Source organism: Tauraco erythrolophus, chromosome 8 (assembly GCF_009769465.1).
Source record: "Tauraco erythrolophus isolate bTauEry1 chromosome 8, bTauEry1.pri, whole genome shotgun sequence".
NCBI lineage: Eukaryota > Metazoa > Chordata > Aves > Musophagiformes > Musophagidae > Tauraco > Tauraco erythrolophus.
The window spans coordinates 32,411,572-32,555,750 of record NC_141472.1 but is presented as its reverse complement, the minus strand read 5'-3'; the positions used below and the strand labels follow the sequence as shown (position 1 = coordinate 32,555,750).

Here is a 144,179-nt window from a genome sequence, read left to right as displayed (position 1 = left end):
GCACCTTCTAAGGTGATATCATGATTGCTATGATGCGTCACTCTCAAAGTCATGAACATGTACAATACCTGGAGAAGACTTTCTATGGCATGAAAGCCACGAATTAAATTCAAAGCCCCACATAACAGACTAAGAACAAATGAGACAATCCCTGGCAGAGTCACAGGTTCCAGACGCTGATGAGGCGCTGCAAACAAAAGATCAAAAAAAGATACCAAAGGTCAAAGCAATGTCTTCAGAAATTTAGTAAAATAGCAATCTCATTTTTCAGAGGCTTCTAGCTCAAGAAGAGATCACTGAAGCAAACCACAAAATGTCAAGCTTTTTTTTTTTCTAAAAGAAGAAACATTTAAATATTTCAACACATGGTTTGACAAAAGTATACTTTCCTTCAATTCACATATATAACTGTCTTATAATATTATTATATAGTGTATATATATATAGTACTGTGTTCAGCTCTGGGGCCCCCAACATAAGAAGCTGTTGGAGCAGGTCCGGAGGAGGGCCACGAAGATGATCTGAGGGCTGGAGCACCTCTGCTACGAAAACAGGCTGAGAGAGTTGGGGTTACTCAGCCTGGAGAAGAGAAGCCTCCGGGCAGACATTCTAGCAGCCTTTTAGTACTCAAAGAAGGTCTACAAGGAAGCTGGAGAGGGGCTTTTTACAAGGGCGTGTAGTGACAGGACAAGGGGCAACGGCTTTAAACTGAAAGAGGGGAGATATCAGTTAGACATAAGGAAGAATTTTTTTGCAATGAGGGTGCTGAGGCACTGGAACAGGTTGCCCAGAGAAGTTGTGGATGCCCATCCCTGGAAGTGTTCAAGGCCAGGTTGGATGAAGGTTTGAGCAACCTGGTGTAGTGGAAGGTGTCCCTGCCCCTAGCAGGGGGGTTGGAACCACATGATCTTTAAGGTCTCTTCCAACCCAAACCATTCTATGATGTAGTCTTTAACTCAATACATTCAGTTTTGAAAGCTGCTCAAACATGCCAGGAAATGGATGGCAAATTACGCATTTTCTAGTGAAATTTGTCTACAATTCATGCCCAGCTAATAAGTCACGTACTTAAGAGCTCCTCTCACAACCTCCACTCTTCTTAACACTAATGCATTAGCAGAGCCATTGAGACTGATTTAGCTTGTTTGCTGAACGGAACACTATGATGCAAAGCTATTACAGTCCCCTACTTTAAAAAACACACCCAGTGAGTGCTACCAAAGACACAAATAAAAAGCTCTGAAACTAAGCTTGTGTCTGTATTACAACCTAATACAGACCTTCCTGACAATGCTTAGATGTCTCTTACAAAACACATTAAAATTAAAACACCCTTTCTTTTCCATGCACACCCACTCTTTCGGGTTTAGCTAGGGTGACAAGTACACAACAGTTGTGTATGTTCCTCATTAGTGTCCCTTTCCGTAATTAATAACAGAAAGCAAATATGAAAAAATAATGCAGAACTCTTAACAGTCTAAGCAACACTACGAAAACAACAGGACTACTGAGCCATACTTAAATCATTCTGTTCAAATCAACGAAGTGTAAAGGTGTGAACAATGAGGTTAATGAACTGTAACAGTAATAGAGAGAAGGTGTCAATCCTGGTTGTTTGCATTGCATAGATCCAGGGAAAAGGCTTTCCAAACAGTTTATGAAGTTATAGAACCTAAAGAAAAAATGACAAAAGCTATTTCACATGGATAAGCAGACAGGGCTGTCTAATTATGACTGTGTGATAACTTAAAACACAAAATTAGTTCAGTTAACACATTTGTACTGAATTTGGTAATCAGTATTTTTCATTTTTTTTTAAACAAAAGCGTAACTCATGTTTAACTTTCAGAGCTTACTGCTTTTCTAACCATAGTGGATATTAGAGGAACACTACCAGCACTCACTCAGTTAAGGTTAGATATGCTATTTGCATACCAAACCATTCTTTTTCAGTGACTCATAACCACTTGGGTTTTTTTAAACCATCTCATCTAGACAGTGGCAAAAAGCTGAAGGTGTATGTCATTGTTTTTAGCCAAAAGTCATTGCATTTCATTAACTGGTGAATAAAATTAGTTCACTGCTCTCCATGCATAGCTCTCCAGACAATCTGGTTTTCCCCATGTATCAGGGTAACTTTAAAACATCACGTGTTAAAAGAGTATTTGAAACATCTCTTTGAGAACCATGAGGGCAAAAGTAAGAGAGTCTCATCAGCTAAATCAAGACAGTCTATGAAGGATCATAAAATAGTAACTTTTCTTTCCTATTAATATGAAAACAAACCCAAAAACCTTAAACAACATTACTTACCACAACTGATGTCATTAAGCTCTCTAGGGCTTAACAAATCTTACTTAGTGTTACAATCAAAGCAACAAGACTGTGTGGTGTGGTGTTGTCGACATGCTGGAGGGAAGGGATGTCACCCAGAGGGACACTGACAGGCTGGAGAGGTGGGCTTGTGTGAACCCCAAAGTTCAACAAGGCAAAGTGCAAGGTCCTGCACGTGGGTCGGAGCAATCCCAAGCACAAGTACAGGCTGGACAGAGAATGGATTGAGAGCAGCCCTGAGGAAAAGGACTTGGGAGTGCTGGTGGATGAGAAGCTCAACATGAGGCAGCAATGTGCGCTGGCAGCCCAGAAAGCCAACCGTATCCTGGCTGCATCAAAAGAAGTGTGGCCAGCAGGTCGAGGGAGGTGATTGTGCCTCTCCACTCTGCTCTCGTGAGACCCCACCTGCAGTACTGCATTCAGCTCTGGGGTCCCCAACATAAGGACATGGACCTGTTGGAGCAGGTCCAGAGGTGGGCTATGGAGATGATCCGAGGGTTGGAGCACCTCTCCTAGGAAGACACGCTGAGAGAGTCGGGATTGCTCAGCCTGGAGAAGAGAAGGCTCTGGGCAGACCTTCCAGCAGCCTTCCAGTACTTAAAGGGGGCCTACAGGAAAGCTGGAGAGGGCCTTTTTGCAAGGGTGTGCAGTGGTAGGACAAGGGGCAACGGCTTTAAACTGAAAGAGGGGAAATTTAGATTAGATATTAGGAAGAAATTTTTTACAATGAGGATGGTTAAGCACTGGAGCAGGTTGCCCAAAGAAGTTGTGGATGCCCCATCCCTGGAAGTGTTCAAGGCCAGGTGGATGAGGCTTTGAGCAACCTGGTGTAGTGAAGGGTGTCTCTGCCCCCCGGCAGGGGGATTGGAACGAGATGATCTTTAAGGCCCCTTCCAACCCAAAGCATTCTATGATTTAAATACAAAAAAAAAAAGCAAAACCAAAAGAATGAAGGAGTATCAGAGTAGGAGGAGCAAAGGACAGCTGACCTTAAGTACATCCACAAATCTTAGAGATAATTGCCATACCAAAAACTCTCTAACACAAGCCAAGGATCAAATAAAGCACAAATTTTGAATTAAAATGCCGAAACTTAAATAAAAAATTAGGAAATTCACACATTGTGAGAAACTGCACTTCTTGTAAGAATAAAAATAAAATAAAATAAAAAGTTTTTTTAAAAAAAAATCAAGTCCACCATTAGGCAAAAAGTAACTTTGATTTGACAACTGTTCCTTCATTGAAAAAAAGCTCAGAAAAAAGTAAATTTATCCTAAGCAAATAAATATCTAAACACCACACATCAGCATGCTGTCACCCTATTTCTAATGCCTGCCAACACCTACATTCACCTTTAAAGCAAAATTCTACCCAGAAACTGCACACTTTCTGCTTCACACATCAGTAACTACCCCTACTGCTCACTACACGGCACAACTTTCACTAAAGGAAAACGGCGGCTGTTTCCAGTGCCTTTAGCAACACAGGAGGCCCAGACGCTAGACCTTGGATAAATACCCAACTACAAGTACAAGCAAGTAACAGACAGTGCATCACCAGCATAGCCAAAACTAACGCATCAAATTCTGCTATTCTGTGTAACAAAACAAGGTTTGCATCCACCTAACTTCCTCCCTCTGCACGCTATCCAGCTTGGTTCAACTCACCTAATTCACTTATAGCAAGTCATATTTTTAACAGGACAGTACACTAAGGAAACCACCCTAGGCAAACTGTATCTTTTTGTGAGAATCTGTCCTTAGAGCAAAGGAGAAACTCCGAAGTCTCGCTAACGGAGTGGGTAGCAAACATCCAGAGAAAGTTCTTTTCAAGGATCGAGAGGAGCAATGAATGTAAAGAATCACAGAACTATTAGCAGACATGCTAAAATAGACACTGTTATTCAACAGCATGTAAAATTTGAAGAGCTGAAGAAGGAGTAAAATGCAAACCCCTCATAATGTACAGCCCTTTGATGGGGGGTTTCTACAGCAATTCAAGGAATGAAGTGGATAACTGAACAGCAAGATCTATGGAATTCAGAGAAAGAATAAAGTCAAAAGTAACTGAAAGAGGAAGAAAAAAGAAGAAAGTCAACAGAACAAAAGGGTACAACAGAACTGATTCTGTAAGAACTGTGGAGAGGTAGATGAAAAAAAATTGGAAGATCATCTGCCAATTACAGTTTAATTTTACTTTATAGCAAACAGGGAAGTGGTCCTTATACATTTCAATTTAGGCACATATGATCTTCCAACACTTTTACTCAGAAAAGTGATAAAAACCTCATCTCCCACTACACGGACATCTTTAAAAATATAGCCAATTTTGTCACAGGCAGAATTCTCTCATGTTAATTGTTTCTTTCTTTTTCCAAATGCAGGTAGATAATTTTCAGTTAACCAATCGCCACCATAACCTTTACCACAAGCCGGGATGACACTGGAATATTAAAAGTAACAACAATGTAAGCATCCAAAGTGGCCAAAGAAAGGTATCACAGCATTGCATACCTTTAAAATCAGATGCATATATAAGCAGCAGATGATTAAAGGTTACGTATAGCGCTGCTTACAAGATTCCACTCTTCTAAACAATTTTAATATCTTCACACATTTCCTTTACTAATTTTCCAGAATCTATCTGTAATACTGTGAAATTGCAAATACTGACACGGTAAGCTACTTCTACACTCACTCACAGCACCTAAAACTCTCCGGATCAGGGCCTCAGCAATACAAACAGGGCACCCTAGCGATTTTGTTTGTTCTTCATTTGCAGTAGAAAGTTTTCAATCTTCTAAAGGAAATTTTACACATGAGTGAAGTAATTAGGATAATACACTGGCAAAGAGATCCTATTTAATATACATAACTGCACGAAATTAAACTGATCTCTTATATTACAGAACTGAGGAATTGTTTAGTTTTATGACTGCAATTTTCACCCTTACACTGTAAAGTGAATGGCCTCAGCGTGTGACTTGCCCAGGATAACTAGCCTTACAGACAGAGGTACTTTTTGGAAAAAAGGGAATATACTAAATAATTGAAATCAACCCTTCCTTTTATTCTATTTATGATTTTGCTTCACTAAACTTGAAGACTGAAATCAGATTGTGTCAGTTTCACGTGTGGATTCTATGTATTAGTGCAAGGATTTGGCAAGTTTTAAGTTTTCTGTCCTGCTGGGAAACATCTGTGGGCCTCAAACCGATTCAGAGCATTGACAAACCCTTAACTCAGTTCAACTACACAATTCCGTATCTACCTCCTACATGAAGTAAACTTAAAGTTTTAAAAAATTAACGACTACTCAAGTGAACGTGGCAAGTACACACAAATTGCTATTACTGACATTGTACACAAGGCACTTAGATCTTTTAGCCAGCACAGCTCTTTGGATTTTCACTGTCACAAATGATTCCTAAGGAGATGCTTCTCCCTCCAGCTGCGGTAACTTACGACACTATGCTCTTAGTTTATGGCATCATTGGGTCTTACTGGGCAGAAATTACAAAAATTTTCATAAATCTTAGAAAGTCAGAAAAAGAAAGATCATCTTGCTAAGTGCTCATCTCAATTTGCTTATATTTATGTAGACTTTTTCTTTCCCTTCAATAAAGCAGTCCATGAACAGACTCATTTGTCTCTGAGTGCCTTAGAAGATACGCACTTGAGCAGAGGACAAAGCAGACATCTAAGCTAAATACACATAACGTCATGGCAGCTTTATGCTTTAAGAACATCACAATGAAAAAAGCTTTTTTTAAAGAAAAAAAATACCAAAAGAAAGATTAATTCTACTGCCCTGCATCTGTCTCATTTAAGGATATAAAAACAAAAGTCTGAAGCTCACCTGCAGATATCTTACCAGTACCCTTATATTCCACCACAGATAAATGTGCAAATCCATTAGCTGAACCAAGTTCTGACACGGAAATTTGATATGGTGGTCTCAGTTTGATTTCTGTCTGCATGTCAGCAAGATTCATCTTTGTTGACAAAGAACGTGTGTTGTTATATCTTTGTTTGGTCCTCTGAATGAAGTTATCTGTGTAAAAGTTAAATAAAAAGTATATCCTTATGAACTTGTTAATTAAATAATCCAAGACCATGCAGCTTTATATACTACATACTTCCCAAATTTAAATATGCTGTTTGAAATGCTTGCGTTTACCTTGGAATTTCTAATACTGTCTCTGTTTGTGGACTAATATATCATGGGCTATTTAATTCTGCAGTAAAAAAAAAAAGCTCTAGAAACCTAATTAACTGTGAATAAATAAGAGCTTTTCACTGCATGAGACCGAATGCATTGCTAATACAATGGATTTACTGCACTTATCCTAGCTTTTCCGTTAGTTTAGGAAATATCTTATGAAAAAATTAACCGCATTCAAGTATAAACTTACTTCAGTGTGAAACATGCCTGCAAAATATTCAGGTGGAGAAAATCAGCATCATGTTATAGAGCTATAGACTATAATAGACCTACATTCTAACATAATAACTTGTAAAACAAAGGCGGCACTCAAAAAAAAAAAATTGCTTATAGAAAATCTCATAAGGAAGACAACAATGTTATAAAAAAATGTTAAAAATGGACTGACGGAATTATAAATACGAATTAACCAACTGGTATATTTCTGCCCATATTTCTAGAACTGCAGTTCTTTCTGCTCTAATGTGTTCTATAAGAATATTTAAAATAACTACCTAACATACAGTATTAAAGCAACAGATATTAACGGAATCTAACATACAGTATTAAAGTGGACAGATATTAATGGAATCCATAACAGCTGTTATCTGGTATATGTGAGATTAGTCGTATTTGGAGCTCGCACAACAGAAGATTAAATGCTTCACTATATCATAAGACAAATAAAATCTCTCCCTTTCATGTACTAAACAAAAATTACAACACAGCTAAGAGCAAACACGAAATTGCAATCTTTCACTTGAGAAATTTATGACTCAATGCTTTTACAGGTTAAGTATTTCAACAGATATGAAGTCAAACAACTCCTAGTATTATTAACTAGAAGATGAACTCCTGATTTGGTCGCACAAGGCTTAACTCAAACATACTGGAATGAACAGAAAGATTATAACAAGTTTGGGTAAAATGCTAGTTGCCTAGTTAATGCTCACAGAAGTATTTCTTTATTGACTTATATGGGAGTTAAATCAGATTCTAAATCCACTTGAAATACAGCTACAAACTGCCTTGGACATTTTTGTGTGCATTAAGTTGCACATCTATTCAAATACTCATTTGTCTTAGTGTGAGAATGAAGGAAAAATTAAAAAAAAGCCAGGTCCTTACCAAACTCTATAAAACAGTACGGTCTGACAGCAGTATTTGTCTTCATCATATTGTAGGTAGTGATGAACTCTTTCTGAAGCTCATCCAGGAAGCAGAAAGCCAGGACACTGGGATAATTTTCAGTGCACAACATCATATAGCTTACTCCAGAGAACTGATAAAGCTATAATTGAAATAACAAATTCAAAATTTCAAATTTAAAACCCAGGTAATTCACTGCTTCACTAGTCTGATCTCGTGTTCTATACTCAGAAACGCTAAAACTGCTCTGAGGTCACAAAGGAATTAATGCTTGCTAAAAAGCCCAACGCTATTCTAGAAGAAAAATAATTACTTTTTAGGCAATGTTTTACTTTAACACCACATTTTACCATCATACAAGAAGCTGTGTTACACATATATGTGTATATATGTAAGACGTGTGTGTATACGTATGTACACACCCTCACATTCATGGAACATAAAACAACATAAAGCTTTTGGTATACAGAAACACAGCAGGCTTGTCCATAATTGCTTTTCCTTCATCTCAAGTGCTGAATATGTGATCTGATGAATCCCAAAAATGCAAAAACTTATCTTCAGAGTAGGGGTAGGATAGTTGGTTCTTTCTAAACTATGTGAGGAAACAAAACTGATCCACAGAATAAGGGATTCGTCATTCTTCAAAGACAGCTCAAGGACGACCAGAGATGGCAAATATGAAATTAGAAAAGGGACAGTTTTCAATACACATACCCCTATTGCATTTAGGCAATTCATTAAGTAAAGATCACATTTTCACGACATTCAAATTTCTTCAAAACCTTTGACACTATTACACTATTAAACATAAACATAATCAAACACCAAAGGTAATAAAATACTCTTGAATAAGTCTTATGTCTCGTTCTTAAAAGTTTCTTTTAACTGATCAGTTTACAAGCTAACTACAGCTGACATCAAATGGAAAAATTAGTCCACGCTGGGCCTAATCGTGAGGAATGCTGGAAACTCACATACACCAATGGAGATGGAGAAGGCTGAGCACCTTCTAGGATCATTCAGCTGTTGTACCGTCCACCACTGTAACTTCTACCTTAACATCAATATATTTGCTAGGGCTTAGGATGAAATCACTCACCTCATTTAAACGGCATATCTGAATTAGAATTAGAATTTAGCTCAGCTAAAGTGCAATCAAATTAGTAACTACACACAGGTGCACCTAGTTACCAATACTAAGGAGAAAGGTCACATAAAAAGCAAAATTCTGAGTAAACAATAGATTCAAAGAATTATTTCACGATAACCCAATTGCCACACTGCAAACAAGGGAAAAAGAGCATCTCCTGAATTATTACCTAATGAGTGTTGACATGCCATCAAATTGACTAGCTCAAAAAATTTAGGAATAGTATTAAAAAATAGTCAAAACACAAAAGCATGAAGAGAAAACAAAAAGCCTTGTTGTGAAAGCGCCGGATGGAGCCATAGGATAGGCAGGCTCCATTCAACCAGTCAAGACTTTATGACACACTGCCTCCACACTAGAAAAGTCTCTCCTTGTGTGCCAGTTATGCCCAGGGTTTAGGGTATGTCTTCTGTGAAGTTAACAGAAACTCTGCAGGTTCCATAATGTCACGACCACAAGTTTTCAAAACACCAGGTTATGAAAGTATTTGGGTACTTTTTAAAATGTGTGTAGACTAAAAAAGAGAAAACAAATGAATACTAGTTGAACTAGCATGACAAAGAGTAAGTCTGGTCATTTTCATGTAAGAAACAAACTTGAAATTTAAAGAAATATTTATAGTAGGTCCAGGAATTCCATATTTATAAAATACTGTCCATTTCAAACTGGAACTTCCACCAAAGTTTGAGTAAGTTTCAAATCTTTCTGTAATTCTCAATTTTAAATTTCTGATACACAACTAGTGCCAAGAATTAATCTTAATTTGACTAATCATTTCTAATGTGAACTGTTAACTTTTTAACTTACTGACAGAGACAACCCAGGATGTCAAAATATATAAAAGAGAAGTCTTACTTATATTATACTGCCCAGTTTTCAGAGTACATCTATCAGGAAGCTGAGAAAGTTTCTTTGAGAGCATTTTAAAATATTTTCTACATTCTTGCATTCCGGTGCTCTGATCAGAATCAGTAGATGCAGACAGTGGGAGTCCATCCCTCACACGGACCACAGAGGCAGATAAAATCATAGACATTGCCAACAGAGTTAACAACAACCTACAACAAAACACAAACAGAGGAATCAGAATTAAGGCAAAAGCAAAAACAATGAAGTCTACTGTGATTAATCAAACTTCCCAAGCTCTGTACTGAGCTCAGGCTAAAAACGGGGCACAGGGAGGATTTTCAACTACAACTCAGATTAGAGCCCTAACTGAATAGGACCTATTAGTCTATGTGAACTTCAAAGCAGCAGCACATCTAATGTCATGTTTTCAAATATTTTATCTGAACTGTCATAAATCCTCGCCTAGACATGCCTGTGAAGGCTGAAACACTTAGCCTTGGTACTACTGTCGCACTTGCACCGTTCAAGCTGTGAGTCTTCTTGTTTAGTGAGACAACAATTACAGTCTAAACAAACAAGAACAATAGCTGGAAAGGAAAAACGTGTACTGTAAAGATATGCCAGATGAAAAAGTGATCCAGGTCTTGATCAAGCAATAATATTAATGTGCTTTCATGAAACTCTGTTACTGAGTACATGCTTAAGTACCCTGACAAACAGAGACTTACACAACTTACCACTAGCAAATAGGAAATCAAGACTCAGGACAACAAGGAACGTACTCCAGCTCTCCCACCTCACAATGGGATTTCTTAAACGCAAAATGTCTTTTTTCTATCTGGGTCTCCATTCTCTTTAAATCTGCAAAATGTGTCTATCAGTATTACACAAATACTGAATGGGCTGAAATGGTGCTTGCAAAGCCTACATGCTTTTACTGTATTTCATTTTCAAAGCACAATAATTAAAGCTTTATGGAATACAGTCACTGAAAAAGTTGTGTATTTTAAGATTTCTTCATCAAAAGGTGAAAATTTATAGCTGGCATATAACAGCATAAACACATAGCCTGCAGTCGGTGTTTCAAGACTGAAGACACATTTTTAAAACTTTCAATTTCTTCAAACATTACATTAAATCAAAACATCCAGAATTTAGCAAGACAAGCATTAAAGAAGGATTACTATCCGCTAAGTATCAGTACACAAGCTTGTCCTCTTACAAGTGGGTGAACTGCTAGAATTTATATGAAGCCGAAGCAAACACTTCCTCAACTCTTAACACTGCTCTGCAGACTCCTACCACATACTACACCTATCGCTTAAGAGATTATGAAAAAAATAGATTTTTGCCTCCCTCAGACGATGCTACTCAAGCTCCATACAGTCACAAATTGCAAAAGAAAACAGATTTCTGAATACAGCTGAAATATGCTTTCGTGTGCAATACTGACATGCTTACAGCACCTTTCAAACTGTGACATTAGAGGTTCTTTACAACTCTTCGCAACTGAAGGACTGTATTCTGAAAAGTTAGGAATCCAAATTTTCCCAAAATAGCACTGCCTCTTCATAAAAGAGAGAAAAGAGCTATCTTTCCCTGAACTCTCACCTCCCCTACTTCCCACTTTCCAAAGGTTACATATACATCAGGATACTTACTGAATAATAATCAATATTCATGTTTTTCAAGTGTATTTACTCCTCAGAGAGAAAAGGATATAATTAGGAAAACATTGAAAATGTGTTGTAATTTTCAATTTAAGAAATTCAGCTTTATCAGCAGTCAAATTTCAACCTGCCTGGAGATGCAGCACATTAGCTAAATAAATTCCAAATTAATACTCTTCTATTTCACCTGCATAGCATACCAGACCTTCACCAAAGGTCATAACAGCAGCAGAAGCCGCTGTTGCCTGTAGTCTACTGAATACCTCTGGGTTTTTATCAGGTACATTTGTTATTTCAGCACTTCACTACAGAATTCCCTATTGTACAAAGTGCTTTGATCAGCTGGACACAAAAACAGAAAACAAAACAACTTCAGGACTCCCTCTAGATTAGCTGCTGGAGTGAAGCATTCTAGAAATTAAACCTGCAGTTCCAGAAACTTTCACCTATCCCTATGTGAGTTCATGCACACGCTCCCAGCAGGACAATTCACATGGCACCCGTTTTCTTAACTATGCTGCTAACCATATAACGACGGCAGCAGCTCAGGAGCACGACAAAATTGCGGAGGAGCTTTAATTGTAATGGACAATAACCACCTCTAACGCTTGTAAATCAATCCTGAAGGGACTCCTTGGACCTATATCAATATAAACAAAAAACCAATGATATGATAGCAAAGTTTAAAATCCCCCTCATTAACTTACTTGCACAAATGTAATTTCAAGGATCTGCATTTCCTCTGATGAAGCAATAACTTCATTAGCACCTAACATGAAGAAAGGAATACAGCTCCACGTCCTGTTTTAGGAAAGGGTAGTGAACAGGACAGCAACGCAGGAGAAACTCAGAATCCTGTAGCCAGCTCTCAGAGGAAAATTATTGTTCTGTTCACTTTTTAAATTATCTTGATGGTTAAGCTCATGTTGAGCTATCTGATGAGATAAGAACAAATAGAAAAGTTAATAAATGTATTTACTGGTTAACAACATTCTTCTGCTATTTTTGGGAGGGCATGCTTACTGGAAAGGCCTCAACACATCCAGGAGATTACTAAGAGGTACTCAAGTAAAAGAAAATGAGAATAATAGAAATATTAAAATGTTTCTATGTTCTTTAAGTGAAGTTGAGAAAGTCACATCACTTCAGCCATTTAAAACGGGGGAAAAACATGTTATCTACCTGCACAGTACATGAGTAACTCAGGGTAACGCAACCTTTGACTCTGAATCCCATCATCCACCTCGTACACTAAGTTTAATTCATTTATATCTCCTCTGATCAGAAACCCGAACACTTCAGGAACATAACACAACCACAGCTCTACTTCGAAAGCATTAAGATTTTCAATATTCAGTCTAACACAGTTGCTTTACTCCTACAACTAAGGACAAAGAATATAAGTATCACTAACGACAGCACGTATGCATGGACAACGGACAAAGCAAAGGAGAAAGGCTCCTTTAGAGGTATTCTTTCAGTTTTTACTGAAATAAGTACTTGCATAAATCTAGAACAAAGCCAGTTACTTTCTTCAAGACCCCACTGATATTTAGATAAATTAGGCTCTCTAAGAGAAGATAAGCCTCCATTAAAACCTGCCAATTCTCTTAATATACTGTGAAATCACACAAGGTAAAAATTGTGTCTAGATGAACAGCCTTAAGATCACCAGTCAGCCAGGTTTTGTTACCATCATCTTAAAAACCCACCCAGTGAAAAGATGTACTTTTTTCCTCAGCTTCCCAACAGCGGAATCTGAAAGCTATGTAAAAAATGAAGCTAATGAAAGAAAATCACTTTGGTTGCAAGATCACACATATCTGAAGAGATGTGTAATACATACTGTAACAGATATTCGGCCTTACTTGAAAATGTATTAATATAGAAAAAAAGTTTACTAAATCTTCAAAAAGAGCTACTTTATTCAGCGCTCAGAACAATAAGGCTCTACAGAAGGAACCAAGAGGTAAATTTGATATAGACTTATACAGGTAGAGATTGAAGAAACAATATTAAAGATATGGTAATGTTTTTAGAATTATCTTTAAATGTCTTTTTTAAAGATCTATTCAAAACTGCACACAGTAATTCACCATACCATTACAAATTTCATAGGTTTTCCTCCAAAATTTCTGTATCTATCAAACACCTGAAGATAACAAAAGACTGCACTTCCACTCTAAATGGTCTACAAATCCATTATAGGTCCAAACAAATGAACAGGGATTGGGTTCGCTATCTCATTCTATGCCAGAGCTGAGGAGTATGGAATCCAACCCACAAGTGTTAGGCTCACAGGCGCCATGGATGGTTCTTACAAACCATGCAGCTAGTCAGTGGAACTGCTTGTCACGGGATGCTGTCGATGCTAAAATGCTATGAGAATTCAAGAGGCAACTGGAAAAGTTCACAGAAAAACTGTAAAGGTTATTAAAACTAAACCACTACCTTTTCATCAGAGAGATTACGACCCTCAAATGATGACCAACAGGGAGAGTACACCACAGACACCATCGGTCTATGCTTGTGCTATTCTTACATTTCCCTCTGGCCCATCTTTACTGATGTCCCCTTACACAGACACGACACAGCCTTCCCTGCAACGAGGGCTGGGAGAACTCATGGAAAAGATGAACAAGGAGAAAGCTGCTACAGGCAGGTAAGAGTCAACTGAAACGGCCATTCCTCTGTTAGTCCACCCTCCCTAAAGCGGTTCGATTCATCTTACACATGTCAAACTCCACTGCTTTCACAAATCGGAATTATTCACATGTGGCTTCAGATTCACTTCCTCCCATGAACAGGAAATCTTGGATGATGGAAACCAGAGCCTGGTTTACTCTACTTTTCTTCTGAAGACAGATTCAATTATCATCTCATTTATTCGTGTGTTATGATGACACTTGGTCCTGAGGTGGCATCTAGAAAAGCCCTAGAAAATGGTATATGTTCCAGTCTTTTGTAATGAATTGGTCTTCCAACTTGTGATCTGACAGTAATTGTTTTTATACCTATCTGACATCTTCTTGTAACTTTTTTTACAAGCACATGTTTGAAAGCGACTTGTGAATACAGTTTGCTGAGGATATTTCATTTTTTAAAAACAGTCTAGCTTCACAGAAATTTCATAGATTTCATAGATTTCTAGGTTGGAAAAGACCTTAGAGATCATCGAGTCCAACCATCCCTAATCCCCATTAAACCATATCCTCAAGTAGCTCATCCACCCTATTCTTAACACATCCAGGGATGGGGACTCAACCCACCTCCCTGGGCAGCTTATTCCAGTGGCTGACAACCCTTTCAGAGAAGAAATACTTCCTAACATCCAACCTGAATCTCCCCTGACTAAGCTTATGCCATTTCCTCTTGTTCTACCACCCATCACTAATGCAAAGAGCCCTTCCCCTACCTCCCCACCATCTTTTCTCAAGTATTTATAGGCCGTAATCAGGTCTCCCCTCAGCCTCCTCTTCTCCAGGCTAAACAGCCCCAACTCCCTCAGCCGCTCCTCATAAGTTTTATTTTCCAGCCCCTTGACCAGTTTAGTTGCCCTTCTTTGGACTCGCTCCAGGAGCTCAATATCTCTCTTAAAGCGAGGGGCCCAAAACTGGACACAATATTCTAGGTGCGGCCTCACCAGTGCCGAGTACAGGGGCAGGATCACTTCCCTGCTCCTGCTGGTCACACTATTCTTGATACACGCCAGTATCCCATTGGCCTTTTTGGCCACCTGGGCACACTGCTGGCTCATATCAAGCCGGTAGTCAACCAACACCCCCAGGTCCTTCTCCACCAGGCAGCTCTCCAGCCACTCCTCCCCGAGCCTATAGCGATGCTTGGGGTTTTTATACCCCAAGTGAAGGACTCTGCACTTGGCCTTATTAAAGCTCATGCCATTGGCCTCAGCCCAACGATCCAGTCTGTTCAAATCCCTCTGAAGGGCCTCCCTACCCTCGAGCAGATCGACACAGCCTCCCAGCTTGGTGTCGTCCGCAAATTTACTGAGGGTACATTCAATCCCCTCATCCAGGTCATTGATAAAGATGTTAAACAGAACTGGACCCAGCACTGAGCCCTGGGGAACCCCACTGGTGACCGGCCCTCCAGCCGGATTTAGCCCCATTTACCACCACTCTTTGGGCCCGGCCATCCAGCCAGTTTTTAACTCAAAGGAGGGTGTACCTATCCAGGCCAGCAGTTACCAGTTTCTCCACCAGAACACTATGAGAAACTGTATCAAATTGAAAGATTCTAAGTAGATCTAACTAGCAGCAACTCCTGCACCTGCTAGCCTTCAGCACCAACTTAATCAAGGTACTCCTTGCCAGGACGTCTGCTTGCTCATTATAACCTTCCATAAAACATAAAACTGGGAAGCACGTGCAAGCTGCACACCTGCTTGACACACAATGAAGATACAGTTTCTGTGCTTACTTCGAGCATACACAATAGTGTTGAATAATTTATTAACCCCACTTTTGAGGGTTGTTACAGTTGCATTATGCAGGCAGAAGTCTTAATTTTTCCACTCTACAGCATGCTTCAGAAATCCGTATTACAAACTAAAGCACTACAGAAGGACACAACAAATAAAGCCACATTATCAGATACGATCAGACGAGGAAATAATCCTAAACCACTAGGCCATATAATCGTTCTCATAAAGAAGAGTAAAAAGAGATCTTGGAAACAGAACCAAGATTCTAAAAAACTGAGGGAACAGAACAAGCTGCATGCCAAAGTCTGGGAACTTGACCCTTTCATCTACCATCTACTTATATGGCAGCTTTGACACGATCACTTGCCCTACTTGCAACAGCAGCCACGGCGGGAAGAGGTAAGATGGTACTGACTTCAACGGGTGCCCATTGCTTTAGATTGCAAAACTTTACACAGAAACGTCGACGTCTACTCAGCCAGGAGGGTGCCAGACCCGTGTTTCGACGGGCTTCTGCTACAAAACGGCATTCGCGAAGAGGCCTGAGCGGCCCCCGGCGGCCTCCTGCACCTGACCCGCCCGCTGCGCCCAGCGCTCGCTGCCAGAAGCAGACCTCGGGTGACAGAGCCGGAGGCGGCCGGTGCCGGGGGAAGCGCCGGCACCCCCTCATATCCCGACGGACGAGCAAACGCAGCACCCCCGCGGCTCCGCGGCCCGGCCGACACCCTCTAGCGCACGGCGGCCCGGCTGGCAAAGAAGCCGGTGACAAGCCGCTTCGCTTCGCGGGACCAGACCCGCGCCCACCCCGCGAGCCCTGAGGCGCCCCGGCAGCCCCTCGCCCCGGGCCTGGAGCCGAAAGGAGAACGCAGGCGGCAACCGCGACCCCGGCTCGGGGAGGGAAGGCGGGCAGAGACGCGGAGCGCTGCGGCAGCACCTTCCAGCACCACCCCGTCCCTGTCCCTGTCCCTCGCCCTCCTTCAGGCCGGCGGGCCCCGGGCAGGCCGCGTCGCCTGGCAACGGCACCGCGAGGGCGGGGCTCGAGCTACCTGCCTCACCGGAGCGGATGCGACCGCGGCACCGGCGCGCGGCACCGGCCGCCTCCCGCCAGGCATTGTGGGTACCGTCCACGTCGGCCCCGCGCCCCCCGCCCCGCCGCGGGGGGAGCGCCCCTCACGTGACGCGAATGCGGGCGCGCCATTGGTCCGCGGGCGACGCGGGGCGGGGCCGGGGCGTCGCCATGGCGGCGCGGTGGGCAGGGCCTGTTCTGCCCTGCGTGGGCTCCGCTGCCGGGCCGTGGAGCGGTCTGGCCGCGCCGGAGCGGCTCCCTCGGGGCGCTGTTGGGCTCCGGCGGCGCGGGCCCTCGAGGCTGCGGGGAGGCTTCGGTGCGGTGTCTGAGGAGAAGGGGGTGCCACCCCCACCGCGCGGCGGGTCCCGTGCCTTTATGGCGGCATCCCGCGCACAGCCCTTCCCCCGCCGCTCCCGACGGGGCTCCCCGGGTAACCTTCAGCGCCTCTTTAAGCCTTGTCTCCGCAGCCTGAAGGCCGGCCGGCGTGCTGGGTTGGGTCTGCGGCCTTTGGTCAAGCGGGCCGGGTGCCCCGGCACTGCGTGTGCTGCAGGAAGCCCCGGTGCCTCAGGGCGGGGGCGCTGCCGAACTATTGCTAGTTCTGTGCCTCGCACATCTTGGCCTGATCCTTGATTAGCCTCCTTTTCAAAGGAAGGGAGGTTTGGTAAACGTGCTCGGTGGGTTTCCCCTCTGTAGCAATTTTTAACTGTAGGTGGCCGATTTCCACCAGGTTTAGTGGACACCTGCAGGTCGTGGCACATGCACGACATGGACTGCTGATGGGAGGATGTGCCATGGCGACGTAGTCATCACCAGAAGAAGCGCAGTGAGACGACACTGGCTGCCGGGCTAATTTCACTCCTTTCCAGACAAATCAACTGGGCATGTTTCAACAATAAATGACAATACAAAAATGAAAGTTTGTGAATCTCATTACTAATCCCAAAGTGAGTTTCCTATTTTAAAACTGCTTTTTTTAGCAATACAAGAATAATTTTCTCCCTGTATTGCTCTTCAGCTTTACTGTTTTCCTACTGTATTACACAGTTGTAGTCTGTTGGCTCGAATCTCAAATGGAAGCAGCTTATTTCCTTGCTAACGCCTTTTAATTTCTCCTTCCATCTGTTACTACTTTGCTATCCAAGTGCTTGCAGCATTGCAAAGAGTGTTGAGGTAGAGGTAATGTACCTCGCACTCTGGACTTCTGGCTCTACTGAGCTTCGCTCAGGAACTTGGTGATCAGGAAGACGGCACTGGAGTACGTTAACGTTCTCCAAACTCAAGTCTGCCTTCTCTAAGCAGCATAGACTGTTTTAAGCAGACACCTGTGCCCATAGCAGTGGTGTATCACCCTGCTGCCTACCCCTGAGGTAGTCTGTCAATGCCAGTGTTCCAGGTGTCCTAAAATGATCTCTTGGCTCCTACAAACAGGTGTGAAGTTGCTATTGCTGGAGATTAATTTTGCCCTTTCAGCCTCCAGGCTTTCTCCATGCTTCAAGCAAAGCTCAGCCACGCTGAGGAGTCAAGCGCTCTGTGTGAAATGAGGCTGCAGCAAGGACTACAAGGTTAACTACGGCCAGGGAGCTGAGTAAGGGGCAGAGGGACGACTGGCAAAAAGAAATTGCTTTCGGAGACTCAAAGTGGGACAGGGAAGCGGTGAGGCGGAGGTCAGGAGACATGGATGGCATGGGGATGTGGGAGAGGAAGCAGGTGCAGGTAAGCAGAGGGCTGCTGCGAGAGAGGTCACCTGCAGGTGCTTGGTGAGGTAGTTTTTCTCTGAATGTAAAAGCTCAAGGAAGAAGTGATATCCTGGAGACCACGGGAAAAAGACCCTTTTCTGAGCATCATTCTTGCAGTGAAAGCTGGTTGCTGGGGAAACTGCCAAAGACGTACACCATGAACAAGTCTTGCTTAAGTCTCTCACAAGAGATGGAGGGTGTGCGTGTTTGAATAAGGAACTTTGCGTCTCCAAGTGAGTATCTTGGCCTGTAAGGGAGAACCTGTGTACCCTGTCTGGCTTTTGCAGAGCTGAGCACAGGAACATCTCAGTCCTGACTGACTAGTCACAACTGTAGCATACGTTTGGAAGATGATACGCTAATCTAAATAATTTCCAGAGAGTCCTTATCCCCTATAAACAGAGTGCCACAGTATTACAAGCTGCTACACAATTTAACAGCTTATGATAGCATCTACTATAATGCTGAGAAGAAGTGATTACTTAATTAGAGGCTGCCTAAAGGTTTGTGATAAGTGCATACATGTGTAATTTTAATTTTTCTAGTTCTTCTGAACTGTTTATCTTTCAACCCTAAAATTCTCTCGACCTTTTGTAAATGTTTTGAAGGAAAAAGATAAGCATTTTGCATTTACATAAACAGGACTTCAAAATTATATACACATCTAGTACTTAAGACTTACACATTCCTAGGGGAAAAATGTAATAATCTTTCTTTCCAGGTGAACCTGACCCCAAGAGGTTAAATAAATTGCACAAGGTCACTGAGGGAGGTAATGGCAGAGTCAGAAGTGAAGTTACATCTCCAGCACTTGCAGCTCTCACGGTGAACTCAAATCATACCTATTATTCAAGGATTTGCCTGGCTAACAAGCCAGTTATACTTAAAACAGCTTTTTTTCTTGTCCCATTGACTCTCCTGAGACACAAAAGCAATAAAACATTGTTAGAGGGGCACCACACAGTGAATAAATTAGCAAAAGCTGCAGCCAGAGATAAAACTCAGATTCATCAGAAGTAAATCCAGATAGTGCAAAGGGAGACAAAGTGGAGGAATGTCAGGGTTTCGGAGAAGAGGCGAAGAGGAGTATCAGAGGTTGGAGAGAGAGCTGGATGGGAAGAACTGGTGCCAAGAAGTGCCCTGCGGTGCCAGTCCCTCAGACATGACAGCAAGGTGCGTCTTCACGAGCACAGCAAAATAACCAAGCCATGTGCTTGCCCAATGCATCATCAGCCAGCTGAAGACAAAGCCCAAAAGCCAACACTCAGAGACAAGTTAGGATGGGATTTATCTCACCAAAGTTTAATGACCTGGAAATTGCCCACTGTGAAGAAGCTCTTTGTTGCTATTTCTCCTCAGTCACTGCAGGGGAGCAGGCATGTCCAGCCCTGCTTATACACTTTGGTTTTAGATGACAAAAGGTAGGGAAGACAAACCCTTAGGCTCTGTCCACTGGATTTAAACACGACTTTTAAATCAAGTTTCCTCGAGGAAAAATGTCCAACCTGAGCAGCTGGCAGAAGTTGTGCTTGTCAGCGATGGAGTCACAGGAGCACAGAGGCAAGGTCAGAAAGGATCCTCAGAACGTTATTCAGAAAATTCAACTTCAGTTTTTCTTTGCAGCAAAATTAAACTGTGGGATTTATCAGATTGCCAATCCACTTTGTAACCCATTTTTACAGGGAAAATAAAAGCTGCTCTGATTTAGACTAATTAAACCAAAGCCTTTCATCTTAAAAAAAAAACAACAAAACACTTATGTTTACCAATATCTTTATAATTCTGTTGCTCTTTTCTCTGGATCTTCTTTTTCTTCTATCTTTCTTAAAGTTTGCTGCTTGAAGCTGGAGGTACTATTCAAGATGGAGCTTTAGCTGGAAACCAGACTAATAATCCATTAGTGCTTCCTGTTTCTTGGATGGTAATGCCAATTCCCATGAAAAAATGGGTATGTTGAATCAGAGAATTTATGTTGAATGCAGCCCAGCTTCATCACGAGTGCATAAAATTCTGAATCAGACTCCTGAAATCATGGCATTGGCTAAGAACCTGTGACTTTCTAACAATTCTGCAGTCTAAAAATACATCTGATTTTAGAAGCTTTAGAGAAACCCGTGTCGGTAATCAGAAGAGCTAAGATTATATTCGTTGGAATGAACTGTTCTTGCTAACACAGCATCAGCAGAAGTGTGAGCAAGGTCATAAAATCGGCATCAGACTATCCAGTTTATATCCTTGCTTCTCTTTTAAAAGCCTTCTCCACTGATTCAGTCATAAGAGTCTGTGCTGGGCAGAAGAGTTTCTTTCGTGGAACAATAGGGTTTAATTCTCAAGGGTTTTACGAGTCTGAAGCCACCACGTAATGTCACATAAAGTACTCACTGGTAATAAATGCAGATGTTAGAACAAAATACAGCATTATCCCAATGGCTCTTGTTGCAGCAGGGCCAGCATGATCTCCTGCATAAAGAACATCATATTTCTGAAAATCTTCACACTGCATCTCAATTAGTTGGAAAAGCGACATGTTGTTAATGCATTTTTATTTACAAGGCCATCAGCATTGTGGGCTTATGGAAATAACGCAACTGAGCTTTTCTGATGATCATGTCCCAAGCCATTCTAACAGTAACAGTCTCTCTTTGGGGCTTTACTGCTTACTTTATTCCCTCTCTGGTAGAAGCAGCTGATCTGGAAAGCCACATGAATATACTCCTAGTGCACATAATCCCTTTAGTTCCCTACATGACTGTAATTGAACACATTGGCAGACTTTGTTTGTATTCAAATATTTTCATAGAAAGGAAAGTCATTCCAAGCTGATCACTTCATGAGGCCAAACATTTCATTAGGAGCCAGTTAAACAATTACAATAAATAAGAAAATCATTATTTGCTAGTAGATTTGCACCATAAACACTGTAATTCATATTCAAGGAACTCTTGGTCCCTAAATAAATTGTCTTTGTTTGTTATAATAGCCACAACAAACTTACTTGAGTAAGAAGAAAACCACATATGGCTTTGTAATCCACAGTTAGGATGTTCTATTGGAAATTTAATTCAGAAGGATAGAAAGGTTTCTTAGGAGTGAAGGGATTATTAGGTACTGTAATATCTAATAAGATTATAGAATGGAGGTGGTAGCTGACTATAACACAAACTCACTAAGACAGAGGAGTCGTCTAAGACATAGGACCAGCAGGACTTTCTGGGTTATCAAATCCAGTTCCCAGGTATTGCTGGCAACTGGATCACGTAATCCATTTAATACATTTTGTGAGCTTCATGCTTAAATTAGGTATGGTTTTGTCCCTCTAATTTTTACTCCTTCACTAGGCAGGTGGATAAAGAACACCTAATTGACAGCCTAAATTATTCATGGCAAATTTCTGCACACTTGTTCACGCGCCAAGATTGCCTGCCTTCGATATTTCCCCTGCCTGATGTATTCACGAAGAACAGTCAAACGGCACCTCAGCCTTCAGCTGCTGGGCTAAACGAGCTGTGTAAGCACACTTTCCCTTCATGAGAGCTTGTCTAGTCCTCTCATCATCTTAGTAACCCTTTTCCGTACCCGTTCCAGTAAAAATACAGCTTTCTTTAACATGATTGATTAGAATCATACATTTTATTCCAAACAAAATTTTACTAGGGTCTTAGACAAGGATGTTCATGCTTCCCTTGCTCTTCTGGAAATGTCTCTCCTATTGCATTTTAGAGTTTCAGTTGCCTTTTCCATACCCACACCACACTGGGGCAAATGATTTGAAATCTTTCTGTGTCATTGCTGATTTCCTGCAGAATTTTTTCTGCTGCTAGCTTGCTTACTACTTGTGTGGCCTCGCTCTTCAAGGACATTTAGTTCTTGCTGTGGGATATTCTGAACTTTCTCTACATTTGAGGATAACTCCTAACTTTGTGACTGCGATACACTTTAATGATCAGACACCTCTGTTTTCCAAATGGGTCATTAATGAAAATAATAATAAGCAGTCTTTAGACTTACTTTTTAGGAGCTCTGAATAATTCCCTTTCAACACAGCTCAGCTTCTCTTCTTCTAACACCATGTATGCCTTGCAGTTCCTCTATAAATCTCAGACTTCTCCAGGTAGGAGATACAATTTTATACATGGCTCCCCACCAGCTACTTTATTGAAGTCCAGACAGTCAGATTTCCCTTCTTTGTCTAGTTAATTAATTACTGTATCAAAGAAAGCTATTGAATTAGTCTGGTATTATCTAGCTTTAGTAAATGCCAAATCCATTTTATTCTGTTTTCCAGTGACTGTCATGACTTCTATAATTCTCTCCTCCCACATTCATTCCTAAAGCCCATCACAAAACATCAATGTACACAAAGAAAATACATCATGCCTTTTGAGTGAAATCCATGTTTTATTTGTCTTCGGTATAGATTAGTTCTTTACATCAATACGTATTTTGGACTAGCAGGTAGGGTCGAGCAGCAATTATAATCATATTGGATGCCTTGCTGTGTTCACTAGCAAAAAAGCATATACATCCTTTTTACTTTATTATTTTAAATACTGCTAGAATGACTTTTCAAAAGGACTGGAATACAAATTCAGCAGGCTGCTCCAACTGGGACATGGCCACGTATAGAACAGGGTCTTTTCCCAAGCAGGTTAGTAGTCCAACTCAAACGTGATGTATGTTGCACAAAATATAAGGACAACATGTGCAGTGACTTGACATGTAAGGTTATTACAGGTATTGGACATGGAAAAAAATACAGGTTTTGAAGAAACAGGGAAGAATTGGGGAGGATTTGGCTGAGAGGTACTGGATGATTGTTCCCGATAAGAGATAAATTACACATGGTATTGTCTTTTTTGTGCTTAATTTTTAATTATGTTGTGGGCAATACGCAAATTGAAAGAAGAGCTGGGAAGAAACTAAATCGAGACTTGAATTTCAAGTCCACCTCTGACCAGCAGACTATGTGTATCCTTGGGCAAAATGCTTTCTCTTTTTTTTTTTTTTTCCCCTCTCACTGCCTCATCTGTAAAAACAGAGATAACACTACTTCTTCTTTTTCCCAACCTGACTATTTACCTAATAAAAGCCTTTCCATGCAGACAGTCTCATATATTTGTACAGCATCTAGCATACTGACGACCTGGATCTTGGGACTACAATACAAACAATACACAACAATTAAGATTATACATCCATCCAAAATATACCTAATGCACTCTAACACTGCAGTACCTCACCCAGAGAGACATGACTTTATTACGCTGTGAACTCTGCTTCTTTTGGCTTCTGCAGTCACTCTTTTTGTTCTGCTCTCTTGCCTAAGGAAGGCTTTGAAACTTTCGGAGAGTTTTATGAAAGTTAGGAGTCCTGTAGCTGTCCTTTTATGATCTCCTGCAGGTGGAAGAGTGATGGACCCCAAACTCCTAAGGGACCTGCCAGGAGCTGCGCAGTGTCACGCAGAAGCTCTGTGTTTCTGGCCCCATTCTCCTCCTGCTGTATCAGGGAAGGTCTGCCTTGAAGGTAGGCAGCTGGGTTCTCCTCTGAAAAAGGAAAAAAGGCCTCAGCCCACAGTGCCTTGTCCATACTGTCACTGGGGAGGACTGCATCCCCACAGCAGGACAGCCCAAGCACAGGGCTCTCCTCTCCCTCACTCTCTCAGTAAGCAAGTCATATGCTCTCCAAGAGTCCATCTCAGTATGTTCTGGGCATGCAGCAGGAAACCTTGGACCTGACCACCCAGTTCCATGCCCACAAGGAGGGGTACGGTAATAAACATCCCCTCACCAGCAACCCGGAGGTTACAGGATGGGAGATTCATTATTACGCTGCAAACAAGGATGTTTCCATCCTTGGAAATATTATCTTGAGTGTTTATGCTCAGCTTGGAGAAAGACAGCTTCCCACACCAGAATTTTTGGGAAGTGGGAAGCTCTTTCCCCATAACCTGTATGGGCAATGCCGAAATACAGGTCTTGTTGGAGATCAGGCTGGATCTGCTCTGCAGTTCTCTGCACGTTGAGAGAAGGTAGAATGGAGGGTGGTCAGCTGGCCTGAGCTGGTGGGTCCAGGTCTTGAGGCTGGGTTGGCTCTGCAGCTACTTGGCATGCAGAGGAGTAAAAGCATGCATGGATTAGAAGCTCTTAAGGCTAATTTCCTTGTTTTGCCCCAGAGTGACTGACCGTGGGCACTTGATGTTTGCAGCAGTACACCAGCCCCTCCCCACAGACAGGTGACATTTTTTATTGCTTCTCTTGTGCTGGCAGATACAGTATTATATTAATTTAATTGTGCAACACCTCCCTGGCTAAAAATCAGACATTTAAAAAACAATCCTGATTTCATTCTTCCCCCCTTCTTTCTTTCTGCAAGTTTTTTTACCAAGAAAAAGAGCACGATAAGTGATGGTAACCAGATCATTAATAGTTAGTAACTGATTCATTTGGTTTCACGTACTGTGCAAGGAAGATTGCATTGTGCTGTGGCTATTGTTGTTTTATGGGAACTGAGGCTAGATACCAGGTGTCTGTTACAAATGTTGGCACAAAATTAAACACCCACACGTACTGAAAGGACCATCAACACGACAGGAAGAGTTATTCATTTTGCAAGCAGAAAAAATGACAAAGCAGAGGAGTGACAAATGCTCTAGATAAATCCAGAGCTCCAGTTTAATGCATGGGATAAGGATCTTTCTTCCAAGTAGACTCCCAACTCTTGCGGCGTTTCTTACTGCTCCATAATTTAGCTGTGCACATATTTGGCATGTAGAGTGTGACGATTTACACATTTGCTACCAAATGAGCTGCAAGAGCTAATCAGCTCGCGCAGAACTGCACATATTAATGAAGAAGGCTCTTCTGCATGCCTGCGATGTAGGACACCCACTTAACTGGGGCACCAGAGACTAATTTGAAAAGATTTTGTTCACGTAGCAGCTTTTTCCTATGATGAATGCTTGCAGGGAATCATGTGTTGGAGGGAGGGAGGGAGCAAGCACTATCTGCAAAATCTGACTAAATGGTTCTCATTACTGAGTGATTGAAAAGCAATAGGGAAGATAATTTATTAGTGGCTCAAAGTGATGAGAATAATTAGTACTATGATGCTTTTTAAGCAAACAGAGAATGGCTGTTCCTTAAGGAGCACCATTCCCCTGCAAGAGCAGCCAGTGCTCTGGGCAGGAGGACAGAAGACTTCCAGGGGCAGGAATCTTAGAATCCATGGACCACGTCCGGTAGCTGGGTGGAAACACCCAGACATCCTCCTGGCTTTAATTACGGGCCAACATTAGAGCTGTGATTCCCTAAACTTTGGGCTAACGGATATCCTTTTTCTGACCTCAAAACCAGCTACACCAGGCTGATGAATACACAGAGTTTACAGTTCAGCTTAACTCCTTGGAAACCACAGTGTGGAAATCGCTGCCTTAGATACTGAGATTTTTTTGCAACATTGCATCACACAGGGCCTGCCAAAACCTTGGCAAAAGCTGAGCCAGTCGAGGGTGCTCATCAGGGACTGTTTCAGCGGCGCTGGTCAGCGAGGCATGCCAGGAGTCCTGGTTGCCAGCAGATAAAATGGTATTTGGAGTCTTTTCCTTTGTAGAAACACCCAGGTACCCTCCTTCTTTAATCGGTAAATAAAAGCAGGATGCACAGAGAAAGCAGAGCATCTTCTCACGACCAGCCAAAGAAAATAACAGGAGAGATTTTGGTTTCCAATCAGTTCCGGCACAGAGCAGTTACGTACACAACTGGATTAGCTGAAGGGCTGCACATCGGCAGTTCCAGGGGAGCCATGGAACGCTCAGGGATGCTGGGCTGCCAAAGGCAAAGGAAATGCCAGTGTTTGGCCCTGATGCTCAGCACCTGCCGAGAAAAGTAATTTCCACTCCTCCCAGTTTTCAGAATTTACTCCTGCAGTCCCAGTGTACCATTACAGACCCAATCACACTAAAGTAAGCCCATTAAATTAAATGAGGTGCATGTGGACAACAGTCCCCGCTCCCCTGAGTGTCGTTTTGAGCGAATGGCTTGGTTCATAGTTTGTAAAATGCAGTTGGCAGAGGTTTAGTATTATTCTAGGAAATCCATACAGGCAACATTTCTTTCTTGTAACATAGCACTACCAAGGATATGGAGAGTGATTTTGCTTTTTATTTTTTTAAATGGAAACAGACTAAGAAAACACTTGTAGGCTAAGTCGCCAGGTCTTGACTTTTCTTTTGAAAAGCAGTTAGCCTCTAAAATCACAATCACCCATGAAGCAATTCTGTCTGAAGTGGGACTCTCTGAAGCATTCTCTTAGAGCTTACTCATGATGGGAGTTGCATCTGCTTTTTCACTCTCAAATTAAATGCCGTAAGAACATAAATCTTACCCCTCTAATCTTTTTTCACCATTAATATAAATCCATCTTTGTTGACGACTTTTGAGAGAAGTTTCAAGTCAGCAAGGTTCAGGGATCTAATTGGTCTGGGTGGGAGTTTAGCAAAATTCCCAAGGCTGTTTCACCAAACTGCAGCTAGTTAGGAGGGGCTTGGGGGTCAATGGGGCTATCAGATCCAGGATGCAATTTACAAGGGAGGAGAGGAAATGGGAGATTTGCTAGGTTGCTTTTTTTGAATCAGATTGGAAAGCAAATCTCTTCCAGTCTCTCCTGCAGGAGTTGCTCTAGTTCGAACAAATAAAGATGTAGTTATTGGGTCAGAGATAGGTGGATAACTCCTTTACAACAGAAGCCAAATTATCCTCTTGGGTTGCATGGGACTGGGATATAACCTTATGCTCATATTGCGACTCCAACCTGGGCCTCAATATTCCAGAGTATTCACTCTCCTGGGATCTTTTGTCCGGGCTCCCTTTTCCCTCCTTTTGGTGCATGAAACAAATGCAACACATAAGTCTCTTTCATTAGATGGGGAACAATTTCCTATCCAGCTACTACTAGTCTGCATAAACCCTTGGTCCTGCTCCCCTTCTTCTCTTGGTCTGACTACCCAACAGAGCTCAGACCTGTGGGCTATTTCTGTCTCGTTTAAGCCAATGCTGTGGAACAAAGTGATACACAATCCTTGCTCAGCCACAGACACGTTTTACCCTTCCTCAACAAGATTTTATCTGTTTAGGGTTAACTGTGTAGCAGGCATCCAAGACCTTTGAATCACACCGTAAAAGCGCTGAAAGACCAAACCCGTAATTGCAAGAGCAAAATCTCTGATTCACTGCAAACCATTTGTTATCAGCAATTAAGTTTCTTGCTGATAAATGATTCATGATTTGAAAGCCCGGATTACTCACTTTCAACCGTGGCAGAAATTCCTATGTGGTTATGAACGCCTGGCTACGCATCTAGTATGATGGGCTGGAAAGTCTGAATGCGTGAAAAGCCCAACTGTTTAAATACACAAAGTAAGATCTCTTACATATAAGATACTTTTCATTCCCAGTTTGTAGAAAAATTTTTAAAAGTATTTCAATTTCAACTTGACTAATGCGAATATAAACAAAACTGACTTCACGAGCAAATATAAACACCAACTTCTGCTTTACTGGAGGCAAGAGAATTAGAATATAGACCTGGTCTACTAATTAAACAGACTTGGAAGCAAAGCTCCCAGCTCATGGTACACTCTAGTTCACAGTAACTAAGGCTTTTGTCAGCCATTGATGTAATCGTTTATGGTGTTCAAAACTGTATTTTTCAAAAACCATTCAGACTATAAACCAGATGAGTCATGACCCTGTAACAGAAGGTAAATTATTCTCAAATATTTTATATTTGTGCATTAACACATGATTAGCCAAGAAAAAATGAATGCTCAAGTCCCAAGAAGTAACTGACAAAAGACTGAAGGGAAAAATGAGACTCCTCAATTTTAATTTTATTATGGTGTAACCAGCTGTAAGGAATTACTGGTCTGAAGCACAGTGTGCAATTGTCCTATTCTAAACATTTACTAAAGCCTATAATTCAGAATGATCCTGACAAGTGATGTCACGACTGGCAAGCTATGATTTTTTTTTCTTTTTTTTTTTTTTTTGAGGAAGTCTACATTTTTCAGCAATTAGCACAAACATAGGAACAGCCTATGCACAGAAATGCTCAAGCATTTCTGGAGACTGTATTTCTTTAATGCCAGCTGCTTTGACTCTAAGATAAAAAAAAAAAAATGTAGTAAATTCTAGACTAATCACACTTGGTAGCTTGCTGGTAAGCAAAAAAAACTGCTGTTTCAAATCAAATGACATCAATATATATTATTTCCTAAATACAGGGCAGAATGCTTGCTAATAATGCGAGGATACCACGAAAGAAAGAATTACCATGATCTTACGCAAAAGCACTAAATACTACATGAGGTAACGACACTAACAGAAAAGGAAAAAAAACCACAGTAAGAGACTTAATAAATTAAGCTATATTAGGATATTATGTACTACCAGGCAGCCGATTTTTTGAGCGAAGGACTCATCAGGTGCCTAATAAGAGAAGATAGTTGGCACAGCTCCATCGCCGTTCAAATTGATGTCATGGTTAACAAGCTGGCTACCATACAAGGCCAATCAGGCTACCGGTATTCCAGATTACTCACTAATGGCTTCAGCAGCTTAATGAGTGCCAAACGTACAGTGCCATTAATTGGGCAAGAGAGAACAGGGAAAAAAGTATCAAGAAAGGAAGTAAGATGCCATTCACCTCCTGAGCAGCTCAGCACCGAGTTGTCCATTAGCACAGCGTTCACTGAGGAACCAAACTAGCAAAAGAAATGAGATAGGCAGACTGAGGAGCAAGAGGAAGATTTCAGACCCAAGGCACGGCTCTTCACTGTCAAAAATTGGTTTGTCCACCCGTTGAGTGCCAAGGCAGATGGAGGCCTACCCTCGCACCGCTGAACACCCCACCGTACCACCCAGCACACCTGGACACAGGACGTCCTCAGCAAAGGAGTGGTGGGCACCCATCCTGCGTGCGCTGGTTCCTCCTAAACCACCACCAGCTATGCGCGTACATCCAGCGAGGAAGAAGCTGAACAAGGCTGATTAATGATAAAAATACTTGTCTTTTTAAAAATTTATTTTTAGTTCAAAGTGAATCACAACCTCCTGCTCCTCCCTCTCCCCTCCTGTGAAGACATAAATACCTCCAGATCAACATCTTTTTTTTAAGCATCAAGAGTGTAACACATTTCAACTGCTGCTAATACAGGTTTTACAGTGCTGATTTTGTCAGAGAGGGATTGTTTATGCAACTCCTAGCAGAGCAAAAAGGAAAAATCCCACATACAAATGCAGATAAACTTTTGGCATGTAAACACGTAATATACATTATTAACTGCATTATCAAAAGTATTATGCATTTATCAAAACAGTTGAACACAACACTTTCCAAGACATATTTGATATGGCCCAATCATAATTCGAAGGGAGACTGTATACCCCGTAAGGGTAACTACATCCCCCCATAAGGTAATTGCTCGTGCCGTAACTTAAGAGACATTTGACAATATTGATGCCAAAAAAGTAGAGTTTAGTTTAATTTTACTCATGCTCTGTTGATTTTTGATACTTGGTTTATTAACTCAATACATTCTATAAAGGTGTGTAAACAGTCCTGATTTAAAGACCAGAGAGGTTTAAATTAAATCAATAGATCTGGGCTGGTCAATGTTAATGTCTTCATTAACTCAGATACCTTATTTATCCCTGAGCACCTTAAAATTGTTCCCCCAAATCTCATGATGTACCTATTTCACAAGAATGTAAAAATGCATTTGGATAAATTCTGTCTTACGAGTCCCACTTTCCTTCACTGGTTTAAAAAAAAAAAAAACAACAACAAAACAGAACAAAAAATGTGTTCCCTCCCCTTTGTTTTTCACATGTACTGCAATACCTTTAAAAAAAAAAAAATCACCCTATCAAACAACATCACCTACAGGACACACTACAGACTACAAAAATATTGCATAGGAGTGTCAGTGGGCATAGTCTCACAACATGAGAGAAAATGCTAAGTTTTCTTTAAAACATTATGGCAACGTTTTAATTTATTTTCCTTTTAAAATCAAGTGGTTTCATTTTATTTCAAAATTGTACAAAATGGTCATGGCTGTTTATAAAAAAAAAGTCTCTGTCTTGAGAATATGTGAAGTCTCAGGTGCATTAACAAAAGACCTGGAACCATTCACAGTGCAGCGGAAAGCTTCTTTTGAGGCAGAAACTACAATTCATCCTTCTTTTTTCCTACTCTTTCATGATCTCTTTCTCTCAGGGTTCGCATGAAAGTGGTGAATCCAGACTCCTGGTTTTGAAGAAAGAAAAACATGGGTCATATTTTTTACAAACAAATCAAAACAATGCATCAAGAACACTTAGCTTCTGTATCTTACAGCAGAATATAAACTAAGGAACAGTTTTTGCTTCTGTGTTGCCTCATCATGCAGTGCCCTGGTCCAGGGCTGCTCTGCTGCAATGCAAGGGGAAAATACCCACACGGGTGCCACATGTCAGCCTCTGAAGAGATGGGGCACAGAGAGAAAGGCCCTAAAGCTCACAGGACAATGTAAAATCTATCCCTAGAAATGCCATCGATTCCTATTTGTCAAAAATGCTCAAAGACATTTTCGTGCCACATTTGTACGCCACCTGGGTCATTCTGAAAGCAGTTAGTGGATCATCTGTTGGCTATACACACATTTGCCACTGTCCCTTATCCCTTAACAGTTTTGATAACGATCTTCCTTCCTTTTCCACACATTCAGATGAAGAGAATTACATTTTTTTTTCAAGTTACTATCAAAATTATTATAAAACAATTTCAAACCTGGATGCCTAGATGCCAACCTCTGTATTTCAACAACTTATGATTTCTGATTTCTCAGGCTGTTGGATTCCAGCACTTTCCTTTTCCAAGGAAAGCTCTGGGCACCGAACACAACTCGCAGCCACTTCAAAAGGCTCAAATACGAGGAGGTGTGAGTACCTGTGTTTGAACACATTGTCCACTGGTACACAAACGCTGTAGTTGTCTGGGCAAGTAACACTTTTTACTGTTAAGCAATCCCAAAACACGCCAATAAAAACTGGTGGTAAAGATGGAAAACACAAAGAGGTAGAGAACAACAAACAGAAGTCAAAGATGGACTTAAAAAGCCAAACCAAACCAAACTGAAGAAAACAAAGCAAAAAACCCCAGAGCTGGGAAGCTTTTGAGACGGCTGAACAACACACTTCTAAAACTATTCACTATTCCTCCACTGAAAAAAACTGATGTGACAAGTTTCGGCCATATGTCATCTGGAGACATCTGGCAATCAATAGGCCCCATGAAAGGATCCCAGTTTTAAAAGCTGTGTGTCTTGAAGTCATTTAAAGTACACCTGGGTCAGAGGGTGTCCTGACTTTTTCTTGCTCAAACTGCTTGGGGTGAAATGCCCTAAAATCTCTGCTCGGGAAATGAAATTCCCTTGGAGGTGTGGAGGACCAATTACAGGCTACTGCTAGGGGTCATGGTCTTCCCTATAGTCAGTGCTGCAGTGTGGGGTGGCAAGGAGCTGAGAGCTCCTGCTCTACTGGCCATGGCTCCTGCTGTAGCAGGTCATGCTGCTCTCATAGCAGCTGACATCGTCTCTCTTCTTCCCTGCTCAGGTGAAATGATAATACACCAGCTGGACCACACTGAAGTAAATGCTCATGGATATCTACTGATTTAGTGCCAGAATGAGGAACAGAAAACGGGTCCCCTGGCTCCCACTGCTCTCTCCTGAGATTTCTTTTGCAAGGTAGGAGGTGGTTGGCCACGGTGGTGCAAAAGGTGTTGTCATGCTGATGAGGAGTCCTTTAACAGTGCAATCCCTTGTTCCTAAAAGAGATGTGTGAACAGACCTGGAAACTCCATGGAAGGCACTGTGCTAAGCACTGCCTCCAGCGTAACTGAGATAGAAGATAACAAAACCTAATTTGATGCTGCACAAGCAGAAGACCAGGAGTCCCAGGAGGGGTGGAGGGGGAACATAGTTGCCAGCAGCAGAGATTGCGATGTTCCTGTTGGGCAATTTAATTCTCCCCAAGAATGGGTTTGCTGCGTGCAAGGGATTAGTCAGTCCACTTTCCAGCATAGGGATAATCATCTCCCAACTGCTGTGGCCTCAGAGCACTCCTGTCTTGCTAAATTCTTTTTATCAGCCACCACAGATCCTTCCTTTCATATATCATTTCTGTAAGTATGGGTTAGAAATACAAAAATTGCATCTGAAATTTTACTTAATTGTTGGCTACTGCACCCATCTTTACTTTTAAGAAAGATCCAGAATTGGAACTAAACACTATCCATAACAACGCCTGGATCAACACCATAAAACGGTAATTACTGGGGTCCTAATGCTGGAGAAAACTGGGAGGCGAAGCTCCATGAAGACTTCCCTAAGATCTTGACTGACAAAGAACCTCAGAATTTAGCTTTTTTCTTCATGCTTCTCTATAATTTGGTGAGCTGTAATAGCAGCAATAACTTTCAGGCAAGGCTCTTCTATCAAAATCACTGGATGGCTCGAAGACTGCAAGTTTTTCTTGCATACCCGAGCTCCTCCAGGCAATCAATCACTGCTGAGAAGTAACCTCCCTCTAGGAGATTATGACAAAGAACGCACACAAATAATTGGATTGCTCCCTTATTTTCAGGCACTTTACAACCACAGAAGGCATTAAGCCATTTCTGCCTCTTGTACTCCTAGCATATAATTAGCTGGCCACAGCAGGACAGAAGAATGAAACTTCAGCCCATGGACTAGATGGCACAATTGGTCTTTCCATCTTGAGCTGGAGGCGCGAATACGATTCAGGAAGAATGAGATATTTAGTTTCCCCCAGTCTCCAAAGGACAGCTTTGTCCCTGCTATAAAACCAATGGGCTGTCACCATTTGGCAGCCTGGTGGACCTGTAACATGTTTGCAGTATATGTGCAATCCAGGTCCAGAACTGACAGGAGCAGGTTTTGTATTTTCTGGCATTTCCACACCTAGCAGCAGCCCATGCAATAAACCCTTCACTTTCTCCTGGTCCAAATTCACTTGCAGACTTCAGCTTAAAGAATAAAATATAGAACAAAGCATTACCAAATTGACTCCTTTTTCCTCTTCTCATGTTCCTAAAATAGACCAAGTATGTTCCTAGTGCAGAGAAGTACAGGGGTGTGGTACACAATGATTCATTCATTTAAGACAGTAACGGAAGCAGCTGAACATCCTTCCAGCATGGTAAAAATCTACTCTGCAGTTTTCATTTGCAAGACAGGACAGGCAGGGGAGACTTTCCTCCCTGTATCAGGTGATGACTCTTGCTTTCACTTACCCCTCTTTCTCCAGTATATTTTTCCACAAATTTCCCGTAGTTGTAATAGTTGAAGGTGGGGTAGCCATCAACCCCCTCCTGCTTACACAGGTCATGATTCTGTTCTTTGGCACAGTCCACTGCAGCATAGGCGATCTGAAACGCAAGAGATCAGTATGAGGCAGGAGAAGACAAAGCAAGACTCCACTTCATGGTTATGCTGCTGCAGCTTAGACTTAACACTAGGACAGACCCAAGTCTTCTGCCAGAAACGCAACGGCTTTTGTAATGGCTTAGCTGTGGAGGAAGATCAGAGGGTGGTCATCGGGTCAAGCCATGCAAACGAAAGAGCAGCAGAACGTGCTCCCTCCCAATGAAACGCTGTGCTGCTCGCACAGCGCCTGGCCTACGCAGCTACAAGGCACATTCAACTCACAGAGCAGAAAATCACCTTCCTAGTCTCTCCGTTGAGCGCTGCGTTAGACTCCAAATGGGAAGTCCAGAGGCTGAGTTAGTAAAACAAACCCAAGCACAGTGGTCACAGCTCTGTCATGCTGCAATATTTTTCTTGCACTTTGGTTTTAAGTGAACAGTGACAGGGTGACTTTGATAACAGTAACGGCCCACCTAACCCAACCTCCTTCCTGTGGTATGGCTAATGCTTGGAAAAGTTACCTCTCCTGATCTTGCACAAACATGGCTGGTCACTTATGCTGGCTATTAATAGATTAATGATTTCTATCCAAATAGCTTTTGTAAACTCCATTCAGTTCTCCCGAGGTCAGATGAGGATGGGTGAGAGGCCAGAGCGTCGTCTACTGAGTAGTGCAAGTAAAGCAGTAAGTTGCTTGCTTGTACTCTCAGCCTGGGTTTACGTTTCCTTTCCTGTCTTTTTCAGTCTATCCTTTAAGGTAAGGTAATGTTATGTGCAGCCATTATCAAAGCAGGCTTTAATTCCTTTTGAAGCCTCTAGATGCTACTGTCTCACAAACAAACCCTGAGTAGGAAACAGGCTGCCATGCTCTCGGCCCGTTGGCAGCAGAGCAACACCCTCCGTCCCTGCCTGCTGCGGCACGGGCAGAGCGAGGAAGCCCCAGAGCATCAGCTCGGGCTAACCCTAGTTTAGAGCATTCGACATTTGAAACCTGAATCTGTGAGGTATTGAGGAGGGGCTGCACTCAACACAATAGATGTTGAAACAAAATCCAATTTATAGGCTTCTACTTAAAGCAGCCGAGCCCTCTGCTGCGATTTCACACCGACTGTTCCCGCGAGTGGCAGTTCTGGCTCTGAACATACACTTGCTGCTTACGCAGCCTTCGCAGCCCCATGACATGCTTTGCTGAAGAGCAAGCAGGTTTAAGTACACACTATGTAAAAAACCCCAAACTAATCAGAGGAACGATTTTTGCAGTTGTGGGTTACAATGTATCGAGCGCTAATTTCATAGCAGACACATCCTAACTTGAAATTTCCGCTCCACAAGCCTCTTTCAAACAATCTGATCAAAATACCTTTTGCTTGCATGACTTTAGGGTTGCAGTTGAACTGTTCTTCCATAATTAAAAGATCACTTAATATTCCACAATGCCCTCCAGTTTCATGGTGACACTGTCAAAACGAGAAAACCTGATCTCATTATCCTAGCAGTAATTAAAGAGACTGGCAAAGCCAACTTCAGTTAATTTGCCTGTTTCGTTTCAGCTTTGAAAGCCTGACAAGACAATTCTCAGTTAGATCTCGCTTGGGTCTATCTTCAGATGGAAAGATGGAAAGTGAGCAGTGTTCTTACCTTAAATATTTCGTTTCTGTTTTCTCATTTTAAACATTAATAAGGCTATTACAGAAACAGGACTCTTGAGAGCTGTTAAAACATGTATGATCACACTTTTTTTTCTTTTGCAAACAGAAAGACTCCTACTCATTCAGAGCCAGTTAAAATGAAAGGTTAGGAATAACACACTGCAAAAGAGTTTCATCTAAGTATTTATGCCTTCCTGACCTTAGCAGCCAGCCAAAATTTACAGCACTGTTGGCGACTTCTGTGTAAAGGAAAGCTTACACTGGAGACCAACATTTATTTGATGTCACAGTATTAATATAGAAAGAATACTGGAAGTCCTGGTTCCCTGAAAACAGGAAGAATAAATAAAACTGTGTTTTTTTTTTTTTTCTCACTGCTCTAAATATCGCACAGGGAGAGATTACAGCCAGAAAAAGGGGAAGGTATATGTGCACTCATCCAGATCTTAGTAGCTGGTCTGAAGCATGAAGCTGCTGTTGTGACTGATGACCCATCTGTTCTTAAAGAGTGTCTTGGAGATTAGGAAAACTAGGTTTAGTGCAGTGGAAGGAAGACAAGCCTTTTTTTATCTGTACCTCTCTGGAAACATCTAGACTAGCTTTGGTTGGAGCGAAGAGTCCTGTTTTGCTAACAAAATGCTTTAGTGAGAATAGCCCCCAGTGAGGAGAGGGCATGATGGAGGAATGAAGTGCTGTAAGGCACTGTTAACCTTGTTCAGCACATCTTTATTTGTTGCCTTAAAATAGATGACTGATGGACTATGAGGACATGGCTTCTGAAATAAATGCTTAGTTGTCTGCTTGAGATACAGCTCTCCTCCATAGCAAATGGAAATCTAAACTGGTCCATCTGTGCATTTGCTGTGCCCTGAAATAATGCACAAAAAACCCAGCCCAAGTCTGGCCGCAACAGTCACATTAGCCTAATGCTATGCCTAATCTAACAGGTCTAATGGCAAGGGACACGTGCACCTGGAGTAGCATTTGGAGGACATGTCCATGGTCTGTCATTCTCTGATAAGCTCCTGATGCAAGCCTCCACACAGCCCCAGAGACTTGCTCCTGCTCTTGCAAACATAGTTTTGAGCCCAGCTCTTTAGAACATAAATTCCCATTCAGTTATTTTTACAGACAGTGAGAGAAGAGAAATAGCCATTTCAAAAGCCTTGTAACTCATACAGACCTGAGCAAAATTTCATAGAGAGACATCTAATTCCCAAGACTGTATCCGAGGCTGCATTTCAAATGCCTGCTGCCAATAGTAGCTGAGTAAGAGTACTTAGGAAAGCTTGAGTGATTACTTTAGAGTGGAAATATTAAGGCAGTCTAAATACAGAGGTTGCTATCATCTCTATACACTCATTACCATAGCATCACAGTCCTAATTGTCTCACAGTGGAAGATCAAAAATGGTGCACTGCAAAATGAGAAAAATAATGCTGAAAAACCACTTGTAGCAAAACACACTTCTGGACTGAGGACGAATTCCAGTCTCAGTTCTATCAACTTCAGACAGCTGAACTCTGCGACATACAGAATTTCAGTGAACAGCACCGATGCCCTTTGCTTCATTCTGTTTGTGTTTTCATGGGCTGTGAATATTAAACTCCATTTTGGTAGAGGAGTCTCCTACAGCAGTTTTCAGTCAAGGTGAATCACTTCATGACTATACTGAAAGGCTGCACATAAAAAGAAGCAGCCCACAAAAAGAAAGGCTTTGCTTGAGTTCTGGCTCAAGTGAGCAGTGAGCTATCACAGCAAGGTACTCCCTCTCATTCTCAATGTTCGTATTAACAACCTTTTTTTTTTTTTTCTGCATCATTAAAGAAAGAAACTGAGTCAGGAAAAATAACAACCTAAAAAACCTCTACCAAAATCTGGTTAAAGACTTCTGGAGAATATTGCTCTCAGAAGTGATCTTCATATTCAACTACCAGCAGCAAGCTACATGAAGTTCACTGGAAAGCATAGGTTAGTAGCAAGACCTGTATCTTTGCCTTGTAAAAAACCTAACTATTCAACCAGAACTTGCAGATAGATTAAGCATAAGACATCCCTGATACATACCCAGGAGCCAAGACATTTGGCATCATCTCTCATGAATTCCCTCTTATCAAGAGGGACAAAAAACCTTTAAAAAAAAAAAAAATCTGTGAGAGCAAGAAACTCTCCTAATGCTGGTATAAGACTTGCGTGTGTGTATAAATATACGTCCGTTATGGAAAACGCAGCGTAACAGCTTTCAGAAGACAAGATTGATTTTATGGAGATTTTGATTGTTAGGGCTAAAATTTAATTTCTTGAGCTTTCCTAACTTTCCCATAGCCAGAGGGGAAAATCCACTGAAATCTAACTGCTCTATCTGCAACACACAAAAAACTCCACAGGGTTATGGATTCTCTGTAACCCAAAGCTGCGCTGCCTTAGCTATTGACAATACATCATTATATACAAGTTCTCTCTCCAGAGGCGATGCCATTCAAGTTTATCACCATCCTGTTCAGCAGCTGTAGCAGAAATAGTACAGTTATCAAATGAAAAGATAGTCAATCAGAGACTGTAGACCCCAGAGGAAGTTTCTTGGAGTACATCCAGCCTTCCTGATGTTATTGGTAGTTCCTCACAACTAGTATGCAGCTTATAATACTCAATACCACCAGGTTAGTATGCTAAATGATTATGTATAAACGAAAATTAAAAAATAATACCAAGTTAGTATGCATTTCTCTCTTATTCCATAGTTGGTATAGTTCAACACAACTCTAGCAACATCTGGGACTGGAAAATATCTTTATCTTAAAAGCAAAGTCCTACAACAATGTTTTATGGTTTTACCAAAGAAGTGGGAGCTCAACTACAGAGTTGCAAACTTAACCCTGCACAGCATTAGAAGGCAAGCAATGTATGACTAGCTCTGAAGAGCTCTTAAAAAAGGAAGCAGAGCATGGTATATTGTTCAGATTGAAGTGATCTGATCATGAACATCGAGCTGTTGTAAAAATCAGAACTTTTCCTTTAGGTGCTTAATTAGAAGTGGAACTACGCTGAAAACGTGATCATTGATCTCCGTGTGCCTCAACCCTAACAGAAGGATGATGCTTTATTTTTTTACTGCGTAAGTGTTAGAAGGAAAAAGAAGTACTCGCAGCATCATCTAATCATACATCAGGAATCACAGTTCCCTTCTAACAGAATTACTAAACAACTTTCTGCTCTAAAGGGATCTTGCAGGTAAGGAACACAATTACATCCAGCAGTTCAAATAGATGTGTAGAAAATTGAAAGTGGGATCCCTTGACCTTCCAGGTAACTCCTTTCTATTCTTAAACCTTTTTCATTTTAACTGTTTGTCTCCCAGTCACCATATGATGATATAGTAAAAATACCCCCCGCAATCCTAGTTGCTCTCCTGTTAAAATATGTGCTGCCACACACTGGTTTATTGATTCAAGGAAACAAATCTCTGCTGGAGCTAATATTGACTTCTGTTATGAAAATGGAAGTGAATAACTAACTGAATATTGATTTGAGAGAGGAATGATATATTGAAAACTTAAAAAAAATTAAAATAAAAGTAAAATTGCAGCACAGAAAAGAATGCTTCCAAGCAATGGCTTTACAGTACAGTGAATTCCAGATGACAATTACCTGATTATTAGAAAAAAGCAGTCTGTTGGTGCCAAATGTCTTAAAAGCACCTATGAGTAAGACAAACGAGCATTCTCCTCTATGATTACTCCATAGGTTTCTATTTATATTACCTGTTCTGGATCCTAACGGCAGTTACAAGCTGGCCTGCTGAAGCTTGTTGCGATTCAGCTACTGTTCTCAACGTGAAAGGCCTTGCAAATGGAAGATTCATTACCAGGTGCCCTAATGTGCCATAGCAGCATTACCATGGCTGCAATTCATCAGCTGTTCTCAAAGCAGGCCTATTTGCAAAGGGAAGATCCATTAGTAGTCACCATGATGTACGGTGCTAACACCACCATATTTAACGAGTCTAATTAAAAAGAAATTCAACACACGCTTTTTAAGCAGAGAAAGATCAAATTCTTAGCCAAACTCAAATATCAGCTCATTTGGATAACTTTGTACAGTGATTTGGTTGCTATCCTGATTTTAAAACATGGTTCAAGCCTAGAAGCACAGCTGCAAAGCCAACCCTCGACACACACTGGGGACTCACCAGTTTCACTGCTGACTTGCAGCCCCCCAGCTAGCACCCCAACTCGCCCCAGCAGCTGCACTCTTTCTAGCAATCTCTGCCACAGCTGTTTCTGTACAAACTCACTAGAACTCAGTTGCAGTGCTCTGGTTTAGTTCAGCACATTTGTACAGGAATAGTCTCCTGTGAAAATGAAGAAGATTGGTCAAACAGCTGCCCCTTTGGGGGAGTTCCAGAGATTTGTTACTGAGAGGCCTTGAAGAGTCAGGAGCTTTCCTTCAGCAAATCCAAGCTGGAGCATCACAAATCAGTTTCTTCAAGCTGAACTTTAGGATCAGCCAAAAGGCAGAATGCAGATTTTTTGAAGATTTAGCTGGTGCCCTTTCAAGAGTCTCTGGAGTAGTCAGTGAACATGCCTTCCTGCTCTTCAATCTGTTCCACAAAGTGACAATCCTCGCATTTGCATTTTCTGACATATGCTGGTCATTGCCAAAACTTCAGCTGTGGAGCACAGGCCAAAGGCTTTCCCCTGGCAGCTGCATGTAAAGTCCATGGTGCCCAAAGGCAAGAATGCTTCAGACGGCATATTGCTTTCAGATATTAAAAAAAAAAAAAAAAAAAGCCAACTGCTTCATGAGACTAACCTCTCCACTGATCTGGTCTTACTGGCACTGAATTTCTCCAGGTATGTGGAAAGATGCGGAGGCTCTGATTTCTGGGTGACAGCCAGGGCTGTGTTTTGCAATAGCCACACCACTGCCCCAGGCAAGCATGCAGGCTTGGGCTTTCCGCTCTAACCACCAGCAGTGAGGTGGCCGACGAGAACTGACATTCGGGGCCAATGTTCCGAGCATTGCGTTTTTAAACTCTGACTCCAGCAGTGCAAATGATGGAAAAGGACACAGCATTACACGCAACCCCGGGTGGGGGGGGAGAGGTTCTTCTGTGCCAAAACCACCCCCTTACAGCAAATCTGCAGAGCCAGAGACACGTATTTAACAGCTTCAAGCTCGGCTCATCTTCAAAATTCCAATGCAAAGACTCAAAGTCTCCCAAAAGATACCTTTTAAGATACCATTTAGAATCAACTGAAGGCTGAAATGTTTTTGATTGTTCTTTGGCTTCTGCAGAGCTACATGTTTAATTCAAAAAAATCAACCCCTATCGAAAAGAAGATACAGTTTAAATGCTACCATACTCTGTTAAAGTGAAAAAACCTTTCTCCGGGGGAAAAAGAAAGACACTAGTACAGATTAAAAATGAAAATCAGTAATCTTTCCCCGTTTTTGAAAGAAGAAATACTTCTTCCTTCTTAAGCAGTAATTTCACAGAAGTTTGAAACCCTACCGAACTACGAAGTAGCCAAAGCTTGAAGGCTCAGCCCCGTTTGAAACATAGGCATATGCCCAGTGCTGCTTGTGGGAACAGCCATATGCCCTTCTGAAGTCTTAAACAGGTTTATTTTCTTTTCCACAAGGGCACAAACTGGCAGCAAGAAGCACCTTGGCAGGTTATGGCTGTACACAATTAAATAGGGCTCCCCAGATAATCAGTCTCTGGCACTTTCATAAGTCACTGGGGTGGAATAACATCATTTTCCCTAACTGTACCAGCCTTAATATTCCCTACTGGCTCTCCTGTTCCAACTCATTACATTTTATACCTCCTCACTTCAGCCTTAAACTGAAGTCAAGAGTTGCAACCATCAATCAGTGCTCTGCTCTTGGAGCCCTTTCACAACGTGCAGTCTGAACCAAAAGCTTCCCAAGTCCGCATTCACCACCAGCACGTCCGATAAACTGCGCCACGATTCAGATTGCTTGTTAATACATCCTGGGGCTCTAATAAGCAAGTTTCACACTGTTTGGTACATTTGCTTCATCTCCTCTGACTGAAATTTTAATGAGTTTAAGAAAGAGAGGCTTCATTGGGAACTATCAGAAAAGCGGGAAAACAAGGATACTTTCTCAGAGATCTTGGAAAGAAACAAGTAACCAAAAAGCACACAAATCTACAACAGTAAGAGAACTGAAAGCTGCATGCCTCAATCTTCTGTGTGCCAGAGGGCATAAGTGATGGACTTCTAATTTTATGCAGTCAGTGATACAAGAATGATTTGTCTCTTGTCAATCTGATGCATCTTCTGTGAGTTACAGAAAAGATGAGAGGAAAAGAAAAAAAAAACAAATGACAGAAATTCTTCTGTTATACTCCTATTAATCTGCCTGCTACCATAATGGCTACAAAACTACCTCTTCATTTAGAATAGAATATAAAATAGAATAGATTATATATCTATCCTATCCTTCCAGTTGGAAGGAATCTACAACAATCATCTAGTCCAGTTGCCTGGTCAATTCAGGGATTTAACAAAAGTTAAAGCATGTTGTTAAGGGCAGTGTCCAAATACCTCTTAAACACCAACAGGTCTGGGGCATTGACTACCTCTCTGAGAAGCCTGTTCCAGTGTTTGACCACCCTCTTGGTAAAGAAATGCTTCATAATATCTAATATCTACCCTTCCCTGGCACAGCTTTGAACCATTCCCATGTGTCCTATCACTGGATACCAGGGAGAAGACATCAGCACCTCCCTCTCCACTTCCCCTCCTCATGGAGGGGAAATAGAAAGCAATTTCCCTATTAAATTGCCAAATCTTTTCCACGCCACACCTAAACACAAAGCAATCATGAAGTTGGAACCAATTCAGAGATCAGAATGACATATAGTTCAATCAAAGATAATAAGCGGGTTTCTAGTTAGTTATCTGGTTAAATTCAGTGGTTCAGGTGATTGTTGTTGGTTTTTTTTCAATCCCAGATATGCATGCACTTAATTAAATGGTTCAGCTGATGGAAGAAAATTAACTGGTGTGCTTCAGCCATCAGATGCATTTTTCAAGGCAGAAGCACTAGGGACCTAGAAGGGCCTGACATCCTGGACTCAAGCGAGCCAGCTTACAGAAATATATTATATTTATACTATGCAAGCCAAGATTAGTTATATGATTGAGGTCTTCAGGACTGTCACACAACTTGTGGTTTGCCCACATGCACCTCAATGACTGACAAAAGTTGAAAGGGAATGGAGATGATGTAAATTATCTTCTATTAATCTTTCCATGAGAAAGAACAGGTTTCACTTCATAGAAAAGAACTCTTACACAAAGAAACAGAAAAGATAACAAATTAAGGAAAACAGAATAGGTTGAAAGTGTAATTCAATTTGATCAAAAAAGATATAGGTACACTTCTATTAATGTAACAGCAATTTTATCTACAAGCCTACCACCATATCAATAAGCAAGGCCTATATAGTACAAATGGTGGAAAACATTCTTAAATATCTCAGAAATAATTAACAGCAAATTACCTTTCGATCTTCTTTAAAGACTTCGGCAGCGGTTGTAAAATGCGGAATGGCATTTTTACAGTGGGGACACCCTGTTTGACACAGGAAGGAAAAAACAGCACAAACATTAGTTTTACATAAGATACTGGGAGAAACTTAAGACACAAGGTGAATAAGTGGAAAATCTGTAATAGAAATAATTCTAGACAAGAGTTCTCCTGTTCTAGGAAGAGCGGGACAAAGCATCTATAGACCATGTGTCAGCTACATCAACTTAAGCATGTGTTTAAAATCCCTCTGACTTCAAGCAGTTTAAGTGTATACTTACAGATACATGACATCCCATACAGGGACCACGATGCAGGCGGCTTTTCTCTATCACCTGTCCCTTGAGAGCATTTTAAGATCACTGGCCACTAACGGACAAATCCTGTTTCTGCTGCTCTACCTCCTCATGGGTATGACCACATAGGTTATTACTGCTGTTGCCACAGACACCAGCTACATTTGGACATGGGAATAAACAACAGCGCAGTTGTGAACAGGAAGAGTTTGGAAGTTGGAAAGGAAGTCACTGGAAGCGTTTAGAAGTGTTTGGGAATTGCCTGTGTTAGAGTCAAGCCATCGCGAACACAAGGGAGGTGAGGAGAAGCAAGTCCAACAGGCTACACATCTTTCACTTATGGAGAGCAGAGGTCCAGTCCCAGGTTAGGATGACTGCTGCTGGCCTTCCTGGAGACGTTCCTCCTGTTCACCACAAATGGGCAACCTCAGAAGAGTTTTACAGACACAGCACCCAAGAACTCCGCAGCTTTTTATAGGAGATGGGCTCATACTTGTTTGTACCATCACAGCATTGAACAAAAGGCCAGTTCATCCCTTGCTAAAACATACACTAAATTTACTCAAACATTTCAGAAGAAGCCACAGACGGAGAACAAGAACTGCTCTCTTGAATCAAGATTCAGATATGAGTGCTCTCAATTCAGAAGCAATGCCTATTGTCTACGATTAATCTAAACTACTCTCAAAGTATTGATACTAAGGCTTTGAAAAGGAAAGCACTTGGATATGTGTAACAAATTACTTTTTTCAAACACAGCATAAAGAGGTTGTTCCCAAGTAGACTCAGGACACTATTTTTTGCTTAGATGTAGGGGAAAAAGGAATGGACATGCTTCCGTCAAGCCTGTGCAACACTAGCAAAGGCAAAGTAGTTCATCCTGCTATTATTTCTGGATAGGAACAGACCAGAGCACAAATGAGTTGCTCATAAGCTCTAGTTAAAGCTTATGCTACTGTCATTTACCAGTATTTTACAATGATGAACCAGTGGCTGTGTTACTTTTAAGTCAGTACTGAACATATGCCCTCTTAGAAGGCTTGCATCCACCCTCTCATTAACTGCACTCACTCTTTTAGCTGACAAGAAAAACAGTATCTGTGCATAAACATTGCACACTTTTCCACAAAGGGAAGGCTGCACACCCCTTTCATCCTCACCAAAATGCAATTTCATTGCTTACATGCACTGCTTTGAATTTCAGAGTATTTTTTAGTTCAGAATAGGATTTTGAAAGTGCTGCAATGACACGTGTATAAATACACTGGTAATCTATGCAGCAACTTAGAACACTGAAAAGTCAAGAGGACATTTCCTGGGAAACTGAGGCACTTGTGCAAATCCATCTGAATGGCTTCAAACTCTTTACGCAGCGTAACGGCAGTCTATCCTGATGGCAGCTGTGTTTCAGCAGGAGATAGTGGAGGTCCTCTACAGCTTGCAACTTTGTTGAGTCATTAGCATTTGCCTAGGAGAAAACAGTCAAGAAAAGGAGGAGGAGGAAGAGTAGAAAGCGAAGGAGATGGAGGAGGCTAGAGTTCCAGGCTGCTCCCATGTCCACTGGCCCACTTTGGTGACCCATTTTCCCCTCTCATCACTTGCCTGTCATATCTGTCTGATACTGAAAAGCCTTCAGGTCAAACACGCCTCGTGACACATTTTGGATAATTTCCTATACTGTAGGGTGACTGCCTCAGTTGACTTGTTAACACTGCTCTACACAAATAAATCAGATCTGATGACAACATCTAAAAAGAATTCCAGAGACAGAAAAAAACCCAAGAAAAATCAGGCACCCCTAAAACAACAACACTCCTTCTAGTCTACATGCTTATGTGCTGTAGTTTACTGGAAAGCATTTCCAACTGTTACACTAAAACATAAAGGCTCCTAAAAACTCAAACCTTTCAGGTTCCCCTTTCTGCTTATGATCTTGAGCTTGAAATTTAGATTTCGCCAAACAGTAACTTTCAAACCCTCAATAAAAGACATTTCAAGAGAAATACAGACTTCATGTCTTCTTATTCCTCTCTAACACCTTTATGATACAATGTGTTTCCCAGCTCACAGGTGCTGGATCTGCAGAGGACGGAGCATTTGGTAAAGCCTCTCTCTAAACCCCCACTAAAGTTGCAGCAGGTAAGAGCTCTCCATGAGCCACACTCTTCAATAAAATCAGAACAAATAACAAGCATATTCCTTCAGACACAGAAAAATCCAATGGCTATTAAAAACGCAAGCTGCCATTTTACGGGGGCCAACGGATGGTGAGAAAACAGCGTGAGTGGTCATTTAGCTGGTGACTGCTCAGAGAAGCACGAGCAGCTGCACAACATCCCTTCCACCCTAGCAAGTCACCGCTGCACATGCTGCTGCACAGTGTTCAATAGGTGGCATTTCAGCGTGGTTCTTAGCGAAGATACACATCTTGGAAGGCCAAAAGGAAGCATCTGATTATCTAGACTGTTACAGCATTTTGGAAAAGGTAGGAAAAAACAGACATGTTTTGAGGTTGTGGTCAGTAACACTACACAGAGGAGAGGAGTGCCATGTAATTCAAAACAACTGACAAAGGAACCTATGCGCACAGTTTTTATCTCCTCTTCTCTGTGATCGTCTCATCTTCCCACTCTAATATTGAATGACAAAAAGTAACCTTCATCTACCGATTTGAAGCTCCGTTCCTCCTGCTTTCATTTCTCTCTTGGCCCAACCTCCTTTCTTTACTGCACTATGCTTGCAAAACCAAAACATAACCATATGGCTTTTGGCAGAGCTAACTCCAAGTCCAGTAGGCATTTTGTTAGCCTTGGACATCCATCCACAGAACAGATGTGAATGCTACACTGAATTCCCAAGGAGTTTCAAGGAGTCACCGAAAAAGAGGGAAGGAGCACATCATATGGAAGAGCAGAACTTCATCTGTTACAGCTTAGAAGGATTGCCAAATGCAGCAAACACTTGGAAGTCACCCAACCCAGTCATTCTATTTAAAGCACACATGCCAAAAAAAATAAAAGCAGAGGTTGATGTCTTCATTTTGACAGACGGAAAACTTGTTCTCCCCATTCCCGCTTCACACCCACTATCACACGTTTATTTTAAGTGTTAACACTATCTTCCAGAATTGAAAGTGCAAAGAAAGGAAACGTACTGAGCACTGTACACAAGGATAGGAACTGTGCAGGCTCCCTACAAAGGATTTTCCAGATGGGCTGCAATGGAAAGAGATTAAACTGGTGGCATCTGAAGGTGTGGGTAAGGTGTCAAGAATCAAAAGGTCCTGTCCCTTCTCAGTAGTATTTACAGGACAGTAAGTCACTATGGACTAAAGAAGTGGCAAGATTCATTCCATTTCATTTAGTTAAATAATTTGGGTGCTCTGGTAGGTGCACAGGCTTCCTACAAGGCCGAGAGGTGGACTTTCAATTGAGCAGCACTGGAAGTAGCACTTCTGGAAGCACAGGCTTCTAAGGTAGGTGCAGGGCTTTGCTTTATTGATTTTCTTTCTTTGTTTTTACATTATTGTCAAATTTGATCTCGACAGAGTTAACAGCAGATGTGAACTGAACAGTAATTTCCTGTGCCTGACTTGAGAAATCTGAAAGAAATCTGCTCCTGGAACATCCAGCCTTTCCACAGGATCCCAGCACTGGCGCTCAAAACCTCTAATCACTTCTGCAAATCTTGAGCTAACTTCATTTCCTAATGCAGAAACACACTCACATCTCCTGGCAGGAAAGAAAGAGAGCTTAACATCTAATGCACACGCGACAGCATGCGTTAAGGCCATTCTCTGTTCCCAATCAGCAAACGATACAGCTTTATTAACAGCTCTGGCCAGACATTCTCACCTCTGTGCTTGAAAACTTGCGCTCTGGATGTCCCCCATGCAGCCTGTGGTGGTATCTGCTCTTCTGCCTGAGCACTGAAGCCTGCCAGGGCATGAGGGCTGCCTGCTTAAACCACAGGCTCCGTAAAGCCATATGAGAACACCTGCAACAGAGGGGTTCTCTTTGCCTTTGCACTATAAATTTAAAATTTGACATCAACCCAGCATTTTCTATAGGTTTTTTTCACCATTCGTGCTGTAAAGTTGGTAAGGGCTGGGAAGGCACGCTGCAGTACAGTCACAGCGGTCATTGTCACATTCCTCACCTTGAAAACCAAGTAGTTCCCAACTGATCCAGTACATGAAAAATATGGTTTCTCTGAGTAAAAATTGAAGAGGAATGAATGGCTGATGAACAGCAGACAAGGGAAATCAAGTAAGCAAGCAAGCAGGCTTCATTTAGACCCATTATCACTGAGAGAGAGTCAGATTAAATCTTCTCTAATTAGAGAGGCATTTAAAGGAAAGCTAGTGGGTCTTTTAGGAGATGAAGTGATGGAAAATATATAGCCCAACTTATTTTCTGTGGACCGAATTTACTGATAGCAGGAACAATCGCACAGTACAGCATCTTCTCTGGCTGTCTTTGAGGAAAGAACCAATGAGCCAGCATTGGTTTGGGCACAGAAAGGCGTTGGAGAGGCCAGCACAGAAGCTGACTTCAGACCCATGGAAAAACTGGTTTGAGAACTCTGAAGAAATAAAGAACTGAAGGTTGAGCTGGATGTGGTTTCCAACATGATGCCAGAAAACATCAATATACACGATATGAAAAAAATGATACCACATACGGAAATAGAAAAACCAACTAAGTGCTCATATCACCTTGTGAACTGGTTGGTTTTGGTTTTTGTTCTTTTTTTTTTTAAACAAGAGGAAAAAACAATATAAGCCCATTTGTCAGGTAAGGTAAGAAAGACACATAATTGACATTAAAAATCACATGCATATTGCCCCAAACATAAGAGCAATCAAGCCTATGTTGTGGTAGCAATTCAATAAATCCACAGAAATAATATCCTATATTCAGAATTGTAAACATTTCCAATAATTGCAGGGCCTCATGGGATGCAGAAGGGATGCAAAGAGGATTTCAAAGCAATGGAACAATCAAGTGAATAACCTACATATCTTTATTACGTTCAAATAGAGAATTATTCATTGGACATGGTTTCTTTTTTTAACCAAGTGAATTGTTTAGAGATGATAGCAAGTCAAAAGAAAAACTTGGAGATTCTTAAAACTTCAACATAAAAAAGCATTAGGACCAGACGGCAATGATAAAGATGTCTCCAGAGTAGCGCATGAAACAGATGCACCTTGTTGGACAACAGTCACCTTATTACATTTAAAACAAAATTGTGTGAAATTTTCAGAATTGCCTAAGGAATCAAGTTCTCTTCCCAAAAAACACAGGCTTCCACTTGCTTAAATATGAAAAACGTCCTTTAAGTTACTTCAGGCTTTGTTTAATTTGAAACTACAAAGCCCAGTGATATAATATAACCTCTCTACAGCTGAACAGTACAAGGTTAATTCAGTTTCCTTAGAAGAGTGGAAGCTGTATTAGCATAGCACATAGAAAAAAGGTGAAGCTGTTTTTAATGAATATAAATCAAAAGCTAACAGTTTGTACAAAATAGATAAAGGAAGCAAATGGACATCAAAGCAGTATCTACAGTCAGCAGAGGTAATAATGATGTTTTAAGTATATAAGGGGCTTTAAATATATTAGAAGCAAAAGAAATCCAAACAATACTAGCAACATAGCTTTGAAAGAAAATGATGGGTTGTTGAAAGGAACTTCATCGAATATATAAATTAAAATATTAAGTAGGTGTGAAGAGGGCCTCTATGCCTAGCACCTCCAAAATGCTGTTTGCAGTTCTGGGTCCACAAATCAAGAATGAATTCAAATTGGAGGGGTCTCAGGAGACCCATAAGAAAAATAACAGGACTAAAAGGCACGTTTCATGGTAAAGGGAGTCAGGAAGCTCAGTATGTCAATAGCTTAAATCCAAAGACTAAGAAGTGATAGAAATTGAGAAAAGTCAGCCTAGTTTTTCATTATAACGAGCTGTTGAAGCTGGGTGCCAAAGGCTAAGTAACCTCCAGAGCTGGCTGCGTGCTGAAGCCAGTCAAATTCAGACAGGAAATTCACGTTCCCCAGCACTAGTGATTTTTAGTCTAAGAGGAAATGGTTTTCTAAAAAGATGCTTTCATGCTGTGGTTCTCGACCTGATCGGACTGCAGCCTGTCCTTGACTCACATCACTGAGATGAAACTGCTACGGAGGTGACAGGGTTTTTTGCTGTCCTTGTATCGCTGTCTCCTGAGCTGCTGGCAGCTGCAGCGTGCCAGCACTGCCCCATAGGTCAGGCGAGGACAACAGCCCCTGCTGACCCTAACCTGAGCGTCCCAGCCAAAGCGGCTCTGCACCAGTGCAGACCAGGCATTTGGACTTCAGAAAGCACCACCTTATTCTTTTTGCCCACCACTAATACATAATGATGTATGACCCCACCCGTGTCGTCATCACGTGTGCTTTTAGCATCTTGTCCATAATAAGATCTGATAAGTGAAGTAACAAAGCCATGTGCATGTATTTTACATCAGATTTTTAAAAGAGGCAGTTTAAACATGTATACATTTTAATGTTGTGGACTGCTTCCATATCAAGCATACTAACTTAAACTGTCAGTATCTTCATAGCAAAGTTCCAGCCAACTCCTCTGAGAAGATCTGAAAGCCCAGTGATTTGTGAGACTGTGGCATTTGTGCTCTCTGTGCTCTATCCTCAGCATGAGGAAGGGCTCTGCTCCCCTTTCAGCTCCCAGCTTCCTTTAGTGTCTCTCAATGGGTGATCTCAAATGCTTTAACTAATATCAATTAATTACGCTTCAAATTGCCCCTAAGAGAGACAGGCGTGATTATCCCCCCCTGTCATTACACCCAAGGTTAAATGGAGTCAGGAAGAGGTTAAGTGACTCTCAGGGTTCACAATCCTGCTTGATGGGGAGCTCGGCTGCAAGGTGCTGATTCCATTCATTCAACTGCAAAACCCTCGGGGCCTCAGAGGGCTCAGCACATGGCAGGATGGAGCCCTCAGTGTGCAAAGTGCAGAGCAGGGAATGACTTTACGATTCCCCATCTCTGCTTGAAATCATCACTGTCTAAATAACAGGGGCAGATACTGCCCTCTGTTATTGGTTTTTAAATGACTGCAATCCTAAGCAAGCGAAAGCCGCACACTGCACAGCTATCAAAGCAAACCCGGGAGCTTGTACACCACAGAATAAAGCAAAGCCTCTTTCCACTTCAGGAGTTCCAAGTCATTAACAAGAATTAAAACAAGAATATTACTTGGTCAATCAAGGAAAGACAGGCCACAGACAGTAATTGCACAGATAAAAGCTGACAATGGGTATACGGCTTAAACCAACACAGCTACAATTCGTGTAGATACTGAAGTTATTGAATCCACAGGCAAATTTGAGAAAGGCATTTGGAGATGTTACTGAAAGGTTAATTCGCTTTTGTTCTACCAGTAGAGAAATGGAGGGCCTTTTAATTGATTATCTGGAACCAAAACTTTTTTTATGACATGACCTGACACATAGCGTAATCATATTTCCAAGACACGAGATATTAATAATTGAAAGGTGAAGGATTTGTCCTTTCATTTGAAAAAGGTCACGAGGTTTTCAGCTAAGCATCAGGTCAACAGGGCTTGCCTCACTACTCAACAACAACAGGCAACCTACTACCAATTTCACAGCCTGCTGGTAAGTTTTGTTGCATTTTTTTCCAAGCTATCTACACTCTGTAGCACTTTGGGGGTATACAGAGAAGATGAGGGATACAAAAACCAAATCTCTGGAAATCACAGCCTTAGACACGAACAATTACAATAGCAGCAACAAAGTCATCAGAACAGGCCAGACGGAAAATGGGAGAAGAGGAGAAGAGGAGAAAGACCGGCACAAAACTCCTGCACTGTTTTATTCACTACAAAAGGCAAGGATACAACCAACTGCAGTGAATAACAAATGACATGACAGCACTTGGCATTTGGCAACAAACAACCCTTTCAGATGGAGAACTGTACAGCAAACCACCTCTGCACAAAGAGGGTTAAAGACAATAGTTACATCCAGAACAAAACTTGGCGTCAGTTCCAGCAGACTTGAATTTTCCAGATAAACTGGGTCACTGGCCAGCGTGGCACAAACGAAGCTGGTAACAGCAGTTAACCACGGCAGCACCAGCCTTGGTTAACTGCAAACATAGTTAAAGAGCAAACAAAATCGTTTTGCCATCTGACATACCAGTGGATGCAATGGGTAATCAGAAGATAACTGGCTCCAAGTTAGCAGCAAGCTGGCAGAGCACTGGGGGAGGCACCGTTAAATTACACCTACACTAAGTGAAGCTCAAAAGCTGCCCCTGTCCTGATAATGCTGCATCACCAGAAAAAGAATCTGTTTTATTGGAAATGGGTTTGACAACAGTGCAAAAGGGTGGGTGGTATATTCGTAGCTAATGTCTCCTAATGTACCCACACAGACTTTACGTGACATTGCACCAGCACAGCCATGTGTCTGTGTGGAGAGAATTTCATGGGGCAAGGGCACGCACTTCCCTCCTCTTCCCCTTCTCACAAGCCTGAACTGTTAATATACAGGTAATACTCTTCACACCAATTCAAGCAGCTGAAAGGTTTTAGGGTTATGACAGATTTAAAGCATGAATGCTGTTTTACAAAACATGTGGAGGTGGAGCACCCCAACAAGTTTTAGTTTAATGCTACTGCTCCACGACAGCCACCCCTGAGCACCTCTGTCACAGCTACATGCAGTCCTGTGAAGTGCCTCAGCTTGTGAGTTGCGAGCAGTTAAAACTGTTCCCTTGGCACTAATTAATACCCTCGACACAAACACCAGGGCTAGGAGCAGTTCTGCCGGCCTGATTGCAGAGACCACTCTACAAATTCATCCTCTATCAAAGCCAGCCTGTTAACGGGCTCCGTGGCACCAGCACTATTTACACCAAGAGGAACGCACCTCGCTAGCGCAAGCCTGTAGCATGAGCACCAATAAAGCAGAAGAGAAGAAACCAGTTAGTGGCAGAGCTAACATATCAGAATTCTGCAGTGCCAGCCCACGCAGGATTTAAAGCCTCATTATCAGAAGGTCCAGACCTCTCTTCTGCCTCAATCAACAACCAGAAAATCCTTTCTGCAAGGGTTTTTGCCTTGAAACGGATTCTTTCTGTTCAGCATGTTTTTAATAATTTTTTGATAGCTTAAGCTTCATTTACAAACACGCACATTTGGTTCAGGCTCTTTGATACAGCCTCCTAATGAAAACTTAACAAGATGTGCTTCCAAGCGCCGGGAAAATCTCTTGGTGGGAGCCAATCCGAGGCGATCACAGGACACTGAATTCATCTGTGCTGCTGCTTCGCTCTGTGCATCTGGACCCATTAACTCAACTGTTAAGTATTTTAGCCCCCTCTGTGCATCCTTCATACAGAACTATACCACGCAGGTCTGCTCCGCACTCAGACCCAGACTGGCCATCTCAGGCCCAGCAGCCTCACAGTCAGGCAAAATTGCCGTGTTTCGTGACAGCAGTCCGGCTCAGCCAGAACATGACATTATCTCACTGAACCTTCCTGTGCAAAGGCTGAGATACAGTGCAACCAGCTTTGTCGTAGCTTACTTCAAAAAAAAAAGGGGGGAGAGATGAAAAGGAAACATTACCGCTTTCTTAAGAATAGCTTTTTGGCGACAGCTTGGGTCCCACGAGCAAGCTGCAGGGCTGGAGGAGCATACTGGCCCTCCTGGCTGGTAGCATCAATAGCCAAAACACCATCTGAGCCCACCCTGCACACAGCACAGCCCACTCTGGCAAGGCCTCTCGGCTAAGTGCTTTTGTGTCGGTGTATATTCCTCCATGCATAACCTATAAAGAAGAAATTGGGCAGTTTTTATTGGGAAAAGATAGAGAAGGAGCATACCAGGATATGGAATGACTAATATTTTGAACAAAGACTGTGGGTAAAATAAATGCAAGTTTGCTTTAGCTCTCAGCATTTTATGCACTGCTGATGAGACACACAGGGATGGGCAGGACTGATTTAGTCAGAACTGAAAAAAACTGTGATCCCTATTTGATTTCTTACTGCTGAAGAAATCCCTATCTGATTTCTTACTTAATTATCACTGACGGCCTTGAGAGGACCCATCATACAGTGACGATGTCAAGAGATCTGCTTAACTTGGAAGCCAAAGAAGTCTCTGTTTTACGTCAGAACAAAACCCAGGTACCATCTCCCACTCTAACAGCCTAGAACAACACATAGCCTTTTAATGGCTCAAATACCATCCCAAAGTCTTCTGTGATTTTATCAGGTGCAACACAGATTAAGCATCCTCATTGACTTCTTCCAGCCAAAAGAAAAGAAAAGAGAAACCTTACCAAAAATTTAAGTGAAGAGCCAAGCAGGCTGATGTCTCTTAATTGCACATCCTCTTGTCACAGTACAGCCACTTCCTCAATACAAAAATACCTCATTAAAATCATCCTCAGTACAATTTATTTCTAGGTGTTCTTTGGGTAACCCCTGTGGATCAGGTTTCATCAGAAAAATAACCTTTTCCAGCTGACAAAAAAAATTTCCAGTGAAGTGAAAGTTTCACTGTTGAACAGAGAACCGGAAATCAGCTCCCAGCAAAGTATTTATTAAAAATACCCATTCTGTGAACCCTGTTGAGTCCCACAAATAGAGGCCATTTGGCAAGTTAATAACATTGGCAACTGCCGCCCTTACAAATCATTAAAAGGGAGCATTTTCCCCCTATTATTTCTCATTGCTGCTGTAAGTCTTTATTTAAGAACGCTTATTACCTTGTGCTTTTACAAAAGTAGGTACTGAATGAATTTACTCAGTGCCAAGCCCTTCCACTAAAAGTGACTGATCTGAAAAATAAGCGTCCCCCCTCCCTGTCTTTTGGACCTGTTAATGACTGGTCTATTATATATAATTCCTGTTTCTGACACAGTTGATTCATTTGTAGTCTCTTTGGAGGCAGCAATCTCAACCAAAAAATGATATGAATGTGTTTTCATATGTTGGTCTCTCATTCTTATGAGCCATAAGTGGACAGCTTCTGTTCCTGTGCAAGAATTAGTAGGAGGTGTTATTAAGGCCTTTCCTACTTAGAGAAAATCAGAACTCGATGGGAAGGATAAAAAAACCCCAACAAAACCAAACCCCAAAACAAAACCACGCTGTGTATTTCAAACACCAGTGTTACTATTCCTAGAAATATAGCACTGCTGTGGTTGGAAGGCACTTCTGGAGACCATCTAGTCCAACTCTCCTGCTCAAAACAGGGTCAAGTAGAACAGGTTGCCCAGCACTGTGTCCAGCTGGGTTTTGAGTATCTCCAAGGATGGAGACTCCACACCCTCTCTGGTCAACCTGTTCCAGTGTTCAACCACGCTACAGTAAAAATAAATAAATTCCACTTCCTCTTATGTTTAAGCAAAATTTCCTGTGTTTCAATTTGTGCCCATTGCCTCTTGTCCTGTCCCAGGGCACTGCAGAGAAGAGACTGGCTCTGCCGCCTTTACCTCCCACATCAGGCACTCATACATATTGATAAGATCCTCCTAAGCCTCCTCTTCTCCAGGCTGAACAGTCTCAGCTCTCTCAGCCTCTCCTCATATGTTAGATGCTCCAGACCCTTAATCATCATCATGGCTCTTCACTGGATTCAATCCAGTATGTCAGTGTCCTTTCTGTACTGGGGAGTCCAGATCTGGAAACAGCAACCCAATTGTTTCTCACCAGTGCTGAACAGAGGGGAAGGATCAGCTCCCTCCTGCTGGTGATGCTCTGTCTAACACAATCAAGGATTTCTACAAGAGCAGAAAAGATCTAGCGTAAGTTTGAGAGAGTATCACCCAAGAATAGCTAAAACTTGACGGTCAAATCACCAAATCACAACATCAAAAAGGCACTTTAAATCCCAGAGATGAACACAGCAGAAGAGGGAATCATGTGAGTTTCAGTCAAAAAATATGACGTTCGTTAATTTGGTATGGATCTTTGCACTGGCTCAACAAGAAATTCCATGTAGGACTCCAAGGGCTCCTCCAGACAGTAGTTTGGGTTAAAAAGACAGTACGCTCCTGAAGAGCTATCTGCATCTCCCTATTTCATTGAAAAATGCTCACTTAGCTTCAATCACTTTTTTTTTTCCTTAATTCAGTTTGAGTAATGCAGCAAAAACATCTTCAACTGAGAAGACATTATTTACTGGAATTTTGTTGCCCTTTATGATTCTGACATCTAATCACAACCAACTGCTTCTATTTTGCACAGTTTTCACTGCTATAGTAGGAGGAGGTTAAAATTTAATGCATTAGCAAAGTCAAATCTCAATTATCTGGGATAACAGAGTGGAGAGAGCACATAAAAGTAAAAACACAGATAAAACACATTCAGATAAGCTGTATGAACAAACAGTGAGCGCATAAGAGAAAGAAGAAAGAAAAGTCAGTGTGCTGATCCCAAAAGAGCCACTGATGAAAACTGGTCAGTCCAGGATACTAGACAGTAAATGCTGCGAGTCTTGAAATAAGCTGTGGATGTAGACGACAGATGTGCAGCTAGTGTACTTCTGGCCACAGCTGGTTAAGCACTGCAGTCTGACCAGGCTAGGCTGCGTCTGTTCTTGTCCATTTGGCTCACTTTCTGATTTGGTCCACAGGCTCCCAAATCTTCATCATCCACATACCAGGCTATGTGCATACACCAAACCACGCTCAGACTAGTCGTCTCCTTTTCCCATTTCTGGATAAAGCCAAGCAGTTACAAAAGGAAACCTGGAGGAACTGATGGTATCCAATACTCCAAAGACTGGTCTATGGAGATAATATAGACACAGATCCCATAAACTCTCTCGAAATGCTTCTCAAATGCTGGTGCAAAAAGCCTACAGCTTTCGAATGCTCCTCAAACCCCGCATGGCAGTCACCAGGACACAACACACATCTGTGGCACCACGCTTCACTTCAGCAGACTGTATCGTTGTCCTCTTATTTTAGGCGTTTTGAACTCAGGGATAACAATTAGAGCTTAGGACCACAAGAGCCTCACAAGGGTCCAGAGAAGAGCCAGGCCAAGGTGCTGTGCAGCACTGATGCCAGCAGCCTGCTCCAAGTGCTGGCCCTGAGATGCACTGACAACTGCCAGCCCGCACCACCAGTCTGCGTGGTGGCCACAGAGAATACACACCTACTCAATGGACACCCGCATGAAGATCAGGTCCACGGCAGTTATTGGCACAAGCAGCTTTAGCTTTTCTGCAGCTGGCACTTTTGCCCCAAGTCAGCACTGGGGACCTGCTCCTACTGCTGCTTCCTGACGCAAATCAGTCACAACAGTACACAGAAATGCCACGAGGGAGGAATAGGAACGTGAAATCAAGAATATCTCTCTGTGGGTGCCAAGTCCACACAGGAGTGGATTTTTTCTTTTTTTACCAGTAATTTCAAGACTTTTGATTCTGATTCTCAGTCCTTAAAATATTCCACAGGCACCAGGAATAACCTTTACACTTCACCCACATTCAGGGTGATGAAGTAATGAGTTTCCCATCTTTTCCATGTGGATGTAGCAGTCTTCTCTTCCAGAGCTAAATCACTGTGAAACACTGTTCAGTACCATTAAAGCACCTCTCAGCTCAGTCCAGAGTCATCGGCAAAGCAGCAGATTGATCGTTCTCCTATACATATTAAGTGATTTGGACTGGAAGCTGTCACGGAAAAGCCAGACCTCATTTTAATTTGCATGTAAGATATATATCTGTGGCCTTTGCCTAAAGGTTTGTCACTGTAGCTGAAAGCTTTACAAAGGTCAGAATATTCAACTTTCTACTTTAAATTCTAATGACAGATGAGAGATACATTTCTTAGCATAAATATTTATATGTAAACATACTTTATATATGCACATATACACACACCCTCAATCTTAAAATATCTCAGCATATGTGTAAGTGTAACAAATACTGTCACAGAGTCACAAGTGAATGGAATAACATACTGTGAGTCTGCACTGACCTAAGATGTGGATCTGAATAGAAAAAGAAAATTATTTGAGATAATGGGGCCTGGCAATTTTAGCAGTGTTCCTTCTGCACTGAAATAAGCAAGTTAAGACTAATTGGCAATGTAAGCTCCAAGAGGTCTCAAGATTGAGAAAATGGTAAATAAAAGCTAATCTATCAAATTTAGCAGGAGGCACATTATCACTGCAGAAAAATAGAATGATTTGTACCATTCTATTGCATTAATGATTATTTCACAGAAACCAGAGATTTAAAATATTCCCTTGCTACCTTCCCCTGCACCCAATAAAGGGCAGGCTCGTTGCACTCCCTCTGCGCGCCTGCTTTCTGCTTGCACACAGACACTTCCACATTTAGAGAGAACAAATCTGACAAATCAGAAACTGTGCATGACCCACATACTGACAACACAGCAGCAACGCTGACTGTCTTCGGAGTCATGGGAAGGCCAGAAGTGGTTCCAGCTAACACCTCTCTATCCTGTATATAGGTGGTCTCATGCAGCACTGTATCCAAAACAGTGCAAGGAGAACATGTCTGAAGGGCAGCCTCAATCACAGAAGCCTTGTTTTTACAGCCCATTCATACATAAGGGGCCAGGCTGATCTTCACTCACCCCTCCTGGTGCAAGGGTAGAAGTCAACTTGCAAATAACAGTATCAGTTAGCCCATCAGGCAAGCTGCCTCATCTTTTCAACCCTGAGTGCTACATACTCATTGCACGTAGCGTCTTTTGCTTTAAACACGGCCTTAAAAAAGACCAAGAATTTAAGTGCCTTAAAAAGATGCAGCTAAAAACCAGAAGGGAAATAAATCTCTTACTTTCACAGAAAGTCACTCATCAGGTAAAGAGAACTCAAGAGACAAACTCCTAAATCTTACCATTTTGTGTGCAATCATTTGATTTTAAAGTTACGGCTTGCTCTTAACCAGTTGAGGTCCATGAATCAGAAATTCCTGGCACATCGGCAATTTTTAGTCAATAAGTGGTGGGAACTGGAGTTGAGAAGGGATTAAGTCCCCTTGCCTTTCCTTTTACAACCTTCCAGAAATCTCCCTTCTGAATTGCATCCCTCCCTTCTCCCACATCCAGCAGAGCTTCACGGGAGCCCAAAGGCATTCATGTTTAATTCTCTAATAGAAAAGCAAAATAAGGGGCTGCCTGATTAAACATGAAGGACCTGAGCCTTTCTGGAAAATACCTTCAGTTTAATGGAAACAAGTTACTAACTGCTTATCTGAAGGTTACCCATGAATTGCATAGCTGGCCATGTGATAGGGAAGAATTTTTCTTGCAGCTGGGGGGGCTGAGTCATGGTGCTATAAAAGCAAGTTAATACTGTCTAATATTAAATGCCAGGATTATCTTCTCCCTTTGACAGACCTCTCAAAAGTTAAGAACCTGCAGCAAGTCTGCCTGTCTCTGGGACAACACAGGAAAACAAAAGAGGTCCCTCCCACTCACCTAATTTATAACGGGCCTGATTCAAAACTTCTCTAGAAATATTCTCAGGAGCTTCAAAAAGCAAGCGTGTGTGTGATGCACGCAAAACAATCTGGGAGGACAAAGCTATGCTCGTATTCCCAGTGGAGATTTAAATGTAGATTTATTACAGACAAAATTTATTCCATCAAAATTTGTTCTCAGCCTCTGGGGACTGATGGCTCCCACACCACTACTATCGATTTCACTACTGAAGCACTGCACTAATAAGCCAAGCTCTCTATGTCCATTGTGCTACTATAACGGATCACATTTTGTTCTATGGACCATAAAATGCAGAAGAGGAAAATAAATCTGTTTTGGTTTTGTACCCCTGCCCGCTTTGGTGTCTGCGTTAACATGGTAACTCCTTAAATAAACAGTGTACACTGTTTTGTGTCCATTTTATAAAGATACAAACAATGGTGCCAATGATGGTCCCATGTAGTTATATTCAGAATCAGTTCTTTACCCTTAAAAGTCTGGGGACAGTGAGGGAATTAATTTAGGATTTCATAAACTGTACGGCTTATAAAAGCCATCCATGTAGAGAGGTATTTACTCACATGGTGCATAGAACATGACAAGGGTGTGCTTCTTCTTCTTCAAGGACTCCCTGAAGTCTTCTCCAGCAAGGTGGATAACGCTAGTCTGTTTTTCTTCCCATGCAGGTTCAGGTGGAGGTGGTGCTTCAGGACTAGAAAAGAAGGGAAACGAGACTGGTCTGAAAATGTTTCTGGAAGCAGGCAAAGGGGCATGACATCCTGGTCCTAACTACCATGAGGGAAGTGAGGTCAAACAATCCTTCAGGGTGCCTGTGCAGTAGAAAAATGTGCTTGATATTTCCAACACCAGATAACAAGAAAAGACATGCAAGTTAATTTCTGTAACTCAATAAAAATATAATTTAAGTGATCGTACTCAGGCATATGAGTAGGAATACAGAATAAAGATTTCCTACGTTGAATCCAGCATCTGGGTGGAAAGAACATTGTTCTTGTATTGCTGTGTCATCCATAGGCATGAATGGAGAAGAACAGCAAGCAGGTGGAATCAAAAGGCAACTGAAACAGAATAGCATCTTCCATTCAAACATCCTTTTTGTACTCTTTATCGCTATCATGCAAACTTCTATAAAGAATTTCATGACCTTCTCTTGAATTCAGATATTAAAGCCAGGATGCAATAATCAGCATCGTTCCACTTGGAAGACTGGGGGTGACTGAACTGGAATATTTTACCTTGATAAAGAGAATGTCAGGTTTCAATTATGACTGCACATACTGACTAGATCAGAGCAATCCCGCACATCTACAGCACCTCTAACAAAACTTCTGCTATTCACCAGCTCACAGACTTCTCTCAGACTCATTAAATTCATTCCTGCTGTATCTTAAATAGTGATTACTTATATAAAATCATCAGAATGGTGCCACGGTACAAAGACCTTCATATGTCGCCTTGGTAATAAAGTAGCTTTTCAGACTTTCCTGTCACTTTGAATGACATCATTTTAAGTTGTATTAGGTACATAAAAACCAAGTGGAGAAAAAACTTGATTTTTAAAGTCCCACTCAAGGTCACTTGGTGGACATCCATCGTGTTTCCATCGATACTAATTTGCCAGTCGTTAGCAAAAGAACTAGGGCAGCTGGTCTGAATTTTCACACGAACACAGTCGGCGTGGGCTGTCATCGATTACAGTTAACGTCACAGGCGCGACTTCATCTCACACAGATCTTCCCATGCTGACCTGAAATAAGCCACCCAGACACGGGTAACAGCCACCACAGATGGACCAGAGCCGAAACTCCCATGGCTGCGACTAGACCACTCCTTGGGATAGGTTTACACAAGCTGTACTTTTATGTCCAGCCTGCACCCCAGATGCATCCCTATTTCCACCAACTTCAGTGCAGCTGTGCCAATTTTATCCCCCGTCAGCAAACAAGGATATTACTCTATTACATCTCTAGCTGGGAGAACATCCAGCAGCCAAGAGCAGAAGACAACTTGTCTGGGTTTCCCCTGTGTTGCTGACTACCTGAGGCTGCAGACAGAAGTCTTCCAGAGGCACAGCAGGATCCAGAAGGGATTAACACCCTTTCCCCTCCTCCTCACTGTTTATTCACTTGCCAATATGTACACGCAGCATCAACCTGACTGTTTAACTCAATACAAAATACATAGTGCTCAAAATACTCCAGCAAACTGGTGAAACTCGGACAGTGACTTAACATCCAGTATTGACACAGCAGCCTGGAGCCTGAGTATGCAGAAAGGCCAGGGGAGTACTGTGTCTAAATGTAAAATACACATAAAACTTCCCAACATGCTACAAAGATGTTGCCGGACCATATTTATTACCTGATTTGAAGGACTCAGAGATGTAATTTAAAAAGAAAAGAAAAAAACTCAACCAAATAAACCTCACACAACTCCCCTCTCCCCACCAAATAAGAAGGGAAAAATTAAGATTGCACTCCTCACAACAACCACACTTAACAGTTAAATGATTCAAACACTTCACAAAACAGTGGCATTTTTTTTTCTCCCATTGAATAATGCAGAAAATACATTAGGCTTACAGAACCTAAAGTAAATGCATATTTTATTTCAGAATACTTAGAGAAAGAATTGTACCAGCAATTTACTTCTTTGAAATTAAACTTTTTTCATCATACATCAAACTTAATTCTGCATATTTTAGCACACCAGCCAAGAAAAGTTGGGAAGTGCAGTCAAAGGTGCTGTTTTTGTTGGTCTCACTGGCTTTCGTTCAGCCCCATGTAGCTGGTATTCTAGGCATTGGCTCTGAAATGCTGGAAAGAGAAAAGTACAACTGCAGAAATGCAGTTACTAACAGTGAAATCTGCTGCTTAGTGTAAAGAGGGAACAACAAATGTTCTGTTTATTTTTCAGAGCCATTGCTATTCCTTCTCTGGTGAGCGGCTTAGGGTGCATTCAAAAAATATTTACTTTTGGAAAAAATTACCTGGACAACTATGAAAAACCCTGCAGCAAATAAAGGATTTGGTGTATTAGAGACCAAAATTAACATACATGTTTGTATGGCTTTGAATACTGGAATTCAATTTGGTTTTGTTAGCAAGGGATTTAGACAGTCGATGAAGCGAGGATTAAGATTTACTTCCTCACCAAAGCAGTCTTCGGGAGCCAGTAACCAGGAACCCAAATGCTATCTCAGATCCTCAAAACTTACTTTAGCAGCCAGTCGATGATCTTCTTCTTTGTTCTGAGGTGTGGCAGAGTGTATTTCTCCTCTCCATCCTTAAAATACTTCAAAGTAGGAAACCCTGAGATGTGATATCTTTCAGCCAGTGCCTTGTTGACTGTAGCATCGACTGCTGCAAGGACACCTGGACTCTAAAACAGAGACCACGAACTGTAAATCCCAGAAACATACACACACCCCTTTGGCAGGAAAGAGCAGACTTGGGGGCAATCACTCACAATCTAGGTGCCTTTGCTTTCTCAGGTACTCAGCACAGAAACACACAAAAACACAGAGGACTGATGGAAAACCAGGAAGGGACATCTTATGGACTAAATGTAACCAGAGTGTTACCTGTTCTCCTCCCATTTCTGACAGGATTCCCTGTATGTAACTCACTTTATAACACTTACCTCATTTTATAAGGCTTAAAAGCTGTTTCCAGGAATGATGTTTCCTCCCATATATCCCGATTTCTCCCAGAAGAAACGAATGCTATTAAAGACAAGTTTACTTCAAGGCAAATTCATCTTTCCCTAACTTGTGGGCATCTTTACATGGACCACCTTTAGAGCCACAGGAGAACAGACACTTGTAGAGTGTGATTCATCTGATCTTCGTTTTTCTCATCTCCTCCAACAACTACAAAGGGACTCTAGATGTCTCCACTGAAGATGCTTAAAGTACAGGGGAGACTAATCCTACTTCTCTTCTTGCATGGAGTACACAGCACGAGACTGAATCAATAACACTAATACTTATATTATTGGATCCCTCTTCTCCAGCCATGCTGATGGAGCACTTACAATGAAGCTAATGGAGTGATACAACCATAAAACCAGGATATCTGAAAGAGGGATCAACCCTCTTTGTTTTTTTCCTAAATCTAATTCATAAATAAAAGCTTATGTTTCTTCACATTCGATGCCTTTAAGTAAGGGGGAAAAAATCCATTTTGGATTTGATCATATTATGTATAAGGCCTACAGCAGAATACATAAACATTTTTCGATTTTGTTTTCGTTCAAGACAGAATGTTCTTTCTAAGACTTTGGCAGGGCTCATGCATTAGTGATGAGACTGTACTTTGGAAGCACATTTTGAAGCGTCCTGTGGGAGGATGAGAACAGCTGAATTTGTTGTAGGGGGAAAAGTCACTTTTATTACTCCAGTTATTTATTACTGATTATTTGAAGGATATAATAAAGGAAATTAGCTTACATCACTGGCTACATGGAGAAACTCTGCAGCCTTCTCATATTCTGGCTTCATTTTCTTACAGTGCCCACACCCTGCCAAAAAAAAAAAAAAAATCCAATTAGGTTGTATACACCATGGTTATTCATTGACCCATCTAGCCATCATCAAAATCCAAAACCATGTGGTAGAGATTTACTAGAATTTAGCATGCATTTTACTTAATTTACTTGTAAAGCCTTAGTATGATTTAGGATCTTTTCCAAAGTGGTCACTATGGCTTAAACAAAGAATTTAATCTGTTAAAAAATAATAACAAAACGCCTGAATTCACACCCACACCTCTTTCCTCCCAGAAAGTAGTATAAAGGCAGTATTTGTCAAGCCCATAGTTTCTAGCACGCTCTTGGGCGAGGCACAACCTCACCCATTTCAGTTTCCAAATTTTTATCTGCTTTCAAAAGAAACAACACAGGCCCTCATGTGACTTCCTGACTAAGCCGAGGCTTATACTAGCACAGCTTAATTGAGTAACGTAATTTGAATTAAACTGCACTGATAATAAGCCCCGCTTTACAGTGGTGCAGCATGTCCCTCTAGCAAGGATTTGCACTGATTTAATCACATCAGTGTAATTACACCACCACATATGTTCCCAACATAAGCAGGGCCTGTAAAACCAAGATAATGGTGCTTTCTCACTCGTGCGAAGTTCTCCAGAGATCTGCCATTACTTCACTGCTAAGTGCTGACATTACAATAAAGTGAAATGAATGCATGACCGAGAAAAGCAGATATAAAACAAATTATTTGGGTGTAAACTAAACTGCTTTCAGCTGCTGCAATCGCTTCCCGGCGAGCTGAACTTTCAGGACCAGGTGAGGTTCCTGCTGCGACGTCAAGTTACGCTTCAGCACCGATGGCTGCAGCCCCTTCCTCGCCCCCGCGCAGCCTCCGAGGAACTGGTGCAGACCCCGCAGGGTCAGAGCAACGGGACGGAGCGGCAGGGACGGACACCCGGGCAGGGCGAGGGCCAGCTTCCGTGCGCAGGTCGGAGACGCGGAGAGCTGTAATAAGGTGCACGGCACGACCCAGAGGCACCGAGCTCGCCTGTCCCCGTGCAACATAACCTCAACACAATCCCTTGCCCTCTTGTTTGCAGCAGCCAGCTTTCCTTTCCTCAGCTGTTATTGTTGGAACAGGCACTTGAAAGCCCGGACTTTGCCGAGCTTTTGAAAGTTTTATCAGAAAACACAGCTAAAAATCTGTTTCAGTGCAGCTGCAGCAAAAGCTGAAGGGAACAGGGCTGGGGCTATTTTTACACCACTGTCGAAAAGAAAATAAACCAAGGACTCTGAATCTCAGTGCTGCTTTGATTCCCTCTAATGGGATGACTGCTGAAGCCAGCAGATGCAAACCTAAGCCTGAACTCAACCAGACAACCATGTTTTATACAGCACAAGTAAAGAGCGTTCGCAGCCAAGAAGCAATAGGACACCCAGGTGTAGCTCCACCACAGCAAACCGGGACTTCAGCAGAGCTCCAACCACTGCAGCACACCACGCAATGCTTTCAGGGCACTTTTATAGCACTGGGTGGATACGTTTGAATAAAGACTGCAAATCCCACCACAGAATTATGGCAAATACCCAGACCAAACTCCAGTTCAAACACTAGCTAAGGTCCATGCCGCTTAGTCATGTGCATAGCAATCACAGCATCAAGAAACCCCATGTCTTTCTTTTGAGCAAAACCAATGCTTTCATGCAGTAGGAGCAGCAGAACGAGGGGATCTGAGCAGGAGGAGGAAGCTTTGCTTCGGTCTTACACGGTGGTGGGAGCACGTGTGACCAAGCTGGGAGACGAATGCACCAGCTTCAGAGGTGAATTCATAGAATCATAGAATCATAGAATGGTTAGGGCTGGAAGGGACCTTCAAAGGTCATCTAGTCCAACCCCCCTGCAAGGAACAGGGATATCTCCAACTAGATCAGGTTGCTCAGGGCCTTGTCCAACCTGGCCTTGAACGTCTCCAGGGATGGAGCATCCACCACCTCTCTGGGCAACCTGTTCCAGTGTTCTACCACTCTCATGGTAAAAAATTTTTTCCTAATATCCAACCTGAACCTACCTCCCTCTATTTTAAAACCGTTACCCCTTGTCCTATCATAACTGGCCCTCCTGAACAGCCTCTCCCCATCTTTCCTGTAGGCCCCCTTGAGGTACTGGAAGACCGCTATAAGGTCACCCCGGAGCCTCCTCTTCTCCAGGCTGAACAGCCCCAACTCTTTCAGCCTGTCCTCATAGGAAAGGTGCTCCAGCCCTCTTATCATCTTCGTGGCCCTCCTCTGGACCCTCTCCAACTGGTCCATGTCCTTCTTATGTTGGGGACTCCAGAACTGGACGCAGTACTCCAAGTGAGGTCTCACGAGGGCAGAGTAGAGGGGGAGAATCACCTCCCTCGACCTGCTGGCCACGCTCCTCTTGATGCAGCCCAGGACGCGGTTGGCCTTCTGGGCCGCAAGAGCACATTGCCGGCTCATATTGAGCTTCTCGTCCACCAGTACTCCCAAGTCCTTCTCCTCAGGGCTGCTGTCGATCCATTCACCACCCAGTCTGTATTTATGCCTGGGATTGCCACGACCCAGATGTAGGACCTTGCATTTGGCCTGGTTAAACTTCATGAGGTTGGTACGGGCCCACCTCTCCAGCCTGTCGAGGTCCCTCTGGATGGCATCCCTCCCTTCCAGCGTGTCGACGGCACCACACAGCTTGGTGTCATCGGCGAACTTGCTGAGGGTGCACTCCATGCCACTGTCCACGTCACCGACAAAGATGTTGAAGAGGGCCGGGCCCAACACGGACCCCTGAGGGACGCCACTCGTGACCGGTCTCCACTTGGACATTGAGCCGTTGACCACTACTCTCTGAGTGCGGCCATTGAGCCAATTCCTTATCCACCGAGTGGTCCATCCATCAAACCCATGACTCTCTAGTTTAGAGAGAAGAATGTCGTGCGGGACAGTGTCAAAAGCTTTGCACAAGTCCAAGTAGATGACATCCGTTGGTCGACCCTTGTCCACCGATGTTGTCACCCCATCGTAAAAGGCCACCAAGTTGGTCAGGCACGATCTGCCTTTGGTGAAGCCATGTTGGCTGTCACCCACCACCTCCTTGCTCTCCATGTGCCTTAGCATGGTTCCCAGGAGAATCTGCTCCATGACCTTGCCAGGCACAGAGGTGAGGCTGACCGGTCTGTAGTTGCCCGGGTCCTCCTTGTTCCCCTTTTTAAAAATGGGGGTTATGTTCCCTCTCTTCCAGTCATCGGGGACCTCGCCAGACCGCCACGACTTCTCGAATACAATAGCCAGTGGCTTGGCAACTTCATCCGCCAGTTCCTTCAGGACCCGCGGATGGATCTCATCAGGTCCCATGGACTTGTGCACCTTCAAGTTCCTCAGATGTTCTCGAACCTGGTCTTCAAGTACAGTGGGCGGTGGTTCATCCTCACAGTCCCTGCTAGTTCTTTCCACAGCTTGGGTGGTAAGACAAGAGGCTTTACCAGTGAAGACTGAGGCAAAAAATTCATTGAGTACCTCAGCCTTCTCTATGTCCCGGGTAACCAGAGCACCAGTATCCTTCCGGAGGGGGCCTATGTTCTCCTTGGACTTCCTTTTGTCCCCTACATACCTATAGAAGCATTTCTTGTTGCTTTTTATATCCCTTGCCAAATTCAATTCCTTTAGGGCTTTAGCCTTCCTCACTTGATCCCTGGTCACTCTTACAGCTTCTCTGTATTCCTCCCAGGCTATCTGTCTCCGCTTCCACCCTCTGTAGGCTAACCTCTTCATTTTCAGTTGGTCCAGGAGCTCCTTGCTCATCCACGCCGGCCTCCTGGTCTTTTTGCCCGACTTGTTCTTCGTCGGGATGCACCTCTGCTGAGCTTGGAGAAGGTGCTCCTTGAATGTGGACCAACTTTCCTGGGCCCCTTGTCCCTCCAGGGCCGCCTCCCACGGCACTTTGCCCATCAGGTGCTTCAAGAGGCCGAAGTCCGCCTTCTTGAAGTCTAGGGTACAGAGCTTGCTGAATGGTTTCCTTGCTGCCCCATGGATCTTGAACTCCACTGTGTCGTGGTCACTGCAGCCAAGGCTATCCTTAAGTTTCACATCGCCCACCAGTCCCTCCCTGTTGGTGAGCACAAGGTCAAGCATGGCACCCCTCCTTGTCGGCTCCTCTATCACCTGCAGGAGGAAGTTGTCATCCACGCATTCCAGGAACCTCTTGGACTGCCTGTGCCCTGCCGTATTGTCTCTCCAACAGATGTCAGGGTGGTTGAAGTCCCCCATGAGGACCAGGGCTTGTGACCGCGAGGCTGCTCCTATCTGGCTATAAAGCGCCTCATCTGCTCTGTCCTCCTGGCCAGGTGGCCTGTAACAGACTCCTACCGTAACATCCCCTATCCGTCCCCGTCCTCTAATCTTGACCCATAAGCTCTCTGTCAGCTCGTCCTCCGACCCCAGGCGAAGCTCCACGCACTCCAGCCGGTTGCTGACGTAGAGAGCGACACCCCCTCCTCGTCTCCCCTTCCTGTCCTTTCTAAAAAGCTTATACCCCTCCATGTTGACACTCCAGTCATAGGAGTCGTCCCACCACGTCTCCGTGATGCCAATAAGGTCGTAGCCCTGCTCATGTACACGCATCTCTAGCTCATCCTGTTTATTTCCCATGCTGCGTGCGTTGGTGTACATACACTTGAGATGGGCCTCCGACAAAGCCGAGGAATTCAGGAAGAAGCTGGAAAAGGCTGAGGAAGAGTTACTGTCTCAGCATTTCCTGTCTTGGTTAAGAGCATGAAAGAGGCTGGCAAAATGATTTATTTGCCACCTACAGAAAACTTGCAGGCATATGGCTTTGTGGAAGGGGTCGACAGTTCCCTTTGACGCCTGCCCAAGTTGATTTATGTCTCCTTTTAGGAGCAGGCAACTTTATTCATTTTGTGCTCTTGCTCACTTCTAAATATGGGCATCTCAAGCCCAGCTCAGATACCTGAGAACCTCTCTGAATTAGCTAGCTCCAGTTTGTACAAAAAAATACTTTTTTTGCAAAGGTAACCTCACCTGGGTGGCCTTTACACACCGCAAGTCCTCCAGCCAGAGCAAGCTTCATACTGTGCTCTAGATACAGTATCTACACAATCTACACTATATTACACAATCATTGATATTAGAACTCATCAACCAAAAGTATCAAACAACCTGAATTTTCATAAACCTATGTGGAGGGGGAAAAAAAAAAAAAAAAAATCAACCCCAACAAGCTAGGCATAGTTTGCCCAGGAAATAAAAAACAATCCAAAGCATCTAAAATTCATGTAAGTAATATTTTGGAGAAAGATATCGGTTCTATGAAATGTCACTGTTCCTGTTTCTTTCATGAACATCACACAGACACAGCACTACTGACTGCCACAGAGCTAACTCACTCATGCTTAAAATAAAGGAGAAGAGAGATCATGTCTTTAAAGGCACTTAAATGCAAACTGAAGTCCTCAAGTCTTTATCATGCAATGCTTGTTCTACCCCTGACAGAGGGCAGCATGATACACCAGCCTGGAAAAAAAAGCCACCGCACTAAACTGTATCTGAAAGAAAAACAAACGAATCTCAAGAGCTTCTCTCACGATAAACGATGCTTCTCTGGCCATCTTTATGAGAATTTTGCTATTGCATGGTACAGTCTGCTTCCACCTACCATTGCAGAAAAGGAGAGATATGAATAAGAAGTCAGACCTACACACTGCAAATCAATTCATCTCTCTGATGATTATTTATCCTACCTTTCAATAATCCTGTGAGGACTGCCATTAAATTCTCAAGGCCAATGAAAAAGTCATTTAAATGAATTCCAAGGTCACTGCCTCTCCTTTGATTGCTACATTAAGTTGTTCAGCAGCAGCTGTATCCCTCTGTGCTAAGCTCCTCTAGTTTTAGACGTTTTCTGTTCATAAAATGAATGGGAAAATAACAACAACCCTACAGGCCCTTAGTCCAGATGCTCCAATATGCTGTATAAGGTCTGCTGGGAGAGTGGAAGGAAGCTGACAAGTGTGTAGTGGGCATCCATGATAGATGTGCTTTTAGAAGATGCACTGTCGTGTCAAGTGTATACTGACAAAAAACTAAAAGACTAAGTAAGGGAAGTAACTTGTTCAATCCCAGATGAGAAGAGAAAGGTCACCGTCAACACAAGGATGCCCTGCAGCCTACTCCAAGCACTGGCATCCTTTGAGCCACTCTGGGTCAAGGCTGGTGGAAACACCCAAGGGACTTGTAGGTGTCTACACAAGAGGACTCCCACACCCTCCACCCTCAGTGTTTTCCTGCAGAAGACAAGCAGCTCCTCTGGAGGTGCAAGTCAGAGTTACTCTCCACCCAGCAGCAGAAACCAGTCCGTGTTCAGTGCCTGACTCTGCTGAACAGTTCTGGACAACTCCTTTGACCTCTCAAAACCTCACCCTGCTCCTCTTGCACAAAAGCAGCCCCAGGCTGCAAGGGCCAAGGCTGAAATGGAAAAGAGCACATGGAGTAAGCGTAAAGGAGTAGCATTACAAGACAGGAAAAAGAACTCAAAGCTTACAAAAACCAGTGCAACGACGTCCAGTACAAGACAGGCTCTTGCTAACCATTTTTAAAACAGATGTCTAAACGAAGCAAGACTTTTGTTTTCCCAGTTCATTTATAATCAACCTTCTCATTAGCACTGGGCAGCCAGGCAAATAAACAGCTCCTTTCTTCAGTGCAGCTCAGCTCAGCTGCACTCCCAGAACGACAGCGATCATAGTTCCCCAAATTGCCCCTGCGCAGAGGAGTCACCTCCCTCCAGAATCCCACCAGCAGGCAGATGACAGCACTCGCTCAGCACTTGATCCTTCCCACAGCGTGACCGTACTCAAGTGCAGAAGCAAAGGCCAAGTGTGGGCAGTGATGCTAACGTGCAAGGGCAAGCAGCACATGGACAAAGGGAAGGTGAACAAATGTACCAAGCAACTGTTTTTCCAAGTAAATATCTATATTTATTTATAGAAGCCTGTTTGGCACCAGGGCAAAGACTCACAAAACACAGCACAGTTGCTTCAAATGTTTTCAGAAGTGAACTAATGCAAACACTTCTACTATTAAAACCAAGTTTTGCCTGCAGAAGACAGCCAGAAAACCAGTCAAGCAGCTCCAGCTAAGCTCCTGCAGTTGCTGTTAGTGCTACCCCCAGAAAATAAATATCTGTTTCTGTCATTCACTGTTTGCTTCTTTTGGGTTATTACAGCTATATAAATAAACACCATGCTTTTGGTCATGTCCTCTCATTTGAAGCCAACATTGTCTGCAGATCTGAAGAGTATGTGACAAGCAAGAGATAAAAGCCAACATCCAGGCAGTTGTGGACAAGAATTTTTGACTGAAGAACCCTAGAAATAAATTAAATTGCAAATAAAGATTTTAAAGTATCATTAGATTTCTGCCATTGACAGACTGCTCGAGTAATGTTACTGCATAACAGCTATTTATTGTATCACACCAGCTCTACACCCACCTATAGCTGCATACCAAAAATACCTGTTAGCCTGATGAGAAAATGAATCTGAAGCACAAAGCATGTCCTGCTTTCAGCAGGTAGGTCACTGGCAGTTCAGACTACAGTTGTGGAAGATTTACAGAAAACTTCAAGAAAAGAAAAAAAAAAATCTCAAAAAAAAAAATCAGATGCACCTTTGCTCTCTAAACGTTTAACACCTGGGGATACACCTTTGGTTTCTCCAGTCCTAATCTCAGAGGAGCAGAACAGCCAGCCCTCATGCATGCCCTGTTGTTAACTTTGAACGTACACCTGTATATATAAAAGACACAATCCTTGCAGCCAGGGCGAGGACACACACAAGTCCCAGGCCTCTTATCACCTATGTGAGAACACAAATGCATTCCCTTCTGTCACGGAAGTCTTTAATATGCAAAGATTTCTTCTGCATCATGTAAAAGAGTAGCTCTAAGGTTTGACATGAGGCAGCTTACAGTTCTTCCACCAGTGTAGGAGAGCATAAACTACAACAGCTGCAGATTCCCTTGCATAATTTAGCCGTCTGCATTGCAGACATCTGATGAGAAATCATCCACAAATTTGGCAGGGAGGGAGGGTGACAGAGGCAGCTGTTTCTCCCCGTAATCACAGGTACAAATTTGCAACCATGTTGATTGCATGTTAACTTAATAGTCATAATGGTCCTGGCCATCAGGCCATGCCCTGATCTCGAGGTTTCTGCTTATAAAAAAATTAAATGAATCACCTTATGAAGGATCAAGAGCTCAAGAAATTTTACGCGTCCTTTTCCCTCTGCATACTTACTCCCACCAAACCATCCATCTGCTCCTCTGGGAGCACTGCCCATCCAGGTAAAATTCCAGGTACTTAAAGACAGACATTTCAAGGCTTGATGCTTTCTTATCAGATCAATAGGAACAGCTTCAACATCTTTAACATGATATTGAATTCAAATTTTCAACAGCTAGAAACGTGCACACATACACAAATTCAGACCCCCCACCTCACTATTGTACTTTTAAAGGTAGGTTTGATTTAACCAAGTATTACGTTGCTTAGGGATCAGTGACAAGCTAACAGCTTTATGGCTTTACAAAAGACAAAGCCTGTGAAAGGTCAGCCTGCAAAAGACTGAGGAACTAGAAGTATCGAATTAGAAGGAAAATACCTCAGCAGTTTGGATTATTGCAGTCATGCTACATTTATGCGGTTGCAGCCTAACACCTCGGCTGTGTGGGCTGCACAGTTCATCCCAGGGACAGGAGAGCAGTATGGCATCTCGTCCCCACCGTTACCACCATCTCACTGGCCTTGCCACAAACTCACAGTGCAGTCAATCTGCGCGTGCAATGATCTGTGCAAATCCAATCCCAGCATGCGTACACAGAAGAAAATCCCTGCCTGCTTTCAGCAGCTCTTCAATGTGAAGTTGGGGCACAAAATGCCTACAAATCAGTTACCCCTTCTCCTACCCGCATGACTCGCTGAGGCGGTAGTGACCCCATCCCAGCCACTGTCTCTCTCGGGAGCACCTTATGCGTGTGCTGCGGAGCACACATGGCAGGCACAGCTGTCCCTGGGGAAAAGCCTCAGGGTACTGAGAAAAATCGAGCAGCACAGCGTGGGTCACTACCAAATGATTCAGATGGATGCAAACAAAGCCCTGGTCAGGCCACAAGAACAGGCCAACACCATATGAACTACCTGACACCTGCCTGGTACATGGGGATGCACGCTGAGCGAGCCAAGCCTCACCTCCCTACTTCATCACATTGGCTGTAGAGGTGAAAGCATTTGAAATCCAATTTTTGATTGTCTTTTCTATGCTGGCATAACTGTTTCCTCCCCCCCAGCATCACTGAAACAGCTCAGCAGAAGAAGATTCATAATAGCTTTAGACAGTTATAGCACGAGTACAGATTATTTAATTATTTTTTAAGACAACAGTCAGATCACTGCATTACATAAGATAAATCAGATCAAACTGAGAAGAGAGCTTAACCAAACATATCCTTCGGGAACCCTGTTTGCATCCATACCGTATTCACAGCTCCAGCAGAAGGGCTACCTTCAGCCAGCAACAAACCTGGGCAGAGAAAGGCTCAGCACAGAGCAGGAGGAACACCAAGTGGGTCCTGCAGGTTGCCTCCATGAGATTTAAGATGACAAGTCTCATGACCTCCTGCACAACACATGCTTCTGCCTTCACTTCTGGTCATGCTGAAGCATATCTTCTTTTGATGTAAAGGCTCAGGGGAATGGATGAATATTCTCCAAGGCTAACCTCAGCCACAGGCTGCTATCTCCCAGGGGTTCCTGAGAGTTAAGCAAGGAGAGAGATTTCTGCTCTTTCTTGCCCTCAGAGTGTGTTCTCTCTGCTTTTAACCCTACAGGAAGCTCTGGCTGAGCTGGGCTCCTGAAATCAGTCTTTGAAAGATATAACCCCACATCTGCAACGGCAGAGACTCCAGCACGTGTCCAGGAAAGATCTTTAAGCTAATCACCATCTTCACTTAAAATAAACTAACAACAAAAATCACATGGTTCCATATTTCTATTCCAAATCTGGCTTCAGCTTCTAGCTATTGGAGATTACGCTGCATGTATATACCCTCTTAGTCAAAACTATATGGTGCAACTGGTAGATATCAGTGTTGGGAGACAACAGTGCCTCCTACTATCCCTCCTGGGTGGGAAAAGAAGTGGAGGAAGGTGGATTAGCTGGCATCGGGAGATATGAATTACACTTCCTACACCAGCTTGGAGGAACATGGCCCTGAGTAGGTGTTGAAAATTAATCTTCCCCTATTGAAATGTGAAAGAGAGACAACAGCATGGCTGCCTTAAGGTAAAATTGTTGAGAGTTTATGAAAAATACCACCAGAAGGTTTCTTTCTCAATTACACCATAATTATTCTCTATCCAAAAAAGATCCCCCTCTTTTCCACTGCCAGATCATCAACAAAATTTCACCTTGGGCAGGAAGGAGAAGTTGCACTGCTCTCCCTCACACTGTTACCCCACTATGGAAGACTTCATACTTTGGATTTTGCAATGAAAATGCCAGAGAACAAAGGTTAGATGAAACAATTTTGAATGCCCAGGTCAGGAAAACTGCATAGGAAGTAAATTATTTCCTAGTATGCCATTTGTATAAAACATCAGCAAAACAGATGCAATGCAAAGACATCTTCCTAAGAAAGGTACATCCCAAAGCACTTAAGCTTATGGGGCAGGAGTGTTAAAAGCAATGGTGACATTGGCTATTATTGTGACGACACCTGTAAAAGTCAAGTATCAGGAAAGAATACTATGCAGAATCCACACTTTTTGTCCAAAATCAGAGCAAAAATTGTTACCAGCTGAGATGCATTTGCCTACTTAGGAGAAGTGTGCTGGGATGCTTGACCACAAGCAGTCAAGACCCCAGAAGACACACCTCTACCATCAGCACAATACCTCTGTATCAAAGCAATGGATTCATTTATTAATATCTCAGAAAGACAGCATCGCTTGCCGACTCACCATCTGAAAGGGCACAAGGAGCAGACAGGCAGGGAAGCAAGCAATCTTTCACTGTAGGTTGCTCTGTTCATTATTTGCCCTTTAAAGTAAGTTCTCTACTCTACCTTCCACAGGATAATAAAAATTGAAGCCATGAAGTATTTAGGAAGATAAACTTGATAATGAAAACTCTACTGGTAATTATTCAAGTAGCAGAGATACTGTAAGGCACTTTCCAAACGAGAGCCCTGCACCGTATATTAAGCTTATCCAGACAAGGAAATTAATTTATTTCAGCAGAAATAAACCTGGTGCTTAATTCTCAAAGCTAATTCCTACTGTTAACCCATCATTAGAGGCAAGCGAAGCAAATCTGTAAAAATAAGTTACGCTTCACTCCTATCAGAACTCACCACAAGAGCGTTAAGGGCATATACAAACACCAGGGTCAAGCTTGCAGGAGGACACTCACCCACTCTGCACACTCAGATAAGGACATCCACCAAACAAAAAAGGCCAGCTAAAATTACAGAAGTCCTTTAAAAGACCACTCTGAATAACTAAATCTACAATCGATACCCAGAGAAGGGGAGAATGGAGCGAGTCTCCCTTCAGCTGCCACGTCCCAGCTGCCCCGTGGCTCTCCAGCAGCCACAGCTACTTGTTTGCAGTAGTCTCAGTTAGTTGATAAGGACTTTTTCAGAGAGAGAGGGAAGACAACAGTCACGCAAGAAATGAGGCAGCAAATCCCCAAAGAAACTAATGTTCCCTTCACAGCACCTGCCACACATTCACAGGAAGATTTCTTTTCTGATTGGAATAGCCTTTGCCAATGTCTTCTTTAACAGAGAAACTGGTTGCTCCCTATCGGAGGCGAGCATGCAGCAATGCATTTTGAACAAATATCCCAAATTTCACAAAACCCAAAAATCTACAGTTCAGCTTCTTTCTTTCCTCCTTTATTACTGTCCTGCATGCTGCTCCCGATACTCACGACTGCTAGCAAGTAACTTGTGCAAAGTACACACCGTGTCCCCAGAACAGCACCACAGCACAGTGTGAGTCGAGGTCCAGCCCAAAGCCAAAGTAGCCACAAATGCCCCAAAAGTCTGGTTTTGCTCCTCTTTGTTATGAAGCTGAACCAGAACAAGCCAAGGCTCCTCCCTTCACGTCCCAGTGCGGGCTGTAACCGGGCTGCAAGTCATCAGGTCTAGCTGTGATGGCCTTGTCTGAGCTGTGTGCTCACCCCGTGGCAGATGGGGTTTCCCAAACTCAGGGGCCGAAAGCCTGATTGTCTGCCACAAACCACAGAATGCTGAAGGCATCATCCTACTTCCTCCATGTTAATCAAGTCTTCGCAACGTTCAGTTATGATTTGCCTTCCCTACCCCAATTCTTGCAGTACTGGAGCATCTCACAGTCTGGACACGGCTTGCTACATAAAACTCTCATGCAAGGTGAAATGTTATCTCCACTTCACAGATCGGAAGCTGAGACAAATATTTAGGGACATGGGTCATGATTGCACAAATCAAAGCAAGGCAAGGAACTAAACTTTTACACCTCCGGGTCAAGGCTCTCGCTTTTATCACTGGATCATCCTTTTTTATGACTTCACCCTGCTCAAAGAGCACAAACTGCTCCAAAAAGACGATCTTCTTCCATGAACTGTGTGCTCTGGTATCAAAAGACCAACACAAAAGAGACAATGGACTCCATCATTACTATCCTCACCCTTTTCATTAGGCATCCTATCAAGTTTTACTGCACAAGTTAGTTATTAGGATTTTTATGCTCTCCACATTCCTATTAAGTACCACTAAAAACCCATATTGATTTTTATTTTTAAAGCCTCAAGAAACATAAGTGGGATGGTCATTAAAGGAAAAATTCATGTCAGGTTCTTCATTTTCCTGGTTTGCTGCATTTTCAAGAACTCCTGTTTCAATGTGTGATTAAATCTCCACTGAAAATCATTGCTGTAATTAGTTTAATGAGGTAGGTCATTGCACTGGCAGGTCATTGCACTGAACTGTTTACATTCCCTGAGATTTTTGGTGATATTCAAATATATATAATATCAAGCAACATCCTGTTGTAGACTTATATGCTTTTAAATATTGATGAACCTAGTCTGAGTGTCCCAGTCCTCCTCTCTCCGAAATCAACAGTCAGAACTTGCTCACTCCAGTGGAAGCCAATTCAGGAGCCAAGAACGTACCTGTTTCTAACTGGTTTACATGAAGAACGTATCTGTTCCAGGAGCCTGCCAGTAATGTACAGCTAAAAAGTACATACATACAACGAACAGAAAGTTGGCACAATTTACGCTTGTCCAGGGAACCATTTTATTATACATTCCATTAAAAATGCATTAAGGCAACATTAAAGTTAGGCACCTAAGGGATGCAATGATTCAAGAAACGCGATGCTGAAACCGAAGCAGATCTTTCTCTTCACCTATCTATCCAGACTCTTAAACAGCAACATTCATCATCCGAGTGCCCTTGCACAACTCCTCAATCTTTCAATGATTAAGGCATTGCAACAGCCCATCCTGACATCTGCAGCGCTTCACCAGGACACCCAACAGAGCTAGGTACTGCCTATGACCTACAAAATGGTCCAGAAAGTTTTCCTTATTCTCTAATTACTCTAAAAGCAAGGAGAGCATTTTCACTGGGTCTAGGAGGAAACGGATTTAGCCCACAGCAAGCACCCTTGACACATGCTTGTCTCCTTGCGTACACTGTGCCATGGACTAGTAAGCACAGGTTGAGAGGGCATCTGCCAGGCTTCCAAATACATGGTCTGCCTTACACATTACAGACTTCCAGTCATCCTTCCAGGTCATAGTGTCGAGGGAGCACAGAATTGCTTGCCTTCACCTTCTTCTCCACGACAGCATCACTGAATAACAGGCACAACTGCTTTTAAAGTACTGCCCATATGGAAAGTCCGATTTATCAAAGTAGAGTTCGTTTGTCAGGTTGGATTGTCAAAGCTTATAAAGACCTTTCAGGAAACTCTAAACAAACCCCTGACTGAGGGATACCTCCTGCCAACCTTCCGGCTTCCAGCTCCCCGTCGTTTTGCACAGCTAATGCACATTTTGAACACAGCTCTTCTCTGCAACTTCTGCCATTCAATATGCTCTTCTCACACACAGTTATCTTCGATCAAGGACTGATCAATGTTATACAACTGGAAACAAAAGTACAGGGTGCAGACACGGAGGGACAATGGAGTAGATGCTATTGTTGCTGCTGCTGCTCCTCCTGAGAAGCCACCTGAGATTCCTCCATGCTGACACCAGCCAGGTGCATAGCTTCTCTCCAAAACACCCAATTTGGCTGGCTAGCCAAAGGCTAAGGCCAGAAGGCAGACCTTTGGTGATGAAAGAGTATTTTCCACTCAAACTAAACCGATGCCATCAACAGAGACAGGCTGAAGCTTCCTATAAAGAGTCACCACTAGAAGACATCAAATAAAGGGGCTCCTAACACAGGTCTAACAAGGACAACTTCCCAGCTACCTACTGTTTGTCTTCATCCTAGAGGCTGTACATCTGAAGGCAGATAATAAAAGCTCTCTATCTAGCCACTGAACACAGCTACTATTTTATTTTAAAAATCACAAGTGTCAGATATGAAGAGACAAATAAAAACCAAAGGATACTTCCATCCATTCCACATTCAGTGTTGCTTGTTGTAAACCCACAAGCCTTTAACTTCTAGTTAACCAGTACAACTGCATGGTTTCCATTTAAAAAAAAAAAAAAGCTTTGACTGAATAATGAATTGGCATGGAAAAACATAATATTTTATTTATTTATTTATCACAGGCTGCCAACGTCAGGGTGCTGCTGACCTGTGCTGGAAAGGCTATTTTTTCAGGCTGCACAGTAAATTAATTCTTCAGCCTTTTCAACTCATGGCCTTTCTGTTGAGGCTGCCAGCAGACATACCAATTAGCACTCAGTGCAACGATAGCGCGCTTTCATACGGAACTTTCATAAGGAACCACAGGGGGTCCAAAAGGGAGACTTATTTATTTATAGTTGCAAAACCCAGTTTGAAAAAAACAGATTTGATTTTGTGCGCACATTCAGGGTTTGGTTTGCTTTACTTTACATTTAGAGTGAGCAATGGATTCCTACATCCCAATCTTACCACATGCAGCAGCAAGAAACAAAAACAAGACCACTGAAACCAATGATGGTGCGCTGGCAGGGAGAGAGCCAAGTCTGCTGCTTGGTTAGAAGCTGGAGGCCTTCAACTTGCATTGGGCTAATTGGTTGGCATTCTTAATAACAAGTCCACAAAGTGGCTTGAAACTTTGGGGTTTAACGCACTGGAGGGAGGAGGGTAGGAGAGAAAGGTGTGAAAAGCCGGTTTTCAAAGCTAAATTGATAAAACAGCTCCCTGTGCAATTAAAAACCTGCAAAGCTGAATAGTTGACTTGGGAAAGCACCAACTGCGTAATTTATTGGGCTGGTTTATAAAGGGAGAGAAAATATCTGAGGACAGGAAAGGAATTTCACAGACATTTCAACAACACATAAAAACTATAGTACATTTTATCATCTCAAGATTTATTTTTGCCCTCCTTCTCATTAGAGTGGAGCAAGAAAAGTTTTATCAGGGCTGCATCTCCACAGCATTTTCCAAGAACAAATTAAGGAGGGGCAAGGGGAAAAGGAAAAAAAAAAAAAAAAAGAAAAGAAAGAGATGCATTTTTCCCTGCCTTCCTTCCTTATCAAGGGAGGAAAACCACAATAGCTCCAACACCCCACTAAGAGTATTAATATTTTTTCTAATCTAAAGTCCCAAAACTACAGCTTATATAAAGTCTCTGAAGAAGTCCTATGAAGAGGGCTGGAAAGAAGACAGATTTATCATTAATTTAAGCTCATGTACAAGGAAGCAATGTTGCAGGAAAAGCATTTTAATAGTTTAATCCTTTAAAAAGCAAATGCCTGCTCACACTAACAGTACGGTCAAAGCACCTTTTTCCCCTCTGTTACCTCTGGCATCAGTACTGGACCATGGACTTTGCTACGGTTGATGGGGTACAAGAGGAGGGAAAAGCAATCCCAAGCAACCATCAGAGGTGACTGATGACCACCGCTAATTAGCAACAGAGACTACTCAAGATCTGTCCTTGCTGAATGTACGTGGGGAGGCTACGGCTCTTGGTGGTGCCAGGACATTATGGTACATGAGGCTGCAGGAACAGATACACTTTAAAATGTTACCAATGTCATCTGTGTTAACGAAACATAATGAAAAGTAACTCTTGTGCATGAAAAGCAGGCACTTTTAGAACTCATTCCTGAATTGACTTTAATTTCAATCCTAGTCTTTAAACACTCTTCAGTAACATTTGAATTGACTTATCAGTGACTTCATTAGTTTTTTTTGTGCAAGACTCCAAGACTGTGCTTTGGAGAAAAACGCTGGGAAAAACATATAAAGAAAAATTGGTGGGATTTTTATTCTTTGACAAAACCAAGTCCGAAAGACTGCAAGCTGCATTAATTTGGCAAAAAAAAAGCAACAGAATTATTTTTAAAATTGCATTTACTCTGTTGATGGTGACAACTGAAAACACAAACAGGGCTTTTTTGTGCTCAAGTGATTCAGGAGCATTTTGAGTCCTAGGGAGGCCCTATGCCACTCCAGTGGCATTTAACAACACTTGACAGGCAGTATAACCCAAATTTAGAGACATTCAGAACCCAGCTGTCATCTTGGGCATCTAAAGAAATCGATCACCTGTAGGCTTAGATATCAAGCAGCAGATACAGACACAGAGTCTTTATTCTTATTGCCAACAGAAGACTATCAAAAGCTGCATAGCTGTCTATTTATGTTGTGGTACAGAAATAGCTCTGGTTGGTGCAATACATCTTCTGTTACACACTTGGAAATGGGCTTACTAACACCAATGTGCTATCTCATGTTAGCAAGTATGATCAATCAAAGCAAAAACTCCAAATCCTTTTGGGGGAAAGGGCCGTTTATTTGTTCCTTTGTATAGTGCAGGAGTCTCAGTTCCTAACTGAAGTTTCTCAACCCATAGAAAAAACACTTTAGATGTCTGCAAGACTCCAGTCTGGATATAATCAGGATAACACTATGCTTGCCACCAGCAATTACAAAAATTTCAACAAAATGCTCGAATAAAGAGCTCAATGCTGCACGCCCTTTGCAGATGGCTTAGGAGGGAGAGTGCCTTCAGACTCCTGGCTGTTTGGGTCGCTGTTTACCTATGCTAAATATTCTGATTTATTGCACATTCTCTTAAGGGCTTTACCAAGGAGTTTCAGAAGGTTAAAAATCCTGCTTCATGTCCCTAGTGACCTGCAAAACGAAAGCAGGATGAACTCATCCTGCCCACCCACACCCACCCACGTTTCTCAGGGCCAGCAGTAACGACTCGAAGTAGCACATCTTCTGTTTAACGGTTGTGCTAAATTATTGCAGAAAAGGTATAATGTCTCTGATAGGAAGAGGTGCAAGTTGCATGCAGAGAAGTTGTAGATGCCGCATCCCTGGAAGTGTTCAAGGCCAGGTTGGATGGGGCTTTGGTCAACCTGGTGTAGTGGAGGGTTTCCCTGCCCAGGGCAGGGGGGTTGGAACTAGAAGATCTTTGAGGGCCCTTCCAACCCAAACCATTCTACGATTCTATGCTGCAGAACTTCCCAATGTGTTTAAATCACATGTAGCTGCTCTAGTTGAAGCCAGTTATGCTAGACTGTACTTAACACAAAATGCTGAGATGCCTTTAATCGGGCTAGTAACTGCAACCGATTGCAAGTAATTATAGTGTGGTTCTCAGGGATGATCATTACTAGCCCAGGCATGGAGACCCAATTGGCCACATTCATCACAATGCCTAATTCTGCAGTTCACAGCTATTTACCAGGGATGTGTTTGGTTCAGCTATATCTTCAGCATTTGGATGACAGGGAGGGGAGGAAAAAAAGCTTCCAATTCCCCACACATCTTTTAATACTACACTCTATTAATGCATTGACCCTCTAACTATGCAATTCAAGCATCACTGAAATAACTCTCCCTCTAGTAAAAGAACTTCTTATGAACACAAGACTGACAGCATGCTAGAAAAACTCCAAGTCTGTATGCTGCATGGTGACACAGGGTTTTGAAGTATTTATTAATTCCAGGCCAGTGTTGAAATCCCCTTGCTTATTCTTAGTTACACAAAAGTATATCCTGAGTTCTGGGTCTATTTCTGCATTTGTTTCAACAATTTTTTTTTTACTAATACATAATTTTCAGAAGAAACATTCGCATCCTACGCTACCAAGGTTAAAACAAATCAGATGTCCTCCATTTTTACCACTTCTTTTACTAGAGTAATTTATCTCCTAATATTCATTAACATGACTCCATTAGCACATTTAAGAAGTGCTAGGAGAAGATCTTTTAGTCACGGAGATAACTGTTTATGATAGTTGTATGTCATTAATTAGTTTGCAAGCCTTACACTCTGCTGAGAACGCCCAGAGAGAATTCTTACAAACACAGATCTTTTATACAGGTACAAGCTGGATTCTGCACATAGGCATACCACTACCAACTGCATGTAAACAAAACGCTACCAATATTCAAGTTGCATCTAAAATGGAGTTCTTCTGGTAAGGAACATTCTTTATCCCAATTCTGAGCAGTTGGAACATGTTATCAGGAGATTGCAACAGCCTAATTCAGGTATTTGATTTACTTTCGAAACAATATTTGCCAAAGGACTGGTGTACCTTAGCGCAGAATGCCCCTTAGTACAAAACATCCCTAGCTGCAAGTACTCCTCCTCTCCAAATGGGTCATGCAATATTGTTACTGCTAAAATTGTACTATTTATGTTTTAGAAGATATTAAAAAACCACAAACTTGACAAAGCCTTGTTCAGATCTGTAACTAACTTGAATTTACTACAAAACTTGATTGCAATTGTATGTATTCATCTATTTTTCATCCGACTTCCTAAAGGAATAAGGTTTGCCGGGACAACTGTCGATTTCTTCCATCTCTTCCTCATCCCAAATACATGACTGGACTCCTCTGCCCATTTACAAACTAGAAAAACAACAAAGCTTTCAAATACGACTAAACCTCTGTAAATATAGAGAAATCTGGGGCTAGAGAGAGGACACTTATCCCAAGCCATTATGCACGGAGAGGGAAAGAAGGAAAATCCAGCAGTTACATGTCTGTTTGGCAGCAGTTGTTCAGCCAAACCAGCAAGCATACAGCTCCTGGGGAGCAGCAGCCTGTGCTGTCGCTTGCATGCTGGGATGCATGGAAATCTAGGGAAGGAAGGATTTGCGTAACGAAGGATAACTCCTGAGCAAACCAGGCTTCATCAGTTCTGCTACTTGTGTTTTGGTTTTCAGACCAGGCGTTAATCTCCGGTCCCACTTTCATTAGCACAAATACTCCAGTGAACACAGCGACAAAACAGCAGCCAGTCACCTGCTTCAGTGGATCAAATCCCTAGACATTTCACTGGGCAAAGGAAATTCATTACAGTATGTTTTTCAAATTAGTCTTATGAGCAGACCTTCAAAAAAGGCATTTTGGAGCTAACTCCTGCTGGCTTAAAAGGAAGCAGGGTTTCAGCCTTCATGCCAAGACCCTCCGCTGTTCAGCTGTGAGCACAGAGCTTGCCTCCAGAGCTCTAACCTTCAAATCTATGCCCATAAAAATGAACATCTCGCCCAAGTGCAACTGCCAGCAAAGCCGCAAGAGGAGACAGAAGCTGTGTATCACCCAACATAGCAGATTTCAGCCTGAACCTTTCATCACAGGCACAAAGAATTGGTAGAGCCAGATATGTAGCTGAAAACACTTACATCCTAAGTGAAAAAAGTGGTTACTGCACTCTTATATCCAACAGTGTACAGAGGAATGACGTGGCTGGAACAGCTTTCTGGTGGCAACCTACTGCATTTTATTGCTCAAGCTAAAACTTCTAGTCATGGAAAAAAAATCAGCTCAATGCATCCTTAGTCAAACAGCAAGTAATATCACTACCAGCTCTGCATTAGTTTACAGAAGTCCTGGGGACTTTCTGAACTTAATCTAAGTTTTAGCATACTTCAGCACAATACATAATGGCTATCACCCCTTACATTGGCAGAAACAAACTGGAGCAGAGAAGTGAAAATGCTCAAAATGATAGATCGGCAACCATGAACAAGGATTCAGGAGCTCACAGGTCTCAAGTTGAATTGCTCAATCAACCAAGGCTCTGCCTTGAAAGCAAACACCACAGAAGACAAGCTGAAAATGGGAATTCATGCTGTAAAACGATGAGTCCTCAGACTGTTTAAGCATCATTACGCTCTTCAGTTACGTTTTGACTCAGCCTACGAAGTTCCTCTTCCAGAAGCACATCTCCATCCTAAACTTGAAGTCAGCAACTTCACAAACATTTCATGCCTTGTGTATTTAATAATCACCACAAACAAGAAAAGCCTGGGCTTCGAGTTCACAGCTCTGTGAAACCTCCACAGAAAATCATCATTGGTTTTGTTAGCAAGTATTTGGCTCAGGGTACAGAACAGAAAAACATAAACTCACATGGTGCATGGAACATCACTAGCACAGATGAATGATCTTTTAAAAACTTGTCGAAGTCCTCATCAGTCAGGTGATAAACTACATTTTCTTCATCTGCCCAGGGAGTCTCCGGAGCCTGTGGCTGAGGTGCCTGTGGGCTACAAGACAAACAGACACAGCTGAAAAGCAGCTCTCTGGTGCTAAGCAGTCATTTTGGCAAGTTGGACCGCAAGGAACCACTTTGTGCAGGTGCCTGCATATGTACGACACATTAACCCTACTGAACAGCTTCCATAATTGTACCCACCCAGAACTCATAAGCACTGAAACGCAGATAACACTGAAGGAGGAATAAAAAAATCCACAAGAAGCTCACAAGGACAGATCAGCAATGGAAGGGGATGGAACAAGGAGATAACCAGACTGCTTGGTTATTACATTATAGAAATCTGATGCATTTTCTGTTACTCTTCTACCCTCCTCAGCAGGATGCTCCCTTTTTCACAGCATTCACACTTTAGAGTTCACAGGAGCCATTGCACATGAAAGAAAAAGGTAGTGAGCAGAAACAGTCAATCTAACCACTCACCTTGAATACTGACAGCATGATTAGGGCTGACGAGAAAGAAGGAGGTACAGTGTTAAGACCATGGGCTAGCTACACGGATCATTTCCCCAGGAACATGCAGGTTTACCCTGAACAACCCTGTGACCTGGGGAAGCATCATTATGCCCTCTCTCGGCAGTGCGCTTGTAGGCCTAATTCAGCAAAGCTACTCAACTGCATGCTTAACCTAAAAGATAAGTGACATGTCCTACCAACTTCCCTGTGATTTCACATGAGTTTAACCATCTTTGATGGATCAGAGCCAGAGAGACTGCTTAAAGACATGGTGGCAAATCTAGAAACTGAACCCAAGCTCCTCTGGACCAGTTCAGTGCTCATCATTTTGCTAAACAATTGTTCTTGGCTTTTATTAATGTACATTAAAAAGAGAATTTGGCAGATGTGAACTAAACTATGCTAATTGACATTTTATTTATTAAAGCACTGTTCACATTAAAGGACACCCAAACATATGAACATTTGGAGCCCGACTTTGAAGCTATTTTATCCTTGCCAGTTGTAGTAACGAGTTCCAAATTCCCCCCTAAAATTCCCCAGATTCTTTGGCAAAGTACAGGTCTGGATGTGACCCCATCTCTGGTGAAAGCAGATTTACTATTTTTGATTAAAATGTATTATTGTGTTAGCTGGCTGGAATAAGGAATGGCAAATGGATGAAAACTCATTTATCCTGCCTTGCTCATTTCTAGGCTGAAAGCCTAGTTTGATAGAAAAAGCAGTAGAGATATACACAGATTCAGATAGCAAATTCTGTTGATGTAAGCAACGGATATGATCCAAGAATATTAAGCAATCCATGGAAAACTGTGATGCACACCTTTGCTGCTGCTTATATGATAAACATAGAAGAAGCAAACATTAAAGCAAATATCAGAGCTGCACTTGGCCACGCAGCCAAGAGAGAAGAGGAGGCAGGTCCCCATCCACAAGAGTTTACTCTCTAAAAGCTTAGCAGATAATCAGGTTGCTTGTTGCCAAGCCTCTAAGAGAGCAATAATCTGCAGGTATTCTGGAAGAGCAAAGGCTTTCCAGAAAACACCATGACACTTAATGAATTTGGAAAGGGAGTGGGTTGAGTAGGCAGAGTCTGATGAACACGGACACAGTGGCTACAAAGCACGGGGGGAACACTGTGTTTAGCAGGGCCTGGCATGACCTATTTCACTAAGGAATTAGTAAAGCAGGGCACAGGATGTTTATTCAAATGGCCCAATTTAAAATGCTGAGCATGCTAATAAGCCTACACAGGAGTTAGTAAGAAGCACCTCAAGGCCTGAAGGAAGCAACAAGCAAAATCTAAAATGTCATTTAAAACTGAGACAAGGCACATCCAACGCCTGAAGACCAAAAACAGGATGACAGAAGTCTGGAAGAGTTATCAAGAGCTAATTTAATTAAGAACAGAGAACAAGTTCTTGATTTAACTGAATAGCTAGTGCTAAGGAAAGGCCTGAGAGGAGTCTATAAAAACAGCAAGACAAAATAAGCAGCTACTGAAGGGAGTAAGAAGCTGTCTGGCTTGCCTACCATCCAAGATGATACAGCTGTGTAGCAGGTTAAAAAAAATAAAATAAAATAAATAGAATTGTGGTATGTACAAGATAGAATCTCTCGTGTTAATAATGCTGTGTGTTGGAGTAAGGTTCTATGATGGCTTCTCTCTATAACCTCATAAAAACATCTGAAACTCCGTAAGATAGTTGCAAGTGCCTATTAGGGAGATAAGAGAGATTAAGTATCTGTAAGACTGATGCATTAGCACACTTCAGCGTAAGAAAGAAGCATCTTCAGTAAGTAGTAAAAGAAAAGGTGTTGGAGCCCTCCAAACTAGCAGCTCTTCTTCTGAGAGGAAAGAACATGGAAAACATCCTTTCAATAATTTAAATAATTCTAACCTTCATTAAGTTATAACATGCCCTCCTCTAAAAATGAGCATAGACCAACCACTTTCAGCACTTTTACCAGGAACATTTAGAGGGAAAAAACAGAGAAGAGGGAGAGGGAAGAGAAAACAGTTGCTTTTCTGCAGTGTGTACCTAGTGACCACAAAACCCAGGTCATTTCATACGGCTCAATGTCTCCTGGATTCTCTTTTGATAACCTACGATGACAGCAGACGTGCACAGTACAAAAACCACACTGGCTTTCCTCACCATCGGCTGCCATGTACACTGTGGCACTGCTGTGCCTGTGCTCCACAGAGCAACATCTCAAACAGAGCAACTTCCTGACATGACTTTAGTATTAAACTATTCTGAAATACAGCCTATACACCCTGTAGTTATCTAATTACACTCTTTGGCTTTCCTAAAGCCCTTGCCATACCATTTGACTACTAGCACTGCAGATTCCTCAGAGTAATATAATATTATGCATGTAGCAGATTTACTCCGTATACAGTTTTAATTGCAACATCAATTACTGACAAAATTCAAGTATGCATGATTTCTCAACGTGGTTTCCTTAAAAGTTGTACTTATTATAGAAAACAGGGGCAAGAAGGCTACTGCTCAGATCATCTTTTGGGAAACTAATAAGCATGCACTAACACTAAGTGAGGACAAACAGCTGTCTTTAGCTCTGGACTGCTGAAATATCAGCCAAAGCCCACAGTGGCTTGTTAGCAGAGATTATCACTGGAAAGAGCTTGCAGCTGTTCTGCTTTGCCTCCAGTAGCTGTGTTCACTTGCTGTCACAGCACTGATATAAAGGCACTGCATATTATAGGGATTATCTGGATATTATGTGGGCAGACAGGGGAAAAAACCTCACCCCAAACATCTAATGTTTCACGTGTGGTAGCCAAGAGATAACCAAATCCTTGCAAAACTGAAAAGCATAATAAAGTGTAGGTGATGAAGCCATATCCTTGCTCCAAGGGCTGATCACCTCCTCAGCATTGCTGGAGTTGCCATCCTGATGATTCATATCTGAAGATTTAATGGACTAAATGAGGCTTAAAGACTATGGTCAAATTCCTCCTCTTTCATCCACCAGGCAGTATTCGCCTGCAGTGTTTGTACCTCCAGATGCTAACAGGAACGCTGCTGCCACTTCATTTGTGGGTTCCCAATCCTGAAGCACCTAGCCTACCACTGCTGAAGACCCTAGACTCCCTGCAACTATATGCATGTCCCCAGTGCAGACCCACTGGTACAGTAAAACACATTTTTTCTGAGCCGATTTTGCTAAGCCATATTATCACAGTAGTTTGCAACTGTCTGCTCTTCCCACGGGTTCGTTTCCTTTCATTAGCTTCATTTCAGGATTATTTCAGTCACTGCAGCAAACAAGGAAGGGTTACAAAGATGACATAATGCCCAAGAGCCAGGGCTAACTGCTAATGGTGTTTCTCCATCACCAGACTATCTCAGCTCTCTCCAGCTGCTCTATCAGCTTCACTGACAAGGTGCTGATTCGCACCAGCTGAAGAGCAACTATATACACACTCACACACTTTTCCGTCTCTCTCAATTGTTAGTCCAATAGGCTCATTCAGCCCCCAAAATATTTATGACTGCAAATAGCTCTCTTTAGTAGAACAAGATGCTTCCAAACCACTTCATGTCAAGACAGGAAACACAGACTTTGTAAAAATGACTAGCAATCCGGGGTGCCTTGATCTCCGGTTTGTCTCTGCAAGACACTCTAAAGGCTCAGCTAAAGGTTGAAGAACCAACAAGAACTGTGCGCTTGGTATATACATTTTTAATAAAACAACAGAAGTCAGACCTTTTGCAAGGAATTAAGTTCAGGCACCCAATAGCACTGGAAATTTAAGTTGGCATTTCTAACGCAACTGAGATCTGTGTATCTGCATTTCTTTTGGTCCACAGACAGTCTCTTATTACAGACAAAACGCAATTGTAAAATGCAAGGCATGCATGCTAAAAACCAAACTTTAGGCAACCTTCCTGTACTAGTTTAGCCAATCTCAGCAGGGTAGTTTTGTTTGCTCTTCTGAGTGGAGGGAATGAGGGAGAGATGGCTGTTCCCAAACCATTACATTCTGTAAATGATGAAGAGTACAGAAAAGGTAGTAGTGCATGAAGTTCAATGCCTTACTTTTTCAGCCACTCTGCTATATCTGCTGCAGTAGCACCATAGTTCTCAAAGTGGAACAGGAACTTTCCTTTCCTGTTAAAGCAACAAAACAAGGTTTAGTCTTTGCCCTGGAAGATAAGAACATGCAATTATAGTTGAGTGCATCATTTCTAAAGTAGTAGCAAAACATAACTGACTCAAAATAGCAGATTGTAGGATATCCCCGGACATTGTATTCTTCCTTTATCCTTTCAAATTCAGCAGAGTAAACATTCATCCCAGCAAGAACCTGAAAGAACAGAGCATAATCAGATTGATTCTCTCAATACAACAGGAACATTATCACCTTTTTTAAAAGAGTTAAGTAAAAACAGCTAAGCTCTGGGCAAATTCTGATTTCATTCACATTGCTGTAAAGCAAGGAGATCTCTCGAAATGGCAGTGAAGTTCTCCTCACTTTGTGCAAGGGGGAACAGAGCAATATTTGAGTCAAATCCACAGAAAGCACACACCAATCAGCTTGTCACCTCCTCCTTGCTCTGGAAGTGTCTCTGTTTCTTTCTATTCACCCACTAACAGAAATACCTAAAGGGAACTCTCAACCACACTGCTTATGCTCTTCTTTGTGTACTTGGATTTTAAGCTACAAGCCTAACTAGATTTTTTTTTTTCTTCTTCTTCTGCAAGTACATGGCTTAGTTCACATTCAAACATTCGCTATGATACAAGAACTTCCACCCTCATCTCTCTGGTTTCCACTCCAGCAACAAATTTACAATCTCAGCTAATGTTCAGAAGATCTAACCGACCAAGCACCGGTGTTATCTCACTTCAAAAATGCACTTACTGAATGGCAAGGGGAAATAAGCATTACTTTGATGTGAAAGTAAAACATGCCCTATTTCCATGAGCCCAGGAAATACAACATGGTATTTATATGCTTTAAACATGTTAACTTACCTGTCTGATAAGGTATAATGAGAGTTAAGAATTAACCTTGTCCTACAGCTATCAAAAGAGGGGCATAGAAGCATGGTAGCTTTTCCGACTAGCAAGCAAAACAAAAAGCCTCTCCTTCCCTTTCCTCACCTCTATCTTAACCCATCCTCCCTCTCAAGAACCCTTCACTCCACGTTTCAGGCTCAGGGCTACCAAAATTTATCCTGTGCCCTGTCCAACTGCCTTCCAAAGATTTCTGACCTAAAAATTTGAAGATGGGACTGATCCTGAGTTTCTGTGGGTGTGGGATTCACATAGAGGTCGTTCTGCTTTCAAACGTCCAACCAGCGAGTTGCTGAGATACCACTTCATGATTAACTTAGTTTAACGGCATTGGCAGCTTAAATCATTTTAGCAGCAGGGTCTTAATCCGAACCCCTCCTCCTTCCCCCCTTCAAAACCAGGATTTTCTCCTTGCAGCTGAAATACCACATCAGAATTTAATACAAAGTTCCTGACTGCAGCAAACTGCACAGACCAACCAAATGTGCTCAGAGCTAGCATGAAATAAATCTTAAAGCAGAAAATCCTCATTTGAAGGTCAACCTGTTCTACGAATGTGCTGGAAAGTCACAAAAAGGTACTTTGTTTTCTCTCCCCTATTCTGAGAAAAGATAAAGGAAAGCTAACTGAGAAAAGTATAGAAATAGGGTTTATTCTGGTTGGCCAAGTCTCTCACTGAATTTTCCTTGTAGTTCCAACAACCAGACTGACTTAATTCATAAGAGATCCTCTAGATACAATTCTCCCCTCCCCTTATCCTCTATGTCACCACTTGAGGGTAGGTAAATGCAATAAGATCAAGTCACAGTGGTTGCTTTATAAAGCAAGAACCAGGTTTGCTAACCAATTCCCTCACCAACACCAGTCTACCACACTTCACATTTGCTGTGAACTTTCAGAGGATTTCCGAGGTCTTAAATGAGCATCCCGGGCCATTTCAGACACTCTGCTACAACTTCACTGTGTCCACCCAGCCTGTGGTGATCGATACAAGTCAATAACTTGGATTCATTCTGGTGTTCATACATCATATGAAGCATAATTACCAAAAAGCCTATTACAATGGGATTCATTTTTAATGACAGAAGTAACACCTTTAGCTGGCCTATAATCACAGAATTAGGTAATATCAGGTTGTCAGAGACCATCAAAATACACCTGCTACCCAAAGTCAGAATCCCCATCTATACCTAAGCTACTCCTGCCAGACATTTAGCTAATTTGCTTTTAACAAACGACTGAATTACCCTGACTTCAATTTAAGTCCATTACCTCTTGTAAGAGCCACAGCAGACACGAAGATCAGTTTATTCCTTTCACCTCTGCAGTGACATCTGACATATTTCAACACTTATCTGCTCTCCACGAAGTCACCTACAACCTAAGTCAACTCTGAACCTTTCATAGCTGGTCATATCTTCCGGGCTTATGACTGTGTACTGTGAACTTCACTGTTGTACTGTGACCCCCTCCTTGCTTCATAGTTTTCTTGATGGGACTGCTCCAAAACTGGTACCTTGTACCACCACTTGAAGCCTTCCACAGCCAAGTTTAATGAACAGATTAAACAAAGGCTCCTTTATTTGATATCCGAAATAAGCGTATGAACTTTACACTTCTGAAGTCCCATGTCTTTACCAAAAAGAAAGACAACACTTAAGCATACACTCAAGCCAGTCTTTCCCAAATAAAGCATTCTGGCACAGTCATGAAGTCCATGGGCAGTAAGGAGACGCTGAAGTGCTTTGCTGACGACTCGTTCCTCCCTGCACTGGGGCCATAGAGCATTGGTGACAGTCACTCAGCAGAGCCCACCCTACCCACAAACCATGGGAATCTCTTGTGCCAAGGACAAAATAAGCCATCCTCTTCCAATCTGGAGTCCCTTTTTTCCTTCTGCACTGAGTGTAATGGAATTGCAAGATCTAAACCTAATAGAACACTGAAAACGCCACTCTGCCTTCCTCTCAGTAACAGTACTGGGACAAAACCCAACCACTCTCAAGAGAACACAGCAACCAGCAACAGGTACAGTTCACCTTTTCATTTTTACAACCTATTAAACAGGCAATACTGTACTTCATTTTCCTGCTATATAATAGCAATAATCACTTTGGAGCCTGGCACATCCTGACAGGTAATGACAGGTCAGATTAAAAGGCCAAACCTTCCGCTCATCCAAACCAATCATAAACTTTCCAGCAAAGGCTGATCCTGAGGGCAACATCACTCTAAGGTACCCCATGGATAATTTATGATGGGTACAGCACAGTTAACTTCAGAAATGGCAAACTGTGTACACATCCCACTCAGGAAGCTAATTAGGTCAAATTTAGACGAACAGACCGATTCTTGTGAAAGACACAGGTGGCACTGGCATTAACTGGACTTTCCTCTGAACTGATCTTGCACTAAAAACACTCCAGTGCAAAACCTCCCCCTGACCTGAGTTGCATCAAGCGCAGGCACTGCCAGCCTCAGTGCTGTGCCACAGCCCTGTCACTCAGCTGTGCAGGATTAGCCCGGATCTACAGAAACCATTTCCAAGGAAGGAAGGAAATAATCAAACTAGAATAGATCTGGAATTTAAATTCTCCATTCTGAATTTAATAAAACGAGCTGCACACGGACAAGGAAGGGGTAATTGCAGGAGAACACAGTGGTCTGCAGCATGCCTTCTCTCTGGCACTATCTCTCTAGGTGATTCTTTACATTCCTAATTCCGGCCCACTCCATGGCTTGTGATGTTCCTGCCATGCAAGACTAGAGTCCCTTCCCAAAGACCGCAGCACACACAACACCGAGGGGAGATGGCATTAGAGTGCTGCCTGGCTAGACAAAAATGCTCCTGGAAAATATCTTCAAGGGTTGTACTGTGTCCTAAATAAATCTGAACAACTCCCACTCACTTCAGCCCTAAGCAAACAAGGAATTAGAGAAAACACTTCTGAAAAACAAGTAGTTGGGAGAATGTGGAGGAGTCTGACAGTACTCGGTGCTTATGAGCAGCAATGGCCAGGGCTGACCCAGCGATGAACCGCAGTGCTTCATCTTCTCCTCATCACATGCCGCCTCTCCTGAGGAAACCTGTAAACTTCACAGTGAATGATCCAACAGGTAGGATCAGACCAGATCCAGCTAAAGCCATGAAACAACAATCTTATTTCTTTGTCATTCATGCAGTATTGGTATCATATAAATTGTACATTAAGCACATTATAAAACCTCGACTACAGAAGTGCCTTTGACTTGCTTAGAGATCAATGTGTCTTACTAGTACAAACAAGTAACTAAATTATTGTGACTGCTGTTGGTGGATTTTATTGCAGTCAGAACTTACTTTCATTTCAATCTGGTATGAACACTTTGTTGACAGAGCTATAGGAAAACTGTAAGATTTTATCAATGCTTATGCTCAGTGGCTAGGAGGACGATCAGTAGCTAACATAGGGAAATCCCCCCTCCCATGACACTATGTTTCTCCACTGAAGAAGTGGATTAATTATTGCTATAAGGGCACCCATCCCTGATCCTACAATGAAACATCAGGCCAAAAAGCTGATCAAACCCATTATGGTAAACATTTCTTTATCTTTGCCAACATAAAATCATAGAATTATAGAATGGTTAGGGTTGGAAGGGACCTCAAAGATCATCTAGTGCCAATCCCCCTGCCATGGGCAAGGAAATCCTCCACTACACCAGGTTGACCAAAGCCTCATCCAACCTGGCCTTGAACACCTCTAGGGATGGGGCATCCACAACTTCTCTGGGCAACCTGTTCCAGTACCTCACCACTCTCAATGTAAAGAATTTCTTATATCTAACCTAAATCTGCCCTCTTTCAGTTTAAATCCATTGCCCCTTGTCCTATCACTACACACCCTTGTAAAAAGTCCCTCTCCAGCTTTCCTGTAGGCCCCCTTTAAGTACTGGACAGCTGCTGTAAGATCACCCCAGAGCCTTCTCTTGGCTCAAACTCACAAATGGGCTCAAACATGGGCTCAAACTCACAAATTAGAAGCTGAAAACAAAACTATGTAGCATCAGAGCCCATTTTTCCATGGCATGAACTACACTGGATCTAAAGGGCACATGAGTTAACACCTCATTCTCCAAAGTTTTAAAAAGAATGAAAACCAAGAGAGACGATACTGAAGGGATCTGGAACAGAGTCATTCATTTGTTTTGGTTTGGCTTGCTTAAAAATTCCCCACTTCAATACGTATTTCTGGTTTTAAATACGCAAAAAAAAAAAGTGTTACTAGGTGTTTTTTTTTTAATATTTTATATAAATTTTATCTTCTCACTTACATATTTACCCTTCAGTTCTGTGGCTGCCTGCTGGTAAGATGGCATCATTCTCTTACAAACACCACACCCTGATAAAAAAGAAATTGTGTAAGTAATATACAACAACTGTATTCAGACTGTACAGGATCTATGCTCCAAAGCATATGAAACTACATTTTTTTATATACAAAAAAATTTAAAACAAAATTCCTTATCTATTTCACTAAATAATTATTAGATTATTAGTTTCTAAGGATGTTACTTCTTGTTACATGAAGCTATTTTTGCGTGTTTTTCACGCTATTCATTTTCACACTCATTTCCCATCCCAGTTTTTGAAAGAATAACACCGTCTTACACTCCTCAGGCTCTGTGCTGAGCACACAGGGGAATGTAAGATGAAATTCACATTTCAAAAGTCAGTGGAAGATCTCATGCTCCTGAAGCAAACAAAAAGCTTTGTGGGCTTCTGGTCTTTAAGGGAAGGGGGGAGGTACTTCAGATTCATCCCAGCTTAACAGGTCTTTGAAATTCATTTGAGACATTTCCCAAACACATTAACAAACATCAAAAGCTAAACAGTGCTCTGTTAATCGAGAAGACATAACTCATAAGACGCAACAGCCCTTGTAAGATACAATAACTTTATGTGCTGAGGAAAACACAAATGGCAAGTGAGAAAGCACACTCCAGCTATACATTGGTAGTCTAAGAGCTGTCTGATAAGGCTTTGGAGTGCTAAGCAGATTAGCATTAAATCACCTTGTAAGCACCAGGTTTCACCCTTGCCAACTAAAATACGTGCATGCACATGGGAAGGGGTGGAAAGGCAGACAGCATGAAAGGAAGATGCAGCCAAGCACTTCAGACACTTTTTATGGAAACTGTTGGGTCCACCATGGGACAGTACTCAACATGTTCATTCTGGTGAAGAGACCAGAGTTTTGAAAGTATCTTCCAAAGGGAGGAACAGATTTTGCAGCCACTGGTTTAGGATCACATTAGCATGCCTGGGAGGAACATTCTTTAACCAGAGGAAAGAGAGCTCTTATTTCTGTGGTCTTTCCACCTTTGATCTCTCTGCTCAAATTGCCAGTGAGGTTGTAAATTAGTGCTGGTCAAAACGACGATTTCTTGGTGGGCACAGAACACTCATTTGAGGCCCACTGAGGTCTTGCAGCTTCGTACAAACTGGACAGACATCAAAAGATACGAGTTGTTAACACCATGTTCTGGATCCTCTGTTTCTTCTCTCTTCAGCAGCCTCAGGCCCCAAACTCCTCCAGCTATCCATCTCTCTCTTCCCCTCTTCAATCTCTTACTGCTCCCTGGACTCTCTTCTGGAGCACAGGCATGTACCAGCCTCCTCCACCCAACCATCACCCCTATAGTCCTTCTGTTCCCAGCTCTGCTGCTGCCTCAGACTCCCTGCTCCCAAACCCACTTCAGTGCAACCTCTCCAGCCCACGCATTTCTGGGTCATAATGTTTAGGATGCTGCCAAGCCACATATATCCCTACACAGGCATAGAAGAGTAACCTCAAAAAAACACTTATTTTCTTCTGTTCTTTTCTCTTGTATTTTGACTCAAAAAGAGGGGCTTAACTAAACACGTATTAGTTTTTCCACTAGTTAACACCTCCATTTTTAAAGTCCTGTTTTCAATGACATTATAGACAGCTCCTTGCGCTGCCAAATCCAGGCCATCTCCTGTAGGAGTCTTCTTTGACAGTTAACTACAAATAAATCTCAATGCCTAGAAGTATACCTAATTTTTCATGTTTAGCATTGTCCGACTTCATAACATAGCTCCAAAAGTACAGTGAGTGGTCTCCAAATGACAGGTAATATCTTCTAAGGAAAGCATACCTTTGCTCTGAGTCGTTTTACCCAGACCAAGCATTGCTGAAATATTAAAGAAGCTACATTTAAGTTTGCAGTTGCTTTCACCTCCCTCTGCACTGGTACGCAATAAAAGAGCCCACTTCCTATTAATCTGCCACAACAAATCTAAAGTCCCCGCTTCCAACAACACAGAGAAATAATGCAGCTGTCTTCCTGGTAGCTTCTCAGACAAAGCCTCTGATGTCCTCTTGTGCCAAAGACCTCCCTGAATCACCCCTTACAAGTAAAGAAAAGCAGAATTTCCTTTAGTGACCAGCCTTAATTTGCTGCTCCCAGTCATGAAAGGTAACACCTGTGTGTAACCAGTAACTTCAGCTGCCCAAAGCCAATATTTTAACGTGACTGCTGGATGTATTCTGTCTCCAATAACAGGAGTAAGAAAAGAAAAATGGGACAAGAACCAAGTCAGAAGGTCTTGTGTGTTAAATAAAAGATGAGGGAGTTAAGACTTGTGAAATCAGAGGGGAGAAAAAAAAAAAACCTTACAAGTAGGCTTCCTTCACAGCAGTTTAGAAAGCAGCAAAAGTATTACAGTACTGAAGACTAGCAGGTGTTTTGCCACTTCAAAAGACGAGAAATTGGAAGGAGGAGGGTTTCTGGGGGAACGGTTCAAAGAAAACGAAGGGTTAGATAAGGCACGTTTCAGGAAGAGGCTCAGTTGTGGAAAACAATTACTCGTGATACAGGTAAACTGTGAAAGCACTCTGCAGCTGAACTCTCCTCAAAGGGGCAATTTACAGGCAGAGCAGGTGTATCGTCTCCCGCTGATGCTAAGGCAGCAGCAGCGACTGGGAGCTACCATGCACCATTCCAGGCCACACAGGACCATCCTGCTGCAGAGTCTGAAGGCACGGAGCTGCAACTAATTTAATTAAAGGAAAAAACATTCTCTTAGTAATGCATCAAACTAAGTCTTGGGCAATTCTGGCCATCTTAGCAGTACTCAGATGAGACTGAAAAAGCAGAATGGCATTTCAAGCAGTAATTACAAGAGAAAATACACTGAGAAACATCAGATAATGCTGCCATGGAACAGTTTTAAAGAGAATCAGCCAGCAAATTGCTAGTAGTGCCTAACATCAATTTCCCTATCAGGGCAGTGTTGTGAGGCTTTTGTAGCTTAGGTTCCATATTCATTCCTTTCTCACGGCTCCCCTGCTTTCCAACAACTCCAGTGCAACACTATCTTGTTTTGAAGAGCTGGAAAACCTCTCACATACCAGTCACCAAGAAACACAAAAAAGCAGTTGTAAATCTGTAAAATTAAGGAACAAGCAGCCAATGCAATGACAAGATCGCAACAATACAAGGCCAAGGTCACAAAAGAAATGCACTGACTGCAATTTGCTCTTCTCTTTCCTTCCTGCCTCCTCCCACCACGAAATCCAACTCATATTCAAGTTACTCCTGCCCACGTGGGTAGGAATACCCAGGATGCCCCCTGGATGGAGTTGGAAAGATATTCCTCCTCCTGACCACTGCACTGTTCCCTCTGTCTGCAGCTACAAAGAACTAATATGTTGGGTTTTTTTCAACTCCACAGTCTCCTCTGGAGATCATCTGCTTGTACTGAACCAGCTTGTCTTATGCTATGGCCCAAACTACAAAAGTAAAAAGCATGTGCAACACCCGTTTGCACTTACAGCTCCGTACAGGCCAGAGGACTAGGCACTCTCAGACAGACATGTACTCAGTATAAGTGTTTCTGTCTTGTACAATACAATCTAGAAAGGACAATGGGTAAAGAAATTACAGAAAGCAGCTGCTTAAAACAACAACGAACAAGAGTCATCATCACGAGAAAAAGAGACAAGACTAGGATACAAGCAATGGACAACTAGGGCAAAACTGAGGACAAACAGGCAGAACACCACAAAGAGCTGAATGATAAAGATGGGATAAGATGGTATTAGTGAAGCACAGGTGAGGCTTCTACTAAGACTTGGACATCTCAGTGGAGAAGGGAGAAAGAGGTGACCGGACGTGCTGGGTTACTTACATGGGGCATAGAACATCATCAGAAGGGGTTTGTCTTCCTTCTTCAGAAGCCTTCTCAATTCCTAGTGAATGAACCAAAGAAAATAAAAACAGACCTATACCCAAGGACACCTCTTATTATTTGTGTTAAAACTTTAAAAAGTGAATATATATATGCATAGAATATAGGCTTATTTATCTGAGGGAAGAGGGGTCATCTTTCCTAACAGACAAGACTTGAGTTTCTTATCCTTGCTCAATTTTAACTTGAAAGAAGATGGCCAAATTTATTATAGATTCGAATATTCGCTAAATATCCTAGACCAGCATCTCCACTGTGGAGATGTGGAAGTTGCATGTCTTCGTTTATTCTCACAGCAGAATCTCTGACTGGAAATCTTCTTCCCTCATCCATTCAAAAAGCCATACTCTAATTCAAAAATTCACACTCAATAATAAACAAACAAGAGTTCAGTTTCCACACTATGAAACCTTGTCAGAGCTGTGAGAAGCCATGAGAATAGATTTTTTTTCAGTACTAGCATGATAGAAAAACGAGATGAAGTTTCCAAATTGAATGCAACCCTTGGAAGGCTTGTAATAGAGTACAGAGGGTGAACATTAAAAATTAATCTTCCTACAAAAACTGAATGTCAAAATAGCTGTTTCTAATATTGAAAATGAAAGCTATAGGATTGAAAAGGCCCTTTACAAAATACCAGCTCGAGTCCAATCAATTAAAGTTTTTTAAAAAAATCTATAGACTAGAAAACTAATACAAAAGACCAAGCTGACTATATCAGAGAGAAAATAACGGGTAACTCTATGGTGGCACTGGCTTTTTAAGGTAGTTTCATTGAATTTGCTGCTTTCCCATTTAACACTGAGAGGACGGTTACTATACAAGATTAAATCACTCAAGATCTGGTTCCTGTTCCTTCCTGCTCCAGACTTCCTGTGACAACCTCAGGAACATGAGAGAACCCAAGGTTTAATGACAACCTGTGGCTGGAAGAGAAGCGTTTTGCCTCCCACTTGCACCCTACTGCATCTTGCAAGCTGCTACACTTTCCTGAGACAAACAAGTCTCTTCCGCCACACCATCCACAACGCTTTGATACTTGCCATGTAGCTGGCAGACTAATATCATAACCACATGCAGAAAAGCAGAAGGCAGGAAGCAGGAGACTTGACTTTATAGTTATCACAATCCACAAACATTGTCAAGTCACTTGAAACAGTTTGGGTGTTTTAAACTTCCCTTCCAAATAAATGAAATAACAGTGCTTGGTGCTTCATTAAGAGTTAACACAAACATACACACTCCTTTCATACCATATATTTATAGAACATATAGAACACCTATCCCAGCTAATGTACCTTTTCACTGTCAACATGCACAACATCTTTGGCTTCAGGATCCTCCTCCCACAGCGGTGCACCTTCTGGATCCTTGAGAAAGGCCACTACAGACTGTAATAAACAGGGGAAAAAAGCTTTTAAAGCAACATGAATGGAAACCATGAGACACTCAATCTCAAATCCATGCTGTCATGAAAACCCCATCCAATTAGCGCCTTTGCTCTTCTGCTCATACACTCATCTGCTCTAACGTAGATGAACACAAATCTCTTATTGCAGAACTAAGTGATACATGGGTGTGTAACTTCCTCATAACTGATACCCCAACTTACCAGTTCCCATTTCCACTATAAAACTGAGGAAAACAAGTATGGAAGGAGACCAGCACACAGACAGTAGCTTCAGGGATCCTTCAGAGAGCTCTTTCAAGGGCACCAGATCTGCAATACTTCCACAGCTACTCCCTGGCTCAGCAGGAAAGATTTCTCTTTATGCAGAGGTCAGGTTCCCATGCCCTTCACCAATATCTGAGTAACCTTTGAATCCAATAGGACTAGTTGGAGGGCACACAGATACTCGCTGTGAGCAAAGGCAATGAACTCTACACTCAAAGATCAAACTGCGTATTTGGTCCCTCTATGACCCATCTACCTAGAAACTGCACTCAATGGATTTTTAAGTAGAAGAGTAACAAAAAACATGACAAGAGAAGCGGGAAATATGAGACCCTATAATTCTGCAGCTCCTATATTCAACAAGCAGAGTACACATGCATGCATACTTTATAACTGCTTTACCCAGCTGACACGCAACCAACAATCTGTTTCAGCAGACCACAGATATTCTCTTTATTGCAAGGAAATACTCTCTGCTGGTTCTGAATTCAGTCTGAGCCTGAGGGAAACTCCAGCCCTCTGAAGTCAATGAGATGCTCTCCATGGATTCCAGTAGTTGCACTGCCTCCTATTTCCAGCCATACATAGAAGCACAGGCTTGATCACTGTTATCATTGGTGGAGGTCTACGAAACACAACACTCAGTTTTCTGTGTTCATTCACCACTCAGACTGATCCCGTTTCTCTCTCTGTGGCATTGCTCATAGGTATGTGTCCACTCCCAGACAGGGTCTCTGCCACACCAGTAACACAGTGATGTCCCTGAGGCACTTCCTTCATTGTAAGTGTGAGAGAATGATGCTGCAACAGCACTAAGTGAACTTACTTGGAGCTGAAGCAAAGAAAAGCTTCATTAAAGCCTTTTTCAGCCCATAGGATATATTGCCAAAGCAGCTCACAACTGAAGAGCAGAGCTGAGTATATACTAACATACATCACAAGCATCCATCTAAACATCAGGTTTGTACTCCACCTTCTCAAGAGCAGGTTAGCAGCACGCCTGGTGGCACGTGCACGCCTGGTGGCACGTGCACGCCTGGTGGCACGTGCACGCCTGGTGGCACGTGCACGCCTGGTGGCACGTGCACGCCTGGTGGCACGTGCACGCCTGGTGGCACGTGCACGCCTGGTGGCACGTGCACGCCTGGTGGCACGTGCACGCCTGGTGGCACGTGCACGCCTGGTGGCACGTGCACGCCTGGTGGCACGTGCTGCTGAAAGTCTCAGAGACACTTTTACCACCTCTCTGTCTTTGGTAGAGCTGCTCTGGTACAACATTCCAACAGCTTACCAATAGAGTTCAGCTCATTTTCCTGCATCTCAGTCGGTACTGCAAGGTTTGGTAGGATTCAGAGCTTACGGCAGGACACATTTATTGCATTTATGTTTCTGTCTACTTGCACAGTTAATATTTAAGAGATTTGTCTTATCACAAGAGGCAGCACATATGAGTCACTAGACATCAAGCAAAACACTTAAGGTACCTAAGTAAGAAGACCTAAGGGGTGAGGTGGTAGTGTTGGGACCACAAACACTTCAAGCAGAAATTTGTTTTAATATGACATTAGCAGAGAAAGGAGCTAGCTAGGAAAAAAAATAAGATCAAGTAATTTATAATGCAGTTATAGTTGTAAAAAGCCCTAAAACTAGAGGCATAAACATCCCAAATGATGCCCTAAGAAGACTTAGTAATATATGGGGAGAGATGAGGACAAAACAGGGCAGATGTTCTACATTTAGGAAAGCTACATCAAGTTCTGCTCGCTCTCAGTTTGCACAGATCTCAACTATACACTGAAGCAGAGGAGAGAGGGGTCAACATTTTAAACAGCTAATGAGTGCGATTGACTCTGCTAGTTTCAAGAATTCCTGTGTGCCAAGTTCAGTCATGTAGAAACATATGTGGTTAGAGGATGGGGGATTAAAGAGATTTAATTCATCCAGCCTCTCCCTTTCAGCCAAGAAAGAAAAAATTAGATGTGTAATGTCTTCTGGCAGGAGCAGGCAGTACGTTGCCTTGCACTCATTACTCCAGGCAGTGAAGAGAACTTCCTGTGTGCCTTTAAATAGGAAAGAACCCCCCCAAAACCAAAGCACAGCCCTTTCTAATCACAGAAAAGCAGTGGTCCCCAGGCTGCTGGGTTAGAGATCAGAGCAAGGTACAGGCCACAGCAACCCTCATGTTGAAGAATCAGCTGTGCTCCTGTCCTGCCATGATGTGGTCAGGACCCACTTTGACTCCATGGCACCGACAGAGCCATGCTGGGTAGTAACCCGCTGCCCGAATCCCTGTGACAGCTTTCAACCTTAAATATCAATTCACTAGAATACAGAACATGGCTTCATCCATCCCGTGCTGCCAAAATCAAGCAAATTTTAATAGCACAATAGCTGGCTATCATGTATGGACCTAGGTTTTAACCTGAAAAAAAGATGTACACAGAAACACACACCGGTACTTTTCACTCCTTTGAAGTATAATGCAGTAGAGATGCTAAGAAAAAGGCTTCCCTTGATTTCACACACACACTCCTTACAACGGCAAACTTGAAAAGGATTCAGAGTTCAGAGCCGGACCAATTTATTGGGTTAGTCTATTCCCTTTGCTAGCACTGAGCAGATTTGTACTTTAATGAGTTTTCTCCATTTTAGAAGGAGAGTAAAACTCTCCCTGTACTTTATCCTCTAGAAAAGGCTTCATCATGTAATAAACACAGCCTGATTACTGACCTTACAGCACTACCGAGGATTAGGACATGCTGTGGCTAAAGCAGCATATGAACAGACGTACCAGTTAAGATCAAAGACTGATCTAAGCTTAGGTCTCCAACAGCAGCTGACTACAGATACTTCGGGAACAACCATACTAGCATCATTCTTATATAATATGCACTGTGTATGCTTCCAGTTTCTGGTAAAAAATAATTTTTATGGATTCTGCACCAGCTGTTGCATTTGGACCTCTGTGCTTGCTAACTATCAGTAGATCTATCCTTTATGACTATCTAAAACTGTTTTTAAGACTCCTAAATTCTTGGCTTTCACAATATGTGGCTACAAATTCCACAACTTTTTCTAAAACATTGCAGTTGTTTCAAATTAGCCGTCTCAAAATGCCACTGTTTACACCCAAGCTTGGAGGGAGAAACAATAGGTAATCATTCCCTTTTTCAAGCTACTCACAGTTATACAAATATCTATCACAATCTCCTCCAGTTGTCTTTTTATCTAAGACCAAGAATCTTCACATAAATATTCAAACCATCTGTGAACCTGATCATCCTCACTGCCCTTCTGCAGTACTTCTACATCTTTCACTTGATACGACAACCAGAATCACATACGAGACACAAGATGTAGGAACTCAATGGACTCCGTGGAATAACATTTCCTCTTCCATCCTCTGTTCCTCTCCTAGCACAGGGACAATATTTTGAAGCCAACCGCTGTCCTGACTGGTAATTCAAAACCCATTACAACATGCATTACTCCAGCATAGCTGGAGCTGCGCCCTTTCCTCCTCTCTCATGTTCATTACCCTGCAAGTTCCTACTTTGATATTGACAAGCCACATGGTATTGCAAGAACCTAAGCCCTTCTGCAAAGAGTCGGAAAGATTTTTTTTAACTATTCCTAATAATTTTGCATCACCAAACGTTGTTATCTTGCAGTCCACCTCCCTTTACAGCTCCGATCCTAACACAGGTCTCAGCAGCAGGAGGTTGACTGCCACTAACTTCCCCTGACTGTGAACACTGAGCTATCCTTTATTCCTCATTTTTCTAACAGTAAAGCCACAAGGGCATCTCTGCCAATTACATAAGGATTTAGTTACTTTAAGAAATGAAAAGCTTTTCTTCAAAACCTGAGTACACTATCAGCTGGATCAGCCATATCTACGAAATTGACGATTACTTCAGAAGAATCCTTTTACAGTTCTTCAGAGCTGTGTCCATCATTCTCCAAAATACCATATATATATTAATATGTCTACTGGATGCCTGGAAAGAAGATCGTAGTTTTATTGCCACAAGCTTGCTGAATGATGTGAAACAAATCCTTTAATATCCCTATTCTTCAGTGTGTCCACCTGTCCGTAAAATGAGTATGATACGCTACGTAATTGTGTTGCTCTGCTGCTCACTGTTTGTAATGTACTGGGAGATTCCTGACAAACACAGCTGAGAGAGAAAGGTCACTGCCTCAACAGAAGAAAACAGGGAGAAGAAGTGGTATAGAGGGAGAAATACAGAAAATATTCAGGCAGCTGTGAGCAGCAGAACAAGTAAACATTCAGCTGAGTTATTTGACCACTGCCCAGCTCTGATGCATTGTCCAACCTCTAAATCATTAGCAGCTGGTTTCACAGGGGCAGTTAAATTAAGAAAGACTAGAGCTCCTAGAGCAAGAGAACTTCAAAACCCCTCTTCCACCCACACTGGAAAAAACAAACAAAACAGCAACTGAAGGAATAAATGGTATGGTTCCTGTTGTGCTATGATTGCCTCTCAGCCCAACACTCCCTGGGGCTCTGCAGGTGCTTTCCAGATGATTCAATCTGTACGGAAGAGTCACAGCACCTTATGGAGGGCAGGAAAGACATGTCATGCATTGCTTAAACCACTCAAATTTAGGCAACTAACAAGTCTCCCTCACTCCACCACCCACCAAGAGTGAAAAAAAATTCATCAGGTGCACTTTTTCACTAAGTACAGAAGGAGCCTCAAGCACTCTGGCTGTAAAAGCAAGGTCCAGAGCAAGCACACATAGGAACGGTCACACTGACAGACTCAGGTTCATGTAGCATCTCTCGCAGGCTTTCCTCCATCCCAGGCCAAATCCCTGAACAAGCAAGAAAGGGGAAGTGAATGTAATGATGTCAGCTCTGGGTGGTGTCATCAAGCCTCCACAAGATCAACAATGGTGCAGAGCTGGCCTTGCTAGAGAAGGAAGAGAAATGGGAACGAGGCATCAGAGCTGGACTAAAGTCGTTTCTCGGAAGCCGAGTCATTGCAAGGCTGCAACCTCATACTCCCAGTGCTTCACCAGGGCTCTGCAGAAGAAGGCTGCACAGTAAGAAGGCCAAAAGTGTGCTTTTAGTCCATCATTTCCACAATCATCAAGATCTACACTTTCGTTTCACATTTCATGTCTTCTTCCTTCCATTGCCTTCACAGAATGTTGGTATCTGTTGCTTTATGTAAAAGTCCGCAGGAGAAGGAAGGTTGTTTTATCTGTGTGGCACTCAGGGCACATCCATAGGAACCATTGTTCCATAATCTGATAAAAGACAAGGCTGCTTAGCTTTCTTTAAGGTTTACAAACACACAACCTAAAAACCTCGGAGAACTCCTTATCGAAATGCAGTATCAGCTAATACTTTTACTTAAACTGCCATAACAGCACCTTGTAATCAAAGCAAGAAAATCCCTACTTGTTACCAGCCTGCAAGTTAACTCACAATTTACATTACAGTTCAACATGGGTTCAATCTTTTTAATAATACACAATTTTCCTGGATCTGTGGTTGGCAGACACGTGTACACACACAAACGCCTTCAGGTCATTCTGACAGCTGTTTATGAAGATTAACCCCCTCCCTTTCATGCCTTCAGAATGAAAAAGTACCAACACCTGTTTTTAATTCACAAGTATCTCTCCCCCATATCTAGCAAAAGCCAAAGAATAATAATCAAGTATTTAAATTTACCTTCAATGTGACCGCTCTGTTATATTCAGTATGAAATGCACCGTCCCTGTTGAACAAGGAGTTGGGAACAGCATTAACTTACACTAACATTGCAGGAAATCATATAGCTGCTCTCCCTCTCTTCTCACTAACCCGAAAAACATTACCCTGCTGAAGCCACAGAACTAAGTAGAATTTACAGTACAGTAATTTAAGGGAGGGGAAAAAAGAGTAAGGAAAAAGGGAGAGTGTGAAACAGAGTGTAATGCAAGCAGGTTTCTAGTAAACAATTTCCTCCCTGACACTTTTAACAAGAACATTTACCAAGGCATGATCTTTAGAGATGGAAATGCAGCTGCTTTGTGTCTCTTACACTTAACAGTACTCCCACTCTTATTATTTCCAGGAAGAAAATCTCTTGCTATCTGACAACACTTGCCTTTCTCCACTTACTTTACAAAGCACCATCCCAAGTTGGAAAAGCAAGCACAGAGAGGTGAAGTGACTTGTCCAAGGCACATGCCAGAGGGCACGTGACAGAGCACAAATCTCAGGCATCAGCCCTGTGCATTGGGTAGTTTTTACTCCATTGGGCATCTCTCCCAGGCACTGTTGATGCTTTTAGTGTATTCAACAGCAGAATAAATTTATCTCAACTTCTGTCACAACACATGCTTGCAAACTGAAGAAACAGCAATCAATTTAACATGTCGAAGGATAAAAATTAGGAAGTTTTCATGCTGCAGCAGTATGGAGCTGCAAGGAGAACAAACAGTCCTAACGGGGGCATTAACAATTAGGAACTGCAAATCCCAGTCCAACACTCACTTATAATGGAGTAATTCCACTCCTTTCTCCTTTGAATTAGGATCTACTTTCATCTTCTTGCATAATTTTCGGCTTTCAGTATCACTGCAAAAAACACATATTGAAAGAAAAACAGTTACAAGAAAGGAAATCAAATGCATTCAGTTCTGAAAACTCACTGCTGTGCTTCCTCATCAGCAATTCATTGCAACTAACAGTAATTTGGAAGCTGCTCAGATAAGTTTGTGAGACAAGCATTGTGGAAAGCTACATTAGCCAATTTAATTTCTCCGTTTGCTTGGTCAGGACACAGCGAACTGTGTTAAAACCACATTCCAAAGTCAGGCCCTAACCAGTGGAAAAGGAGACCATACTAGCACGTCCAAGTACCTCAGCAGACCTTCTGTCCATGGGATTAACACAAAATTTAAGAAGTCAAGTTTAAGACTGTGCTACTGTTAGGGCAATGGTCAAAGAGCACTGTTTGTGAAAAGATTCAAAGAGAAAGAGCAGGTCAGCTTTTATATGTGGCAGAAGATAACTCAAAACCAAAAAGAAACATCTTTATGGTATCTCCAGCCCAGATCACAAGTGGCTAGCCTTAAAAAGGTCCTGTAGAAAACAAAAACCAATTCAAATTTTGATGCCACAAGCCCAGCAACCCCATTCACTCCAGGTATGAGGGATGTGTCCTGAAGCCACACCTGGCAAACGGAGGTAAGGAGCATCTGCCACAGCTGCTGAAGAAGGAGGCATGTAACAGCAGACAGACCTGCTGGAGGTGGTTTTCAAACTGAACCAGAGTGAATTGCTTCCAGCACCAGATTAGGCTGTTGAAGAAGAGAGAAGGGTCATGGGAGAAAACTACATATACGTTCACTCAGGTGGGCAGGTAAAGGGGGTTTGTGGCCTATCTGCTGTTCTAAACAATGTAGAAGTGAAGCTATAAGGATACGTCAAGCTGAAGTGAATATGAAGTCAGTCAAAGACCTGGGGAGATGAGTGAAACAGCACAACTACAGAGAAAGAGGATGATTCACATTGACAAGGCTATTCTTTTCATTGACAAACAGCAAGATTAAAAAGCTTGGAAACTTGTTCCCAGCAGAGGACAACTTGTACCTTTTACTCAGATAAATCAATTTAGAAAATGAAAACACTGAAAACCCATCAAGTTTAAACTGATTAGAGACACATTAGAGGCACTGAGATGCAAGGGTTGCAAGAGCCCCACCAAATTAAGTGCTGCTGCCAGCACCGGTGCTAATTCTCCCAATGTTCTCCAGCTGCCTTTCTGCAAATGTGAGGAACAACAAACAGTAGGTTCACAGTGTGCTGCAGATCAGAGCACGCCTTTGTGGAAACTTCCAAATTGCTTGTTGTAGATGGAAACGTGGAGGGGGTGCTATGGACACACGCATCAAAATCAGGATATTATGCTGAAGACAGAAATGAGCATTTTAAGGAACTAACAAAGCATGCAACCACCTCACCAGAAAGGAGCACCTGTAATCCCAATTGTATAGAAGCATGTTTATCTGAAGACTCTTACTGAATTCACGTCAGTTCTGCATTTTCAGATCATAGCCAAAGCTGGTCATTGTAACCAGTGAACACTTTCTTTGCTTCTCCAGGAGGCTGGAGATGTGAGTCTGAGAAGACAGTTACCTCCCTGTTGTCTGCTGCATCTTTGCCTTCCTCAGGCTGCAGTGGAAGGTAGAGCTAAAACATGTCATCTGTTCACTGAATAAAATCAACGTCTCTCCTTGTAACAAAACTAGATTACTAAACAAATAGCCAGGATTTGGAGTTTTGCCAAAAAGCTGGTTTGCCACATGGAGTTTGTACAGAAACTCTGCAGCAACATCAAAACGAGCGGCCAAAAACATCCTGTCTTCTCTCACCTGCAGTCCTCCAACAGTCCCATGGACTAAACCTAAGCAACCCACATGTCAGGAAATCTCAGGAGGAAGCAGTTTCAGGTCATCCTCTGGTCTTACCCCAGACAGATCCAGAGGCACAGAGAAACCCTCGTGGCCCTGCTGGAGCTGACTCCCAGACAGCTAACTACAGTCAGCCCGCACCACAGACAACATTTGTAAATGCTCTTCTAGACACTCCCAAATGTTTTGAGGATACAAATATAGTTCTGGCTATCTCAGCCTTGCCAAGACAAAAGTTAGGTGGTTGAGGTGAACAGGCGTAATGCTGAAACATACCTCCAGCAACGGGGTCTGTCAAAGCCCGAGACGTGCAGACAATTGTTCTGGTATCAGTAGAGGACCAAAATGGGTATGAAGACAATTCTGTTGCCAGTTCTGCCCTCAGTTTGGTGCAACTTCGAACCACGTGGGGAAAAAAAAGTGTAATTTTCCCTCGTGTGTGATTTAGCAATCTGGATACTCATCTCAGAAAAGTCGTGCAAGGTTTATAGCTGAAAAACGCTACAAAACACGTTACTGCTGAGATGTACCCCTGAGCAAGCAGCTAGCAACTCCTACCACTCCAACTCCTACCAATTCATTTTCTGTTTGCATGAGTTTCTATTAAAAAACAGAAAGATAAGAATAGCTGTTTCATTGGAAGGAAACAGGATCAAGCCTGCCCTGCTTTCAGGATTGCTCCATTTGTAGAGATTCACTTAGCTGCTTGAATGCACATCCATTATCACAGGAAAGAAAGAAGTTTGCTCCAGTATGTCTCTTACCATTTAGTGGGCAGATTCTCTGCACTGCTGCATTGGGAGTTTCGTCTGTTTATGCAAGCTATCTGCACTGATGCAAGGGATAGAAGAGGAGGAAATTCCCAGAATAGGAAGTGTCTAAATGTGTTATCAGTAATTTTTTCATGCATCAGTGCAGATTTCTGCACATGCCAGACCCACCAACTCAGATGCTATACTAATGATTCTTTGGAAAAGGCAGAGAAGGAGATATACAGAAAAGGCAGAGACAGAGCCATTCTGCTTTTCCTTCTGCTTTCATTTACAGCCAGACAAAAATAACCTATAAAGAGCAACCTGCTCTGGTATCACTTGGTAATGACCATTATCCTTAATAAAAGTAAATATCAACACAGATGCAGTCTCTGCTCTGAGATTTGTCTCTATTGGATCTCAGCCAACAGCCTCTCTCTGAAGATGAGCTCAACTCTCACATGGGAGAGGGTAATTAGGACTCCGAGTCTTGCAATTTAATTACACCACTTGAAGAGGCAGTGTAAGAGTTTGTTATAAAGACTAAAAGGGAAAAAAAAATAAAATAAAAAAAAAGGAAAAACACAACAAAACCCCAAAACATAAAAAGTCGGAAACCACCACCAAAATCAGCACTCTACCACTCAGGCCAAGACACTTCAGACAAGGCACCAGGGTCAGAAAATACTGGTTTGAGGATGAGGTCAGTAATGTGCCCCAGCAGCCATCCTTGGCTGCCTCGTGTCATTTCTGTCCAGAGCAGTTCGAACCCTCGCAGGTCCCTGCTGTGCTACTGCTGAACAGACCCCTGCTTCACCTGCAGGCAGTCCTACAAATCATCCAGCTTTATCTTCATGGAAAATCATCCAAAATATCAACCTATTTGAAATACCACAAAGGAGCTAATCAGCAGCTGCCTATGTGGTAATAAGAGCAAATCTCAAGTGCCACGATGGCGCGGTTTTCCTCCAGTCCCACAGGTATGTTCCCCATGCTCCCCCTTCCCAAAAAAAACAAACCAGGGCTCCTAAACGCTCCTTTGCAGGAGAAGCAAAGACAGATGGCAGGTTGTTAAAAAGAATAATAAAATGAAAGATGCAAGTTGACCTAACTAAGCAAGAAGTCTAAATAACAACAAAGAGTGCGCATCACAGGAATATTTCCCCCCTTTCCATTCACATCTCCATCTCCTCCACCAGGAGACACTTCTGTCATTTGAGGCTACGATGGAGCTGGCAGGAAACCCAAGTGGAGCACTCTCTGTAAACCTCTGGCGTCCGTTGTCAGCATCAGCATGCATGAAGAATCACTTTGCACAAGCAGCCAGCCGTTACCAGGGACAGGAGTAAGGAGAGGGGCTTGTGAAGAAGATCTGACCTCCTTTGGCTCACCACCAGTGAAGCTGGCACCTGCAGGGGATGTGCCACAGGTGCTCCTCAGGAGCAACAGAGGATGCTCCGCCTGTGCATGCATGTCTGCTCATAAGCCCGGGAGCTTGCAGCTGTAAGGACTGAAAAGCAGGGAGACATACTGATGGCAGACCCTGGTGGCAGCAGTGACCCAGAGAAAGGCTTTTGCAGCAACGTGGCAAGGTAATTTGGAGACAGAAAGAACAGAGGACAAAGCTAGACAGAAAGAATGCAAAATAAGATCCAGGAGTTTGGCTGCAGCAAGTTCGCATGGGTTTCTAAAAACAAAACGTGCCTGAGCTGGATGGATCCTGAGTAAGAGATGTTGCCTGGAGGTGGCAGTGCAAAACACCCTCCTTAGGGCAAATTCAAATACTGTCCTGGCAGGTCCTGAATGCAACAAGGTGAGACCAAACATCCTCAGCACCGTCCCCTCTCACGAGCACAAACAAGATAATCCGCAGCTCCCTAGTTATTTCCCCTATCACATAATGCTGCCTTGGCTTCTCATCAAGAAGAGAAAACAGCCCTAAACCACATCGGCCTCTGGGGAGGAAGGATCTGGAATGACTGTCAAATTCCCTCTTAGGAAATGACAAAAATGCCATCCAAAAAAAATTCATGTCTCCAGTTGCCAACACAACAGCAGCATGTGCATGTGCTTAGTGGCCACACCACCTCAATGCCATGGTGCTGGCACCTACTAACACGCTGCAACACAGATTGCACTCAGCCTTCTTTTTCCATCTGTACCTACAAGTGTTTCCAGGCACAAGAGAAGTGATTAATAAAAACACTGTCAGCACCGACTTAAGTAACCAGGTCAGTAAATCTGCCTGCACAAAAACTATCTCACTCCTCTATCAGCATATCACATAACCACATGTGAACCACAGACCTCACAATCTGTAAACAGATTTTCTCTCTTCTATTTGAACGTCTCTCCGTCTGAAACAGAGCTCAACAATCCACATCAATCAGGCTTCAGCACTCTCTTATGTCACAGTTGCGCCTGCAGACCCCAACGCGATGGAGGCTCTGTTGTATCAGTGGCTGTACAGACAAACACTGCCACTGTCCCAGCAGCTGGAAGAGAGGAGACTGAGCAAGTAAGGAGGAGGAACAGGCTCTGAGAGCAGGGTGATACGGCAGAGCAGAAGCAGGGCTGCCTACAAAACAAGCCTCCCAACACTGGAAAAAGCTTTGGAAGGTATCAGTTGAAGCTGTCATCTTGTTACCAGCATGCTCTCTCATTATTGTCTTTGTTGTTTAATTGTTTTCATTCCTTTATGTTACGGTGAAAACCATCGTACAGAGAACAACTTCAGTTATAACTTCAAGGAAGCGCAACTGCAATTCCAGACCAGCTCTCAGAAGTGAATTATCAAACAGGGTCTCCCAGCCCAATGTGCAGCCTGTGCAATGCCCTCTGGCCACCTTCCAGAGAATACCCTCTCCAGACAACAGACTGATGAACATCCTGAGAAAGCATGGAGTTGAGATCCTGCCAAACAACTAATTGAGCTTGTGACCCAAAAAAGCAGCAAAAGGGGTGTCAATGCCAGAAATTTCCTCAAGCCACCTAAAAATAAAAACCACATTTGCACTTGCAAACCTAATCTGAAAGAGGGAGTCATTAACAGTCAGTTGTAGTTAGATGTGCTCCTACGAGGTTTCAGAATCAAAAATGCAATTCATTAGCCATTGCTGGGGACAATATGGGATTTTGACTGCGCTCCTTCCAGTCATTAATCTACCCTCCAACAAGGATTGTGTCATCCATTTACACTACAGCAGCTTGTGTACGCTGCTGATCAGACAAAACCAGACAGACCCCTGTGAAACTCTCCTCCTCTCGGACTCTGGGCATTGCCTCCCCATCATTCTCTCTCCTTCCTTCCAGCCTGGGGCAGCAGCTGCCACAACTACTGCTGCTGATGGTATGTCGTATTTTTAAGGCTCCTCGTATTCTCTAATGATCTCAGACCCTTCTGTATCACTCTTGAGACAGATCTGAAATCAGAGAAGAAAAGAAAAAAATAAAAAAAGAAAAAAAACACTTCCAAAACCATCAGCCGAGCTTGCAAGAGCACTTCTCCAAAGAGCTGTGCTAAGCAGCCGCTGGATGGTAATGGCACACATCTCGAACAGAAAGCCCATATGCAGCTCTTCATGCAGACAGGCACTTTGATACTATGCTCCTGAGTGGGGATGAAGAACCTGTGGACACCAAAATAGGAACAGGACCCAGGAGAGACGGACGCAGAAGTAATCAGCACAGGAAGCTTAAAACACAAGATTTGTCTTTGAAAACAAAGCAACATTTTGCCACTGTTCTAGGTTCCTGATGGAAATTATCTTATAAAAGAAGTAACAATAGCAACAGGTTTCCATAGCACAGAACAAATGAGCTGCTCAAACAATGCGGCAGATGAAAAGCTTGAATCTTTTAAGGGATCGGGGAGTATGAAAACCAAACCAGAAAACACGCTACTGGAAAGAATTAAAGATTAGGATTAGCAGACTGATAGGACAGAGTCTCATCTGAATTTAGGGCCTGATTTTTCCCCCTAGAATGCAGCAAAAAGCCACTCTGTGACCCATGAGGTGACCACAGTTTTCTGCTCCAAACACTCCCCTGGAACGTGCCAGGAATGCAAACAGAATAATCCATGTGCTGCAGAGACTCAGCACCACTCGTCACCCAATACAAACGACTCCCTGTGCCCATTAGTCAATTAGAGAGGCCAGGAATCTATAGGAATGAGATTATAGGGAAGTATTTTCCAAATATTAAAACCCATGAGATGAATTCTCACTGCAAGCAAAAATGAGCCAAAGAGCAGAAAGAAACCCAAGACAAAAAGGTAACAGGTAACATCAAGCAAAAACAATTAAGAGAAAAAATTACAAGCTTCCGCCCTGCAGAAAGTCAACAAGTATAATGAATGGTACTTTCCATGGTAATATAAATTAGTAGAGGTACTTGGCAGCTCACATACCTGCACAGAAAGAGGGTGAACACAAGTACAGGAGCTACCAAAGGCTTTACATGAACTTCTAGAAATGCTGAACCTTTGCACTTTCTGCAAAGCAGCTGCTTTCCTCATCAGACCCATGCAGATCTCCTCTAACCCACACCACGTGGTATCAGGGGACACTGTTCTCACCTGGGACACAAGACCACTACCACTCTAGTTTGAGTTCACACTAACCTAAGATCCCCGTGAAGGCAGGTTTTTGAACGTATCGCCCGTGGGCACACAGATGCTGCAGCACATTGTACCATTCCCACGACACCTGTTTTACGACCTTTAGCTGCACTGTGGGCCTGGAGAGGATGCTAGGTGATGTTTTAACCAAAGTACTGAATGCAGGAAAATGGAGGTAACTTTACATTAAATCTTAGCTCACTTACCCTTCGTTTCCGTCTGCAAAGCAGCAACGCTGAAGATTCACAGTTAATGAGCAATTCTAGGCAAAACCCGTGGAATACACACAGTTAGGATGAAACTGAGACATGAGCCCAGGCTCGTACACCTGAGCACTATGGGAGGTTTTAGTTAAATGCTCTGCATTTCTGAACTAAGGCAATACACTGGACTAAATGGGTTTATGTCAGGAACTGAGAGCCTACTTAAAAAGAATTTCTTTCAGACTAGGAAAGCACTTGCTGCATGGTCACTCGTGCAGTAAAATAAAAGGGCTTTAATGTGAATTAGCATTGACCACAGAGACAGGTTATGCTAGAGACAGGAGGAGGTATTGAAAAATCTATGCTGCAAATGTGCAGTTTGCCCATAAAAATTGCATCCACACAAGGACCAAGTTCTCAGTATAACTACGCTTGCAAAGCATTCCTGATGGAGACCTGGCTTACCTCCTCTGGACCAGCTGTAAATGGAGCCCCCTGCTACCTTCCCCAGGCTGGCACCAAACATTCTGTCCCACCCACTCCCGAGCTGCTGCTGCCCTTCACCTTCAAGGCAACTGTAGAAAAAGATGGAAAACCCAGACACTGCAAATCTACTTGGATGGAAGAGGTCACATTGGTGCAAGAGTGGCACTCCTTTCTTCTTCCTTTTTTCTCTCCCCATTACATCTGGTCATTTTTATTTGCAATTTCAAGGCTTTTCATCAGCTTTAAAATTCAACTACAAGGAAGGAAGATGAGTAGACTTATTCTCTTAAATAAATGAAATGGGACCTGATGAGGTGCGTCCGCGGGTCCTGAGGGAACTGGCAGATGAAGTTGCTAAGCCACTATCCATCATATTTCAGAAGTCGTGGCAACCTGGTGAAGTTCCCGATGACTGGAAAACGGGAAACATAGCCCCCATCTTTAAAAAGGGGAAAAAAGAAGACCCAGGGAACTACAGGCCAGTCAGTCTCACCTCTGTGCCTGGCAAGATCATGGAGCAGATCCTCCTGGCAACTATGCTGAGGCACATAGAAAACAAGGAGGTGATTGGTGACAGCCAACATGGCTTCACTAAGGGCAAATCCTGCCTGACTAATTTGGTGGCCTTCTATGATGAGGTTACAGCATTGACGGATAGGAGAAGAGCAACTGACATTGTCTACCTGGACTTATCCAAAGCATTTGATACTGTCCCACACGACATCCTTGTTTCTAAACTGGAAAGATGTGGTTTTGATGGATGGACCACTCGGTGGATAAGGAATTGGCTGGATGGTCGCACTCAAAGAGTTGTGGACAACGGTTCAATGTCCATGTGGAGGCCAGTGATGAGTGGTGTTCCTCAGGGATCGGTACTGGGACCAGTGCTATTTAACATCTTTGTTGGAGACATGGACAGTGGGATTGAGTGCACCCTCAGCAAGTTTGCAGATGACACCAAGTTGTGTGGTGTTGTGGACACGCTGGAGGGAAGGGATGCCATCCAGAGGGACCTTGACAGGCTGGAGAGATGGGCCTGTGAGAACCTCATGAAGTTCAACAAGGCCAAGTGCAAGGTCCTGCACGTGGGTCGGGGCAATCCCAAGCACAAGTACAGGCTGGGCGGAGAATGGATTGAGAGCAGCCCTGAGGAAAAGGACTTGGGAGTGCTGGTGGATGAGAAGCTCAACATGAGCCGGCAATGTGCGCTGGCAGCCCAGAAAGCAAATCATATCCTGGGCTGTATCAAAAGGAGCGTGGCCAGCAGATCGAGGGAAGTGATTCTGCCCCTCTACTCAGCTCTTGTGAGACCCCACCTGGAATACTGTGTTCAGCTCTGGAGTCCCCAACACAAGAAGCACATGGAGCTACTGGAGTGAGTCCAGAGGAGGGCCACAAAGATGATCCGAGGGCTGGAGCACCTCTGCTATGAAGACAGGCTGAGAGAGTTGGGGCTGTTCAGCCTGGAGAAGAGAAGGCTCCGGGGTGATCTTATAGCAGCTTTCCAGTACTTAAAGGGGGCCTACAGGAAAGCTGGAGAGGGACTTTTTACAAGGGTGTGTAGTGATAGGACAAAGGGCAATGGATTTAAAATGAAAGAGGGCAGATTTAGGTTAGATATAAGAAAGAAATTCTTTACATTGAGGGTGGTGAGGTATTGGAACAGGTTGCCCAGAGAAGTTGTGGATGTCCCATCCCTAGAGGTGTTCAAGGCCAGGATGGATGAGGCTTTGGGCAACCTGGTGTAGTGGAGGATTTCCCTGCCCATGGCAGGGGAGTTGGAACTAGATGATCCTTGAGGTCCCTTCCAACCCTTATCATTCTATGATTCTATGAAATCCTATTTCTGATCAGCTTTATAGGAGTGAAAGTAAAGACTAAAGAGCAAAATGACACTTAATGCCATCTGTACCAGCAGCCTTATTTATGAAATTCGTCCCTGCTATTTCAAGGTACTAAATAAACTCATTTATGATTGTGTGTGGGTAAAGCCTTTCTGTATCAAAGCATTAGGAAATTAGAAATTTAGGAAGGAAGATTTCATCTAAAGGCAGATAAACATGGAAATTCAGGGAAATCCCAACTACTCATTAGATTTGGCTCTTGTAAACCACCACGTTTAGATGCATAGCCTTGAAAAGGCTGCTTTACCAGCCAAATTATGGTCTTACCTTTATGCTAAGCGTCACAGGATTGCAACAGAAACAAATAATTATTGGGGACGGGGACTACAGGAACAACACACAGAATACACAAAAGGAACTAAAAATATGACACATAAACGCAGAAGAAGTGAGATTAAAGCCAACCAAAAATTAGTCAGACATTTTAAGCAGATGGCGCTTCCTCTTCCGAGCAGTCTGATGTGCTAAAGCCAAGCACACGCACTATGACAGCAGATGGAAATCACACAGCTTTGTTTATGTTTGGGACCCACAGTAAAGGGAACTATGCAAGTTTGAGCAGAGAATAATTACCCAGAGCCAAAGAAATGGGGGCTTTTTTTAAAAATACCAGTCCACAATTGGGCAGGAGTTATACTCAATTAAAAAAAATAAAACAAAACCAACAAAAAACACTGGACATAATTCAGTAACAGGAAAACCCAGGAGCATTCGTTAAATCACATTCAGGATGGAGAGAGCTTGTTTCAACCTCTTCTGCCACCTCCTCAAAGCTGCACCTGACCACAATGCATTTCATAATCTGCCAAAATCATTTTCTTCTCTTCAACTTTCTTTCCACTTCACCCAAACATCAGTTCTCGGCCACCTCACGATTTATCACAAAACCTACTCCAGAAGGTTAGAGGATAACTTTATAATGATTATTCTTCTCAACCGGACCTCAGGGCATCACAAACTGGGACTGGAGTTTTATCTGGTTTAAAGACAAACAACAAAAATTTTGGTCTTTCACTGAAGCAGTAATTCCATCTTATTGTGTTCTCATGCACATCACTTTGTGCCTTTTATTTGCCACTATAAGGATTTGCCAGGAGTTTCTATTTTTCACAAAACTCCTCTTCTAGAGGACCTGACCACATCAAAGCTTACCTCTAGTTTTACTACACATCCAAAGATGGACGTTTAGGGAGACGAGGTGGGACACAGAGGCTCAGCAGCATGCACGCCAGCTGTCCGTCTGCCTGTGCAGCACACCTCAGCTCCACTGCACCCCACCTGCTATTACAGTTAGCAGCATCCGAACTCTTGAGACCACACAAAAGGGCAAGACGCTTTCTCTTTTTTCAGATATCTTAAGCTTTCTACTCCCTACGAAGCCCTTTCATTTTCAAAATTTCTATCAGCCTCCTACTAAAAATAATTCAATTATAGTCCTCTGCTTGCTTACCTGCCCACCCCAATAGTATCTGAACACACTGAGTCAAGAGCACTCGTTTGTGCTGCTGTAGCATTTTTCCTTTCAAAGTTCTCCAAACTCCACTGAGGCAATATTTACTCAATCAGGCAATATTTGCCCAGTTACCTGGAAAAGAGATACAGCTTTTTTAACAGCACAAAGTAACATGAAGTGAATCATTCACAGAGCCAGGAACAGAACCCGAGACTCTCAACTCCCATTAACATGGCATCTCCCCGAACGAAGTCTCAAAACACTTGCTCACAAGACAACTGATCCATCTCTCTGGGACACTCTGAACATTTACCAAACTGCAACGTTGTGCTCTACCCCTGCTACCAGTTAGCCTCAATTCAGAAATGAAGCTGCAGGTATTACAGGAAGGAAATAAATAAATAAAAGGTACCAGAGAGTACTCTGTTCAAACTGACAGTAACAAAAAGTAGCCATCGAACAGAAGACTGCATTTTACCAGGCATTAGTAACTCAATATTCCGTCATCTCTCACACCACTGTTCATTCAACATTGAACCCCTCAGCAAGGACTTCTTAATTAAAACATTGAAAGGCCAGAACAAAACATATTTTTGTCACATTGTTTGGGAGTCATTTATTCACAATTGAAATAGTTTCACGTTTAATTGCATACAGAGCCACATATGCTATCTCAGCACACAGGAGCAAACAGCGACCACTTCAATGCTGCAAGCAATTCTCATGCTGCCCTTTCATCTCTAGCAGGAGGCACCTATCTGCCTGCGCAAACTGATTGAAGTCTCCCATGAACAAGGACCTTATCTGCAATACTGCACGCAGAGGTGTCCCTGGGTGCGTCGCACTCAGCACGGCCCTGCTCCAGCGTGGCATTAACCCAAGTGAGCCTAACTGCGCAGGAAAGGCAGGTGCCTGGCACTTCCCAGCCTTACATCTCCCAAGCCCAGGCACTGGGGACCTCTGCTATCCTAATGCAAAGTGACAAACTAAGCAGCAAACTCCTCTACTGCACACTAACCATGTCAGCAAGAAACCAAGTATTTCCCCACAATATGCTGAAAAACTAACCTCCTTGGTCTCCCTGAGACCGCTCAATCTGGAACTGAAAGCTCAAATCTAAACTCTGTCTCATGCCACAGACCCAACAAAAGCCAAGGGCAGGGAACACGCTTTCGATGTAAGCCAGCAATTCCAGCAGCTCGCCTCCAGCCGCAAACCTGCACACTCTCCTCTGCTGTGTGAAACACAGAACGTATGCCCAGACTTAGTAATCCATAATGACTTCCATCAGTGGAGCAGTATGTTCTTTCTGTCTCCTGAAAACAAGGGGAAGAAGAGGAATGACAAAAAACAAAAAAAGCCCCGCCAATGAAGAAAAAGAAAAGAGAAAGACTGCCGTCAGCGCCACAGGGAAGCAGAGACACCAAGTACAACTCTGCATGTTCGCCAGCCTTGCCAATGCTTGGATCTGATGGCAAAGTCCGCTACAGCGGGATGTGAAGAGCAAAGCCAAAATTCCCTTCTAAATATTGCTGCCAAACAAGCCATTTCTTGTCAATATTTGTAAAACAAATTGAGCCTGTGCTGTAAATATCCCTGCATCTGTGCGCTGTTTGTTTCAGCATGAAGAGTTGCAAATAAGCTTCACAGCGTACTTGCACTGGGAGAACAGCTTAAGCAGCTCTGGTTGGACTCAGCTGTTCAGGCCCTACAACTGGCCCTTTGTGACCGGTGACAGACAGCACTACTGCAGCCTCTCTCACATTATTGGTGCAATGAGGTGGGCAGCAGTCTGCAGCCACCTGTACACAAAAATAAAAGCAATAAGCAAAGGGGGAAAAAAAAAATCTTTCAAGGAAAAAAAAAAAATGTTGAAAAGTTACCTCAACATTACGTGATTGATTTCAGAATGCTTTAAAAGTTTAACAAGCAAATCAACCACAAAACTTGGTTCAGGCTTAAACTGTTTGTTTGGTTGGTTGCTTTTTTTGGCACAACACCTTTGCCACAAGGCAGTCTCCCAGCTCCCCTTGGCCCATAAGACAAGTTCACAAACTCTGTTATGACACCCCTCTGCAGGAGAGACGGATATAAGCGACATCCCTTACAAATAACCAGCTACGCTTGGACAGATCATCTATTTTTTCCAGGTTCTCCCCAAATGAGTGATCTGAAAGGAAGCATCGCATGACCCTCAAAGAGAGAATTACAGCTATTGCCACGTTACAGCACCCTGTCCTCCACCTGTCACTCTGCAAGCGGCCATCTGACTGTGATACTACTGGCATCAAAGCAAATTCTGAGAACTTAAGAAAAAAATCTATTTCCAGGTCTCCCAACCTCTTGCAGCATGACCTTCACCAGGCTGCTTCACTCTCTGGGAATAACTCACCTTTCATTACAAATAGTCAGCTTAACTTAAATATTTCCCCGCCACAGTCAGAGGAAAGGCACTGCAAGTATGAAGCTTCCTATGAAACACATTAAAGCACTACCTGGAGGAGACTTTTAAAATACATTTCTTGCAAGTAACTTCCATAACAAAATTTGGTTTAGATGACAACATTTGGAAAGGGAGAGCATATTAGGGTTTGAGGAATTGAAGTTTATTTTACAGCAAAACTAAAGAACGCATCACTTACAAACTCAGGAGCAGAGACTGACCCGTTGAACCAAGTGCCAAAACTTCCCTGGATTTCAAATTTTAAGTCCTAAACACCGAATCTTTCCTTCTCCAACCGAGAACTAAAACAAACCCTGGAGATCGTTCTTGCTAAGTTGTATTATAGCAGCATTTTAAAGGGCTAGATGAACAGCTTCACCATTCCAGCAGCTGTACACATGTGCCACATGCACACACACCTTAAGTAGAAAGTCCCCTGACACAGAGGTGGCCTAAAACAAAAGGGAAATAGAAGACACAAAAAGGTAGTGACCACTCCGGTCACAAACAGGGCCGATCAGAAAACAAAGCCAAGAAGCCGGCCCAGTATCCCATTTGCAAGCCAACATTATTGACAAACAAAAATTGTTTATCAGTGCTTTTGTTAGAAAAGGAGACTGGATTTCAGAGGTATGTCAGATCTACACACCACTTTCTTCTCATCAGAGTCAATACAATTTATTTGCTGGCTTTTCAGCAAGTGTGAAGTGGTACAGGCTTCACTGATCTCTGCGGAGCAGTCCTGCTTTCTGCCAGCTGATGACTTGGAATGTTGTCCTATCAGCTGGGCAGAGACAAAAGTGTCTGTGCATTTGGACGAGCCCAGCGGAATGCAAACAGAAGGCAGACGCAGAGGACTCCGCGGGAGAGATACCTGCGGGGTGGCAGGCAGGGAGCAAGACAGGTTAATCAACAACAAAAGCACGTTAACTTTGATTTACCAATGACTTATTCTGGGTCACTACTTGATGGATGGAGGTTGGTTTCAAAAGTATAATTTTAAGGGAGCCACATGATTTTCAGAGCTGACTTAGGTTCGTGCACAGCGTACAATTTGTTTGTACCACGGCAATCCACCCAAACACACAGGTAGGCAGCAAGCTGTTCCCCTGCAGCATAGGAAGAATTTGCCACGTGCAGGCAAAGCTCTCAAAGCTGCAGAGCCACTATGATACGCAAGCTAAAACCACAGTCAATGTGTTATTGAGCAGAACCACAGTGGAGGCTTTCACATCTGCAAACCAGAAAGTACACACCTGTTCATTCCTCCCTGCACAAGCAACCACTTACAAAAACAAGTTTCCCTGCCTTCACATTAAAAATCGCCATGAACCTACAGGCACAGAGGAAGTTCTTTAAAAGAAGGCACGTTTTATTGAGAAACACAAATGGGTGGATGCTTCAAAACCAAGCAAACAACCCTACTGCTCACGCAACATTTGCTGCTGGAACAGAATTGCACTGCCCTTCAGCTGAGGCACAACATGTGGGCTTCCTTCTCCCCAGCTTGTGGGAAAGCCGGAGCAGTTAGGGTTTCCATGCTACATGCCCTCCATGAAAGGTGATGCTAGATGAGGTCTCCAGCTTCACACTGGAAAACATACTGTCAGAGAAGTAACAACAGCCATAAGGAAAAAAAAAATTATTCTCCACCACTGGTCCGAAGGAAGAGAGGATGGTAAGATGTAGGTTCCCTACAGCTATGAAGAAACTGCACAGAACGATGTGGGTTCAGTTACAGGCAAAAAGTTCCAGAGCCATCCAAAAAGCTAAATCAGCAATAAAAGCCAAAAGGGAAGAGGGGAGAAAAAGAAGAAAAACAGCATGACACATACCCACAGTTTATCCAGCTTATAGTACCTCGTCCTTTCACCTCCTGGGCCACGCTGGACAGCAACCTGAGTGAGCTCTCCGCAGCAGCGGCTGGAAAACAAAATAAAATACTAATAAAAATAAATCAATAACAGCATTATTACTCCACATAGAAAAACACAATGGTGCATTCCTTTGTTCTGAAGCACTGGAAGAACATTTTGTCTAATTTGAAGAAATGCTACATGCAGTACCAGTATGAGAGGGATCAGTAAAATCTTCTGTACTAGAAGGAATGCTGGCTGCAGCTGAAGTTGGGTGGCTCCTTCCCTCCACTCCCCCTTAAACAACACACTGAAATTCGTACCTCCAGGCACGTTCCCTGACCTATATTTATGGAGTTATACTGTGTCCTTTCCTGCAAACCAGCTTCCATCCCAACACTGCCTTTTCCTGTGGCTGGGCATCAACCTGTTTGTAGCACTGCCTGCTAATTACAGCAATTTCATTTAGGACCTTCATCAGCTGTAAGGGCAAGTCATTCAGCCTCTCTGCCTGCCTCAATTGTATCCCTGTCATACACAGAAAATAACACACCGTTATTCTCATAATAACCCTGGGAGCTACACAAATCAACAGTTGTGAGGAGCTCAAAACTATTAGCAGAAAACACCCAGAAAAGGTCCTTCCAAGAACTGGCTGTATTATAAATACCCAACTAAGATGTTTATAATGCCATGCCAGGTGTAGATTTTGCAGAATATTTCCATTCCAAAACAGTCTTATAAATGGTATTCAGAATAAAAACGAGCATGACTGTTCATTCAACTCCTGCTCACATTTTGGCTAACTCAGATGGTGCTAAGGAGCAGCACCATTAGGTCAAAGCCAGAGCATCACATAGGCAGGACAGGTGGCCAGGAAGAGCTGAAGGACCATTACGCAGCCATGATCACCTGCAAATTGCAGTCATTATCTTTCCTCTGGCAGTCCCCTCAGAATCCACTAACTTATGGAAACAGTATAGACCAAACCTCTTAAGCTGGAGGGTATAAAACCTCATTTTACCCAAAAAGCTTTTGAAGCAGATGAAACAGCAGCTGGACTGCTGAGGCTCTCCTGCTTCCCGGTGGGATACAGGGGACACCCACATCATGACAGAGGAGAAAGGATGAGCACTCTCACAGTCAGCTAGGTAACTAATTCTTTTCTTTTGCTCATAGATGTGCGATATTAAGAGATGCTGGTTAAAGGTTATGAAATGTTATGACTTGAATGATGAATAAGTAAATTAATGTGATAGACTAGTCAATCTCTAGACAAGGAGATTGAGCCCCTGTTTGTCAAGTTTGTTTACTATACGTCTTAATGAGCTCATGAAATAAAGTTTAAATCACAGAATACGTTGTCCTGTGAATTCAAGAGATCTGAACAGACCTCGACAAATTTGGACAAGAGTTCGGGAGAGAAAAATAGAGGTTCAAACAAGTATCAATTCCCCCAAAAAATCTAACAGAAACTGTTTCCTGCCTTGATAAACAGAAAAAAATAAACACAGAGCATCTTCCAGATCTATTTAAACTGCTGCTGCTCCATAACTATTTCAACTAATTGAATATAAGAATGGCTATAGTGGGTCAGACTGAATGTCTGTATAGATCAATATCTTGGCTCCAACATTTGAGAAAGCGAAGGCCTATATAGGTCAGAGTAGAAGCAGAGCCAGCGGGTAGTGATAGGCCCCTCAAATAATCTCTAAACCTCCACAATTTTTATCGCAATCTCCTGAGCCAGAAATGGCTTCTTTGTATTTGACGGCCTTTGACTGGGCCTGATGCCATCAGAAACACCAACTCACACACTTCAGCTCTCAAGAAACTCTCCTACCCTCGATACTGATAACATGCAACTGTCACCTCTCTCCAACATTGGGACGTAGACACATGGGGGAATTCTTCACATGTGAAACATTTTGACAAACATCTTTTAAAAAATAAACATTCAGGATAGGACAGGCTTGTCCCATAAGACTCACTAGCTGAGCAGCCCTGGCAGGATACCCAGTCGGCAGCGTGAAATAAACATCTCCTACAAACGAGGACATCTCCTGAAACCAATGAATTTTCTGCATGAGAAACACTCATCCAGTTTTGCTCAGCTGAGAAGCTAAGCCTTTGTTCCAGCAGTACAATCGTCCAGCCAATATCTCATCACAGCTGGGAGAGGTGTATCTGGGATTAAAATTGCACCCCCAAATTCCTATCTCTTCTTCCCCTCCCCCCTTTCTGGGTGAGTTAGGCAAGAGATTTCTACTTGTGCAAGGATCACTGTTCTAGGAAGAAACATTAATTCCACAGTCAGCTCTGCATGCAACGCTTTAGACTGCTAAAACCAACCAATTAAATAACAAAAACAGAAAAAAGAAATCTCCACAACACGGCGTTTGAACAGTGCCCACAGGGCAACATTTATTTGATGAGTGTCAGAGCTGAAGTGTTCTGGTTGTGCTTCTAAAAATGAAAGCAACCAGCACTTAAAATATTAAGCCTAAAACGAAATTCTTCCCTTTAAAAAGCTGAATAATACAGATGTCTTTTTTATCTAAAGCGTTCCTTTCAAAATCAAAAAGCGTTAAGAAACTCTTTTATGACTTTCACTTTCAACCTGTTACTACAAAACCATTTGGCCAAGTTCAAGTGCTCAAAGTTCTCCATTATGGCAAAACACAAATATTTTAACAAAAATTGAGTCACATATATGATTTTAACTATTTCAGAATAAGCATATATTTAGGAAACAAAGTCAATTATCCCTCAACCTGCACATTTTCGTCCGCAAAATTCTCTGATTTGGGGGCAGGGAGGGAGGGAGGATATTAGGTCACCACATACTGCTCCAATTTGCCACACTATAAACCCAGAGCAACTCTACCAACATCATGGTGTTTAAATGAGATAAGACCTTTGCAACAGGTCACAAAGGGAGGATCCAACCCCCAAACAAAGCATTATCTCATATTGCTTATATGCAGGAAGGAAGAGGAAGCAACAATAAAACAAAAACAATACAGCACTAAGAAAAATCATTTCAGTGACATGTTTTACTTCATGCTGTCCAATGACTTCTTCATCCACAACAATATTCTGCACGTGCGTATGGAACGTAAAGATCGTTTCTCCATTTTACATGGTGTCATCTAAAACAACATACTAAAATAAACAAAGCGACAAAGGAGAAAGGTACAGCAGGAGCAGAACAGAGCAAAAAGAAGAGCAAACAGGTAAGAGCAAGAGTGAACAGCCAGAAAGGAAAGCCTGAATGAAAGAGACACCAGGAAAGAGATTCAAGGGGACAGGTGACATGATGTGAAACGAGCCATTTCTCCCTCTTACACAAGCAGCTAATTTTTTATTTTTATATTTTGTTAATTAAAGTTGAAAGACAACCATGGGACACCCAAAGCTGTCAGAAGCAAAGATGGATTGATTTCAGTAGTATAACTATTCATTAAGTCTTTCAGTGTCACCAGGAGATCGAAACTTGCAAAATACTGCGATAAACACACCAGAAAGCTCTGGCTGATAGCTATTATGAGCAGCCAGTTTTGAAGACAAAGCCAGAATAAAGTACATTTTTGTCAATGTGACAGAGCAATTAGAAGACCAAATTAAGATTCCAATCTTGAAACATCAGGAGTCTCCAAGTTAGAACAAGGACGCTGGTCCTGAAGAAGCCCCTGTAGTCATGCAGAAGCACCTTGCAGTCACATAAGGCAACAGTGGACAGAGAGCGAGTAAGGGCGAAGAGCTTTGTCATCTGAGCATGTACACAAGTAACCGAACATGCACACAGATGTCCAAATGCACACACCTTGCTGGGCACAAAGAGCCATAACATCAAAAAAAAAAAAAAAAGCGGGGGAATGACTTACCAGATTTGGAATACAGCACTAGTATGTTATTCCGCGTCCTGAGGAGCTTCTTAAAATCCTTGTGATCACTTATTTTTTCTATGAGTGGAGACACCTTCAACGAGTACACAAATGCCGGAAAGAATGCCTACAGAAACACAACACAAAGCCAGAAACATTAGTAACAGCTTCCATGCTGAGAAACAAAATACAAAGACAAACTGCTTTTGAAATTGCCTTGACCTTTCTGCACAATCTTGAGACACACTGCCTTAAATAAACTATCATATCGATTTGATCAGTAAAAGCAAAAAAAAAAATTAAAAAGTCATACACATGGCTTATTGAAAGTGGACCAATACCACTCCCGGCAAGCACCCTTAAGTGGAAAGATGAGATAAACACAACATCAAGAAATATGGTTTTAGTTAAGAAGACATCCCCTTTAAAATCTTATTCCCTAGTCAGATAATCAGATAAAGCTTCTTACGGAAATTTAAGATCCTGTAACAAGAGAAGCAGCAAATTACCGCTTTGAGAGTACTCCTGTCCCTAGATCTCAGAATACGTTGCAAACTCAATTGAATACTTTGATATCCCACAGAAGACAGTGAGAACCCTACAGCTAAAATAACTAACCCACGCTGACACAGAGCAGATGAAGGAAATGAAAACAAAATTTGCAAGTAATCCAGCATCCACATTATGGCACTAACCACAACCCTCTCTCACTCGCCCTTCTGAAGTGAAACAGGGCTTCTATTTCCCACTGGCCATACCGTATCTCACACACACACCAGTGCCTTTGCCACAAGACTAAGTTTGGCTTGCACTGGCCACATAGAAGGCACAGCATTTAATCTCTCTGCATCTCACTTCTGTGTCTATGCAAAGAAATATTTTTGTTGTTGTTGCATCTTTTGGTCTATTTAAATTATGACCACTCCAGAGCAAAGTCTGTCTTTTATTCTACCATAAAGTAAAACTCCTATCAAAATACGACTGTAACCTCAGCTGGAGCCTTCACTGCTCATTTGTACTGCAATAATCTTCAATAATAATCATCATCTTATCCATCATGCTATGCTGCCTCCCTTCTGCACTATACTGAATGGTTACTGCACTGTAACGGAATGATTATGGGAAGTTCAGCTGGAGACATTCTCTAGTTTACATTCACCTTACAGTAAAACTTTAACACTTAATTGCTTGGCTAAAAGCTTTAGCTCATTTGCCTAACGCACACAAGAGGTTCAGCATTTTCTCAATTACAGAACTAATTTTTATCGTGTCTCATTCCAACTGGGCTAGAAAATTTGTGCAGGGTGGATGTGAAGAAGTAAGAGGCTGTTCTTGCATCCCTTGTATTACAGATTGCAGCATTCAAAACAAGGCACTACGCCAATCAAAGTCAGAACATGCTGCCCCAGGCACTACACCTCATTACAAATTCAGCTATTTGCAAACACCACGTCATTGAGGCACAGAAACAAAACCTGCACCTATGAAACATACTTTATAAGCACCAGAAGTTTTTACATGTGGAAAGGGGAGGGGGAGTTTTGGGATGCACGAGGTAGAGGGAAGAAGCTGAACTGAAACGGGGGCCATTCTCAAAACAACCCCAGGACATGTTCAGGAATTTAAAGTTACTAGAAGATACTCCTATAACATAAAACATAAAAACACGACAGGCCGCACAGGCTTAGAGCGAAGAAGTCATCTCACTTTGCAGGCAGGACTCCCACCCCCAAGCCCAGCTGACCAGATGGTCTAACTGTGAGAAGGGAAAAGGCACATTTGCAAGTCAGCCCCTACCTTCAGCATAAACGTCCTTGATGCTTTAATTTGACCGACAGACTGGCATTCTTCTAAATCCAGATGTCAGGAGCTCAGCCTTCCTACTTCAGGCTGATGTATGTGAATCATTTGTGTTATTTTCTGAGATAAATACATGGTGTTGTCAATCAAAGTAGACAAATATAGTTGTGCTAAGTGAGGTGACATAGACATGCAAATTCCTGCTCAAAACTCATCGCAATCAGAGGCTGTACAGAAGGGATTCATCTAACATTGACTTATGAGCAGATCTCTTTAATCCTAAGTATTTTTTAAAAACTTTTCCTTTCACCTCATTTTTTTGTAACTATCCCAGTGTCCTAAAGTTTTATTTATGTCTTGAGTTACAGAAGACTAAACTTTACTGAAACTAAGGCTGAACAAAGAGAGAAAAAGTGAAACTACAGACTGCCTCTTTGGTTTAGAAAACCGGACTCAATTAAGGATATTCTAGTCTATGAACTCACTGTCAAAAAGAAATAATTGGACTAAAAAAGCCATAAAGGCCACTTTCAGTGTGACACCAAATGGTATGATGAACTTAGTTTAAAGCACCCGTACAGTCCTACTGACAGCTCGAAAGTACACGTATTTGATGTCTTTTCCAGATGGAAAGGCTGTTTAGCCAATTGCATTGAATTTTTCTTCCTCTTAGTATGGCAGAGCTATAAATCTCTTGAAAAATTGGATTATGGAAACCGTGACGGCTTTAACTACCGCCCTGTTGGTGTTGCCACTAACAGAAAACTCACTGCGCTGGTGGAACAGCAGGCGCTTAAAGGGAGAATCACGTTGCATTGCATACATCCACTGCTACTTTGCCCAACTCCTTCCCAGGTATCAAATCAATCGCATGTTACTCATTTCCCTGCACTTTTTCTACAGCAGCTCTCTCCAACCCAACCTTTTGGTTTATACCAAAATCCACTGGGAATGGCATTGTGCATACAAGCGCACCAGTCAGCGCTGCCGAATAAATCATCATCTCCCTTTAATTAAGATTAATGTTGCAGCCTTTCCTGCTTGTAAAACCAAAAAGGTCCAAGCTGAAGGCATCAGGTTGGACAGAAACACCCCATCCGCACATCTAAGGCAGCCGCAGCAATACTGGAAGGTTATCAGCTGAGCTGAAAAGTTCACCACCTCCCAATAAGCATTTGCACTACATGGTGTTTGCAAACTGATAAGAACTAAGTAGTTCCATGCTCTCCAGCTTCCTCCTGCTGAAATTAATGAAGACTCTACCCACCAATAAATGAGAAGCTGAGTTTTTGTCAAACCTCCCAAAGAACCTCTGCCTTTGCTACCAGCTCTGTTGAAGGTATGCAATGCTGAGCAGTCATTTGCGCCTGATGCCAGTCCCAGCCACGGGACTGCTTTGCCCTGCTCCAGAGCCAATGCTGATGACCGTACCGGCACCTACAGCCTCACCAGGGCTAGAGCTACTTACACTGGCAACAGCACGAAACTAAGAGGACGTGAAAAGAGAATCCTACAGAAGCAGTTACACACTGCTCTTCTTCATGGAAGGCCAGGCTCATATTCCTGCAGAGCACACAGGCAAAGCAGCAGCAAAGATGAGGCTCATTTGCATGTACTGTGCCGTATGACTCTAATTGTGAGATATGACTCAGGTAGATTTACTCCAGACGTTTTGCAGGAGAGCTCATCAGCCCGGCTCTGCCCGATCGAGCATACTGCTTCTTGTTTAAATCCAGGGCACAAGAGGAGATGAGCTCATATTAAAAAAAGAAGAGGTCAAGAAAGGTGACAGTCCCTCCTGTGCAGGAAGCCTCTTCTCATACGCGTCAGGAAGTGCTACATTCACACATATGGAACTCTATAAATAAGAAACAAGCTAAACTCTCTTGTCACTTGAGCATCCTAAAGCTTTAAAATCTATTCACAACTACCACTGAAAAGCTAAGAAACACTCCAAATACATTCCTCAAGAAGCTCCTACCTTGGAGCTCGTTTAAGTAGAAGGCATACCAGGACCAATACATGCAACATCTGTGCCACCCCTCCCTGTGACAGTTATGCTGACAAGAAATTGCAATCAAGCCGAGGTGAAGATCTATTTTATTTCATGCCGTGTTTGCACAGTGCCTACCATAACGGGTCCTCACCCGTGGCTGGCTCGGTGAGCTAGAACCAACACAACAGTCACCTGATGTCCTCGGATGCAGAAAACTTTGGTGGAGACATTCAGAAAAAGACATACTACACATGGCAGACTATGAAATGCAAATCTGGTAGCACTTCTAGTCTGAAGATTTTCCCCAGCTCAAGATCTCAATCTGAATTTATTTTCACAGAATTTTTTACGGTGTAGGTCGCACATCAGCCATGTGACTGTAGTGTCTGATCTAAGATGCATGAAGGATTCTCAAGTAAAACGTAAGTGAACCCAAACCCTCAAGACAGTCAATTCGAGACCACTGTGAGACACTGCTATTTGAGTACAAGGTACAAAAACACGTGCTCCAGCTCTGCCTCTGCTCTTCAAATCAAAGCATGTATTTAAATATATAATCTTGCAAGCTAGGTGGAAGAAGTCTGATCAGTCAAAAAGCTTTCCTTTCCCCTCCACCCCTACTCTCCAGCAACTCCTTGCAGCGCTGCCAAACACATGAAAGTGTTAAAGAGCAGTGAAACACTCCACAACCCCAGTCCCTTAGAATTGGTACCCAAGAAACATCTGAGCTTTCAGAAACCCAGAGGCAAAGAGAGTTACAGGCAAACAGCTATTTGCTAATTATACTTCCAGGACTGACACTATTGAAAAATGTGGTCATCCCTCAGGCCGTGTTTTCTCAAAATTATCATGGATCTGCAAAAGCAGAGTTTATTTCGCAAGTTTTCACTCTTCTCTGAATCTCATTTCAGAATGAAAAAAGGCAATATCTTTCAAGCAGCCACAAGAGTGTATTTTAATATTTTACATTTATTATTCAAATTAAATTTGATAAATGCTTAACTGCTGTTCCCACAGAACTCACTTCAATTTATGAGTTGCTCCCCACAAAAGCTTTGTGACAGCATGGTCTTTTGCTAAGGATAAGCTGTGTGTTATTTATTTTAAATCAAGGGGAACGAAAACATATGGTTTTAAAAACACTGAAATACAAAACAAAATTAAATAAGGAGGAACCGTCAGAGGAGTAGCAATGCACAGTGGACAGAAAAACTATTTCCTGTTTTTCCTATTTCCAGCTCAAGATCATGAAAAAAATATATTTCCCTGGACACAAATTATGCATAAAAAAATATAAATGGTTATGCGGCTGAAACAGTGCTTAAGTGCCTGAATCCATATGTCAACGCACAATTTTTATGCACACACTAACACTTACATGTATAATTAGATAGACAATTTGCACACTATTCACCGAGAATAGCTGGGGCTGACATGAACAACACAGATTCCAGTACAACTGCTGCTTGGCAGGGACACAGTCTTACACTCGACCACAATTTCAAAAGCCCATTTTTCAGCATGACATTGACTTTGATTTCTGCCTTATCTTAACCGCCCACTGATGTCATTCTCATTTCGGGACAACAGCATTCAACCCACTGTAAATATGATCAATGAGCGACCCTGTACTTATGGAACAGATTGTGTCTGACAAGGCGTTTTATGGGTATCTAGCTGAAGAGCAAACCTGCCTCAAAATTCCAAGCAGTTACAGACATGACTGAATTTAACTTCATAATTAATTTCTTTAGGAGGGGAGTAGTTCACATTTTAAATAATGGTCTCCTCTGCTACATTAAAATGGAGGTAGGGGGAACAGGCAAGAAATCCCAAGAACAAGACCAGACCTCACCTTCCCTTTGCTACACAGTTCCCAAAATGTTGCAGAGCATGTGCTTAACTTCGGAAGGTGGATCTGAAGGAACATCTCCGAACTGCAGTGATGGTGGTTTGTAAATGTGCAGACCAGCCAGTGGCACAGTCAGGTCCTGGGGCGCAGGCAGCGTGCATGTACTGAAAATACCAGGTCTAAGTCACCTCCAGGCAAGCACAAGAGAGAAACAGATCTTGCTCTGTTGCTCCCTTCCCCCCAATTTGTTCTTGCTTAAAAATACAAGATGTTCAAATCCAAAGCCCCCTTGTTTACAAGAATCACAGTTTGACTGCAGATGTTTTATCTTCTGTGTTCCTCATACAAACCACTCTTGACCTTGTGTAATAATTGCTTGCTTTTCACTCACAGGCCCTCCCTCTGCTGCTATTTACATTCAGGGTTGTGCTGCTTTGATCACTGAGCCATTTGTAACAAATGCCTTCCAAGATGGATAGTGATAAGTAGGACAGTCCCCTGTTTTCATTCATGATTAATATCCAAATGGCTGTAGAAACATTTTAATCAAATCAGATGAGGGGAGACGGGTTATCTCTGTTACTCAAAGGTACGTCAAGGAAGCCTGCTAAGAATTTATTATTTGAATGAGGGGGGAAGAGAAAGGGTAGCACTCGGGTCTCAGACTTCAGGGGTCACAACTGAGGCAGCCCCTGCAATCCCGCTGGGACTGCAAAACCATTTTCTCCCAACCACATCTGCAGGGATTCCCAAACTGTGACCTTCTGAGAACACCCAGCACAGAGGCTGCAGCACGTTATCCGCGTCCGATCCGAAAAGCCATCTACAGGCTCAGTGGGGAGAGGTGACTCCAGTGCCTACAGCAGCATGGGATGGCCAGGCGAGGAGAGCTCCAGCAGACACATGCGAAGATCCACAACTGCATCGGAAGACTGACAGCATTGGTAAACCACGGTTTTGCCTGACGAAGGTACATTTACAGACACTTCCACTGGACGCTTCTTGGTGTTGTCCATTTCCCATGAGCTCCATGGAAGAACACATTCTTACTTTGTATATAACCCAGATCCATTAACTCTCACCTCAAGCCACTCAAGGAATAAAAAAAAAAATCTAAGCACTCCTGACATTTTATTGTAGTTGGGTCATATCTGCAAGAGGCAAGTGTCATATCTTCTTTTGTTCATGAAGGAAGGCAAATTAAAATTTTGACACAAGTGTCTTGGTATTCTTTAACTTAGGCTGAAGAATGCTACAAATAAGGCATTCCACCTAACGTGGCGCTTGCTATGTTCACTTTCCAAATATAGAAGATAGAAAAAAATACCATGGAGACGTCAAGATTTGACTAGACTCTACCGTTCACATTGTTCTTAAACACTGGGTTTTAAGGAACATAAGCTACAGGCATAATAGTCTATACTAAAGGTTGTTCTTAAGGACTCTGTGTAGCCAATTAATTGTATGGTTTATCACTGTTTTTCAAACGCTTAGTGAAGGAAAACCTGTGCAACTATTTACTAATTAACAACTGACTGTAATAGAGTCAATTACTAATGCTGACAAAGAACTTTCTCCTTATTATGAACACGAAGCTCACACTCTCTTCAAGCCAGGCATTGGTGCAATATATATTAAACAAGCTGTTGATGAAATAACGTTTCAGATACCACTTCTGAACGAGCACGTTTGGATGACTTCAGAAGCTAAGGGCATGAGCAAAGCATATGCCACATAATCCTCCACTAAAAATTCAGCTTTGAAGAAGTTTAAAGAAGTATCACCTACTCGAGAAGCACATAGGAGAGGCTATAAAAAGAAGACAAAAACACTATTAATGGGACTTATAAAGAAGAGAGGGTGAAAAATGACACCTGAAAATCCTTAGCACTTTATATGGCACTTGTTATCTTCAAAGCATTGCACAAATATTAACTAATTAATCCTCACATTTTTCTGCCAGGTGATCGGAGACAACGCTTAAAATAGGTGGAGTAAGATTCATGCAGAAGGGAAGTGATCTGCAAGAGGCAAAAGGGAGGCAGCATCAGAGCAAGCCAGTACACAGCTGATCCTAGAGCAGCACACAACCACACACTCATGGTGTGTCATCTCCTAAAAAGTGAGGAGGGGGAGAGAAAGAGTTTATTTGCAGTCACCCAGCAAATATGCCATATGACTGAAAACTCAAAGGCAACAGACAGGACATCATCAAGGCAGCCACAAATGAGATTAGCTTTATCTGTGTCCCGCAAGCACACAAATCACAGTGCCCATCACCAATGCTACCAGCTACACTCAGCTAAGTGAAGTGCCAAAACTTAAGACCTGCTTTGCTATCACAATTTTTTGCCATTCACGAGCTTGAAATAGTGGCATGATCAAGGTAAACCATAATTCACTTCTACAGTGACCCTGTCCGCATCAAGAAATTTAAGGCAATGCTAGTTTGTGACTCTGGTAGCAAACTGCATTGAGTTTTTCCATTCACCAGCCTCCAAATGCAACTCAAGCAAGGTGAGTCTCATTACCCGCATTTTACTGAAATGTGGGAACTCAAGGAACTGTGTCACCCAAAAGCAAAAGAAAAGGTCAACAACAGAACAAGTACCTCTTCCATCACTGATTGCTCACAGTGTCATGAACACACCCCTGGGCAGAAACACCACTTCAGATGACCACATCATGCTTGTGGCGACATCCCAGCCCCTCCAAAGTAATGGGAGCTTTGCCACCAAAGCCAACGGATTCAAAACATCACCCCATAAGGCACAGAGCTGAGTAACAAAACCAGTCCCAAAAGCCAAGGTTTGATTTGGGAAGGGCATCTGAGGAGACAGAGCACAGTCCACCTCACAAGTTCTACAAATCCGTATTTTGAAGAGGAAACAGAGAAGTAGGAACAGGGCAGGGGGGATAGTAAGTAAGGGATCTGCCTCTGCAATATCCTCCCTCTGACTGCGACAAAACACTTCCCAAAGCAGCTCCTGTAGTATAAACAGCGACTGGAAGGGAAGAGGCACTCCCAAATTCAAGCCCAAATGCCACAACAGGGAACAGCACCTGAGCACTGCAGAGAGGCAGCAGCGCTCGCACCCTCCCTGCAAACTTCCCAGAGGCAAAGCCACTGCTGCCACGCTGCAGGGCTATCGGCAACACAAAGAGCGAGCCACATCCAAGCACTCCCCACAGGCCTGGATTCACAAGCTTGTATTGGTGCTCACTGGCGCATTGCCCTGACATTACCGGGACTTGAGGAACTGGAAGCCTGAAATGTTCCTTAAGCCTTCCTTTGAAGGCACTGGGTTTGAATGGCACCAGGTCAAGGCACCTGCTTCCCAATGGCTGTAAGTCAGTCAGACTCTCCTGACTCAGTTTCCCTGTCATTAAGCCAGGACTCAGTAGACAAACTGACCTTTTCCACATTGGCCTGAAGTAACATTCATCAGTGTTTGCAAAGCAAACACATCCCAGATGCATAATCCTGTTGGAATGGCTGGCTTCTGCTAGGGAAAGGACAGTACATCAGAGGAAACGCAAATCTACCTCGGTGTGAAACTCCTTCCCCATACCTTTAACAGTAAATTCAGTCCTTTGAGCGTGAAATATAGTCAACCACTTGACATATCAAAGAGGGAAGTATCTCTAAAGTTAAACCACAACTTCTTTATGACTCTCCCACTCATTCAAGAAATAAAACTTTACAGCAGGCGAAGATCACCGCAGCATCTTCCTCACGTGTGTGTCACATATTCACAGTGACACAGAAGATAACAATATCTTCCATTAGAAGAAACTGAAATGTTTTCTTCATCCAGCTTTGCAGTTTTCCTTTTACAAATGCAGGAAGTCTTATAGAGATAAGGATTTCAAGTCTCAGAAGCCACCTCCAATTTTAGGTCCTGCTTTAAAAATGAGTCCTGCTTTTCAGAAGCACTATGCATGCATGACTCTAGCTGCTGTCCCAGGCGCACCGCAAGCACTCAGCACTTCCAGGAAAAAAAACAAACAAAAAAATCACAGTTTAGGTACATGAAAAAGAACGGGCTGGAAGGAAAGGCAAAGTTCTCATTAACCTCTGTCCTACCAAGCAGCTGCCATCACCTTTGCTTTAACTTTACACATTGAGGACGTCCTGATTTAACAGCCTCACTGACTTTGCAAACATTGACTCAAGAAAAATTTAAAAGCAGGTTTTGCAATGTCACAGCTGTAGGCTAGTTTTTTAATTCTGGCATACAGCGAGTTACATATTTCAAGATGAAAAATCGCACCTTCAAGTACAAGATAATGCAAATTGCAAGAAATAATTTAAACTACTTGTACACAGCAAAGGGGAAAGAATTAGCTGAATCAACAGCTCAATGAAGACATCTGCTCAGCATGCAGCATCATAGAGCAAATAAAATGCTGGGGCAAATTAAGAAGGGGAAGAGAGAATAATGTGGATAAATTATAATGGCTTCGTATAATTTTACTGGCAACGGCAGGCCCACTCTGCTAATCTCAAAGACACCAGCTCACCAGCTCTGCAATACAAAAGGTCCAAAGAAGGGCAACTAGAATACTTAGGAACATCAGATTCACATGAAGAAAGCTGGAAAAAAAAAAATCTTTTAATCTACAAAAAGAAATCACAGCCAAATACTTACATTAACATAAAATGAATGTTACAGTAAGATAGGTCTGACAGTCACAGTGGATATGAAGGAAGTACCACAAATAACTCCACATGTTTAGTTATTTTAAATGAAGGGAAAATTCAGCCCACTTGTAACTCCACTTGGTCCACAATATATACTTAATCCAAGGAATACACCGCCACAAGTATCATTGAGAAAAGCACTGTATATATTAAAGATGAGCCACAGGGGAAAAAAAGGCCATACTAAGACCTCTCCAACATTTTATGAAGAGTTCTGTCTGCCTTCAGTTTCACTTGAAATCAATAAATAAATTGCAGATAGCAGAGGTCTGTGCTTCTAGATCAAGCTTAGAACAAAACAAAAATTGGGCAGGATGCATGGCAATTCTTTTCCCTCCTCCTGAATGAGCTGAGAGCTAGGCCATCAGACAGGGGTGATGCTTTCTGTCCCACAATGGCAATTCCAATGTAAGCACAGAATAAGCACAGGGCAATCAGCAATTCCACACTTGATTTGTATGAATTAGATAAGCACTCCTAGGTCATGTATTTCCAAATACATTTCAGATCACACACGTGTAAGAAAATTACTGTAATTTTTCATTAATTATTATCTCTGTTTGTCCAGGCAGAAGGAAGGACCATAGTTCATGCCAATAAAGTAAATAAAGGAGTGATTTAAAGGATGCCTTAGCTAACCTTTTGAGCTATTTATGCTAAATTCTGTGGATAAAAAAAAAAAATCATAATCAGACTTTAAAATATTTCTGCAAGTCTAGGAGTGTCCCTGAGGTAAGAAGCGTTCCACTTAGTGCCAGTTCCATGAAACACCCCCAGATCCTCCGGAATGCACTAAGATGGAGAGCGCCACATTTGAGGGACGCAGGGGCGGCAGGACGGGGCTGCCCACGGCCACCCGTGCCCGCGCACCGAGCCGAGCGAGGCAGCTTCGCTGCGGCAGAGCCACCGCCGAGGGAAGCCCTCTGCCGCCGCGGCACCGATTTTCACACGAAACTTGGGAACGGTCGGAGCCCCCGGGGCCGGCCGGGGCAGCCGGGAGCGAGCCGGGGGCTCCAGCCCGCAGCCGCGCGGGGAGACGCCGCCGCACGCCGGCGTGGGTTTCCTCTCGGTGTTTGTATGGTGGTTTTTTTTGGAGACAGAAAGAAAAGGAGGCAGGAAAGCAGCGCACGGGCGGAGGGCTGGGAACCACCCGGGAGGAGAGCCGCCCGAACCAAGCCACGCCGGGCTGTGCCGTGCCGAGCCCGCCCGGAGCGGCGGCGGGCGCGGGCGGCGGGGACGGCCGCCGCGCCCAGCCCAAGGGGCCCGTCCCGCTCCCAACTTTCGCTCAACTCCGCCGGCCGCGCCGCGCCGAGAGCCCCCGCCCCGGCCCGGGGAAGGGGGGACACCCCGCGCCCGCCCCCCGCCGCCCCGGGGCGCGGCCGCCGCCACTCACCGCCAGGCCGAGCAGCAGCAGCGGGAGCCGCCCGCGGCGCCGCGCAGCCCCCGCGCCCTGCCCCGGCACAGCCATCACCGCCGCTGCCGAGCCGGACCCGCTCCCGGACCCGCCGCCGCCGCTGCGGGCTGCTGCCACGTCTGGCGGCGCAGGCGCGCTCCGCCGCTACCGCCCGCCCGCGCGGCGGCATGACGGGGCTTGTAGTCCGCCCGCGGCGCGGGGCGGCGGGGGATGCTCGTGTCCCCCTCCCGGAGAGCGTGTGCGGGTCCCACTGGGATCCAGCGCACGGCAAAAGAAAAACAAACCCAAAACGCCCCAAACTGCTGCCAGCAATCACAGTTAAAAAGCAACTTCCGTCCCGTTTGTTTCAACAGAGATTACGGAGAAAAAAGTTCCAGCTCTTCCTCTCTCATGTCCCACTGGCCTCTCCTCTTGGAGTAGTTTTCTGTGTCTCCACCTCTCTCCCAGCGTGTACCTTAGTGTGGAGGGCCTCCTGGCAAATAACCTCGTTCTTGGTACTTTTTTGTGAGCGTCTTTGAAAGTTTTTGCTGGTCTTGAATCTGAGCTAAGAGGCGATTAGGGGCACAAAAAACACGGGAAGGGTGAAAGAGTTAACTGGAAGAGAGGTTTAGAAACTAGGACCTGTTCTCCTTGTAAGTTGTTCCCACTTGTTATCATTAAATCCTAAAGGAGAACCCTGCTTTATCCTAGCACCTCGGCAACGATTGCCAAGTGCAAGCAAATAAACACACCGAGCCTGACCAGGATCAATTTGTGCAATCTCCATTGTAATCATGCTATTTGAACGATCCCTGCATCCAGATGAACAAATCGGTCTGTGCCCCTGGTTAGGCTCATCCAGTGAGCCAGCTCTGCCTCGCAAGGACATCCCAGATGTCCTGCCAGTAATCTTAATGTCAAAGCAGGTCAGCCGAGTTATAATTGGCTTCCCACAAACAGAAGGGATCTTCACCTACCGCCCAGTGGCCGTGTGAAATTCTTCCTTGGCTCAGAAACATCAAAGGAAAATCAAAGGCATCTTCCTGAGTCTGATCCTTACAGCTGACTGTCGCCTGAGCATTAGACTAAGAGGCTGACTGCAAGGGAGCAATTTGTAGATCCGTACAGCTGACTGATCACTTCAAGCGGTGATCATGAAAACTGAATGCTGTTGACATTAACAAGTCCCCTGGTGGAGATACAATTTTGCAAAGCAGAAACACACATAGAGAAAGTTATTACTATTAACATTTACACTTTTGTGGCATCTTTTGCAGCAGAGCCAGCGCATGCTTTTCTCGGTCGCAGCTGGATAACCTTTAGCAAATCATTTCACAGTGCTATGCCTCGCTTCCCATTTGCAGAAGGCCTCAGCCAGCCTGCCTTAAAATGGGGTTAGCAATCCTTAGCTCACTCTAAAATGCCAGTGAATGTACACCAGGCACAGCCCAGGAGCCATCAGAAGGAGTTTGGGATGAGGAAGGATGCATGGCTGGAGAAGGACTTAGGGAAGGAAAAGGCAGGAATCTTTTCACTCTACAGTGGAAGGATCCAAACCAAGACATCCTTTGCATCAAATATATGTACCCCTAAAGTATACGCTGTCTGCACTGCCGCTTCTCACTTACAGTCCTTACTGACTGCACTGGAATGGATGGAGGGGTGCGCTGTGCCAGTCACTGCCACTGCTGGTGCCAGCTTCCTGATCTGTAAGAATCAGCCTGCTAGGAAAAGGCTCCAGATCCCCAACTGAAGCCCATTTCAAATAAGCTATCAAAACCTCCAGGAATAGGCAACCTCTTCCAGATGCTGTTCACTTTCAGATCAGCCTGGAGCTGCAAGGCTTCTGCACACGACTACCCTGACTCATCCAGACCTCTAATCTCAGTTGGATATCCAGGTCCTCAAAGACTGTTTGAATCCTCCTGTTACTCTTTTGTGTAGAAAACTGTTACATCTTCTGACACTTCACATCACAGTTACATATCGCACAATGCAAAGTAACCTCAATGCGGTGGAATTTCTGTGCCGTGTCATCACCATACAGGACGTGCTGCCATTGTGACAGGAAAGGATAAAATCCGGGGACACGGTTGTTTTGTCACAGGAATACATTTTTATCACGATAACAAAAGGAAACATTCTCAGGAAGGAGAAAAAAAAAAAAAAGAAGAAAGAAAAAAGCAGACAAGCTATTTCAAACTGTGCTTCTGAAAGGTTATATAAAAAACCCAGTTTGGGAAGCTGCAATTTTTATATACAGAAGAATATAAAAAAGGATATCCATGTGGTAACTACAGCTTCTTTCTTTCAGTTCGGCTCAATAATTTATATTGACATGACAGGCATTGCCAAAACTTAAGAGACAAGATCATTGAGCATCTGTCTCAGGTCAAAATAATATGTCAAGTGTCAGCTCTAGACAAGGCTTGACACAGTGGCAACTACTTAATCAATCCAGTCGTGCATTACTAATGAACTCATTACAGTTGTATCTTGAGTGCGCTGCTATCCAGCATCCCAAGTTTTACCCTGTATCTGTTTGGCATTAATATCATATGCTGCTTGCTTCTCTATAATTGTAATATTTGTATAAGGCACTGCAAAACGCTGTGGAAGTATTCATTAATTCACCACTGAGAACCCAGAAAGAATTACTGCCCTTGGATTATAGATCAGAAAACAGTAGCAGAGAGATTATGTGATTTGCCCAAGGCTATAGAACCAGACAGTTTCAGATCTTGTTCATTTCCAAAGTCTGCATTGGGTCTGCTAATCCTTACTTGTCTATCTATATTCAAACACCTCTTTTACCAAGAATAAAATACAAAACTGGACTGACAGTAAGTATGTCTGTAAGGAATTACACCTTCCACATTCCCTGTATGTTGCCGCTTTATTTGACAAGCTTTATTCTTTGTTCTCTTCTTAACCTGAACAAGTCTCTGGCGGCCTCTCACAAAAGGTACAATGAGTCACCTTTACCACAAAAAATGACAGCAGAGCAGACAGAAAAGGATACAAGCCCTTACTGATTTCAAGGCCAACATGGTCTACACTGGGACCCCAAAGTACATCGCATTTGCCCAAATGAAAGCAACATTTGCTCAATGCCTTAACTACACGAAGTTCTCCTTCCTTTCAGCAACATCTCTTCCTTCTTTAGTTCAGCTTCAGCCAACTGATTTTGATCTGTGGGCTTATCTCCTATAAGTTTTGTGACATCTGTGTTGTGGCACTGATTGCATCAGCTGCAAAGAGACACATGAGCTGGTTGCCATCAACAGATTGATGGTATTGTAGCCCTCGGCTCCTCATGACCTTTCCTACAGCTCTTCAGCACATTACGAAAAGGAAAAGAGACAGGACCAGCCCCTGTAGGATTTACATGGGAATGGTCTCAGAGAAGAGGCACAGCTGTACATTGCTTTTCTCCAGCTGATGTCTGTCAGAGGGGAGAGCCTGAAGGCGGCTTTCCTCTCCTGCTGTCTCCTCAGCACCTGGTAGCACGGCTGCAGATGCAGCATATCCATGCACATCAGCTAACAAGTTCCATGGAAGATCATTAGCACACCAAAATAAGGGAGACGAAGGTGCAGCTGTTACATAAAGGATTGTTTCTTAGGTCAAACATTCCAGTTTCATACTTTTTAGCACTATTTTGCTAATGACAGAAATACATCATGAGTCTCAAGGGACTGCTCTCTGTTATTCAGCTGTGACACATCTGTGCTTTTCACCTGGCTCACTTGCTCCAGTCAATGGGCATGGCATGGAGGCAGGTCAGGATGGAGCGTAGTCTGAATGCTTTTATCCTCAGTGCTCCGCAAGGATGCTGTTCGCAGCCGTATAACTCAGTGCCTCCATTTTCTGCACCATACACCTTTACATTTCTGAGGTCTAGAAGGACTATGGACTTTTTGTACAGACCTTGCATAGCACAAAGAAGAAATATGCACATGCTGTGTGCTTTCATGGGAATTTTACTTCTGTACTTTATTGTTGTTGTTTCCTTCATTTTAGCATCAAAGTACTTTTGGGCCACAGGTAGACAGATGCTCTTTATATATGAGAGGAAAAAACCAGTAGGTACTGCAGGAGTCAGTTAAAAGTTGAGTACAGATATTTTCCAAATATTTCTTCCTAGAAATTTTCCATTACAGTTTTTATTGCTTTCTTTAAGTCTGAGGTCTGCATGCCCCTTTGCATTTAAGTGGCCCTACTGTTAAGAACACTGTCGTTTCTTTCACTGAATCTCCAAAGCTGGATATAATGTGTTCCTGAGTAACATAAAAACCTTCTACAGTACGGGCACCTTGCTGGCAGGTAGTAGGTAATTTATGTCTCTCAGTTACCTGCTGGGAGAATAGTTTAAACAAGATTAAAACAACCATTGGAGTCTAGCTGTTGTGCACTGACTGCAGCACTACTGCATATTTCCAAAGTACTGTGGTCAAGACAGTTTTCCAGTGATTTGCAGAAGCTTTATAAAATATTTGCTGGCTGTTTTACCTTTACTGCATCATCAGGGAAGTGTTGAACAATGAGCTTGTGAAGAGGGCTGGGATTTGAATCTGAATTCAATGCATAGCCCAGCCACAGGTTTCCTGCATGAGGATTTACATGTCATGATCTAGCAAGGGCTGACGTCTTCACCTGTAAATCAGAAATAGGTGCATTAGTGGAGTTTAGCTAATACCCCTTGGATTGTGATGGTGCCTACATACCCTAGTAACAGGGGCCCAGCTGGTTATTTTAGAACAATATAGGTCTCTATTCTACTGGCGAAGTGTTCTACTTTAATATGCAAGTTCACATACGGAGACTGATTCTGCTGTGCTGTTCAAGGGTAACCTCGCACTAACAGCTGGCAACAGAGAAGTAGATGGGTCTTCTTCTGAGAGTAGAGTTATTATGCCTCTGGTCTGCGTACACAAAATATTCATCCATATGAAGAACTGAATATAAAGATAGGATTATAAATATAAGATCAAAATACCATTCAGCGTGAAACAGTGTTTGCGCTACTGGCCTCAGTCTTCAGTGAAGCTGTATCCATCCACAGTAGCTGAGCACCTGTCTCCATATTATATCCAAAGATGTATTTACATTCGACCATCAGCATATATTTGCTGCAGATAATGTTCTACTAAAATATTTTTTGTACATCTATCCGATGAGAATATCTCCAATACATGCAATATATACATATTCGGTACCTTTCTCTCTTGATATGTAGATAGATGATTTTATATCTACTTTTTTTACACATTTGTATACACACACATGTGCACAGATATACATCAAATATTATACAGATGCTTTGCATAGATTTATATTATTTTATATGATATTAGTATATATCCAGCCAATATGTTTTCTTCTCCGTCTTTCAGTTTTCCTGGAATTAGTTTGTGTGATTAAGTACTGCCTGTTTGAGGTCAAAATCAGCAACCACAATTAAGTGTATGACTACACAGTCACTAGCCACTACGTGCAATATGGCAAAGTTTAATGAGAGGGATTTTCTTCCTGAAAGACCTTGTCTTTGCAAGGACCACTACTCACAGCCATAGGAAAACAGCTGTGCTGTGATGAAGCTAGCACAAACAAAAAAAAACAACCTTATGATCAAATCCCTTGGCTTTCTGCAGGTATGCAGTCAGAGTAGCAATGTAGCTATTCAGAAAGGAATTTACTAGGTCCTTAGGTTTTCTCCTCTAAACCTCCTTCCTTCCCTGCATATTGCAGTAACCCATCTTTTCGTTGGGAAACACCACAGAGAATGCTGCATGGGAAAAAGAGATTGTAGAAGAAGCAGGGAAGCAAGTGGGAATAAGACCTTGATCCTAAACTCTTTGAAGGTAATGGATTGACTTCTGCAGGCTTTGGCTCAATCCCCAGCTGTCAAGGAGAAAAGTCAGTAAAGGATGGAGGGAAAATAGCTGAGAAACAACAGGGGAAAAAATGGAGGCAGAAAAAAAAAATGCTGAAGATAAGAGCAAAAAAACCAGAAAGGGTAAAAGGTAGAGTGTCAAGGGAAGAGAGGCAGAGGAGAGCAGTAGTGGACATCGCTGAAACCTCAATAGAGAAGAGCGAGAAAAAAACAACAGTGAACTATCTGTGAAATGGATTGTGCAGGAAGCTGATTTGCTCCTGTTTTCTAAGCTGGCTGTTCACATAGCACAATCTCAGCATTGCTATGACTGAAGCTGCGACTACATTTACCTTTTGATAGGTTTTATTGCATGCCCAGTGTCCTAGCTCCTCTGTTCAGCTGGGCCAGCACTTCTTTAGAGAACACCATGGCTCCCAACTGCTGTATGTGTCTACGTTTCCTATACAAGGAGAAGTCTGGTGTGTGTCTGGGTCTCACCTTGAGTATGAAGTCGAGCTCCTGCAGAAGTCAATAGGAATGAAAGGAGTTCAGTGTCAGAGAAACATGCAGTCTTACTGCTTGCTTCCACTGCAGCAATTAATAGATCATTTAAGGTGGGTCTTACAAGCACAAGATTGTTTTGGAGGCAAAGAATAGGACTTAGGAGA

The 144,179-nt window shown here is 42.7% G+C and overlaps 2 protein-coding genes across 2 annotated transcripts in view; both read right to left on the bottom strand.

Moving 5' to 3' along the window:
- The window catches only part of SEC22A (SEC22 homolog A, vesicle trafficking protein), a 17,888-nt gene extending 7,983 nt beyond the window's left edge, over positions 1–9,905 (bottom strand). The window contains 5 exon segments of the mRNA XM_086615695.1: positions 69–187; positions 6,193–6,387; positions 7,666–7,819; positions 9,194–9,204; positions 9,695–9,905. Coding sequence (XP_086471821.1) covers positions 69–187; positions 6,193–6,387; positions 7,666–7,819; positions 9,194–9,204; positions 9,695–9,875 — 660 coding nt within the window. The 5' untranslated portion in view covers positions 9,876–9,905.
- A 20,924-nt stretch (positions 9,906–30,829) lies between these two features.
- PDIA5 (protein disulfide isomerase family A member 5) lies at positions 30,830–137,838 on the bottom strand. The gene is made up of 17 exons (XM_086615774.1): positions 137,634–137,838; positions 125,888–126,014; positions 121,980–122,067; positions 106,361–106,444; positions 105,554–105,599; positions 99,467–99,559; positions 98,109–98,169; positions 94,226–94,293; positions 89,107–89,198; positions 88,931–89,002; positions 84,259–84,395; positions 63,578–63,648; positions 62,345–62,508; positions 59,688–59,818; positions 43,281–43,351; positions 33,959–34,093; positions 30,830–30,910 (listed from the first exon to the last, which is right to left on the bottom strand). Exons 1-17 carry the CDS (start codon positions 137,706–137,708, stop codon positions 30,830–30,832), a joined length of 1,596 nt encoding a protein of 531 aa, XP_086471900.1. The 5' UTR covers positions 137,709–137,838.
- Between the last annotated feature and the right edge of the window lie 6,341 nt (positions 137,839–144,179).

Excerpts from the sequence above, each read along its gene's own strand:
- PDIA5 (XM_086615774.1), bottom strand. The coding sequence starts at position 137,708 with ATGGCTGTGCCGGGGCAGGGCGCGGGGGCTGCGCGGCGCCGCGGGCGG. Across the intron at positions 89,003-89,106 it reads CCTACAATCTGCTATTTTGA|GAAAGGAAAGTTCCTGTTCC; the intron begins GTCAGTTATGTT and ends TTGCTTTAACAG. Across the intron at positions 62,509-63,577 it reads TTCTCCATGTAGCCAGTGAT|AGTCCAGGTGTCCTTGCAGC; the intron begins GTAAGCTAATTT and ends TCTCTGTTTTAG.